This window comes from Littorina saxatilis, unplaced genomic scaffold (genome assembly GCF_037325665.1).
Source record: "Littorina saxatilis isolate snail1 unplaced genomic scaffold, US_GU_Lsax_2.0 scaffold_407, whole genome shotgun sequence".
Lineage (NCBI taxonomy): Eukaryota > Metazoa > Mollusca > Gastropoda > Littorinimorpha > Littorinidae > Littorina > Littorina saxatilis.
The window spans coordinates 1-102,500 of record NW_027128201.1 but is presented as its reverse complement, the minus strand read 5'-3'; the positions used below and the strand labels follow the sequence as shown (position 1 = coordinate 102,500).

Below are 102,500 nucleotides of genomic sequence, written 5' to 3'. Positions count from 1 at the left end.
ACCTTTTTCTTCCTTTTTGCTCTCTGCTGTCGTTTGGTTTGTCTTTACTGTTTTCTCCGCTCTCACTTTTACTGTCTCCTCTGCTCTCGCTTTCTATTTTCTTGGTGGTATTTTTTAGAATTTGAGTTCTGGCGCTTACTGATGTCTTTGTTCGAAGACAGTGTGTACACTGGTTTTGTTTATTAGAATTAATATTAGTGGATTTTTGAAATAGATTCTGAAGGATTGTATGGTTGCCTATGAATACTCCTGTTGAATGGTTTAATTGTGATGAGTGACATTAGGTTATTGCTGATTTTTAACTAAAGGTTTGATATTCTGGGTGAGTTTTAAGGACTTCCAGTTTTTTCATTGCCTTGGCAAGTGGTCATTTTGTTAGTTGATTAGAAGATTGTGTTGCCAAGTACAGTTGGGATACAAAGAGGGGACATGCATTGATAAATCGTAAAGGTTGTCAGTATTTTGTTCTGATGTATGCTCAAGAGAGATCAGATGCTTTGATAAATCGTAAAGATTGTCAACATTTTGTTCTGATGTATGCTCAAGAGAGATAAAATATTTGATAAGTCGTAAATATTATCATTATTGGTTATCTGGCAAGTGGTGAACATAATTCTTTGTAAAGTGAACCATGGAACTGCCTCTATTAAAGGTGGTCGTCTACATTTTGACTTTTTTTCAATAATCTTATGGTTAGATTTCGCTAAAAAGTTATTTCAGATGATGAATGAACCATGGGTCAAAAAGTTACAGAATTTTTTTTATATGTAAACAAAGTTTTTATTTTTTGGGAGCGTGACTCACGCTTCCAATGTTTACTTTTCTGTTTTCTGAGACCATGTGCTTTGCGTAAAAATATCGACCAATCAAATTATTAGCGGCGCATGCGCAAAGAGTCATTTACGGTCCAAAGATGTCTGCCATCTTGCGCCAGTTACGTAAAAAGCAAAATTGTGATCGATCAGGGCGGCATAGGTCTGAATGTGTACATTTGGGGGACCAGAAACAACCCTGAGATGCAGCGAAGTTGGAATTAGGCGCCGAATTCAACCGGCAAGTGGCAAAAACACTATGATGCTCATTGACAGTTACGTCGGGGGTGTGTTCAAAGTACTTTTGGCAAAAGCAGGACAAAGCCCTGGGAGTTTTTCCTGTGGAAGAACATGCTGAAACGGAAAGTAAGTATAATTTTTGACATTACACCCAACTTTGATCTTCCATTAACTTTACTTGTATATTTGAATTCAAACCTAGTTATTCCGTTTCACAGTTCTGAAACAAAGCTTGTACGTACATTAATACCATTTCACTGTAGGCTGAAAGGCGCGTCCGAACATTTCATACTCAAAGGCGGTTTGAAATCGTAAACTGGGCTTACTTTTAGATCTGTTTTTTACGTTATGTATTCCTCCACACGTTTTCCTTTTTCTCAGCTAGTGTCGTGGTGTGTGTCGTGGGAAAGGGAGGGGGAATTGCATTTTCAGTGGCCGATTCTACTTCGGACAGATCAAGCTCATCCAGATGAATAGAACTTCTTCTTCTTCTTCTTGCGTTCTCCGTAACACCATCAGTTTAGTCTGCGAGACAAATGACGTCGTGGCTTCCAGGTCGTGTCTGCTCCCATAGAGTTTGGTGCGGAGAGGGACTGATGCTAACTAAAAATTAATGTCACTTTTTTTTAGAATCTATAGATCTGTTCTTAGTTTTTACGGTATGGCTTCAGCTACATTCCGTCTGCGTGTGCCTTACACGAACGACATTTGGAAAAAAAATTCTCTTCAGGGATTCATGATACTATTCAGTTTTAACCACCACGTTTTTACATTGTGTGATTAAATAAGGTGACGTGCATCTTCACGCAGTCGCGCGCGCGCGTGTGTGTAAGTGGGGGGGGGGGATATATATGTCTGTGCCCTGTGACTTCAACATAAATTGTGTGTATTCAACAGTAACGTTGCACATTGCAGATCTGTGCGCCAGGAATGTGGACAAGTAAGCCGCAGTTTGAGCAAAGATCCAACGGTAAGCTATTTTATTCGAAAGCTGTTTTATTCGAAGACAGCGAGTCCGTTTGTAAGCAAGCTTTTATGATGTTCCTGCATACCTTCATCGATGCTACAGGGATACGTGTTTCAAGTTTTTAACATTTAATGTGTGTATACGACTATACGTGTACGTGTGTGTGTGTGGGTGGGAGAGAGAGAGAGAGAGACTGAGAGAGAGAGAGAGAGAGAGAGACTGTGTGTGTGTGTGTGTGTGTGTGTGGCAGTGTGTGTGTGTGTGTGTGTGTGTGTGTGTGTGTGTGTGTGTGTTCGCTCTGAAAAAACGAGAACACGCAAAAATAAACATCGTATTTGGTCAAGGTATCAGAAATATTTAGTATATGCAGCTAGCTGCATATTTTGCTGATGGTGAAGGGTAACATTTTTTTTCTCATAGCCTTTATTCATCAAGCTGACAGTGACAACATAATTAGGCAACACAGACAAATTAAATAGCATATCCACAATTACTATAACAACAAATGCAAGCGGACCAATAGTTGCAACAAACTTCAGGCTAAATAACATCAAAAAGAAAGGACCAGGGGAAAAAGAGAGATCACACGTATCTAAGAAAACAACGGTGTCACGTTTCAATATATCACTTAAGGTGATTATGAACCGGTTAATTACTACTAATTAACTAACCACACCACGATCCACTCTCGCAGTCATACAATTAAATAGAGTCAACAAAAGTATAAGTTTCAGACGCCTGTTTATGTATAAACTCGCCACCTCCCTCGAGCCTTCACTCAAAATATGTTCCTTTTACGTTCTCAACACGTAAAAAACCCGTGGTCACTGACAAAATGCCAGTAGTATATAGAAAATTATAGTAACACGCTGATCCCGTGTAAATACAGTCAAATGAGAATGTTCTGTTCAAAAAAGCTCTAGTTCATGCAGGTGTCACACACCCCACGTTGTCACTACTCCAATGTAATCACAGATAAGAAAAGACAACGGTGGTCAACGGGGTGCGTAAGACATGGTGCACTTAGCTTTCTTTCTGTATGCTGGTTAGCCGGTATGCTGGTTAGCCGGGTTGCTGGTTAGCCGGGTTGCTGGTTAGCCGGTTTGCTGGTTAGCCGGTTCGCTGGTTAGCCGGTTTGCGTAGCTTCCTCAGGTCCCAGCTCCAACGTCTGCAGCTAGCAGTGTCCCGCCAAAGGCAGCCGTGCAGCGGTTACAGGAAAACGAAACGAAGGCTGCAAACAGAAAGCATCGGTGCACTAAACATGTCAGCTACCCCTCACCCACCACCTTTAAACATGTCATCTTTAAATATCTCATCGAGCACGTGGGCCTGCACAAAACGGACTTTTTACAACAACAAAACAGCCATTTTCCGTCCTTCTCTCCCTATCTGCAAAAACCATATACAGATTAGTATTTTAGCGTCACAGAGAGTAAATTATGCGCTAACCTGGAAAGAACAACAGAGAGTATTTCATTCCACAAACACAGACTCATCAACAGCGTTAAATAATGATTTATTACCTCAAAAGCCTATGATTGTAACTCTCTCGTGGAAGCAAAATCCGCTTCCTCCCTGGAACAGCCTCTGTTCGTTAACAGTGACAAAACATCCAGAACCCCTTGTCGAATCCTTATGCGAAAGCCATCGCACGACGAAGGAAAATTGACGACTTGTCCTCAGCAAAACATGTGGCAGTCAGGTTGAAAATAACTAGTCGAAGTTCCCCTAGAGTGCCGAATATAATACTCGGTGAAAAACCATCATACTCTAGAAACTGTGTATTTGATCCTACCCCTTCTGCCGCTGGGTGTCAAGTGCCCCGTCCTTGTGTCTCTGTCAGACAACCTAGCCAAAAACACGTGACTGACCTTGTCACAAACCCAGTCCAGCTATACACAATTCTGCCTATCAAGCAGAAAAAAGACACGAGAAACTCAATCCCTGAAAATCCCGTGCGCGCTGTCAGCGAAAAACCGTCAGCCCTATGACAGCAAAAACCCCCACTGTGAAACTCGTGCGCTACAAAACATCCGTGCTCGTTGAGCACTGTCAGCAAACTCTGCTGTAGCCCAATATCACGCACAGGCGCTTTCTATCATAATTGACCAAGAACAGGCACTCCACCGAGTGACACTTTCTTGGTCTCTGTCACCCGATCGTGACACACCTCCCCTCTTCAAGACGAAACCTCGGTTTCGCTCACAGTCATGTTCTCCTCTACAGCCCGAGAGAGAAAGTCAGCTCCAACATTGTTGGCGCCCGGAATGACGCGTACCGTGAATAGGTACGGTTGGAGGATCAACGCCCAGCGCATAAGTCTGGCGTTTGCCAACCTTGCAACCTGAAGATATTGCAGAGGTTGATGGTCCGTCTCCAGACAGAAAGGTCGTCCTCAAGAACGAGCAACCCCTCGTTTCACCCCTGATAACTGCAACCTTCTCTGTCTTCTTGTCTTTGTTCTTCTGGTCTTTGTTCTTCTCCCCATAGGCAGTCCTTTCCACGTAGGCGCGCAGCAGGTTGGCATGGTACAGGCGTGCTTTCCCGTGCATGACGATCCTGTAGTCGTTCTGGCCCACCCTCGCTGTCACCTCAAAAGGTCCTTGCCACTGCAGTTGTAGCTTGTTGTGTTTGACAGGTAGAAGTAGCAACACCCGTTCTCCAATCTTGAAGCTGCGCGGCCGTGCCTTGCGGTCGAATCCTCGCGCGTAACGCTGTGCTGCTCTTCCCAGGTTCTCTTGAGCCAGTTTGCAGGTCTCTTCAATCCTGTTCCTGAGTTCTACGATGTAGGTCGCTGTCGTCTGCACCTCCTCGTCAGCTTCTTCGTCCGTCCAAGCCTGACGCAGGATAGCCATGGGACCGCGTACCTGTCTGCCGTACAACAACTCAAATGGGGAAAAACCCAAGCTCTCCTGAGGAACCTCGCGGTATGCAAAAAGCAGTGCTGGGATGTACCTGTCCCACGTGCGTGGTTTCTCCTGAGCTAGTTTCCTCAGCATGGTCTTCAAGGTGCCATTGAACCTTTCCACCAGTCCGTTGCACTGAGCATGGTAAGGAGTGGTGAAATGCTGCTCCAGTGATAGCAGTCGTGCTGCCTCCGCCATCACTCCTCCCGTGAACTGCGTGCCTTTGTCGGTGAGTACCTCTATGGAATTCCCAGCCGGGACCACATAGTAACCAGAGCCTCAGCTACTCGCGTGGCTTCAATCGATTTCAGAGGGATCGCCTCTGGGTATCGAGTAGCGTAGTCCACCATGGTCAAAATGTATCTGTTTCCGTCCTCAGACGCAGGCAAGATGGGCCCGATGATGTCCACTGCCACCCGACGAAAGGGTTCGTCGATGAGCGGCATCTTCTCTAAGGGGACCTTCCTCACCCTTCCTTTGGCAACCACCTTCTGGCACTTATCGCAGGACGCACAGAAACGTCGGACATCCGTGCAGATGCCTGGCCAATAAAAGTGGCGCCAGACACGATCCGTGGTCTTCTTGGTGCCAAGATGACCTCCCAGAATCGAGTCGTGTGCCGTTGCCATGACACCCTCGCGAAACTCGCGAGGCACGACAACCTGTTTGAATACACCTTCTTTGTTGCTGAACTCACGGTAGAGCAACTTCTTGTCCCTGAGGAACTTTGACCTCCCATGCTTCCCGCTCAGCTTCACCTTCCCCGACTTCGCGTGCTCCCGAGGAGTCGCTAATGTCGGATCAGATGCCTGAGCCTTCGCGAGAAGCGCGGGGGTCACGTTCCCCAGGGCAGCTCGTGCAGCAGGTAGGGGTTTGAGAGGTTTGTCCTCTCGCTCCGCCTGTGCCCGCGTGAGCACTGAAATGACGTCGGGAGACCGATAAACGGGAACCTCCCTGGTGACGCCGTCCACAAACTGAACCCGGTTTCCAATGAGCAGGTCGCATGGAGGATCGTCCATGACGACGGCCACAATGGTCCCCGTGAACAACGGTGTTACGACCTTGATCACTGCCGTGTTCAAGTCGTAAGCGTGAGATGCCTCGGCCATTCTCACTCTGATGCTGTCTCCTGTGTAGGCCATAGCTGGAACTAGACTCGCCCGAACCACTATCATGTCTGCCCCTGTGTCCCGCAGACCTTCGCCCTTCACTCCGTTAACGTAGACGTTGCAGTGGGGCTGGAAATGTTTCCTGGAGCACGGAACGCAGAGTTGTGGAATTGTGCATGAGCTCGTGACGTCCCTTAACTCCTCACTGCCAACAAAGTGTACGCCCTTCTGGTCAGCCTGTCTCTTGTGGCAGTCCTTCTTCACGTGGCCCCGCTTGTTGCAGTAGAAACACTGGATGTCAGTTCTGGAACTTGATCCTTTGTGTCCCTGATCGTCCTTCCCGTCCTTGGGTCCTGAAGAACCTGAATTTCCCGATTTTCCCGGCCGTGAGCCTGAAGATTTGCCGGAGATCGCCTGGGCGTCCTCGTGCACTCTGATCCAGTCGGCTGCCTCCTGAGTAGTCTTTGGCTGGTGCTCCTGCACGAAGGTCACCACCTCAGGTCGCAGGCTGGACATCAGCTGTTCCATGACTATGAGGTCGGCAAGGTCGTCGACTGTCCAGTTCTTCTCGGCCATCTCCACCCAGCGCCGCAGGTAGAGATTAAGGCGTGCCACAAACTGATGGCTCAGCTCGCCGCTCAGTCTCTTGCTGTTACGCAGACGTCGTCTGTAGGCTTCCGCAGTCAGGTTGAAGCGCTGGAGTAACGCCTTCTTTAGTGCCTGATAGTCTCTCGCCTCGTCGTCATCCAAAGCGTTGTAGAGCTGCAATGCGCGTCCTTTTAAGCAGGTGCTAAGGCGGCTAGCCCACGTGGCCTCTTCCCACTTCTGGTCAAATGCAATGCGCTCAAACCGGCGTAAAAAGTCGTCGAGCTCGTCCTTGTCATCGTCGAACGTCGGCAGTCTCGTGCGGTCAGCAACAAACGTCGGCGCGCTAGCCTGAGTAGGTGTACCCTTCTCGGCCTGTAGCCTAGCTAGCTCTAGCTGGTGCTCGCGTTCGGCCTGTTTGTCCTGTCTGTCACGTTCGGCCTGTCGTTCCCTTTCTTGTCTGTCAAGCTCGTCTTTCTCTTTCCTTTCTTGTCTGTCACGTTCGTCTTTCCTTTCCTGTCTGTCTCGTTCAGCCTGTCGTTCCCTTTCTTGTCTGTCAAGTTCGTCTTTCTCTTTCTTGTCCTGTCGGTCACGTTCGGCCTGTCGTTCAGCCTGTCGTTCCCTTTCTTGTCTGTCAAGTTCGTCCTTCTTGTCCTGTCGGTCACGTTCTTCTTTTCTTGCTTGTCGCTCAAATTCTTCCTTCCGTTCTGCTTCTAAGCGTTTTAGAACGCTTCGGGCTCTAACGCGTGCGTCTCGCTCAGTCGGTTGCTCACTACCAGGAGTTTCGAAAGCTAGTCTCCTCGTAGGAGATCCCCCTGTAGCCATGGTTAGTTTAGCAAAGCTTTATCACAAAGGTCAGTCTAACGCACCTAAAGCTAGAACCCGCGGTGATGAAATAATGGATACAAAAATCCAGCAACAGGAAAACGCAGAAGAAAAATCCAAACGGTGTAGAACAAAACGCGTAGCCTACTTTATGGCTGCTTTTTGCGGTAAAACAAAGTGTTTCCCACAACCGTGGCCTAATTTATCGGCTGCTTTTTGCGGTGAAACAGAATGTTTCCCACAGCCTTGGTTAGGACAGAAGTCCTCGGACCCTTCCCCCCCAAATTCCAACAAAGTCAAAATATGGAGAAAAATCCAAGTAAAACAAGACGGTAAAAATGTAATCTGTTACAGAATGCGAAACACCAATGTAGAGAACACTGAGTAAAACGAATAACAAATCCGCTAACCCCGCTCAGCTCTCTGCAACGGAAAACTCTGAACGTACAACAAAGATTCACAAACAAAGGAAAGGGAAGTAATCACAGTTAGCGCATACAATAACTCACAAATTACAATTTACATTTCCTGCAAGATGTGAATCGCTTAAGGTGTGGTATATGATCAAAACTATACAAAAAAGGGTAGCACCAAGCAGAAAATAAGTCGAGCACTGACAAGATTATCTGCTCTTAGTTATCCTTAATTGGTGGGTCTTTATCAGTTGGAAATTAACTGAGTAAATCCCGGCTTGGCCCCCATGTGTCACGTTTCAATATATCACTTAAGGTGATTATGAACCGGTTAATTACTACTAATTAACTAACCACACCACGATCCACTCTCGCAGTCATACAATTAAATAGAGTCAACAAAAGTATAAGTTTCAGACGCCTGTTTATGTATAAACTCGCCACCTCCCTCGAGCCTTCACTCAAAATATGTTCCTTTTACGTTCTCAACACGTAAAAAACCCGTGGTCACTGACAAAATGCCAGTAGTATATAGAAAATTATAGTAACACGCTGATCCCGTGTAAATACAGTCAAATGAGAATGTTCTGTTCAAAAAAGCTCTAGTTCATGCAGGTGTCACACACCCCACGTTGTCACTACTCCAATGTAATCACAGATAAGAAAAGACAACGGTGGTCAACGGGGTGCGTAAGACATGGTGCACTTAGCTTTCTTTCTGTATGCTGGTTAGCCGGTATGCTGGTTAGCCGGGTTGCTGGTTAGCCGGTTTGCTGGTTAGCCGGTTCGCTGGTTAGCCGGTCTGCTGGTTAGCCGGTTTGCGTAGCTTCCTCAGGTCCCAGCTCCAACGTCTGCAGCTAGCAGTGTCCCGCCAAAGGCAGCCGTGCAGCAGTTACAGGAAAACGAAACGAAGGCTGCAAACAGAAAGCATCGGTGCACTAAACATGTCAGCTACCCCTCACCCACCACCTTAAAACATGTCATCTTTAAATATCTCATCGAGCACGTGGGCCTGCACAAAACGGACTTTTTACAACAACAAAACAGCCATTTTCCGTCCTTCTCTCCCTATCTGCAAAAACCATATACAGATTAGTATTTTAGCGTCACAGAGAGTAAATTATGCGCTAACCTGGAAAGAACAACAGAGAGTATTTCATTCCACAAACACAGACTCGTCAACAGCGTTAAATAATGATTTATTACCTCAAACAGCCTATGAGTGTAGCACTCTCATGGAAGCAAAATCCGCTTCCTCCCTGGAACGGCCTCTGTTCGTCAACAGTGACAAAACATCCAGAACCCCTTGTCGAATCCTTATGCGAAAGCCATCGCACGACGAAGGAATGTTGACGACTTGTCCTCAGCAATACATGTGGCAGTCAGAAAGAAATAACTAGTGGAAGCTCCCCTAGAGTGCCGAATATAATATTCGGTGAAAAACCATCATACTCTAGAGACTGTATATTAGATCCTTCCCTTTCTGCCGCTCGGTGTCAAGTGCCCCGTCCTTGTGTCTCTGTCAGACAACCTAGCCAAAAACACGTGACTGACCTTGTCACAAAACCAGTCCAGCTATACACAATTCTGCCTGCCAAGCAGAAAAAAGACACGAGAAACTCAATCCCTGAAAATCCCGTGCGCGCTGTCAGCGAAAAACCGTCAGCCCTATGACAGCAAAAACCCCCACTGTGAAACTCGTGCGCTACAAAACATCCGTGCTCGTTGAGCACTGTCAGCAAACTCTGCTGTAGCCCAATATCACGCACAGGCGCTTTCTATCATAATTGACCAAGAACAGGCACTCCACCGAGTGACACTTTCTTGGTCTTTGTCACCCGATCGTGACAAACGGTAACCATTTGTATGTCCGAATGTATCATTAAAACCACAATATCCACATCTTGCCTGTTCTCAGCAGGGGCGGACGAGGGGGGGGGGGGCACAGGGGGCACGTGCCCCCCCCCCCCCGAAAAAAAAGAAAAAAAAAAGAAGAAGAAGAAAAAAAGATTTTTCTATGCTGATTCTTTGACCATTTCTAAGTTCAAATGGCACCAGATGGCACCATTTTGCTTCTTTGGGCACAAAATTTTTCCGGAGGGGCATGCCCCCGGACCCCCCTAGCAAATTCGGGGGCTTCGCGCCCATCACATTCACTTTCGATTCAAAGTGCCCCCCCCCCTTACAAAGCAACTGATCCGCCCCTGCTCAGTGTCATGCATTCATGAGTAGCAAGTGGTGTAAAAATTGAGAGACACAGAAAGGCACAGTCGTTCCCGCTGGCGATTGCATCAGCAGTCAAAATAGCTACCACCACCCCCCCTCCCTCCTCTTTGCGCTATTCACTTCACCACCTTTCTTATCTTATCCTGTGCTGACCAATCCTTCAGAGACTTTCACATGAACAGTTTCCTCTCAGATAAAAACTCGGTCATTGACCCCGGGTAAGAAGGTCAGTGTCTGGACAGGCAGCTGTGTTCAGATTACAAGTACCGGTCATTGACCCAGGTCTTAAGGCCAACCAGCTGTTACAATGCATCTGCCTTTGATCTGACCGCCCATCCAGAGCAAACATAATTATTCCCCCAGAGAAAGGGGGAATGTACGTTCTGGCTCACCGATTCCGACAGACCCTAAATATTAACCAAAAATAGGCTTCTGGACTAAACTTTTACTAAAATGAAACATGCGACAAAATCAGAAAAATACTGCATAAATCCATACAAAAAATACAGTAAAGTAAGATTGTTTTGAACCAATGCCGGGTCTGTCGGAATCAGTAACCCAGAACGTACATTCCCCCTTTCTCTTATACAACATTTCTTAAGCTCAATACGCTCTCTCATTTACAAACTTTACTTCATATGTTCTTTCACTGTTAGAATTATATCTGATACATGCAATGTGACTGTCTAAACGAATAGTTAACTCTTTACAAGTGATTCTATTTTTTCTTTTTCTTCCCGTCCTATTTGAATCCCCTTTTTTAAAAACTGCTTTTTCAGATCTTCTATATCGATTGGCTTGTTATATTCAGCTCGTGTTTTTGTTTGAATACTTGCTTTCTTACTTTTGTAGTCATCAAAGTCTGTTTGTATCTGTTTGAATTCTTCGTCAGAAACTTTTGAATCTTCAAGTGCTTTACTGATAGACAGTTTTAGGCTAGACAATTTTGATGATGCAAGAGTGGAAATGGATTCGTGTTTTTCAAGCTTTTTCACAATTTTTTTCATTATAGCTGATGCTATAAATGATAAACCACCAACTGCTGCTGCGACACCACCTAGGATTAGAGAAACTGGAGTCCCTACTCCGGTAGCTAACAGAATTGTTCCCGTTACACCTGCAGCTGATGCAAGGATAGTAGAACCAGTGCTGGCATTAGAAAGGCTGTTGTAAGTTGTTGAGTACTTACGTCTAGCGCGAGAATATTTTTCTAATTCATCTTCTAGTTGTTTTTGTATATTACTAATGTGTGCCAGTCTGAATTGTTGACTTTCTGCTGCACTTTCATCAATATTAGGATAAAGCTTCACACTGCTAGTCATCTTTTTAATGCAAAATATAAAATATTTATCTTAATTCTCACTGGCCAGTGTTTCTGCTAAGCTTTGAAGCTGTTCATTGCTTAACACCTTATCTGTATAGTAGAAAGCAATCAAATCAAGATAAGTAAGATTAATACTTCTTATTTCTGTTAAATTATTTATATCTGCGTTAACAACAACATTTTGGTTTGACGTCTGTTTTTTATTGTGTTAGAATCTTTTTGAACAGCAATAAATACTCTGACTTCTTCAACATTTAATGGTCTCCAGTTGAGATTTATTCCTCTCATTAGAACAGTGTTTGTGGTTTCTTCCCTTTTCCTGACAACTATATCAAATATCATAGTTGCATTCTGCCCTATTGGAAGCTTGGGTATAAAATCGACAATGGTGTCAGCGTCCTTTGCAACACTTTGTTTTCTGTGAATGAGATAGTTGTTCTTATGGAAAGGTTTAACTGCAACTTCTCCCCTGCTGTTAATCGCAGGAGCAAGGCTAACAATTAGTGGTTTAGCATTGATTGACTTACGGAATGTGTCGTCTTTTCCAACAAGAGTGTATGGACTCACAAATTCAAACTTCATTTCCCAGTCAATCTTTTTCATAACAGGACTAAGTACCCATTTTTTATTCTGATGTTTCCACATGTAGTATGTGTCATCGACAATTGGATCAGGTACATTAACATCACGGATTTGACCTAGTTTGAGAAATCTTGGTTTCTTTTCATCGTCGATTTCCTTTCTCTTGTAATAACCAGTGTCTGTAAACTCGAATGCATACACTGCACCAACTTCAGCATTGCTCTCAAAGTCGATAGCGTCTGCTAAATCTTTCAACTCTATAGTTGAACATGCAACAGGATAAACTATTGTAGGTCCACTCGACATTTTAATACTCAATATTTTATAGAACTATTTCCAATGTAATGTTAAACAAACAATCAACTGGTTGTCCACTTTGATTTTTCAGATCAATGTGTAGGAATTCATGACACCCTTCCTCCAAGTCCTTGAACTGAAGTGTCTTAAATGTTGGCACGTGCATTTTACAAAAAGAGGCATCACTCGGTGGAAGAATCCTAAGCAGATCAGAACGCTGATCATTAAACAGATTATAGGATGTGTTAAGCTCTCTCATGTGAACAAACAGTATACTGTTAACATCCATGTCAATGGGACGTGTTCCCTTGTATGTATTTGTAATTCCAAGCATTTCAAGGAGTTTGGTTGGAAACTCAAATGATCTGTTTACTTCTCTAGTTTTGAGCATAGTAAGAGTAGCAATGAGACTTGCATGATTTAAACTCGCTGTAATACCTACTGGAGCAAACAATTCTTTCTCTAAAGTGCAGAAGTCATAGTAACCATCTTCTACAGAATGTTTTTTATCATTAATTTTAATCCAGTTGTTATCCTTTTTTTTTACTGATATTATACCAAGTAACCTTGTACATAATTTCATGCAGTGCAACTTTCATTCCTCCATTTTGATTGTTGATAGGGTTTGCAAGTTTAACTGGCACACTAGTCTTCACATTTGTTAGTGTGATAAACATTTTTTATTCAACAACAAAAATGAGTCAGTATAAATTCAACAAAGACGTTAAATACAAAACTGGACCATATTACAATCCAAAGACTATTTCTTTCCATGAGTTGGACTTTGCTGTAACAGAAACAGAATCCATTCGCGTTAAAGTGCCTGACCCATTCCATTCTTACCTAAATCCCCCAATCAAAAATGATAGTGTTCCAAAGATGTGGAACTCTCACCCAATGCAGTTCTATCAGAATCAGTTAAACTTTGCAATATTCTGTGCAACCACAGGATGTGGAGTGTCCTATGCAGACCACATGAATAATTCAAACTTACTGACAAAGTGTGTGTACACATTTCACGTTTACTATCAGTGCAGGAGAATCTTGTCTGAACTTCAGGCACCAATGCCGCATGAAAAGAGCTGGAACCCATTCAACAATAGGATAAACATGAAAGTGTATGAGCGTCTCTGCAATGAATTCAATATAGATTTTAAGACCGACTTTAGGCAAAAGCAAGACAAAAACCATGGCATGGGAACACTATATTTATGGGGTGTCCACAGGAGGTATAATTTTGATTACTGGCCAGGTCATACATCTTTTTCTTCAAATGTGCAGGTACAGTTAGGATCAATAGAACAACAGCACCACAATGCATGGACTACTTTTATATTAGACACCGGCAAAGGTTTCACTGGATCAGGTGTTGAAAGGATCAATGAATCTATCCGAACATATGCGTGGTGCTTGCTAGGCTCGCAGGCACAGACACGATCAAACATAATGAGAACAAGCACAGGGTTTGATGCACAGAAACAGTTGTTATCAAATTTAGAAGATGTCATAAACTCTGCAGTTGATCTGCCTTCCAGCATCAAAAGGTATCAAGACTCTCTCCGTTATGCAAGATCAAAAGTTGACTTTGCTGTTGGTAACTGCCTTTACATGTTACCTTCTGATCTCCAGCTGCAGATTGGAACAATAACAAATTATAACAATGAAATCATTATTGCTAGTGACACCCAGCCGCTTGGAAAGGGTGAAGAACTGAATTCAGAAATCAGAACGATGCTACAGCCATATCACAATGAACAGAAACAAAGCGTGACAAGTGAAGATCACGCTGCAGGTGAAGATCATTCTGTCACTAGTGATGATCAAGCTGTTAGTATTAGTGATGATCATGAATCGCAGAAGACTGCTCTAGTAATTGGTGGAGTGGGTGTAGGCTTACTTTTGCTTTATTCTCGTTAGCAGAACACCTGCAATTAAAACTATTAGAGTCCAGAGATGTTCAGCCATGAAACCAACAACTTTACCTGCAAAAGATAACAGCCAGCTAACAATTGAACCAATGATTCCTGGAAGTGCATCCAAAGCTTTTGCTGCTAGTTTCTTTAATAGTTCTGCAATGTGTTTGAGTTGTTTCTTTACCCATCCCGGATCAGATGGAGGTGAAGGTGGAGGTGGAGGTGGAGGTGTGACAGTGCTACCTGTGAGTGCTAACACTAATGTGCTTATTGCAAATCCTAACGCAGTTAGTATACTAGCTATTGTGATTCCCTGCTCTCTGAAAAGCGTTCTAATTCTTTCAGCAAGAGTTGTGTCTTCGTAAAGGATTCTTTGAATTGTATTTTTTATTCTGCTGACCTGTGTTCTCAGTTGTTCTCTATTGTTACTTAGAACTTCTAACCTTATGGCTTTCTCCTCCTGCAAATCTTTTAAACGCTTAGAAATTCTGTTTTTTACTTCTTGTTCTAGGTTCAAATCATCAGCATCAGCAAGTTTTTGTTTCTCTTTGTTTATATCTTCATCCAGCTGACCTAGTTTTGACAGATTATTTGCTATTTCACCTCTGATGGTTTGTAGTGATTGATTAAGGGCTTCTATTTCTCTCATAGGTAATAGTTCATGTGGAGTCTTCAGTGAAGTTTCCTCAGAAAAAGAAGTCTCTATCTCTTGTATAAGTTGATCAGCCTCTTCTGCAAGTTTATTAAGATCTTGCAATGGAACAGATTCTATTTGAGTAGCAGTTGGTAGTCCTAGTTCTGCTTTTTGAAGTAAGGAAACAACATGGGAAGGTGATGACCGTGTGCTAGGCACAATATCTAATTGCCTAAGTCGATTAGCAGTAAGTTTTTGTTTTAGTGAAACTTTTGATAGAAACTTAGCAGGATTAGATTTATATGTAAGTTGGACTTTTTCTCCTTTATCGCTAGTTGTATATAAATGATTTGCTTCCATTTTGAACTGGTTTGGATCTAAAACATCAGGTTCTTCTCCTAAACTTTTGTAGAAATCTCTAACTTTACCTTCCAGAAGTTTATGTCGTGCCACCTCATAATGCAGTGAATGATGGTAGGGAACCGAAGGGATTGCTTCGCTCATGTCGTCCGCTGGCTCAAATATATCTTCTAATCCACCTTCTGCCATTTGTAACTTATTTTTTATTTTGAAAATAAAAAAAGATGGCACAATCGTTCGGTTCTGTTCTTGATCCTTACAGAAGGCTGAAAGAACCTCTCGGGGTAAAAGGAATAAGGCAAACAGTTATAGTTACAAATAATCCTTCTACTATTGATCAGAATGAAATACTTACTGTTAGGTTTCCTAATCTAGGTAAGAACGATGTTATTGTACCAGGCACTGTAAGACTATCATTCAAATTAGAATTAGAATCTGGCTCAGATGCAAATAGGACTTTGGAAGAGCAATTGTGAGGAAGATTACTGTCAAACTGGAAGGGCGGGAAGTGATGTCATTGAATAATGCAGATGTTTTTTTAGTTTATGCAGATCATTGGTTGACTGACAATGAAAAGAAAAACAGAGTGTTTCAAGGGATTCAGTCAGACAATGGGATAAAAGTTAGAATAGGAGCAGGAGATAAAGCTGACAATAACAAAAAAGATAACGCTGTCAATGTTGCTTTTGGAAACAAATTTTGTATTCCACTTGACTTTGAACTCATAAATTCACATCCTCCCTTCTATCAAGGAGCATTGCGCGACAGGCTGTCATACGACCTGACTTTCAATAGTTATGATCGTGTTATGCTTTCAGAAGACCCGGAAGCAAAGTATAAGGTGTCTGGAATTTCTTTAGAGTTTGATGTTGTAAACCATCCTGAACTGGCTAGACTTATAGAAAATCAGTACAGTTCTAAGCTGCCTATCTATTATGAAAGAGTGTTGAATCACAGTACACTTTCAAAAAGCCAGGCTGATCCAATCTGGAACATTAACTTGAATACACCAGCTAGGTCAATGAAGGGAATACTTATGTTGTTTGAGGAACCAAAAGATTCATATGAAAGGCAAATAGAAAAGTTTTACAATCCACTAATCAATAGAGTATATTGCACAATTGAAGGGCAGCCAAACCAAATATTTGCATCTGGCATGCTGCCATACCAACACTATGATGAAGCAAGAAAGTACTTTACTGGAGGAAGATTGAAAGACCCAACATCTGATCTTGTGGCTAAAGATCTACATTTACACGGTGTTGGCGTAGAAGATTTCTTGACAAATAAATATGCGTTATGGCTGGATCTCAGAACAACTGACGACAACAAACTGCATGGAAGTGGAAGGCGAATTGAAAACGGATCAGAAGGAATCACAATACAAATTGAAAAGGAAGTAGGGAGTAGTAGTAAATCAGTTAAGATCTACGTGTTTGTTGTGTCAGATGCGCAGTTAAACATCTCTGAAAGCAGATTACAGGATATTGTTTATTGAACGTGTTAAAATGAAGTATCTAGATTTTCTTCCAAAAGATCCACACTGTTCTTTGATTTGTGGGGCAACAGGTTGCGGCAAAACAAGATATGTTTTGGATTTATTACAGACTGTTTACATAAATCACTTTGAACACATAGTCATATTCTGTCCAACCATAAAGCATAACAGAACATACAAGGAGAGAAAATTCATATGGTCTGATCAAAATATATTTATTGTAAATCCTTCTGATCGTCTAAATGTTTGCTTGGAGCATTATTTCGATCTTTTTCAGAACACGCCAACACTGTTTATTATTGATGACTGTGCAGCAGAACGTGACATTGTTAGAAAGAAAAGTGCACTAGCAAAGCTTGCATTCAGTGGACGACATGCATTAATATCAGTTTGGATATTAACACAAAAATACAATGCAGTTCTGAAAGACTTTAGAGAGCAACTCAAAACAATAACATTGTTCTATTCAAAGGACCGTGACAGTTTTGAAGAGTGCCTTCGAGAAAATGATGTCATTGAAAACAAACAGGAGAGAGAAAGAATAAAGAATAATCTGAAATCTTCTAAGCACTCGAAACTGGTTTTAAAAACTGATCAACCAGTTCAGTATGTATGTTTGTAGAAATCCTTGCTAAGTTCTTGTCAAGTTCTTACTCAAGTTCTTACCAAGTTCTTACTCAAGTTCTTACTCAAGTTCTTACTCAAGTTCTTGTCAAGTTCTTGTCAAGTTCTTACTAAGTTCTTACTCAAGTTCCTACCTAAGTTCTTGTTAAGTTCTTACCTAAGATCTTGTCAAGTTCTTACCCAAGTTCTTACTCAAGTTCCTACCTAAGTTCTTACTCAAGTTTAATTACTAGATTTTAATTTTATTCTGCATCAAAATAAAATGAACTGTGATGAATTGCTGATGCAGACTGCTACAGATATTGAAATCTGTGACAGTAGGACTATACCTGATAAAAAAGAAAGATTGTATTCACTTGCTGTTTGTGGAAAAACAAAACACTACCTTGGGCAGCAGTTAACTGTGGAAGAAGTACAACATCTTTCCTCAGAAGATATAGAAAAGTATCATGGACGGTATGAATCAGTGCTTGGTTCTAAGATGGTTAGAAGTATTGGACAGACTGTTATAGGTTTGTACACAAAGATTGTTGGACATTTTACACCTCTCGACTCGGAGGAAGACTTAACACATGATCTAACTCATGACCCTGTTGTTTCCAAGTCCCTCGAATCTCTTACCTGTGACCTGTATTATCGATTTGGTGCTTTATTAGTACCATTTGTTGCTGGATTAATTACTTTCAAACACATTAATTTTCAGAATAAAAAAGATGACGGATCAGTTGAAGCAGTCGGAGCAGACAGTGGAGCAGACGAAAATACCAGAAGTGAACACAGTGACAAAGAAACCTGGTAGAGTAGAAGCAGGAAAAAAACTAGCCGAATGGAACAGACAAAAAAAGTTAAATCAAAAGGCAAAGCAGAACATTATGTCTGAAGTTGAGCAGACACCAAACATTCCTGAAGTGACTAAGGTCACACAAACTGATCAAGAATTAAAATCTTCATTTCTATCATACAGAAAAGTAGCTGTAGCAGCTGTTGTTGGAGGAGGTGGATACTTGCTTTACAAACTTTGGCAAGGCAAATATAAAGTGTCAGAAAGACCAAAATCAGAAACACCAAAATCAGAAACACCAAAACCAACAAACAAAGCAGTACAAACAATAAAAAAGCCCACAGTAGTACCTGCAGTGGATTCATTTCATATGGAATAATTTTAATATTTTAATTTTGATAACATAAAAATGAGTTCTGAAAAGACAATAGTTAATCTAGTTTGTCACGCTGCAGTGATTGGAGGCTTGAGTGTAGGTTACACAATGCTGGGTAAAAGTCTCCTCAGAATGAAACCAGCCGACTTGGGAAAGTTAGACTTCGAAGACGGTGCTAAACTAATTGGTGTTGTGACAGCTTCCTTTGCAACAAAAGACTTCCTGGTGAAGCAAGGAATTATTCCAGAAAATATAAACATGTAAGACAATAAAATGGCTAGCTTGGTTATGATGGTGGGAGGTGCGATTGTAAATGCGCTTGCATTTTCTGGCAGCAACTATTTGTTTTCTAAACTGCAAAATGGTGAAGAGAGGGAAAGGCACAACAAAGCCATGGAACAACTGGCGAAAGCACAGGATGAATACGAGAAGAAACGAATTGCGCAGTTAGACTTTATGAATGATAAACTCAGGCAGCAAGGACATGCAAACAAAACCTTTGCCAATGTTGATGCAGCCATTCAAGAATACTATCTTGTAACTGGAAAGAAAATGAAGACAAGTGCTCCTCCAAAACTGGGTGACTTTTATCAGCCTTCAGAAGAGCAGAAGGTGGGAGAGATTGTTTTCATTGTTATTGGTATGGCTGTTGTTTACTTTATTGCGCGTGCTGTCAAATCTTAATATTCTGTCATTTAAAAAACCATGAGTGATGCTTTGTTATCTAAAATATATTATTCCCCAAAAGGATACTGGAAAGGAAGAACTGCTATTGACAAGCTCAGTGACGCAGCAGGTGTTTCTCAAGATATAGCAAAGAAATGGTTGTCAAAGCAGGCAGTTTGGCAGATCTATTTACCTGCACCAAGAAAAATTACACGACCACACTTTGTTAACATTAAACCGAATGACACTCATCAAATAGACCTGCTGTATTTACCGCATGACACAGTCAGAAGGAAGAAATATAAGTATGCACTGACTGTAGTTGATGTTGCAACAAGATACAAAGATGCTGAACCGTTGACAGAGAAAAGTGCTATAGCTACAGCTGTTGCCCTGCAAGAAATTTACAGACGTGGACCACTAAAGTATCCCAGAATGATTCAGTGCGATGATGGTAAGGAGTTTAAAGGAGCTGTCAACCAGCTTCTGTTAAAACATCATGTTACAGTGAAGAGAGGTATTCCAGGAAACCACAGGTCACAGGCTATTGTTGAGAGCTTTAACAAACAGTTGGCAGAAAAACTGTTTTCATATCAGTACCATCAGGAATTTTTGGACACAGAAAGTAAATTGCGTAACACTGAATGGGTCAAAAGATTACCATCAGTACTTAGAGCAATGAATCTGGAGGTATTTAAAGCTACAGGGTTAAGACCAGTTGATGCAATCAAACAGAAAACAATACCTGTTGCTCCAAAGTCAACAACACCAGTGGCATTACTACCTTTCAATCAGAAAGTCAGATATTTATATGCACCCGGTGAAGCTGAGGGTGACAGCAGGAAGCGTGCAACGGATCCAATCTGGAGTATTGACATTCATGAAATCAAGAGAGTAGTAGAGACAAATCCACCTATATATTACTTGAGAGAACCAGCACCGCAAAGAGCCTTTGTAAAAGAGGAATTACAATTAGTTCCACGTGGTACAACTGTTAAATGATTTTTTATTTCAGATTTTATAGTGTTAACAAAAATGGAAGCTCTGAGAAAAAATTCTAAGCAACTTCATTTTTTTAATTTATATTTTTATTTTGAGTTATAAAATCAAACTCACAGCGATGGAAGACTCTGTATTAGAATCTTTATCGACAGTATTTGACACCGTTGAATTACAAGTAACGGATCCTCAAAATGTGCAGTCCAGTGTGCAAGACGCCATTGAACAAATTCCAAACAATTTGTTGATTGAACCTCCAGTAAAAGTGCAGATAGTCAGTTTAATAAAATACAAAACAGTCAGTGATGAGGTGCTAGAAGTTCATGTTTCAACCAGACAACTAGCACTTAATTCTATGGCAGAATTGAATGGAAACTGGGCAGATGAAATGATGAAACGGTTTGAGCAAGCTGCAGAGGATGCAAAGATGAAAGGATCCGGATGGTCAGAAGGTGAAATTCTAAAAATAGAATTGAAGCTAAGTAAATTTGCCCCCATCAGAGGTAGAAGTTACATACCTTTACCTCCTGCTCTTGTCAAAAAACGTGCTGTGCTGAACATAAAGAATGATGATGACAAATGTTTTATGTGGTGTGTTCTGGCAAGACTGTACAGTGTAAAGAAAAATGCAGAAAGAGTGTCTAACTATCATGCATACAGAAATAAACTAAACTTTACTGGTATTGAATTTCCTGTCAGCATTACAAGCATTGACAAATTTGAACAGCAAAACAAACCCATCACCGTAAATGTTTACACGTGGGATGAGGAAGATGAACTGAAACCAGTCAGAATATCAAAGAACTCACCAACGATTGGTGATTGTGATACTAACCATGTTGACATGTTACTAATGACTGATGGTGTAAAATATCATTACACTTTGATTCGTACAATGAGTAGACTGATGGCGAGCACAAGCAATCACAATAGTAAACAAGACTTTTGTAGGCGATGTCTCTTGCGTATTCCATCAATTCATGCAGCATTTATACACAAGCAACATTGTAAGAGCGTTGATGATGCGGTTGTGAAGTTAACAACACCACCGCCAGACAGCAAAGTGTATTTTAAGAATGTATGCAAACTACAGAAAAGTCCTTATGTTGTTTATGCTGACTTTGAATCTATCATTGTGCCATATGAAGGACCTTTACCAAAAGACCTACCTAAAACAGTAACTCTAAGTAATCATCAAGTCTGTTCATATGCATTTATTGTTGTTAGTTCAGATGGTAAACATTCTAAACCGCAATTGTACAGAGGACCTAATGCAGCAAAGAACTTCTTACAGCAAATGAACCAAGTGCGAAATGACTGCTCCAAACAACTGAATCTTTCAGACATTGTTATGAAACCTGAAGACCAAGAACAGTTTAACTCTACCACACAGTGTTGGATATGCGAACAAAGTCTAACACCAAACACAGACAATCCAATAGTAAGAGATCATGATCATGTAAGTGGGCAGTTCCGAGGAGCAGCCCACAGCAAATGTAATCTACAATTAAAGTTTGATCCTAAGACTTGGAAGCTTCCAATCTTCTTCCATAACTTGCGCGGTTATGATTCACATCTGATCATGCAGGCAGTAACTGATGAATACAAAGCAAGATGCATTGCGCAGTCTTCAGAAAAGTACATGGCCTTTACTCTGAATAGTTTATACTTCTACGATTCTGCTCAACATCTGATGGGAACACTTGAGTCTTTATCTTCATCACTAACTGCTTTCCCAATCACATGTAAGTACTTTGACAGTGACTTAGTTAGAAAGGGAGTCTATCCATATGAATACATGGATTCGTGGGAGAGGTTTGATGAAGATGAGTTACCACCAAAGGATGCTTACTTCTCACGGCTGAAGGGTAAAGGTATAAGTGACGAAGACTATGAACACGCTAAGACTGCATGGAATAAATTAGGATGTAATACAATGGGTGATTATCATGATCAATATTTGTTGGCTGATGTTTGTTTACTTGCAGATATATTTGAGAATTACAGAAGAACATGTATGAAGCACTACAATCTAGATCCTTCACATTACATATCTGCACCAGGCATGAGCTGGGATGCATTTCTTAGATTTACAGGAGTAAAGATTGACTTGCTATCAGATCTGCCTACACTTCAGATGATTGAAAATGGACTACGTGGAGGAATCAGTATGGCTTCACACAATTACTGCAAAGCCAACAACAAATACTTGGACGACTTTGATCCTATGAAACCTTCTAATTACATCATGTATCTAGATGCAAACAATGTGTATGGTTGGGCAATGTGTCAGACGCTTCCACTTCGGAACTTTAAGATCTATTCAGGACCATTTTCACAATGTGTTGTGCTGACAATATTAAAAGCAGGCCCAGACAGTCGAAAGGGATGGATACTAGAAGTTGACTTAGACTATCCACTATCACTTCATGATCTACATAATGATTATCCTTTAGCGGCTGAGAGGTTAAAAGTAAACCCAAGAGAACCTCCAAAGCTGGTGCCCAATCTGTTTCACAAAAAGAAGTATGTGTGTCACTACAGACTGTTACAGTTTTACATTAGACATGGATTAATTTTGAAGGCTGTTCATCGTATAATTTTATTTGATCAAGAACAGTTTATGAAACCTTACATCATGAAAAACACAGAACTGAGAACCAAAGCCGCTGATGCATCAGAGAAAGACTTTTTTAAACTGATGAACAACAGTTGCTTTGGTAAGACAATGGAAAACCCACACAAGAGAAAGGATGTTAGACTTGTTACAAGAGAAAATGAGGCCATCAAGCTGACATCCAAACCACAGTATCAAGACTTTAAATACTTTCATGAACAGCTGTATGGTATCTTAATGAAAAAACTTGAAGTCAAGCTTGACAAACCAGTATTCATAGGCTTTACTGTGCTAGAGTTGTCAAAACTGTTGATGCTTGAGTTTTTGTATGATTATTTGAAACCAAGATATCCCAAATCGAGAGTACTTTCCACAGACACAGATTCATTCTTACTTGACATTCCAGCGGATGACATTTACAAAGATCTAGAAGCTGAAAGTCCTGCAGTAAAAGGAAAAGATTCTTTTTATGACACTTGCGACTACCCTAAAGAATCACCATTGCACTCAAATGTTAACAAGAAGGTTATTGGAAAGATGAAAGATGAAATGAATGGGAAGATAATTAAGGAGTATGTTGGATTGCGTGCAAAGATGTACAGTGTTGCAAGTGAGAAAGGGGTGGTTAAAAAAGCAAAGGGTGTAAGCAAACAGGTTGTAAAGTCGAGCATATCGCATGATAACTACAAGGAAGCACTGTTTCAGAAGCGAGTGTTTCACCATGACAACCCTAAGATCAGTTCTGCGCTTCATCAGATCAACACAACTATTGTAAACAAGAAATCTTTAGATGCTAATGACACAAAGCGCGTTTATTCATCACCAGAATATTCTTATGCAATTGGGCACTGGAGGACAAACGCGGCTTCAAATAGTCTGAGTGTGTAATAAGAATTTTTGTCAATCGGGAAAACCCGCTATGACAGCTTTGTTTTGACTGCAGCGGGGAAGTGGACGTTGCTTGCGTTTGGGAAGTGTTTGTGAAAGGGGGAGTAGGCTTTGTTGAGTTTTAAAGCAGCCACCAAGTACACTTGTCAAAGCTTGATTCAATAAACAAGTCATTTGCATAAAGTGCACTCGGCGGCCGCCTGAAAAGGCAGCCTTTAGAAGTTGTTTGACGGGTTGGAAGAAGCATCAACAGCAGGCAATACAAAGACCTGGCGCTCCAGGCTGGAGCGCTCTGCTCAACCGTGACTGACTTCTCACAACTGAGTGTTTTCTACCTGAGAGGATTGTGTTTGGATTTGTAGTGGTTCTTGCATGGGAGAAGTCCAATATTTTCTGATCTCCTCATTACTTTCAAACATTGTCTTCAAATCTTTTCTCAGAGAGTAGATTTCCTGTAAAAAACCTGCTAGAGTATGGTTTCAGCAAACGAGCAATCTCTCTCAGTTTACGTGAATAAGCTGGTGAGATGCCGCGCCAATGTTTGCCCGCAACCACTCTTCCCACTTGTTTTTGTGAATTCCTTGTTCCTTTTCTTCCTGAAAGAATTTGAAAGATGCATCCAGAAGAGAACCATACTGAAGGTTAAAACACATACTGGTGGCCTCCTGTCTTTGAATCTGCCTGTATCCTTCCTTCAGCTTTTCAATAGCAGCATCTGATGACCCTATTTTCTCTGAGGAAAAAAAGAAAACTTCTTTCCTAACTGTCTTACTCACATCAACCTCTTTTGACTGCAAGTATTGATGGAGTTCTTCTGGTGACATAACCTTTCGTTTTTTCACCTGCTCCCCATACAGAGATGTCAGTTTTCTTTTTGGTTGGGAGAGAAATCTAGGTAGTTTCCTACTTTCTGATGGCCCTTCTCTTTTCATTCTATTCAATACATCAACATAATTATTATGATGAAATATATGCTCCTCAATGATGCCAAGTTGTTCTACACTCCATCTGCTTTGTTGATCCATATCTTGAGGAAGAATTAAACTTGTTGACTGTTGAGAGAAATCTAATAGATTTTGATGAGCAACTTGTGATTCAAGAATTTCTCTCTCTAATTCTTCAGAAATGCTATCTCGAGACATAAATATTTAGCAAATATAGTGACAGTAAAAACACTTCTCTCACAGAAAACACAACTGCACGGTAGGCGACTCCGGAATGAAATGACAAAATCACTGGGCTATGCTACTATCAACACTGAGTGGTGGGCGGAAGTGACGTAACTGTTGCTATCACATGATTTAATCTTGTCTTGCCATTGGAGGAATATAGAAGACAAGCTTGCATGCCTGGCAAAACACACGCTGGCTGTTTGTCTTTAACAGATCAATACGGTAGTGTTGGGCTTGGCTACGACGGGCAGATTGGATCAAAACACACGCTGGCTGTTTGGAGAGCGTGTAAAACTAAAGTGGCTCAACCAGTTAATATTTCAATGGAAACTAAATTTAGCGTTGTATAAGAGAAAAGGGAAATGTACGTTCAGGGTTACTGATTCCGACAGACCCGGAATTGGTTCAAAACAACCTTACTTTACTGTATTTTTTTTGTATGGATTTATGCAGTATTTTTCTGATTTTGTCGCATGTTTCATTTTAGTAAAAGTTTAGTCCAGAAGCCTATTTTTGGTTAATATTTAGGGTCTGTCGGAATCGGTGAGCCAGAACGTACATTCCCCCTTTCTCTCCCCCTCTGTATTTTTCCTTTGATGTGCCTGCTATGTACCACTGATCCAGTTTCTGGGAAATGTATAGGTCATTGACTGCAGGGATACTCATTAAGGCCGTTTTCTAAAATATGTTAACACCAGCTTTGCTGACCAGCTTAGTACAAGTAGTGACCGTACTACTGCTGTCAATTATTTCCCTTCTACCAAGGAAGTAACAAAAAAAACGATCCAATATATAAAGAAGAAAAGACAGACCTTCACCAATAACGATAAGGGGTGCAACTCTGCAACTCTTCTGAATCAAAAGCATAAAGATCACCTGTAAACAATTCTAGGATCAGGAAATCTGAACATCTGTTTTCATTAGGAAATAGAAATGAAATATAATGCTTTTGATTATTTATGACTTAAGCTGTGGTAAATTTGGCTGGTATGCAACTTTTATACTTCTGCTTGATCTAACAGTAATATTAATGTGCCTGCCCCTGATCTGGTTGTCATGTTGCGTGTATTTTGTGTGATGAAATCCCCATTGTTTGGTTTAGGCATACTGGTAACGTTCACACTGACTCATTGTGGTTGGTCTAGTTGTGCTTTAATCCAGTAGAGAGAAAGGTGAAAACTGTGGGCAAAACAAAAAACCACATATAAGCCCTTACAGAATTTCAACTATTAACTTAAACACATATTTAACACATATTTCTTGCTTATAAACTGAAGAGTAAACAGGGTAGAGCGAATGAAAAGAGAAAAGAAGAGAGAGAAACATGAAAGAGACACAGAGAATGAGAAAGAAGGCGAGAAAGAGCGGAGAGAGAGAGAGAGAGACAAAGAGAGAGAGAGAGAGAGAGAGAGAGAGAGAGAGAGAGAGAGAGAGAGAGAGAGAGAGAGAAAGAGAGAGAGAGAGAGAGAGAGAGAAACGAACAGACCGACAGACGGAGAGAGAGACAGACAAACCAATAAAAGAAGACAATGTCAGACAGACAAACAGAATGGAGAGAAAGAACGAAAAATGGAAGAATCCGTGAGCATACACAACATCAACTAATACAATATTTCTCATACACAAGAGAAACAGATAAGAAAAAGTAAGCATATACAACATCATCAGGTAATACAAGATTTCTTAGACATACAAAAATAGCTTTCCCTTACCGTATTCCAGGTTCACAACACCATCACAACACAACCTCCTCAGTGGAAGGACATAGGACGACAAAGTTTAACACCCAAAACTGACTAACATCAACACCTTCGAACTCACAAAAACTGAATTATAGTTCACCGTATAACTGCAAAGCACACGCAAAAACACGTTCTCATGAAACACTAAACAAACAAACAGCTTCACGAGACTGCTTGATCAAGGCTGACCTCGCAAAGCTGAGACGCAAAAAACACACACACACAAAAAACGAAAGTAAGGGACGTTTCACGAGCAACAAACAACAAACTTGTCCACATGTCATGAATCACTTAAACAATACAACTGAATACAAAAAAGAGAGTTCAAAAACCTGATTTAAAAAAGAGGCCCTGCACGGGCAGGCACAATTAATAACACACACATAAAGAAAAAGAAACAAAACAAGAAAGCAACTAATACAAAATTTGTAGTCAGCTTTTTATACTTGGTTTTACACAATAAAAAACATAATTTAAATAAAAAAAATGCTGATTTACTCTTTTGTTTAAAGTGTGTGTTTATGTGGAAAGTACAGTTCCATAGTAAATTATTTTGTAAATTGTGTGGTAGGGGGTACATAAAGGGGGTAACTTTTAATGAGGTTTAGTGTGTGATTGTGTGACAGGGTGTGAATGTTGTTTTGATTTCTTGTTTCTTTGTGGCGGATTTTATTTGAAATTCTTTATTAAAACAAGGTTAATTATCATTATATTAAAATATAGCATTTTAGTCATCAAGTGTTGTGTGTGTTTGGGGTAGTTATTAGCAATGCAAATCCATAATAAGTATGAATGTACGTCTTTTGTGTAGATGGTTAGCACGCGAAGAGCCGCTGGGGCGGTTGTAAGAAATCCCGGCAGGTTGGGGGCTGGTTGGGATTTTGGGGGGCCGGTTCAATTTTGGACTTACCGGCCCCCCTGGCCGGTAGCAAAAAAAGTTGAGGTACACCCCTGTAGTGTGTTGTGACTTTTGGATTGTGAAATAAACTCAAGGAAGTAACTAACATGAACTATGATTTTGGTGCTGTTGTGAACTGTGATAGCAAAAGATATCTTCCCCCACACAATTGGAAGATGTGAGTGTGAAGAAGTATGAAATAGTGTAGAAGGAAGCTTGACGTGCATAGGTAAGTCACTACATCTACTCTCTCTCCAGCTCATTCTTCCTTTTATGTGAAAAAATTTGCTGCCAGAAACTGGCAATTATAATCCTCAGAATGCACCAGATTGCACCATTGGGCATCCTTTTTTTCCAAAAATTTCCGGGGGGGCATGCCCCCAGACCCCCCTAGCGTTCTAGGCGCTTCGCGCCGTCGGCTCGGCGCAAAGCGCCGAGACGCTCATTCCTCCCTAATTTTATCTGGGAAAACTTGGCAGCTATGCCATGAAAAATTTGGGCTCACCATCTCAGATTTAGACAAGATTGTACATGAACAAAGATTTAGATTCGACAACCTGGCTGCTTCATGCGCAAGGTGATAATTTATTTTGATGTGTTATCATCACAGATTCCTACTTGTGTTCGTTCACAAATCAGTCAATTAAAAAACAATCACAAACTGCACCCAGGCTGATTAGTTGATGTGTTTACAGTTTAGCGATGGTCTTTTCAGGCCTGGTCTGTTCTGAGATAAATCGAATAGTTTACTCGGGAAGGACTGAACCTTTCACATCAATATTCAACAAAAACCAACAAAACGTCTGAATAACACATACGAGAAGGGGGGGAAAATTAATTTTTGTGCTTTTGTTATCAGGGGAGGGAACCATCTAATCCGAGCAAAATTACCTCCCTTGATTTGTCTTACGTGATACATGTGCAAAGTGAATAAAAAGTGCATCAGTCACAAACAAATACAATTTAGCAGGATCAATTAGTACACTTGATGCATATATGAATGTTGATCTATTCAGAATAATAAATAATGTCCCGGCTGATACTCCCTGCTAAATTATCATTGATATCCCGTCGTTGAAAACGACACCAAATAAAGAAAGATCATTGATATTTGTGTTCCCTATGCACAGCGTTTGTTTTTCGGTTGTTGTTGTTTTGGTTCATGTAACGTTTCAGGCGTATTCTCAAGACATTTAGAGAACTGTTATGGAAGCCTGAAGATCAAAGACAAAAATGTAAAAAAAAAACAACGTTTTTTCCAATAGCTCCTGCCATTCTGATTGTGGACTTTAGAAGACAAATATACCTGCAGCCCGATTACTTGAAATGTGGCATCGGTATTAAGTGTGTGTGTGTGTGTGTGTGTGTGTGTGTGTGTGTGTGTGTGTGTGTGTGTGTGTGTGTGTGTGTGTGTGTGTGTGTGTGTTTTGATGCAGCTGCAGAAGTAAAGAAGCTAATGTCTTACAATATTTTCAGAAATGATCGCTTTATGTTATGTTTTACTACATAACTGAAGGAGCAATGGTTAAGAGTGAGGGGGTAGGTATGCAATATACAAGTGGGTAGATTTGTGAACCATCTGTGTGCCCGCTAGGTGGAAGACGTCCATGGCATCCATATAAGAATACATCGCTGCTCTGCCGATTCAGGATGAAGTCATGTCTAAGCCATTGTCATGCAAGAAAAAAACACGTCATTTTTAGTCCATATATGCATTTCCGTGACTAAGCTTTGGTTTAATCATCGGCCTGATAATGATGACCTAGAAGCATTATATTTGTTATAAAAAACAATTGAAAAAAATGTAAATTAATTCTTTCCTTCTTGTATTTATCAATGTATTTATTCTTTTCTTCTGTTTTTTTCTTGGGTGGTGGTGGAGGTTGGGAGGGGGTGTGTGTGTTGTAATTAGTTGTTTTCAAACCCTTCGGACAGATACTGATGCGCCGGAGACATAGCAGAATTTTTCGGAAAGCATAATCTTGTGATCAGATGTGTAAGATGGTGATTGTTCTACACTACTCATCATAAAAAAAACCTTTACAGATGCGTTTGAGGGCAGATCTTTATGATGAGGCCGTTTATCGTAAAACCAATTATATGACTGGAAAGGCCTTGTATGCCCCTAACTTATTCAGAAAACAGATTAAGTTTACATGACGTATTGTCGATACAGTGAAACCTACAACACACACACCCCCAAATCAAATTCGCAAAATGAAGGTTCCCGCGTTAAAATTGACAACAAATCAGAACTGCTAAAACAAAACATGTTTAGCATGTTCTTAGACAAAACAATCAAATTTGCATTCAAATCAGTAAGTTTTGTTCACATATCTTGTCTAACATGGACGCTATGGCATGCTGAGCGGGGTCGGTGTCAATCCTCTCAACAGACATAAAAGGCAGTTTTTGAAGACTGTTTGCGGGTAATGAGACAAAAAATGGTACATTTGAGTAACTCGCTAACGCATTGCCTTCAAACTTTCGGAAAGTTGTGCTAACACATGTTGTAAAGTACTTTCGGAATTTCAAGTAATTTGAGACATTAGGTCTGCTGTTATTTGTCATGTCAGAAATTGTCAGAAAGTTCTTAAATTGACGATAGGTTTTTGCTGAATCATTGAAGTTGAACAAATTTTATTTGTTGAAATCTTCAAGAACAATGACAGATGCGCCATATCCTAAATGTTCATTGACATTCTTTATCAGACAGGGGTGATATAACTATTTCAACGCGAAAGTAGTTTTTTAAGAAGTTGACTCATTTAGAGCGCTGAGCGCACATGTCGGCCTACGTCTAGCAAAGCTCACTGCTGACACGCTTAACTGATCAATGGCTCTTGAAAAAGCATTTTCCAAAATGTGTGTGTGTGCGTTTAAACAAGTGCGCTGTGAACAGTCATTTTTGAAACTGTATTAAATGTAAGGGTAAATTGAAGCTTTCATTTTTCTAAATGCATGGTAATTTTAATTTTGTTTCTGTTTAATCGGACAGGGTACATCTTTACTGTTAAAACTCTTTCTGGTGTGTCGCATAACAGCAGAACTAATATATCACATGACTTGAGATTTCGTGTGTAGTTTACGACATGTGTTAGCACAAATATTCCGCAAGTTTGAAGGCAATGCGTTTGCGGGTTACTCAAATGTACCAATCTTTGTCTTATTACCCGCTAAAATGGCTTCAAAAACTGCCTTTTATGTCTGCTGAGAGTATTGACACCTACACCGCTCAGCATGCCATAGCGTCCATGTTAGACAAAATATGTAAACAACACATACTGATTTGGATGCAGATTTGATTGTGTGAGCAAGAGTGACCCTGTTTGTTGTTTTATTATCTCAACTTGAAGAACAACTCATTTTTTGCCCACACAAATTGATTTGGTTCAGCTGTTGTGCCTAGCAGTGTTGTTTTGCCATTTTGAAGAAGACTGGGTGACGGGGTGACCCCCCAAAAATGCAACCCTCAAAAATACTAATAACTTCTACATCTGTTGACCGAATCACATTATATTTGGGGGACATAAACTTCAGCTACCGTGACACTTTCACGAAGGGGCAATTTTGTAGATCAAATGGTCAGACTTTTGTGCTATTTCAAAAAAAGTTGCCAAGATGTGGAAGGGTCATGGATAGGCTGAATTTAATGTCCCCAAAATATGAAGTATTTCGGTCAACAGATGCAGAAGTTATTAGCATTTTGGTGGGTTGCATTTTTTTAAGGTCACCCTGTAGTTGCCAAAAAATCAGCCTGACTGAGCCATTTCTACTGAATTTCCAGGATGTTGTTATAACATTTAAAGATTAATAACTGAAACAGGACACATTTCTAAAGATTTCATATAACGATTATCCGCCCTATCCGGACACGCCCATCACTTTTCAGGTTGTTGTTTTTTCATCATAATTTAAATGCATAATTACGGCACATCATAGTCGAGTCATGCATAACTTATGGCGATTAGCAGCAGTGTGCTAACATTGTTGAAACTGTTTCAGATTTTTAAGTACTATTTTTGTAATTACAGGTCTTTGACGGGTGGTTATCAACCTCCCTTCCCCTATCTTGGTAGTGGTGACAAACACACCTGGAAGGACATGTGGCTGCACTTGAATAGGCTCCTCTGGGAACAGGCCATGCCCAAAACCGGGGATGGGAGCCGCTCAGCAATGGACAGGACCAGCTCCCCCGCGGTCATCTCGTTAATCATGTTCTGACCAACACAGTTAAAAGTCCTATTGTCATGAAATAATGTAATGCATTCAAATTTGTATCCATTTTATCTGTTTTAATAGATGTAGTATTATGAAACAAGTGACATGTAGATATAATTATAAGCCATGCGCACTTGACCGGCATTCATGAAACTTTGTGGAATTATCATCCCATATCTCAGGCCAATGAACACCACATTTGAAGTAAGTTGTAGAAGAAATTCATGAGTTATCAGCATTTTAATGGGTTTTTTTTTTTTTTTTTTTTTTGGGGGGGGGTTACTTTGTACATGTTTGTGTGTGTGCTTTATGCATTCAGATGTATACATATGTAAGAGTGTATGCATTAAATAAGTTGGTATATAATTTAAATTCTTTTGTTAATAAATTGTGTCTCGACTGATTGATGGGATTGTCGATTTTGTAAGTATCATTTTAAACAGCAAACGGAAGTAAAGTGTGTCACCACTCTCTCTCTCTCTCTCTCTCTCTCTCTCTCTCTCTCTCTCTCTCTCTCTCTCTCTCTCTCTCTCTCTCTCTCTCTCTCTCTCTCTCTCTCATGTATGCACACACACAAACACACACACACACATTTACAATATACAGCCTATACTTCAATAACTGAGATTAACATAAGCACCCAAGCAATAACAGAGAGAAGAAAACTTCAAACCATTACATTTGTAACAACACAAACTCACTGTAAGACTAAGAGACTGGATCTTTCTTTCCGATAACTCTTGGCGGCAGCTTCTTGAGTAGCTGTCCGCATGCGGACTCTCTGTGTCCCCGATTGCGCTGACAAACAATGTAACACTGCCGCACCTGCTGGCCCTGCCCTGCCTCTTCTGACCGGTGGAGACGATGCTTAGCTCAGAGTTGAGACATGAGATAAGCGTACTGTGTTCGACCTGAGTATCGAAATGGACAGCTTTTACAGAAAAAAAAGAAACAACAAAACAAAAGTGTTAAAAGACACAGTCTAAGAAATGGACAAACGGTTATACTTGACGGACATGAATCATAAGTGAATAAAATACGTGGCTTATACCTACCATGCAATACAGTACAGTATTAGTTTATTTATGCCATAAGGGGCAAATGTATAATGAGTTACACGTTTGGCATTTTTAAGAACTATAAATGCATACATGAATCGTCTAAAACATGATCAGGTATAAGAAAACAAACACGTACAGATACTCCGATTCACACAATCACTCCTACTACCAAGTGAATGTCACACGCACGCACGCGCGCACGCACGTACGTACACGCACACACATGCACACACACACAGACGCACACACACACAGACGCACACACACACACACACACACATCCACACACATACGCACGCACATTTTACACATACACGCACATTTTACACACATACGGCACACACATAGACCTAAGAAATACAAAAATAAAAACCAGCTGCATTCTAAGATTCGACCGGAGAATCTAGATCTCTGATTCAACTGATTCAGTTAGATCTATAGTTGTTAGTCTTGCAGGAAAATCAATGGTGATTCTGACATCGATGTTGCGGGTAGTAGTCTACGTAAACTCATTAAAAATGAAAGCACACAAATCGAGGACTCTTGTTGGAAAATACAATTGTTTTTGATTCCGATCCTTATTTTGTAGTCGAAATGTTTTGTGTGTGCAGAAATACAAATTTAGATCGATTGCAAGCGTTTTAGATTTCATTGTCAGTGTACGTGTTTCACTGTGTCGGAACTTTACTGTGCCTCTCGAAACATTGAGTTAGTGTTAGACCTATGCTTTTGCTTTATTTTTATGATGACTCCTTAATTCCTGAACCGAATCATTAAGCAGAGCCTCTTTGTAAACCGCCATCAAACATAAAGTACCGTAATGTGCAATGCTGTAAGCGTAAAACTGACTTTTGAGAGGTTCCCTGAAATGCGTCAACTCGGCTAAGATGTAATATCTACGAATGACGAACACAGTACGTGAACAGAGCAAACGCATTGCTTGAAACTGTTTTGTTGCATTATGAAGCCTTGTTTGCAGCCACTTAAAAGTCTTATACGACAAGAATGTATTGCATAATTGATAAAAAGAACTTACCAGAGAACTTTCGTCAAGCCAGCGGCTGCTCACCGCTAGGAATTCTGGGTGGTTGAGCACTTTGAAAACTTCCGGTTTACATTATGTTCCAAATAGGGATATCCTACTACGAGTATGTTCCAAATAAGGATATCCTACTACGATGGAATACATCAATGAATTTTCAAACGGCTACACTTGCTCCGTCCTTTCTGATCGGAGGGGGGTGTTTTTTTGAAAGTGTTAGTGAATGGATTAAACATTTTAGTGGTCAAATCTCAATTTCTGTCAGAAAATGTAGACGAGGACCTTTAAAGATGAGTTGTGATTTTTTGTCAACTTGTCTGAGTTGGATGTCGACAGGAGATAGGATTATTGGCACTGGAAGGATTATGGGAAATTTGTATTTCAGAACCTATCAATTTTAGAGAAATATTGTTATAGTCAGTTGATGGTTGTTTTTGTGTGAAAGTTTTTGAAATAATTTGAGGATGGAGAATATTATGTTCTTGGGAGGTTAAATATTTTTTTGAATTTTTCTGATTCTGGCATGTCGCCAGGAGACGACAGTCTAAGTTGGGGAGGATGTGAGCTTGGGAACGACAGTTACGGTACACATGCACTTTTGTGCATCCGTGTGAACTCGTGGTACCTCTGTGCTATTAAGGATTCAAACCTGTACTATCGGGGATCCATTAAGGTTTCCGAGACTGAGTTTCATTTCTATTGAATTGGTCTCGCGGAATAGCCGATTCTAAAATTTGCATAGGTAAAACGATCGCTTTTTTGGTACAAGCCTCTGGAGTAAATTTTGTGATTAATGTTTTTGTGAACGGGAAACAATTGACAGGTGGCTTTATTCCATCTCCCTTTTTCCCTCCGCCGCGATGTAAATTTGAATAGTTGAAGGTGACGTTAGACACTAACTAAAGAAAGTGGGGCTGCCCGACACCCCTCGAGTTGAATGTGTTAATCTTGTGACACCGGCGCGCAGGATGTGGACGCTAAAACTGTGTTTTTGATTGGAATCTTTGAGGGAAGAAGACGTGTATTTGGTGCGGCGTGTTTTTGATGCCGTTGTGTGACATGTCTGTCACGGGCGGAAATCTTTTCGGGATGTGAGAATTCTTTTGCTGGTAGGTTAATACAATTTTCTTTCTGTAAATGGGTAAGCAGTGAGAAGAATAGTATGCTGCTTGGGGAAAGGATTTATTTGAATGTTCAAGTAGATTGTTTTGTGAGTTGGAATGTTTGGGAAGACTTTTGTTTGTTGAATGCTTTAGAAAACCGTTGTTTGAGAGAACGGTATTGTAGGCATGTTATTTGGTAGGAATGATGTGTTTTGTTGTTCAACGAGTTAGCTTGTGGTATTTGAAATTGTTGATTTGTTTACGTATGCTTACGGCGTGCATTCTGTGCTTTGCAGGATGGCCGAGTGTGCGACGGGGTTTTAGTTATGTCTTTTTTTTTTTAGTTAGGTCTTTTCTTTTTTAGTTAGGTCTTTTCTTTTCTAGAGGGGTCTTTTCTTTTTAGTTAGGTCTTTTCTTTTTAGACAGGTCTTTTCTTTTCTAGAGGGGTCTAGTTAGATTCAGGTCTTTCTTTTTAGACAGGTCTTTTCTTTTTAGTTAGGTCTTTTCTTTTTTAGTGGGGCGTAGATTTGTTTTCGTAGACTAGATTTCGTTAGAGGGGAGCAGTTAGTTTTAGTGGAGGGATTTTGGTCAGGTTTTGTTAGAGTTTTTGTAGATTTGGTTTTTTTTAAGAATTGTTTTTAGGTTGCTTTTTTAGATTTCGTTTGTTTTAGATTAGAGTCTCATTGTGGTTTTTGGCTCACGTAAGTGTAGCCTATGCGATGATAAACTTTGTCTGTCTGTGCGTGCGTGCGTGCGTGCGTGTGTGATAGAAACTTTAACATTTCCGAGTCTTTGGATAAAGCTCGCATAAGAAGATTACGTCTCGGTCAAAAGTGTTTGAGGATTTAGAGTAGAATGTAGTTTGGGGGAAGGATTTAGTGTGTTTTTAAAGGGTAGCTTTAGAGGGAGAATGTAGTTTTAGAGTGAAGAGTTGAGAGCATTGTTTTTTTGGAGTTGTTTAGTCCTATACATTGAAAGTTTTGTATTTGAAAGTAAACCCCCGTTATCCCACACATTCCCCATTTCATCGTATGGAATAAAAGAACCTGGTTAATATAACTTGTGTCGTTTGCTTGAGTGTTTGAGCTCGGTAAGAAAGAGGAAAGTAAATTGGCACTCGGTTACATATATATACATGACAAAATAAGGTGGTCCCGCTGTGCAACGCCGGTTATCAAACACACACACACACACACCACACACACACACACACAAATACACACACAAACACACTCACACACACACACACACACCCACACACACACACAGTAACACACACACAGTAACATTGTACAACTTACTGTCACATTCAAGCGGGAACACCAAACAAAACGTATCATCAAATAAACAAAATTTTAAGTGGTCAAGCAGATGATCACAAACCACAAATCTTCACATTTTAACACTCTCTCCTGTATCCATAAAAGTCATTTATGCTGACTAGATAATGACATAATAAAATGACATTTATAAAACCATTCCCTTTTTTATAATTTTTTACGAAAAACAAGAAAATTAAAATAACGCAAAGAATGCTCAGTAAGCTTGGGTAGGCTATCGATCTCAAATTTGTGCATAGCTAATTACATGTAACCGGCATGGACTGGGGCTCGAATTAGCCGCCTTTCTGTCAGGCAACTCGGCCTCTAATTGGTTTTATATTGTCTGATCCCCCTCCAGAAAAAAAACAATACCATTTGCCCCGTGCCACTATAAGCTTCTGCGCCCACAAAAAAATATTCGAAAATAAGAAAAGTTCTCATTTTAGGCACCCCACATACAGCCTTAATTGTCAGTCAATTACTTTACTGCAATCGACGTTGATTTTAATGTGACAGGGGAGGCTACCGCTCCTTTCACAGCAGACTCTGCACCCGAGTTGTTGGCCTTTAACGTCAACACCCGCGGTTTGTGGAAATCTGTTTGTGATAGGGTGTGGTAGTTTCGGATTGTCTGTATGTTCATGGAAACCTTCGGGTTTGCATAACAGTTTTTATAGGGCTAAGAAATTAGCCCTAACATTTTCAAACCTGTTTGATTGCACTTCGCTTCCCGAGGTGATCGTAGTGTTTCGGCACACGGTTACATCTGGCGCTGCGAGCAGGATTGGACTCGGCATGATATGTTCAGGTAATGGCATAATATGACCACTGAACATGTTCGTGCTGTTCCCATTCTGCGAACTTGGGATGGACAGTGGTCTCCCGGTTCGGAACTTCGGGACGAAGTTCATTTCAAACGGGGGCGATTGTGAGAGGGGAGGCTACCGCTCCTTTCACAGCAGACTCTGCACCCGAGTTGTTGGCCTTTAACGTCAACACCCGTGGTTTGTGGAAATCTGTTTGTGATAGGGTGTGGTAGTTTCCGATTGTCTGTATGTTCATGGAAACCTTCGGGTTTGCATAACAGTTTTTATAGGGCTAAGAAATTAGCCCTAACATTTTCAAACCTGTTTGATTGCACTTCGCTTCCCGAGGTGATCGTAGTGTTTTACGACACACGGTTACATTAAAGTACCATGTCATTATTATTTTGGAGATAGATAGATTTGAACAAGTCCATCATTGCAGACTGCGTATTGGTATGAGTGATTTGAATCAGTTTTGATTTATGTCAGCGGCACCTCAAGGATTGCCCCAAATGTGAGTGCGGTTACCCAAGCGAGACTGCTGAGCACTATTTGTTGCATTGACCCTTGTGTAGACTGATGTACGATTATTGTCAATTGATAACTGATTATAAGTTCATTGAAATATTATTGAAAGGCATCCCCCAATATTCCCGGAATGTCAATCAGACCATATTCATAACTGTACAAGAATTTATTTCGACAAACAGGCATGATCCGAACATGAGCCTCTACCGATTGTATTCATTATGTTCATTTGACACTGTCATGAGACAAATGCTGCCTGACCAATTGTTCTTCGTAATTTCTCTCGTGTTTTGTGTCCTTGTTTCGACTTATCGATTCTGGCCCAATCTGTATGTAATTTATCAACTTTGCGTGTGTGTCTTCTGTGCATTTAATATTATTGTGACGTGACCCACTCTTCCAACATATCTGGCGCTCCAAGTCTTCGTCGTCCTTTTCTTTTTCCCTTATGCTGAATTCTGTTCTCTGGTACCCCATGTCTTTTTACATTTAGTCAAGTTTTCACTAAATGTTTTAACATAGAGGGGGGAATCGAGACGAAGGTCGTGGTGTATGTGTGTGTGTATGTGTGTGTGTCTGTCTGTCTGTCTGTCTCTGTGTGTGTGTGTGTGTGTGTAGAGCGATTCAGACTAAACTACTTAACCGATCTTTATGAAATTTGACATGAGAGTTCCTGGGTATGATATCCTCAGATGTGTTTTACATTTTTTTGATAAATGTCTTTGATGACGTCATATCCGGCTTTTTGTGAAAGTTGAGGCGGCACTGTCACGCTCTCATTTGTCAACCAAATTGGTTGAAATTTTGGTCAAGTAATCTCCAACAAAGCCCGGACTTTGGTATTGCATTTCAGCTTGGTGGCTTAAAAAATAATTAATGACTTTGGTCATTAAACATCTGAAAATTGTAAAAAAAAAAAAAAAAATTATAAAACGATCCAAATTTACGTTCATCTAATTCTCCATCATTTTCTGATTCCACAAACATATAAATATGTTATATTTGGATTAAAAACAAGCTCTGAACATTAAAAATATAAAAATTATGATCAAAATTAAATTTTTGAAATCAATTTAAAAACACTTTCATCTTATTCCTTGTCGGTTCCTGATTCCAAAAACATATAGATATGATATGTTTGGATTGAAAACACGCTCAGAAAGTTAAAACGAAGAGAGGTACAGAAAAGCGTGCTATCCTTCTCAGCGCAACTACTACCCCGCTCTTCTTGTCAATTTCACTGCCTTTGCCATGAGCGGTGGACTGACGATGCTACGAGTATACGGTCTTGCTGCGTTGCATTGCGTTCAGTTTCATTCTGTGAGTTCGACAGCTACTTGACTAAATGTTGTATTTTCGCCTTACGCGACTTGTTGTTTCTTGTTTTTTTCCCCCACCTTCTGTACTATCACCCCCTCCCTTTTTTGATTGCTTGAGCATCAGGTTTGTCTGTTTGTTTTCGTTGTCTGAAATGAGTAAATGTACTGATCTAGTCCGCCATCATGCTAAACTTTGTTATGTACATACCAGGATGATTAAAATAAGCATTTATGCTTGAGTTAGTTATCTTAAAAACAATGCATTGTTTCTGTCATGATAACAAATTGAATGAAGTTTTGTAAACCAATGGACTGATTATAGTTCATCCTGATATGTGATTACGGGATAGTGTCACGTCAATTTAGTTCTACTTTCACTTGTACTTAGAACAAATCACTGAAACTGAAATGTAAAAGTTAAATTTGTTTCCATTGTGAAGTGTCGTCAGTCTCTTCAAGGTAATGCAATCAAACTCAACCAAAAGTTGGAGGGGCTTCTTCATACTTTCAGTGTGTGTGTGTGTGTGATTTCTTTTGACACTATGCACGTTTGTATATAACGGCCTGTGCACAAAAAGAACATAATCGAATCCTATCATTCATTTTCGCTTAAATATGTCTGTACATTTGTCAACTACTGACGCATATTAACAGAACAATTGAGTTTGGTGCTCTTTTCTGCGATTTTAATGTTTTGTTGTGTGCAACAATGCTGTGCGTACAGAGATTTCAATGAGCGGAAAGAACAATCCTGCATTGATTGGTATGCAGTTTCTAACAGTGACCGTGACCAAAGTGAGTATAGTGCGCTTCCCAAGCATAAAACGGTGCATGACCTCTGGATTTGCGTCTGAGATATTGACACATCTCTGTGAGAGAAAGCGTTAATGAAAAAAGGAGACTACTTATTTTCCTTGAGCATTATCTTAAATATGTGGTGTGCTAAAAACTTTTAAATCCAAAAATTCAATATTTAACTTTAGGAAAAGCACTGTAGAGAGAAAATCACGCTTGTGTGTTCAGAATAGTCTCCATGTGGTATCAATATAAATGATTCAAATGTATGGAAGAGAAGCTGTTTCTGCTGGATTAATACACACACACACACACACAATTGTGCATTCACACATAAACACACACACACACACACACACACACACACACACACACACACACACACACACACACACACACACACACACAGAGAAACAACACATTCATTGTGACAAAACCAAATACGAAGTCCTATTTCACAAATTTTATATCTTCTCATTTTCACCATATACAAATACAGTCACGGAGTACATTTATAAGGCCAAATTATTAAGAAATATTATTTTCTGTGCTTGAATTACCCAGTGCGTAGCATGATCTCCACGAAGGTACAATTCACAGAAGTTGAGTAATCACTTTGAACAATACCCAAACCAGTACCACATTGTTATGTTAAATCCTATTTATTAACCCACACAAATAATAATAATAATAATAATAATAATAATAATAATAATAATAATAATAATAATAATAATAATAACGGGCATTTATAAAGCGCCTTATCAGAAGTTCAAGCCGCGTGACAACAATACATGTATACACAATTCATACAATCACTGTCAGATTCAAACAACACATCATGCACATCTCACATCCCCAGATTCTATACTAAGGAACTATCCGTAATGTTGTTGGAACAAGTGAGTTTTCAAATTGGACTTAAAAGATGAAAAGGATGGAGAGTGACGTAATTGAAAGGGGAGTGAATTCCATAACTGAGGTCCATAATACGAAAACGTGCGGAAGCCATGAGCCTTGCGTTTAAAGCGACCTTGACGGAGAAGTCGAGCATCATCAGAAGAACGAAGGGTGCGAGAGGGAGTGTAGAGGGAGACCAGTTCAGAAAGATAGGCAGGTGCCGATTCAGAGATGATATTGTAGCAGAAGCAGGCAGCTTTATACCTAATACGTTCAGATACAGGAAGCCAGTGAAGTTCTTTCATGAGAGGAGTGCAGGGTTGTCGATGCTGTGCTCTGAACATGAGACGTGCAGCAGAGTGTTGTACTTTTTGCAAGGGTTGGAGAGTGGAGTCAGGGCAGCCTATGAGAAGGGAGTTGCAGTAATCTAATCTGGACAGAATGCAGGATGTAACGAGAGGTTTAGTGGCATCAACAGTGAGAAATTTTCTTATGGAACCTATTCTTCTGATCTCAAAGTAGCATGTCTGACAGATTTTTTTGATGTGCTGTTTCATTGAGAGGTGGGAGTCCATGATGAACCCAAGATTCCTAGCACTATCAGAGAGAGAAATGTCACTAGAACCTACTGTGATGGAGGCTGGAAGGGAAGTGGTCGAAGAGGAAGCTCCAGAGAAAAGAAGAAATTCAGTCTTGTCATCATTTAACTTGAGCATGTTGTTTGTCATCCATGATTTAATATCTGAAGTGCAGTTTTGGAGAGTGTGCGTCACCGCTTGGATTTCTGTAGGCTTGCATGCTTGTTGGAGTTGTGTGTCGTCTGCAAAAAGGTAGTGATTGACTGCGTGTTGCTTGATGACGGCAGAGAGAGGAGTGGTGTATAGTACAAATAAAACTGGGCCTAGAACTGATCCCTGGGGAACGCCGAAACAGAGAGGAGATGGAGGAGATGAGAGATTATTGACAGACACATACTGACTACGGCCCCGTAGATATGAACTAAACCGGTGAAGAGCGGTAGAGTGAACGCCAAAAACAGATTCGAGACGAGAGAGCAGAACAGAGTGATCGATCGTATCGAACGCAGCTGAGTTATCCAAGAGAAGCAGAACTGATAGGTAGAAGAAGATAGCTTTGTAAAGACTTTCATTTTCCAACCGAATGCTGTTCAACCGGCTAGATTATTGCGGCCAATTTGGTGGCATGTTAACAAGTATGTACATGATATAATCATACCTTTAAGGCTGTCCTTATAACATACGGTGACCACCCAAAATGCAACCCACCAAAATGCAAATAACTCCAATATTTGTTTTTAGCAAACGACTGCATATTTGATGTACATTGGCTTTAGATATATGGGAAGAAGAGTGCACAAAGTTTCAAGTTTGTTTATGTAATGGTCTGACTTTTACGCCTTTTCAAACATTTATTCCACACTTGGGGGTAAGTGGTTTGGCACCGAGTGGTTAGGCACACCAACACGATTTTAGCACGCCAGATTTTTACCTCGCAGTTTTTCTGAAGGACCTTGCATTTGAAAACTATTCTCAGACAAAATATGAGTTTAAACTGCAAGTACAGGGAGTCTGAAGGGTTCAAGTCGGATGAGATAGACTACTGTTGTGGCAATCTTCGAATTTGAAAATCATTTTTTTAAAAGAGTAAAACTCATAGTTCTTCTTCTTCTTCACTCATGGGCTGAAACTCCCACGTTCACTCACAAATTTGCACGAGTGGGTTTTTACGTGTATGACTGGTTTTTTTCCCCACCATTCTGGCAGCCATACGCCGCTTTCGGGGGAAGCATGCAGGGTATTTTTGTGTTTCTATAACCCACCAAACTCTGACATGGGTTACAGGATCTTTTCCGTGCGCACTTGGTCTTGTGCTTGCGTGTACACACAAAGGGTGATAAGGCACCAGCAGGTCTGCACATAAGTTGACCTGGGAGATCAGAAAAGTCTCCACCTTTAACCTACCAGGCGGCCGCGATTTGGACTCATGACCTTCCGAATAGGAGGCTGATGTCTTATCCACTAGAACACCGCGCCCGTCCAAACTCCTAGTAAAAACAACAACAACAAAAATTGCAAATCTGGGAGCAAAATGTAAACGGTTACAGTTTCAACTATCCTTCCCCTTTAAATCAGCATTTTTGGAAACCTAAACGAAAGAGTATTCAAGAACAACAGTCACGGATTAAAAACAAATGGCAACTATGCTTTTTGGAAATGCGCTTCAGACAAATGCCTTTGGTTTTTGCGCACGTTATGTTACTCACAGCAAAATGCAAGAATAAATGGGGACCATATGGGATGGGGCACATTGGGAGGGAGCAATTCGGGACATCACCATAAATATCTACCAAATATTTACAAATAGCTATCTTAGTAAGTGCATAACATGCTGTACCAATACACAATTTCTTGAAATAACTATGTCAGGATTATCGGCAGTCTCCCGGAGCATGTTTCACGCTATCCTGCGATCAGGACAAGCGACTGACTGTGATGTGTATGCTGTGCGGCGTGCGCTACATAAGAAACCTTTTTTTTTTTTTATTAAATATAATCACCTGAGCCACGAATGGCTTGCTGACAGCGGCTATCTTTTACACAACAAATTCTGAACTCTGATGAACTCATGACCCCTGATTTTTAAAAGCAAGGGGGTATCATATTGTGCGCATGGCATACGCATCCAAGTTTGCCGTTTGTCCCGATTGCGGGATACAGCCCGTCAGAGGCGTAGAGCGTACTCGAGATGTTTTGAAAAACCTGACTGCGGTACAGGTTTTTTTTACACCTCCGGACTGCAAAAGAATTATTTTCAAAAACCGTCTATTGCCTTGAAAGCTAAACTGGAATTTCTGATGTTAGTTGCCAGAAAGAAAGTTCACTAACAAGATCCAGACCGACACCACCCCCTCACCCCCCATCACCCTAAATAACACTAAGGAGTGAGGTGAGCTTAGATAACTAACTAATTAATCAATCAATAAATTCTCTGCTGAAATCCCCAACTTCGCGCATCGAAGCTATACAAAATATGACACTGCCAGGTTTCCATTCAGCCACACGCCACACCATTCTCAAGAGGGGATGTCTCAGGAAGAAAGATGTGACGCTCCAGATTCATATGTTTCAGAAGACAGCCCACCTGAGAAAAAGAAGAACACAATATAGAAATAATAACAACCACAAATACATTAAAGTTTTTCAAACAGTTCACTAATCCGACAAACTCAAGCTCGTTTCTGGTGCATTTGATAAAGCCAATTACGGTTCGATGCTAGACAACAGCAAAACCACCACCACATAACAACAACACAAGATTGTTTATGGTTGTTTACAGTCTCTTGAACACAGGAGTCAAGCGAGACCATATATAACAACAAGAAGCATAAAAAAGCACTTCAGTTTGAAACCCAGGTTCAATGTAGTAAATGATATTGCCTCAATGTTCCATCCATCCTCAGCACTTTCAAAACCAGTTTCTTCTAGGTCATACACACCTTTTCCTCGATTGATCTACAGTACATCAGATCACTATTGTTCTTTTTATGATTTGCACGAAGGGAATGATTAACATTTATTTATTTATTTATTATGGTGAGCTTATATAGCGCGAACCACAATTAACTGTGCTCTCCGCGCTTTACATACTAATTTCTGCCGTGTGAAATGGATTTTTTTACAGACAGACAGACAAACAAACATTTTTTACACACAATATATAACGCATTCACATCGACCAGCAAACCTCAAGCCTGTTAGGCGAAACTTTACCTTTCACGGCCTTTATTCCAAGTCACACGGGTATTTTGATGGACATTTTTATCTATGCCTATACAATTTTGCCAGGAAAGACCCTTTTGTCAATCGTGGGATCTTTAACGTGCACACCCAATATAGTGTACACGAAGGGACCTCGGTTTTTCGTCTCATCCGAAAGACTAGCACTTGAACCCACCACCTAGGTTAGGAAAGGGGGGAGAAAATAGCGGCCTGACCCAGAGTCGAACACGCAACCTCTCGATTCCGAGCGCAAGTGCGTTACCACTCGGCCACCCAGTCCACCCATTTCTGTCTTCGTCACATGTAACAAGCATTAAGCAAAAGCATAATATTCTACACATATTATAAGGTTGAAGGGGTCTATGTTGACCAAACGAAGGTGTATTCCCCATAGGCGTTTTCCCTGTGTACCGGGAATACAGTTGGATTTTCTGTAGAGAAGTATAATACCGTGCTATCTTGCGCCAAGCGCGTGACTACGGTTAGATAGGAGAATCTATTTAAAATCTTGAATTCGCGTGCGGCATCCAGTCAAGCAAAACATGCTTCGACGGTTTATCCAAAAGGATTTAGTTAAAGAAACATCTACACCCCCACCCCCAACAGCCTGGTATTATCTTTTCCTCGCTGGTACTCTCGTCCATTGAATCGCTTTCACTTTCACTCTCGTAAGCTTGAAATAACTCCATGGCGTCTAACGGAAGTATATTCCCTGTATACAGGAAATTAACATACAGGGAATACAGCCACTTTTGGTCGACATAGACCCCTTCTAAAGTGCTGCAGTAGTTACCTTTCCCTCCAAGCTGTTCATCCACTGTAGGGCTGACTGGGGTTCCCCCTTAGGAGAGTGAGTGACGAATCCTGGCTGATAAATTTCCTTTCATTTTCCATGAATGAAGAATACCAGCTGGGTTCTTTTATTCATGGACCTGTGTGCTGCAACACACACACACACAAATCAGCCACCAACTTGTAAAAGAAAGCAAGTGGCAATCTGAATGACAGAATACAGAATGATCAATCCACACAATCATACTTCAGCATTGAAAGTCCACAAAATGGGACACTGCTAGTACTTCTCATAATTGACTGAAACTTTACTCGTCAAACCAACCATTTGTTTTATCAACTGTACTCGCATGTGGCGAGTAGATTAACATTTCTACTCACCATTTATATGTTTTTTTACTCGCCATGGCGAGTAATTGAAAATACTCGCGACTTTCAGGCCTGTACTTGTGCATGAGATGTGTTTACCATCAATATGCCCAGACCATGCGCCCTTCTGTTGTGCTCAGAACTGTAAAGAGTTGCTTGATGGGGTGCTTGTTCATAAGTTAACAGTTCACAAGAGGGCACAAGCAAGAGCAAAAACACAGGTGCCTGATTCAAACTCATTCAAATGCAGAACCTTATTTTTGTATGAACAGAGTAAGACATGATTCTTACATAGCTGACCCTACCCCTGGCAGAAAAGTGCTTGAAATTGTCCATGTGGTACATTTGATGCGTATTTGTGATACATATACTGATATAGAGACAAGTAACAAGTGGACATTTCCTCTGACACATCTACCATTTGTACACCTGCACAAATCTCCTGCCATAGACTACAAAAGGAAAACATACAAATCAAAACAAACACAAATTTAACCTAATGTTTACCTTTCAGCAGCAGAAAAGGATGTGTTTTCTGTAGTGTCTCAGAGTAAAGCCACGGTGTCGGAGATGTAAAACTAGGCTGTAGGCAAGATCCAACATCTTTAGCTGCACACACAAAAAGAAGAACCAAGAAATCACATGACATAGATGACATTCCTCACTAGTACAAAACCACAACAACACTAGTCAACTACCAATGTAAGAATACAGATCTACATATGAAATCATAGTCCTGCGAGATTACCCTCTTAAAAAGTCAGATTTCTTTCATTCAGACACTACCGTGGGACCGAACTCCCCCCCCCCCTCTTTTTTTTGAGTTTTTCCTACATGTGTGTTGATGTTTCCATTAATTCCAAGCCCTGAAACTGTGAAATTGAGATCTTTATGTATGCAAACAGTCACAGGCTTAATAAGCTATTCAGAAACCAAGCAGAGTCTGCACAACGTTAATTCTGAGAAATAAACCCCCACCACCGGTTTCAAGGCCACTATACCAACTGAGCTATTGCTTGCCATGCCAACCTCCACCCCCATTTGAAACATGCACAACTAGTATACCCATACACATGTAATAATACTGCTTGCCTTCCTCCCCCACCCTCCAAATCAATAAACACTAAATGTATGCAATCAATAATCTTTTAGTTAGTAGTTGACTACCATCACTACTCTCTCCACACCCACCCACCCCCCTCCCTCTTGCACACCAGCGACACACCCCCACCGCCCAATCATTTCCATGATTCTCTCTGCCATATAGTTATCCTAAACACTAAGATCATGACACATTTTTTTCCCAATTAGGAACATTAAAAATTACTGTAAAAAAATGTACAAGCATGCACTCTCTGAGTCTGACAAGAGAGTGTGAGAAAAGTCAAGAAAGAAAGACATACTGTGACATAACTAAATCTTCTAATCTATTCCTGAGATTTACTCTTGACAGCTTAAAATGGAACCTCATGCACTTACTGTTCTGAATTGTAGAAATTGCTTGTAGTTATAGGAGCAAAGGCAGTTTTATTGGGTACCACCAGGTGTCACTCTGTCATCATCTGATCAAGAATTCAAGCAAATGGTTCAGCACTGAAACAGTAAATAGCAAGAAGAGTGTACAGAAAAATACACAAACTTTCTCATTAATTTGTATCTTTAACTTCACATTATTCATAAATAATGATACCTTACTTTGACAAAGTTTGAGTGGGATTAACATCATGCAGAAGTTAACTTGAAATAAAATAACTATAATATAAGTTACTCAATACTGCACTCAATGAGTCAATTGTCAGCAAAGGTGATAATCAATGCAAGGTAAAACCAAAGGATGTAACTCAGTCAGCAATTGCAAAAACTACATAATTCTAATCAAGCTGTCAGTTTCACTAGCTATCAGAATTCAAAACATGTTCTTGTTTTTGTTGTTGCTGTTGTTCATGACTACACCAATGTATCTCAGCATTTCTAGTTTCTAAACTATAGCCATTAAAACAACAAAAGAAGTGTCCCAATGTTTAAGGAAGAGCTGTTGCAATAAAGTCACAATTGTTTGCAGTTGCTGAGAAAAGCTAATAGTCCTTACAGTAAGTTGAGTAACAAATTATAAAAAAAAATGCTGTTAACACTCATAGTACAAGAGAGCAAACCACTGCAAAACTATAGTCATCTATCAATGTTATGCTTGCCATCCACCACCGACCCCAAACCTCTGAGTCTCCCATATTTTATGTACATCAGACTAGTATTCGTGTTAGTTCATTTCAGCTGTAACAGTGACAACACGTCTGCACACTACAGACCTGGAAGTGGAAATGTTAACACATGGAGTGCCAAATTTCAGGATACAATCTGTTGCAAAGTACAAACACTTGCAATCGGAGAGAACAGTGTTACTGTAAGTCTCAAACAGTATCCCCTCTTTTTGGGCTTCCGAGTGAAAGTGAAACTCAAATAATTTAGTCGCAAAGGCAAGGAATCAGAAGTAGTACAGTGGAACAACACTTTTAATATCCCCTGATTAAAGACTCCCTCCCTTTTGAGACCCTGTTAACTCAGATTTGTCTGTCCACAACCTCTCTATATTTACTCTCATCTCAGTCAAGACTTCCTCCTTTCAAGACCTGATTTTTTCAGATTTGTTTAGGTCCTAAAAGGGGGGGGGGGGTGTGTTCGATCGACTTTACAGGTACCGTGAAAGTGACCAAGTCCTCAAGGGCACGTATATATATTCCTGCTGCTCTGTTATCACCGATCATATTTTAGAAACGTTGCACTCTGTCGTCAACAAATGTAGGAATACAAATAGTATTACCTTCACCAGCTGTCTCCATGGGGTCGAAAGATCATCGGTTTGCCTCATTACTAAAACAAAAATTAAATTTTATTTTACTCGTCTTTCTGGTAAAACAAATACACCATCAATATAATCATTATAATAATGATCTTGCTTGTTTACAGATGGACAACAGCTGCTGCCAGGACTAGGTTACGCATAAAGAAAACAGTCAACACTTGGCTGGTGCTGCAACTTCTTTGATGTCTATATTAAAAATTAAAAAAAGACAGATACTAGCTCCATCAAGACCATATCCCCATCTTACTCACGCAGAACAGACAGCCATCTTCCGCCTTCGCACAGGACACTGCTGTCTGAAGGTACACCTCAAAACGACTGGGTGGCCGAGTGGTAACGCACTTGCGCTCGGAAGCGAGAGGTTGCGAGTTCGACTCTGGGTCAGGGCGTTAGCAATTTTCTGCCCCCTTTCCTAACCTAGGTGGTGGGTTCAAGTGCTAGTCTTTCGGATGAGACGAAAAACCGAGGTCCCTTCGTGTACACTACATTGGGGTGTGCACGTTAAAGATCCCACGATTGACAAAAGAGTTTTTTCCTGGCAAAATTGTATAGGCATAGATAACAATGTCCACCAAAATACCCGTGTGACTTGGAATAATAGGCCGTGAAAAGTAGGATATGCGCCGAAATGGCTGCGATCTGCTGGCCGATGTGAATGTGTGATGTATTGTGTAAAAAAAATTCCATCTCACACGGCATAAATAAATCCCAGCGCCTTGAATATGTGCGCGATATTAATTGCATAAAATGAAAAAAATGAAAAAAAATCGCTGCGCTTAGAATTGTACCCACGGAATACGCGCGATATAAGCCTCATATTGATTGATTGATTGAAAAAGATAGGTTTTGCACCTACAGCGTGCGACTGTGGCGAGGGTAGGAAGAAGAGACTCTGCAACACGTTCTGAGAGGGAGGCTTTTCCTTGCCACCCCTGTGCAACAAGACTTGGCCAGAGAGCCCACATCCAAATGCAAACACTGAACACTGAAGAAGAAGAAGAAGAAGAAGAAGAAGAAGAAGAAGAAGGTGCCCACACAGGGGAAGGGCATGAATCTACTTTAAGGGCAGAAAGGTTTACAGCAGTTTATAGAATTGTAGCAGATGACATTGTTGTGACAAAATTACCTTAAATGGAGAAAACGAACAAGCTACTTCACTTGAACAATTTATAAGGTTCCCTGTATTAAGTATCAAGAACATTTACAGATCACAAGACATTGTGTTTTCTTTTGTTTGCAATACAAATTTTTCATAATAAAAAGATATGCACTTGGCAATATCCTTAAAATGTAAAACTAGTACGTGTGACAATTTTGAATTGTTCAGAGATGGTTTTGCTTCAGTGGTAAATGTTTTAGCTTTGTTATAAGATTCCGTTACTGAAGCATACTTTAAAACCTTGACCTTCCAAGTCTTGAACAACATACCCTAACCTGTTAGCACCCTGGGCTGCGATCATTGTGTTGAGCTACTTAACAGAGGACTCCTTGGTTTTATTACATATACTTTGGTTAACTTTAATTATTTGATAAATAATTCTAATACAGCACAACTCCCCCAGCAAATGTAGAAATGTCGTCTGCATTTTTATTTTGTATACTGCATATTTTAAAAGGCTATTTTTGTGCACAGAACATGCATCTGCAGGGAGGTTTAGAGGGTGAAGTTAAGATCTATTATGGGGCATGCAGCACCACACCCATTTTGTGTGTGTGTATTTTGTGTTGACACATAAGACTCTGTCATTCCAGCAGAAACCTGTCTTCTTCTTCTTGTTGCCGCTGCACGTGGAAGCAGAAACCTGTGAGGATGCACATTTTATTGCAGTAACCAGCTGAAATTGTATGTACGTTGTTATGAAATTGACAAATGATCCCTGCTTTGCAATCCTGGGTTAATGATATTGCCAAAATTAAAACGTGGAGGAAAAAGTGAGTGTAAACCTATTCTTGTGGTGGTAGTGGTGGTGTGTGTATCTGGTTAGCGTGTGTGTGTGTGTGTTTGAGTGTGTGTTAAACAAACAACAACGACAAACAACACCAAACCTTAATTAAACAAACACAACAAAAACAAATTACAAAAAAACTGGCAAAAATCAGAATATCAACTGAGAAGAAAAAACAGTGGCTGAATGCAATACTTATTATAACTTAAAAAGTAAAAGTGTGCGTGTGATGTGTGCGTATGTTTGAGTGTTTTAAACAAACAACAACAACAAACCTAAATTAAACAAGCACACTAACAACAACAACAACAACAAGAAAACAAACATGGCAACATTCTGAATATTAACTGAGGAAAAAAAACAGTGCCTAAGTACGAGACTTATTATCAGGGAAACAACGGCAAAACTCACAATTTCGTATGGAATAAGGTAAAAGATGTAAATCGTGGTTTACAGAGAACATCAGTACTGAGTTCTGTCATGTTTTATTTTCTCCAGAGTGTGATGTCTGCAGAATGGTCGATACAAAAAGCAGTGTCTCCAGTAATGGCCATATGCTGCTTTGCACTATTTTTGCTTTGTGCACATATTTGAACCTTGTGGTGCTTTGATTCGGTTCTTAAAAGATATGACTCACACTCACATTTGTTTGTTTGTTTGTTTATTTGTTGCTTAACGTCCAGCCGACTACGCAGAGCCATATCAGGACGAGGAAGGGGGGGATGAAGGGGGCCACTTGTCAAGCGATTCCTGTTTACAAATGCACTAACCCATTACTTGTGTCCCAGCAGGCTTTAGTAAAACTAAATTAATACCTACTGGAAGATTACCAGTTTCCAGTATGTTAAAATAGGCTTAACCTATCTACTGCTGGACTTACATCAGAACACTAACAGATTAAACTATACATGAATCGCGAGACAAGCGGCAAGAGAAGAGATTTTTGGAAAAAATACAGGTGAATGAGCAAGAATGCAGAAAAAAGAAAAGAATTCATGAAGAAAAAGAGAGCATGACAGGAAAGAGGAACCAAAAATCTACCTAACAGCAAACTAGAAAGCTCCTGCGGTTCCACAAAAAAGGAGGGGCCTTTAATTTCATAACCGCAGTGCCCCACTGCGGGAACTCACACTCACATACAATCCTTGTTTTTGAATGTTTTAAAACATTGCTGCTTTCTGCTTTGAGGGGAGGAACAAAATGACTCTGAAGCCGGACTGCCGAGAGGAGGAAGGAGAGGGAAAAGAACACGCAGACATGAAAACACACACAACTCCCTGACAGATAAACTGCTTATGTTCCAAAATCAAGAATCTTTAAGCGCGCACGCACGCACGTGCACACACACACAAACACACACGCGCGCGCGCGCACACAGAGAGCCTGACTCTCCTCGTGGAAGTAAAGGTATACTCGAACTTGAAGGTAAGTATAAATGTTTGATACGAAATAAACCTGTGATAAAAGTCTTTTTATAAATCATCGGTACCAACAAAGTTGTCACAACGCGTAAAAGGACATACTGTAGTTTCAAATTAGTAACAATCTAAGCCATTTTAATCAGCACTGGTGTCCGGCAAGCACCAACAGATACAACAGCACGTGTATGCATCTTGAAGTAATAAGACCTTGAAGTAGGCCTAGAGTTTACACTATGCATTATGTAATGCTTTAATTCAGCTGCCTAACTGTGGAACTTTGCAAATGTGTGAGGACCGTTTCACAAAACAGACAATACACCCTCTCAGTTATTTACAAAAATCAGCCGGTTCCAGAATGTGCGTGTTCCTTTTCCGTCTCTACAAATTAATGTTATCTGAGGGAAAAACAATCATTGTCGCTTCCGCCCTCAGTTATAATTGCCTGCACATGATAGGAAATGCAACAGGTGTAGTCTTCCGCCTGATTTTTAGTCAAGATATTTCGACACAGAATGTTTCTTTCTTTTTTCTTTGTATGTTCACAAGCTCACATACAATCATTTGTGCAACACTGACAATAAGACCAGACCAGAGTTGTGATTGAAATGGGCAGTTTATTTAATAAAGCTCCAGAATGAATAAAAATACATGACAAAATAAGGTGGTCCCGCTGTACAAAGCCGGTTACCAAACACACACACACAAACACACAGACACACACCAACACACACAAACACTGCACTTACACACACACACACACACACACACACACACACACACACACACACACACACACACACACACACACACACACACACACACACACACACACACACAGTAACATTGTACAACTTACTGTCACAGTTCAAGCGGGAACACCAAACAAAACGTATCATCAAATAAACAACATTTTAAGTGGTCAAGCAGATGACCACAAACCACACTTGAAATCTTCACATTTTAACACTCTCTCCTGTATCCATAAAAGTCATTTATGCTGACTAGATAATGACATAATAAAATGACATTAATAAAACCATTCCCTTTTTCATTTTAAAGAAAAACAAGAAAATTAAAATAACGCAAAGAATGCTTAGTAAGGTTGGGTATCGATCTCAAATTTGTGCATAGCTAATTACAAGTAACCGGCATGGACTGGGGCTCGAATTGGCCTTTCTGTCAGGTAACTCGGCCTCTGAGTTGGTTTTATATTGTCTGATCCCCCTCCAGAAAAAAACAATACCATTTGCCCCGTGCCATTATAAGCTTCTGCGCCCACAAAAAATATTCGGGAATAAGAAAAGTTCTCATTTTAGGCACCCCACATGCAGCCTTAGCCTAATTGTCAGTCAATTACTTTACTGCAATCAACGTACAATGTGCAATTCTAAAGTACCATGTCATTATTATTTTGGAGATAGATTTGAACAAGTCCATTTTTGCAGACTGCGTATTGGTTTGAGTGATTTGAATTTTGATTTATGTTAGCGGCACCTTAAGGATTGCCCCAAATGTGAGTGCGGTTACCCAAGGGAGACTGTTGAGCACTATTTGTTGCATTGACCCTTGTGTAGAGATGTACGATTATTGTCAATTGATCACTGATTATAAGTTTATTGAAATATTATTGAAAGGCATCTCGCAATATTCCCGGAATGTCAATCAGACCATATTCATAACTGTACAATAATTTATTAAGACAAACAGGCATGTTCCGTACGCGAAATCTTTTTTCACACGTCAGTTGCGGGCTTTCAATCCCGAAGGCTATTTCCGAGTAGCTACGAACGTAAGCGGAAGTTCCGATGTGTTCGGATGCTTATCGATTTGAGTTGTCGTTCGTGTCTCGCTGACCCAGTACACGGTAGCGCTGGAATGAGTGCAATCCGAGCTACGAACTTAGAAATGATCGTCACTGCTGCAAGGTCAATGTGTGAATTAATAGGATAGAGCAAAAAGAATTGCACTCAGCACTCGCTCAATCCATGCTTGCAGAACATCATACAGACAGCAGTCTTTCTTTCCTCGCACCATTGGCGCCACCACAGGCATACTCAGCCTCGGACATTTTCCTCTCACTGATTGTCAATCATCGGTTTGGATCAACCAGCAGGTAAGTTATTGTTTTTAAAATCCAAGACATGACCATTGCAAACGTGGCCTTTGTAGAACTGAGCAAGATTCATCTGTTGTGTATGTCATGTGTGTGTTACTGAGTAACTGGGTGTGACTGTGAGTCACAGAGTGTGTGCTTGTTGTGTTCTTATTTTTTTTACTCAAGTTTAGAAAATGCTTGATCTTTAATCTATATGCACAGAATCAAATGTTGCTGTATCAGTGTATGAACTATGGTTGTAAAAGAATAAACAAAACAATTACTGAATTAGTGAGTGATTTGGCTCTGATAGTGAAGTTGAAATAGTACTTATTTCATTTTCAAGACATGTTAATAGTTATGTTAATATTGTTATGGTTTTTTTCAGGCCTCCCGAGAAACCAGAGGTGATGTGCATCATTCATACAGCTCCTGTCTTTCAGTTCCAACAGTTTACCTTTAAACATGGATACATGTACTGGAGAGGTATCAGGATGACTTGGCATGGTGCTTTACATCACAGACTACCCCTGAAGAGTAAGTTACACATTTATAAGGTATTGGTGATGGTAGTCTGTAGCTATAAACATGCATACTGATGTAGATCATTCAGCAGTCTTTTGTTCTTTGTAAATTGTATTACATTTACAAGTACTTTGTAGATGAAATTATTCATACATTTGAAGACTAGAATGAATACCCGCTTCGCCGGGTAGCCGGCTTCGCCGGGAAGAAGTACTTAGAGCCGTACGCCGGCTTCGCCGGGTCCGAACAATGGACCCGCCAAGCTTAGGTCCCTCCCAGATTCGTGGAATGGGAACAGCACGAATATGATTCAGTGGCCATAATGCCATTCCTGACCATATCGAGTCCCATCCTTGTCGACGAATGTAACCGTGTTAATCACCTTTGGAGGCGAACTCCACTCAAACAGGACTGAGCAAGTTATGGCTTCTCAAAGGAAGGCCAGTACATAAAATTACACAAAAGCCGCCAGACCACATCACAAACAGAACTGAACAATGCACAGGTGTTGCTTACATAGAGACACACACACTCACACACACACACACAAAAACACAGAGAAGCCGTATCTATAGAGAGATAGATGACAGTGTATTTTTCGCGTGGCTATAAATTGATTCGACCTTTGCACTTTTACGATGAGGATAATTTACGGGTCCAATTTACGTTCTGTACACTGCGTTGACCTTCTAAAAATAGTAACAGTAACAGAACGCCGGGAATATCCGAAGACGCTCAGCGCAGTGGACAGCGCAGTGACATTCTAAAAATAGTAGTAACTTACAACTGAACGGGAAAGCCACACGAAGGAAGGGAGATAAACGCCAAACACTGGAGAAGATAAGGAAGAGTTACTTATAATGGTGAAATGAACACAAAACCCAAAATCAGTTCAGCGCTGCGCGCTGAGAGCACGTGTTGAAATATCTCATCGATGATATTGTGTCCAGGGTGTAGCTGAATACGGTGTCCAAATTTGAAAAAGATCCACCGAGAACTTTGGCGTTGTGATGTGGTGTAGCGGCTATGGTGTGTCGGTATGGAGGCCCGGGTAGCTGAGATGGAACCAAAATAGCTGAGGTCGAACCAAAATCGGTTCAGCGCTGCGCGCTGAGAGCACGTGTTGAAATATCGACCAGGTTGTGTCCTGTACCGGGTCAACCTGAATATGCCCACCAAATTTGAAGCAGATCCATCGAGAACTTTGGCCGTGCATCGCGCACAGACAGATACACAGACACACAGACACACAGACACTAGTCGTATATATATATATATATAGATGCATAGTGATACTGTGCATGGTAATTCACTAATTGGTGTGATGTACTTTGTATACATAATGGTACAAATATCTTTATTTTCTCTCTCCTTCTCTCTTAAAGGTGGTCGTCTACATTTTGACTTTTTTCCAATAATCGTATGGTTAGATTTCGCTAAAAAGTTATTTCAGATGATGAATGAACCATGGGGCAAAAAGTTACAGAAAAAAACATATATGTAAAAAAAGTTTCTATTTTTTGGGAGCGTGACTCACGCTTCCAATGTTTACTTTTCTGTTTTCTGAGACCATGTGCTCTGCCTAAAAATATCGACCAATCAAATTATTCGCGGCGCATGCGCAAAGAGTCATTTATGGTCCAAAGATGTCTGCCATCTTGCGCCAGTTACGTAAAAAGCAAAATTGTGATCGATCAGGGCGGCATAGGTCTGAATGTGTACATTTGGGGGACCAGAAACAACCCTGAGATGCAGCGAAGTTGGAATCAGGCGCCAAATTCAACCGGCAAGTGGCAAAAACACTATGATGCTCATTGGAAGTTACGTCGGGGGTGTGCTCAAAGTACTTTTGGCAAAATCGCAAGCAGGACAAAGCCCTGGGAGTTTTTCCTGTGGAAGAGCATGCTGAAACGGAATGTAAGTATAATTGTTGACATTACACCCAACCTTTACTTTGATCTTCCATTAACTTTACTTGTATATTTGAATTCAAACCTAGTTATTACGTTTCACAGTTCTGAAACAAAGCTTGTACGTACATGATTACCATTTCACTGTAGGCTGAAAGGGCGCGTCCGAACATTTCATACTCAAAGGCGGTTTGAAATCTTAAACCGGGCTTACTTTTAGATTTGGTTTTTACATTATGTATTCCTCCACACTTTTTCCTTTTCTCAGCTAGTGTCGTGTCGTGGTGTGTGTCGTGGGAAAGGGAGGGGGGAGTTGCATTTTCAGTGGCCGATTCTACTTCGGACAGATCATAGATCTATACAGACGGTATCGCTAAATCGTCATCTATGGACAGATCAAGCTCATCCAGATGAATAGAACTAAAATGTAACATTTTTTTTAGAATCTTATAGATCTGTTCTTAGTTTTTACGGTATGGCTTCAGCTACATTCAATCTGCGTGTGCCTTACACGAACGACTGTTGAAAAAAAAAATTCTCTTCAGAGATTCATGATACTATTCAGTTTTAACCACCACGTTTTTACATTGTGTGATTAAATGATAAGGTGACGTGCATCTTCACGCAGTCGCGCGCGCGCGTGTGTGTGTGTGTGTGTGTGTGTAAGGGGGGGGGATATGTCTGTCTGTGCCCTCTGACTTCAACATAAATTGTGTGTATTCAACAGTAACGTTGCACATTGCAGATCTGTGCGCCAGGAATGTGGACAAGGAAGCCGCAGTTTGAGCAAGCAACGGTAAGCTATTTTATTCGAAAGCTGTTTTATTCGATTACAGCGAGTCCGTTTGTAAGCAAGCTTTTATGATGTTCCTGTACACAACCTTCATCGATGCTACAGGGATACTGTTTCAAGTTTTTAACATTGAAACTGTGTGTGTGTGTGTGTGTGTATACGTGTACGTGTGTGTGTGTGTGGGTGGGAGAGAGAGAGAAAGACAGAGAGAGAGAGAGAGAGAGAGAGAAAGAGAGACTGTCTGTGTGTGTGTGTGTGTGTGTGTGTGTGTGTGTGTGTGTGTGTGTGTGTGTGTGTGTGTGTGTGTGTGTGTTCGCTCTGAAAAAACGAGAACACGCAAAAATAAACATCGTATTTGGTCAAGGTATCAGAAATATTTAGTATAATAGCTAATAGTGAAGCGTAACATTTTTTTTCTCATAGCCTTTATTCATCAAGCTGACAGTGACAAAATAATAAGGGAACACAGACAAATTAAATAACATATCCACAATTACTACAACAACAAATGCAAGCGGACCAATAGTTGCAACAAACTTCAGGCTAAATAATATCAAAAAGAAAGGACCAGGGGAAAAAGAGAGATCACACGTATCTAAGAAAACAGCGGTAACCATTTGTATGTCCGAATGTATCATTAAAACCACGATATCCACATCTTGCCTGTTCTTAGTGTCATGCAATCATGAGTAGCAAGTGGTGTAAAAATTGAGAGACACAGAAAGGCACAGTCGTTCCCATGAAAGCTTTTGGCTCACCATCTCAGATTTAGACAAGATTGTACATGAACAAAGACTTAGATTCGACAACCTGGCTGCTTCATGCGCAAAGTGATAATTTATTTTGATGTGTTATCATCACAGATTCCTGCTTGAGTTCGTTCACAAATCAGTCAATAAAAAACAATCACAAACTGCACCCAGGCTGATTAGTTGATGTGTTTAGCGATGGTCTTTTCAGGCCTGGTCTGTTCTGAGACTGTAAATCGAATAGTTTACTCGGGAAGGACTGAACCTTTCACATCAATATTCAACAAAAAACCAACAAAACGTCTGAATAGCACATACGAGAAGGGGGGGAAAATTAATTTGTGTGCTTTTGTTATCAGGGGAAGGAACCATCTAATCCGAGCAAAATTACCTCCCTTGATTTGTCTTACGTGATACATGTGCAAAGTGATTAAAAAGTGCATCAGTCACAAACAAATACAACTATTTAGCAGGATCAATTAGTACACTTGATGCATATATGAATGTTGATCTATTCAGAATAATAAATAATGTCCCGGCTGATACTCCCTGCTAAATTATTAGCAGATTATCCTCGATATTTGTGTTCCCTATGCACAGCGTTTGTTTTTCGGTTGTTGTTTTGGTTCATGTAACGTTTCAGGCGTATTCTCAAGACATTTAGAGAACTGTTATGGAAGCCTGAAGATCAAAGACAAAAATGTATTTACTGTAAAATGCAAAAAAAAGAAAACGGGTTTTCCAATAGCTCCTGCCATTCTGATTGTGGACTTTAGCATGCATAGCCGTGTCAGAAGACAACAAATATACATGCAGCCCGATTACTTGAAATGTGGCATCGGTATCAAGTGTGTGTGTGTGTGTGTGTGTGTGTGTGTGTGTGTGTGTGTGTGTGTGTGTGTGTGTGTGTGTGTTTTGATGCAGCTGCAGAAGTAAAGAAGCTAATGTCTTACAATATTTTCAGAAATGATCGCTCTATGTTTTACTACAGAACTGAAGGAGCAATGGTTGAGAGTGAGGGGGTAGGTATGCAATATACAAGTGGGTAGATTTGTGAACCATCTGCGTGCCCGCTAGGTGGAAGGCGTCCATGGCATCCATGTAAGAATACATCGCTGCTCTGCCGATTCAGGATGAAGTCATAAGTGTCCAAGCCATTGTCCTGCAAGAAAAAACACGTCATTTTTAGTCCATATATGCATTTCCGTGACTAAGCTTTGGTTTAATCATCGCCCTGATAATGATGACCTAGAAGCAATAGATTTGTTATCAAAAACAATTGAAAAAAAAAAGGAAATTAATTCTTTCCTTCTCCTTGTATTTATCAATGTGTTTATTCTTTTCTTCTTTTTATATTTAGTCAAGTTTTGACTAAATATTTTAACGTAGAGGGGGGAATCGAGACGAGGGTCGTGGTGTATGTGTGTGTGTGTGTGTGTGTGTGTGTGTGTGTGTGTGTGTGTGTGTGTGTGTGTGTCTGTCTGTGTGTGTGTGTAGAGCGATTCAGACTAAACTACTGGACCGATCTTTATGAAATTTGACATGAGAGTTCCTGGGTATGAAATCCCCGAACGTTTTTTTCATTTTTTTGATAAATGTCTTTGATGACGTCATATCCGGCTTTTCGTGAAAGTTGAGGCGGCACTGTCACGCCCTCATTTTTCAACCAAATTGGTTGAAATTTTGGTCAAGTAATCTTCGACGAAGCCCGGGGTTCGGTATTGCATTTCAGCGTGGTGGCTTAAAAAATAATTAATGACTTTGGTCATTAAAAATCGGAAAATTTAAAAAAAAAAAAAATTTATAAAACGATCCAAATTTACGTTTATTTTATTCTCCATCATTTGCTAATTCCAAAAACATATAAATATGTTATATTCGAATTAAAAACAAGCTCTGAAAATTAAATATATAAAAATTATTATCAAAATTAAATTGTCCAAATCAATTTAAAAACACTTTCATCTTATTCTTTGTCGGTTCCTGATTCCAAAAACATATAGATATGATATGTTTGGATTAAAAACACGCTCAGAAAGTTAAAACAAAGAGAGGTACAGAAAAGCGTGCTATCCTTCTTAGCGCAACTACTACCCCGCTCTTCTTGTCAATTTCACTGCCTTAGCCATGAGCGGTGGCCTCACGATGCTACGAGTAAAATGGCATTGCGTTCAGTTTCATTCTGTGAGTTCGACAGCTACTTGACTAAATATTGTATTTTCGCCTTACGCGACTTGTTTTTTCTTGGGTGGGAAGGGGGGGTGGTGGTGGTGGAGGTGGGAATGGTGGAGGTGGGAAGGGGGGGGGGGTGGTGGAGGTTGGGAGGGGGGGTGGGGTGGTGGTGGAGGTTGGGAGGGGGTGTGTGTGTGTTGTAATTAGTTGTTTTCAAACACTTCGGACAGATACTGATGCGCCGGAGACATAGCAAAATGTTTCGGGGATGCATAATCTTGCGATCAGATGTGCAAGATGGTGATTGTTCTACACTACTCGTCATAAAAAACTTTTACAGATGCGTTTGAGGGCAGATCTTTATGATGAGGCCGTTTATCGTAAAACCAATTATATGACTGGAAAGGCCTTTTATGCCCCTAACTTATTCAGAAAACAGATTGAGTTTACATGACGTAGTGTCGATACAGTGAAGCCTACAACACAAACACACCCCAAAATCAAATTCGCAAAATCAAGGTTCCCGCGTTAAAATTGACAACGAATCAGAACTGCTAAAACAAAACATGTTTAGCATGTTCTTAGACAAAACAATCAAATTTGCATCCAAATCAGTAAGTTTTGTTCACATATCTTGTCTAACATGGACGCTATGGCATGCTGAGCGGTGTAGGTGTCAATCCTCTCAGCAAGCATAAAAGGCAGTTTTTAAAGCCGCATTAGCGGGTAATGAGACAAAAAAATTGTACAAATCACGGTAAACATTTTTACAAATCACGTTTTTGCGCCCGATATTTTCTTGTCAACTCCAAAGTCAAGGGACGAATACGAAATCCCTTGACTTTTGGGGTAGCGCGACTCTGTTACTGTTAATTTTAAGATTTTTATTTTTTATTTTTATTTTCATTACTCGGAGGTCCCATCGTTGGGAAATTCCGGTCGCTTCCTCCCAGTGGAAAGCTAGCAGTGACAGAGTCGCACTACCCCAAAGTCAAGGGATCTATTAGTCCCCTTTCGCCGTTATCCCAATTCGCCCCCATCCCATTTTGGCGACATTTCTAAGGCCAAGTGTCATTTTACCACCATATCATGTACCATTAGCTCCACATCCCATTTTGGCGCAATCCCGTTTCGCCGTTAGCCCATTTCGCCCCCATCCCATTTTCGCGACATTTTACAGGCCAAGTGTCATTTTACCACCATATCATGTACCATTAGCTCCACATCCCCTTTTGGCGCAATCCCGTTTCGCCGTTATCCCATTTTGCCCCCATCCCATTTTCGCGACATTTCACAGGCCAAGTGTCATTTTACCACCGTGTCATACCACTAGCGCCACATTCCATTTTGTCGCCATGCCGTCATCCCATTTCGCCGCCATCCCTATTTCGTGACATTTTGGATTGTGGCAAAAATGGGATTTGGCGTAAACGGAATGTCTTCCTTTTTTTATAAGGGGCTTATTGTCCGTCAGGTCTTAATTGCCTATATTGGACATGAATTGGTTTATACGATTCGAGTTTTTACGCCCTCACGGCTTTTGATGTATGCGTGTTTAGGTGGTATCAGCCATCTGCACTTATGGTAGAATGACCAAGATCTTTAACGTGCCATTGTGGTGACACGGGGGTGGGAGATGGATACCGTCTCTGGGTCTGCACATAAAGTTGACCCGTGTCCGTCCCGGCCCGGATTCGAACCAGCGACCTTTCGATCACAAGTCTAGTGCTCTACCACCTGAGCTACCCGGGCCCCATGTCTTCCTAGTTGAATAACGCAGTATAGTAGTATAGTGAGGCTTGGCAAGAAGAATAAATAAAAAATGGGATGGCGGCCAAATGGGATGGTGTCAAAATGGGATGTCGCGCTATTGTTATGACACGGTAGTAAAATGACGCTTGGCTTGTGAAATGTCGCGACAATGGGATGGGGGCAAAATGGAATGCGGTGAAACGGCATGGCGGCCAAATGGGATATGGTGTCAAAATGGGATGTCGCGCTATTGTTATGACATGTTTGTAAAACGACGCTTGACTTGTGAAATGTCGCAAAAATGGGATGGGGCAAAAAATGGGACGGTGGCAAAATGGGATTGCACCAACATGGGATGTGGAACTAAAACCACCCCCACCACTCAGCGTCGAGGCTCTAAACAAGAAAAATTAATAAAAATAAAAGGCATGCATTACTTTGTGGAATGCGATATTTTTACATTTTTACAAATCGCGGTTTTAGGTTCGACGTGATTTGTAAAATGTTTTTACATTTTTACAAACCACGGGTTAACAGTAACTCGCTAACGCGTTGCCTTCAAACTTTCGGAGAGTTGTGCTAACACATGTTGTAAAGTACTTTCGGAATTTCAAGTAATTTGAGACATTAGGTCTGCTGTTATTTGTCATGTCAGAAACAGCTGAATCATTGAACAAATTTTATTTGTTGAAATCTTCAAGAACAATGACAGATGCGCCACATACTCAAATTTCATGTACATATTTTATCAGACATGGGTGGTATGAGGATTTCAACGCGAAAGTAGTTTTTTTAAGAAGTTGACTCATTCAGAGCGCTGAGCGCAAATGTCGGCCTACGCATAGCAAAGCTCACTGCCAACACGCTTAACTGATCAATGGCTCTTGAAAAAGCATTTTCCAAAAATGTGTGTGTGCGTTTAAACAAGTGCACTTTGAACAGCCATTGGTGAAACTGTATTAAATTTAAGGGTAAATTGAAGCTTTCATTTTTCTAAATGCATGCTAATTCTAAAAAAAATTCTGTTCAATCGGACAGGGTACATCTTTATTTTTAAAACTCTTTCTGGGATGTCGCATAACAGCAGAACTAATACCTCACATGACTTGAGATTTCGTGTGTACTTTACGACATGTGTTAACACAAATCTCCGAAAGTTTGAAGGCAATGCGTTTGCGAGTTACTCAAATGTACCATTCTTTGTCTTATTACCCGCTAAAATGGCTTCAAAACTGCCTTTTATGCCTGCTGAGAGTATTGACACCTACACCGCTCAGCATGCCATAGCGTCCATGTTAGACAAGATATGTGAACAACACATACTGATTTGGATGCAGATTTGATTGTGTGAGCAAGAGTGACCCTGTTTTTTTATTTTTTTTATTATCTCAAATTGAAGAACAACTCATTTTTTGCTCACATAAATTGGTTTGTTTCAGCTGTTGTGCCTAGCAGTGTTGTTTTGCCAATTTGAAGAAGACTGGGTGACAGGTGACCCCCCAAAAATGCAACCCTCAAAAATGCTAATAACTTCTACATCTGTTGACCGAATCACTTTATATTTGGGTGACATAAACTTCAGCTACCGTGACACTTTCACAAAGGGGCAATTTTGTAGATGAAATGGTCAGACTTTTGTGCTATTTCAAAAAAAAAAGTTGCCAAGATGTGGAAGGGTCATGCATAGGCTTAAGTTTATGTCCCCCAAATATAAAGTGATTTGGTCAACAGATGTAGAAGTTATTAACATTTTTGAGGGTTGCATTTTTTTAAGGTCAACCTGTATTTGCCAAAAAATCAGCCTGACTGGGCCATTTCTACTTTAGTATTACGAAGTGAATTTCCAGGATGTTGTTATAACATTTAAAGATTAATAACTGAAACAGGACACATTTCTAAAGATTTCATATAACGATTATCCGCCCTATCCTGACACGCCCATCACTTTTCAAGTTGTTGTTTTTTCATCATAATTTTAATGCATAATTACGGCACATCATAGTCGAGTCATGCACAACTTATGGCGATTAACAGCAGTGTGCTAACAGTTTTGAAACTGTTTCAGATTTTTAAGTACTATTTTTGTAATTACAGGTCTTTGACGGGTGGTTATCAACCTCCCTTCACCTATCTTGGTAGTGGTGACAAACACACCTGGAAGGACATGTGGCTGCACTTGAAGTAGGCTCCTCTGGGAAGGATCCTCTGCAGGCCATGCCCAAAACCGGGGATGGGAGCGAGCCGCTCAGCAATGGACAGGACCAGCTAGCTCCCCCGCGGTCATCTCGTTAATCATGTTCTGACCAACACAGTTAAAAGTCCTATTGTCATGAAATAATGTGATGCATTCAAATTTTTATCCATTTTATCTGTTTTAGTAGATGTAGTATTATGAAACCAGCGGCATATAGATATAATTATAAGCCATGCGCACTTGACCGGCATTCATGAAACTTTGTGGAATTATCATCCCATATCTCAGGCCAATGTACACCAAATTTGAAGTAAGTTGCATAAGCAATTCATGAGTTATCAGCATTTTAATGGGTGGCATGGTTTTTTTTTTTCTTGTTTTTTTTTTTTTTTTTTTTGGGGGGGGGGGTACTTTGTACATGTTTGTGTGTGTGTGCTTTATGCATTCAGATGTATACATATGTAAGAGTGTATGCATTAAATAAGTTGGTATATAATTAAAATTCTGTTGTTAATAAATTGTGTCTCGACTGATTGATGGGATTGTCGATTTTGTAAGTATCCTTTTAAACAGCAAACAGAAGTATAGTGTGTCACCACCGCCCCCCCCCCCCTCTCTCTCTCTCTCTCTGTCTGTCTCTCTGTCTCTCTCTCTCTCTTTCTCTCTCTTTCTCTCTCTCTCTCTCTCTCTCTCTCTCTCTCTCATATGCACACACACGCATTTACAATATACAGCCCATACTTGAATAACTGAGATCAACATAAGCACTCAAGCAATAACAGAGAGAAGAAATCTTCAAACCATTACATTTGTAACTACACAAACTCACTGTAAGACTAAGAGACTGGATCTTTCTTCCCGATAACTCTTGGCGGCAGCTTCTTGAGTTGCTGTCCGCATGCGGACTGTCCTTGATTCCTGACAAACAATGTAACACTGCCGCACCTGCTGGCCCTGCCCTGCCTCTTCTGACCGGTGGAGACGATGTTTAGCTCAGAGTTGAGACATGAGATAAGCGTACTTTGTTCGACCTGAGTATCGAAATGGACAGCTTTTGCAGAAAAAAAGAAACAACAAAACAAAACTGTTAAAAGACATGGACAAACGGTTATACTTGACGGACATGAATCATAACTGAATAAAATACGTGGCTTATACCTACCATGCAATACAGTACAGTGTTAGTTTATTTATGCCATAAGGGGCAAATGTATAATGAGTTACACGTTTGGCATTTTTAAGAACTATAAATGCATACATGAATCGTCTAAAACATGATCAGGTATAAGAAAACATGATCAGGTATAAGAAAACAAACACGTACAGATACTCCGATTCACTCAATCACTCGTACTACCACGTGAATGTCACACACACACACACACACTGACACACGCATCTACGTACACACACATGCACACACACACACACGCACAAACACACACATCTACAGACATACGCACGCACATTTTACACATACACACAAACACGCACATTTTACACACATACGGCACACACATATAGACCTAAGAAATGCAAAAATAAAAACCAGCTGCATTCTAAGATTCGACCGGAGAATCTAGATCTCTGATTCAACTGATTCAGTTAGATCTGTAGTTGTTAGTCAGTCTTGCAGGAAAATCAATGGCGATTCTGACATCGATGTTGCGGGTAGTAGTCTACCGGCGTAAACTCATTATAAATGAAAGCACACAAATCAAGGACTCTTGTTGGAAAATACCTTTTTTTTTTTATTCCGATCCTTATTTTGTAGTCGAAATGTTTTGTGTGTGCAGAAATACACATTTAGATCGATTGCAAGCGTTTTAGATTTCATTGTCAGTGTACGTGTGCCACCGTGTCGGAACTGTGCCTCTCGAAACATTCAGTTAGCGTTAGACCTATGCTTTTGCTTTATTTTTATGATGACTCCTTAATTCCTGAACCGAATCATTAAGCAGAGCCTCTTTGTAAACCGCCATAAAACAAAGTACCGTAATGTGCAATGCTGAAAGCGTAAATCTGACTTTTGAGAGGTTCCCTGAAATGCGTCAACTCGGCTAAGATTTAAAACCTACGAATGACGAACACAGTACGTGAACAGAGCAAACACATTGCTTGAAACTGTTTTGTTGCATAATGAAGCCTTGTTTGCAGCCACTTAAAAGTCTTATACGACAAGAATGTATTGCATAATTGATAAAAAGAACTTACCAGAGAACTTTCGTCAAGCCAGCGGCTGCTCACCGCTAGGAATTCTGGGTGGTTGAGCACTTTGAAAACTTCCGCTTTACATTATGTTCCAAATAAGGATATCCTACTACGATTATGTTCCAAATAAGGATATCCTACTACAATGGAATACATCAATGAATTTTCAAACGGCTACACTTGCTCCGTCCTTTCTGATCGGAGGGGGGTGTTTTTTTGAAAGTGTTAGTGAATGGATTAAACATTTTAGCGGTCAAATCTCAATTTCTGTCAGAAAATGTAGACGAGGACCTTTAAAGTTTGTTGCAACCCTATACTCATAAAGTACATTATGCTGTTTGTATGAACATTGATTTGAACTATTGTGATGCAAGAAAATAAAACATGAAATAGCTAGAATGAAAGATTTACTCATTTCTGGAATTATTATAAATACAGTCAGTCCTTTCCTTGGCTCACAATCACAGATCTGGCCAGTTTTTTTATAGTTTTTTTTTTTAAATTTTTACATGGAATAAGAGTTATATAATATAGTAAAACGTATCAACACCCTGACTGCCCCTGCGCAGTGTTAGAATTTTCTGAATGACTTCACATCACATTTCTCAACAAAACTAGGGAATGTGTGTGGGATGAGGGCTCATGCTGTCAATTAAAAGAATAGTAAATTTCCATCACATTCCACTTCCAGAAAAACCGCTCACATCAGCAGCATAACAAGATATCATGTCGTTAGAAAGGTTCTTGTGAGGAAGTCTTTTTAATTTTAATGATGAAAGATTCTTTTTAATTTTAATGATGAAAGTATATAAATAAATGGTTTTCACAGGAAGGAATGATGGCACCTGTAATATTACAGAACAATGTTTACAGTTTAGTTAATAGTTGTCACTGTCAGTATCACCCACACCATTCTCCATCCCACTGATTGTGTGAAGAACAAGTACATGTATTACTTCCTACCTACCTTCCGGCACCCCCACCACACACCCTCTTCTCAATACCCAAAACATATCCCCATCAGCGCACAGCAAAGTCTGAATGTGCTCAGTAATACATTTTCTTTATTTTTTAGGAAGTGAGGTGCCGAGATATGACGTGCAGGCAGCTTGCAGAGTGGTGCCTGGCTTTGCTGAGGATGATGATCAGATTCAGTCCATTCTGTGCTGACAGAGCTACCAGAACTGACCCACACTGCTGGCATGACCTTTACAGCTGCATTCAACGCTTTACTTTTACGCTGTTAACTTTACGGTTGCTCTCTCTCGATTGAGCATTTTTATTTCAACTAAGCAGAGATTCGAACCTAGGACCTTGAGATTTTCAGGCCCATGTCCTAACCACTAGTTGTTGTTTTTTATTGTAAGATGGATATATGTCTAGTGGATGCAGCTACATGTACAAATGTGCCAAATTAGAACTTGCATTCTCAGCCTATAGTTTTCTTGGGCCATTCATGTGAGTACTAAATATTGTGAATGCATTGGTATTCCTAGACTATCACACATGTGAGACTGCCTTTTCTTACTTTTGTGAAATGTGTGAACTCACTTTGTTTACCTCTTTGTGTTAATAAATGCAGTTTATCAGTTACCTCTGTTGGTTTCTTCTGCAAGTATGTCAAATGGCCCACACACACCCTCATGCGCACACACACACAGACACGCACAAAATCAGATCTCAAGTGTAAGTATTCTTTTTGCAGTTTTATTTTAATGCCCATAATCAGTCAAACAAATATATCATCACACTAAGCTTTAAGTAGCAGTCCTGCATACATGTGTAATGTGTAAATGTCTCAGGTCACCATCTGTCCTGGCTTGAACATGCAATAAGAACACCTTTACACAAACACATGTACAGTCAACTGGCTAGCTGCTTCCCTGTAAGGCATATTTGTCTATGAATTAATCGATTTTCCGCAGACAGCAGCCAGGTAGTGGATCTTTAGTATATGTCCAAGCAGACGGTTGATCTTATTACAACACATCAAGGAAATATTTAAAAAAACTGATTCCAAAATCTAACCTTCCAAAGTTCATAATCAATAAAGAAGAATGGTATGTTACTGGAACCCTTTATTTATGACTTAAGGCAATGTGCGGCAGTAAAATTACCAAACTTAAAGGTACTGAACTTGTCAAATCCAGGTGCACGGATCCCCTGGGGCTTTTGGTCATACCTCAGGCAGCTATCCGTTAGAAGAACTACCAAGTTTCATTGACTTGCACCCAAAGAGTCAAGAACTGCGATTTTTTTACGAATTAATTTCGGACTCTGTCCCGGCTGGTCTTGACCTATTTTTGGATCTAAATTTAGATCAGGTAGATCACCACATCATGCACAAAAAGACACGTCACTGCAAACTATGTCAGACATCATCATGAGTTTGTGTAAAACAAAATGGAGGCCGGAATCACTCATTTGAATCGAACTCGGACCAAACACCACGTAATAACTAGGTTAATTTATGCACTCGAACGCGTGAACAAGAAACTGTCGAGCTTCACAGATGTCGTCGTTGGGTAGTTTTGGGTTTGTTTTACTACCATAGGAGGATTTTTGAACTGTAAATGCACTCAGCTGCAACAAAAACGCAAAACTAAGGCTGTGAGCTGCATTGTGCCTTTAAACTTGAAGAATAGTCAAGGAATAACTTGGTTTTCTGGTTAATTCTTGAAGTGACTTATTAAAATGAATGAAAACATTGTGGATGGATATAGACTGCTGTTGCTATGGCATCTAGCATTAACAGCGCCATATGGGATTTCTAGAAAACAGTTTTACAGCAACATCATACATCAGAAATTCATAATATTTAAGGATACACATGTATTATATCTACAATCATAAAGAACGTGTTTTTTGTTAAAAACTACAGTTGAATTTAAATTAATTATTGTAATGAATATGCAGTAAGAAATTCGTTCATCCTCATGACAAAAGATATCAAAATTCAACTGTAGTCTGTTGTCAAAAATCGTTCTATATGATTGTAGATTGATACATGTGCATCTTTGTGCCAAATATTAGGAATTTCTGATGTATGATGTCGCTGTTTCCTAGAAATCCAATGTAACGACTGTTTCCAATGGCACTCTACGTCGATCAGTATTCACAATTCTCCGAAAGAGGCGTATGGCTGCCTAAATGGCGGGGTAAAAAGGATCATACACGTAAAAATCCACTCGTGCAAAAACACGAGTGTACATGGGAGTTTCAGCCCACGAACGCAGAAGAAGTATTCACAATTGTTTTATTTATTTTTATGCAGAAAACCAGGTTATTCCATGTATTTTCCGAATTCAATTTTACTGCCGCACATTTCCTTAAAGGCACAGTGCAGCTCACAGCCTTCGTTTTGCGTTTTTGTTGCAGCTGAGTGCATTTACAGTTCAAAAATCCTCCTATGGTAGTAAAACAAACCCAAAACTACCCAACGACGACATCTGTGAAGCTCGACAGTTTCTTGTTCACGCGAGTGCATAAATTAACCTAGTTATTACGTGGTGTTTGGTCGGAGTTCGATTCAACTGAGTGATTCCGGCCTCCATTTTGTTTTACACAAACTCATGATGACGTCTGACATAGTTTGCTAGTGACGTGTCTTTTTGTGCATGATGTGGTGATCTACCTGATCTAAATTTAGATCCAAAAATAGGTCAAGACCAGCCGGGTCTGAGTACGAAATTAATTCGTAAAAAAATCGCAGTTCTTGACTCTTTGGGTGCAAGTCAATGAAACTTGGTAGTTCTTCTAACGGATAGCTGCCTGAGGTATGACCAAAAGCCCCAGGGGCTCTGTGCACCTGGATTTGACAAGTTCAGTACCTTTAAGAAAATGTAAGATTTACTGAACTTTGACCCAGCAGTTTTTGTAAGTGGACAGGCCTTAGTTTTATTTCGGTGGCATAATTCAATGCGCTTCGTCAAAATGTCTTGAACTGAAAACAAAAGCAGACGCAAGATTTATGGTCAGTTGGAGTTGTCTCCCGTACTCCTAACTTGAATGTGCTGCAGACAGGTGTACCCAAACAGCTCATATCACAAACGGTTTGGAATTCCCCAAAACGCAAGATCCGCACTCCACAACTTCAGTTCAGCGCTCGGTCTCTTTTTGAAAATGTGTATCTTGAGAGAAAAATATAGAATATTGCACCGTCCAAAGGAATGGAGTTCTTATGGGACAATGACAGCGCTCAGTTCAAAACGATAGGACAACTTTTTAAATGAGGCAGGGCCGGACTACCGGGGGGGGGGTTATGGGGGTTGCGCAACCCCCCCCCCCCCCCCCCAGCCTAAACATGTACCTCACTTATTTAAAACATTTTTTATGATTGTTTATTTTATGCCGTTTCATGCAAGGAGCGACCATTTCCCTATCTCAGAATATGACCTACCCATCAGCTTCGGGGGGCTTTGCCCCCTGACCCCCACAATATAGGGGCTCTGCCCCTTGACCCCGCCAAGGGGAACATCCCCCTGGACCACCACTGGCAACCCCCCCCCCCCTCCTCTTAGCCTAGTCCGGCCCTGTGAGGCGTAGCGGGCCTTTAAAACATTGACAAAAATGTACAATAGCAACAAGTTGTAATGCTCAATACAACCAATACTGAGTGGACATTTACAATACTGGCAAACAGTTATTTTTGTCCGGTGATCCTCTGCGGCTGTTGCTGTAGTTTCCCCATCGATCATAGCTGGACTTGGATAGCACTGCTTTTCATCCACATTCACTGGCCAGGTCTTCGTCATCTTCAGTCACTACTGACAAATGAATGAGAAAGGAACGGATCTTAAACACAACGACAAGAACAAGTCTAAGTATGAGTATAAAGGAATAAGTTGTGTACTGTTTGTAACTGACACACATACACACACTAAACCCACATAAATGCCAAGAGCTTAAACATTCTTTTTCCCTGGAAGACAAGTTCAAATAAAATCCCCCGACTCCCCCCCCCCCCCCCCCCCCTACTGCGTCTGATTTTTGTTGGAACCCCAAAGACAGTGATGAAGTGGATTTCCATTATAATTTATAGTCAAGGCTGTTTTCAATGTAACTTGTAAGCTACAGAACATGTGGTGATGTACACACATACAACTTTAACTTGTCTACATTGTATACATGTCTGTCACCATATTTGAATACATTCAGTTCACTAATTCAGTCAAAATTTCACTGAATGTAAAACGACATATTATTCTAGAAAGATATCAATGCCACTGTCCTACATTATCGTAGGAATCATGTGTGTCAAGTTCTATTATTATTTTCCTTTTAAAGTTTTACGCTCTCTGTGCTCTACACACATGCATAATATACATGTTATACATACTCAAAAAAGGAAAATAATAATAGAACTTGACACACAGTTTCATTGAGATAATTATATCCTGGCAGTGACAATGTTTATTGCAATGCATTTTGTTTTAATCAAACATACACACTGAAAGTCATGCGCTTCTAGTATATTAGTAATGGTTCCAATACGGGAGGAAGTGATCACCATACTGGTAAAATTAGGCTAAGAGCTTGCGGTTTGGAGTCTAAGTCAGTAGGTGTTCATTATTTTATTATTATCCCTGAACCTGAATAATAACAAGAAGAGCAAACGCTCGATCGAGTCACTTTCGCAGTTCTGAATATTATATGAGGCATCAGATGGACAGGAAGAAATTGCTATTCACAACACAATGAGTCACGTTCACATAAAATTTGAGCCCGGTCACTTTTATAGTTTCCGAGAAAAGCCCAACGTTAAGTTGTGTGTTGCCGAACAGAAAAGGCTAGTTATCTCCCTTGTTTTTCTGATAACGTTCGTAAAAGGCTACAGATGTAAACACTTTGATGTAAAGAATAATCCTACAAAGTTTCAATCACATCCGATGAACTTTGTCAAAGATATAAAATGTCTAATTTTTCCTTTGACGCTGACCTGTGACCTTGAAAAAGGTCAAAGGTCAACGAAACCATTGTTAAAGTGTAGAGGTCATTGGAGGTCACGACTAAACAAAATATGAGCCCGATCGCTTTTATAGTTTCCGAGAAAAGCCCAACGTTAAGTTGTGTGTTGCCGAACAGAAAAGGCTAGTTATCTCCCTTGTTTTTCTGATAACGTTCGTAAAAGACTACAGATTTAAATACTTTGATGTAAAGAATAATCCTACAAAGTTTCAATCACATCCGATGAACTTTGTCAAAGATATAAAATGTCTAATTTTTCCTTTGACGCTGACCTGTGACCTTGAAAAAGGTCAAAGGTCAACGAAACCATCGTTAAAGTGTAGAGGTCATTGGAGGTCACGACTAAACAAACTATGAGCCCGATCGCTTTGATAGTTTCCGAGAAAAGTCCAACGTTAAGGTGGTGTCTACGGACGGCCGGCCGGACGGCCGGCCGGACAGACTAACACTGACCGATTACATAGAGTCACATTTTCTCAAGTGACTCAAAAACAAACCACCACTCTCTCACAGTCTTGCTCACAGTCACACACGCACACCTCCACATGAGTTATTCTGACCAGAACTTGAGAATGAGAGAGAGGGGAAGGAAAAAACACACTGTATGTCATAACACTGACACTGACAGTTGTACATGTATAATAAAACCTTTTACCTGATTCGTCGCTGGCCATGCAGCAATCGGTTGGCTTTTTCAGCTGAGAGGAGACCTGCAATAAAATAATAGATGAAGTACCAATCATGGGAACATCACTTTCAAAATGGTGAGTACTAGCAGAGCAGTAGAACCATTGATTGCCTTTCAAAGAAACGCACTGTAACCAGCCAGCCTGGGTAAGTCAGCAATTTGATTCTTGAACTAGCCTCCAACCTGCTTGCAATTATATTCCGAGAAGGTTATCTATTTTTAATTCTAGCATTAAAACATTTGACCAGCACTAGCTTTGATTTTTTATTCACTGTCTTGGAAGTTGGATTCAATCTTAAAAAAAAGGATTTTTAAAATATTATGACTCATGCATCTCGAATTGGGTCAAAAAGAGGTTGCAAAAACATGGCAGTGGTACTCTTCTTCTTCTCCACATTAATGAGGAAATCCCTGTACAGGGCAACTATCTTCGTACCTGACGTAAGGCAAGGATACATACATACACGTACAGGTACATGCATCCAATGTTGTTGTCAGAGACTGACACTCAGTCAGTCAGTGACTGTCAGTGACAGTGAGCGGAGTGACACATGTTGCAACACATACTCGCAAAGACCCACTCTAAGTATAAAACGAAACATGGAAACTTACCTCTGGTTAATATGCAATGGTTCGCCCGTCCCAATTCTCTCGCATTAGCAAACATCATTGGAGATTCTTTCCGAATTGATCACCTTCGCTCCTTGCCTTGGACTGCCATTTTGTAACTTCTGACAAACCACGCTCAACGTCCAAAATAACTTGAGGAGGAAAAAAAAAGAGCCCACAATCTTTTTTGGGGCAAAAACGTTGTTTTGAAATCTCCGAAGCTGCTTGCAAAGTCAAAGATGACGCAGAGATCTGTACAGTATCTCCCTGGATGACGCAAGGATAGTGTTCGACTCGGCTCTTTGACTTGGTAAACATCGGAACTTCCGATTACGTTCGTAGTTACTCGGAACCAGCCTTCGGGATTGAAAGCCCGCAACTGACGTGTGAAAAAAAATTTCGCGTTCCATACATGAGTCTCTACATTTTATTCATTATGTTCATTTGACACTGTCATGAGACAAATGCTGCCTGACCAATTGTTCTTCGTAATTTCTCTCGTGTTTTGTGTCCTTGCTTCGACTTATCGATTATGGCCCAATCTTTATGTAATTTAGAGCCATTTTCGCCGATTAGAAAATGTATTAACTTTGCGTGTGTGTCTTCTGTGCATTTAATATTATTGTGACCTGACCCACTCTTCTCAAATTTCTGGCGCTCCAAGTCTTCTTCATCCTCTTCTTTTTCCCTTGTAGTGGAGGAGTGGAAGGGGTAGTAGATACACGAAGCCCAAGTCCAAGCGTCTTGTTTCAACTTTTTATTCAAGAAAACAATGCAAGGAAACGTAGAGGCCGAAGGCGAAACCCGTAGACAGCAAAGCAAGTGTAGTGTCGTGTTCAGCTGCTAGGAGCGAATGCATCTTATGCCGGTGTCCGGCTTATACTTATAGCCCCGGCGCGGACTGCACAGAAAGCACCGTCCGGCGGTGATGAAAATCGGACTGAATACGGCCAGAAACACGGAATCTGTGTTTCTTACACTTGCTTTACCCTACGTTATTTAAACAAATACATAACCAATCCTAACAAACAATACATCAAATTAAAGCTACGACCTTTAGCTTTCCATTGCAATAGATCACATTTCGTAAAAACTTATATTTATTTAGTAGGATGCAAAAACAATGGTCCTAGTGAAGGCACTGAACCAACTTCAGTGCGGAAAATTACAAAACTCTCTAAACTGGAATAATGGACAAACTCATAAATCATACAGATAAAAAGAAGAACCCTAGACAAACATCATGATATGCGTTACTTGGGGGAAAATTATACATTGACTTAGTACGAAGCGGTAAAGTCCGAAAGTAAATGGAATCGGCTAAATTCCTGCGCGAGTACCTGTCTGCATAAATTAGCAATCTTTGCAGAGAAACCAAGCATCACTCATTACAACCAAATCCTTATAAACAAACTAAAATCATATGCAACATATATAGGTACGGGATATGTAATAGTGATACAAAAATGACAAAACAATGATTGAAAAGACAAAGATGAGTTTGTGAGAATCAATTTCTCTCGACGATACATGAAAACCGGTCAAGGTCAGAGTGACGCTTTGGTCAGTTCGAAGCATTATCGTAAATAACACAATAATATGCAGCCATCCAGCCTAATCAGTGACTTCTATGCAAACCTAAATATAATTAGGATCGTATCAAAGATAAAAGGGACTTTGAAAGATAGAAGTTAGGTAGATATATAAAGAAAGGTATTTTATTAAAATTTGCGCCGGTCAATAGTGCGCGCGCAGCATCGTATCGTCTGCTATGGGGTGGGTATCCCGTTTGTACTGTACACAAGGCTGTTTCGCTATGCGATGATTAGAGTGTTCAGGGCAGCGAAGTGCACTTGGCTACATCCCCCCCAACTCTTTTACATATCAGCGGCCGCGCTGATTTTAAGAAAAACAGGAAAGCCTAAGGGCTGAATTTATCAAACCATCTTAGATTATCCAAAAAGAGAAAAATTGCGAAAACTTTGCCTATGACTTTCACATATGTTACTGAGAAAATCGACAGTTACAAAAACATGTTCTCGTGATCAGTACCAGCTTTGCTAAATCAAAAGTGAGGCCTGCATTTTACAAAGTGTCTCACATATGATCAAAGTACTGCGTCAAAAACATAAAAGTGCAAACAATCAGGAATTTCATGGGAAAACATTGCTACATTTATCAAACCATGGCAATACAAAATGGGAATGAGATGACTTAGACATATGGTTCAGTCATCTTGACAGTCAATTTTCTCCACTGAGAAAAAGTAACACAATGTCAACACTACCATACAAAAATGCAACCTTCATCCCCACCAACCCGTTTAGTTGATAATATAGGGTTTCTCTTTCAATGTGCGCTCTTGTATGCACAAGCTTAAAACTCACAAAAACTCTCGCTCACGGCTTTACAGTAAAGGCATCTTACTATATTACCACGTCATGAGTTACATACGAGTTCATTACCCAAAATATAGGTGTCAACCATAATTCCCGTTCATCAATTGTAGGGGTTTCTGCGCCTAAATCGTAAATAGGTAGCTTTACGGGCCAATGGCACTGAGGGCTTAACTTTGGACTTTTAACCGACTACTACTCAGACCTTACTGATCTCCAGAAATAATATGTGATGAAAACGGGAAAAAAATCGCAACGATACACATGGGTTACGATACACTCGCGAGTTTTATGTGCAAAACATTATTTAGCCCAGTTGAATGCTAGTACCCAATAAACATGCCAGAACTGGGCCATTGCTGGCGTTTTGATGGCAATGCCAGTTGCCAGAACTACTGCCATCAAAGGCCCACTTATGGCCCAATGCTGGCATATTACCCGTATGCACATTGGCAAATTGATGGGCCATCACTGGCAAGCCAGCACTTTGCCAACAAAAACCCATCATTTATTTGCTGGCTTTTTGATGGCTTGCCATCATTTTGCCAGCAATTTGCCAGCAATTTTCCAGCAAAAACCCATCATTTATTTGATGGCTTTTTGATGGCTTGCCATCATTTTGCCATCATTTTGCCAGAATTTTGCCAGCAAAAACCCATCATTTATTTGATGGCTTTTTGATGGCTTGCCAGAATTTTGCCAGAATTTTGCCAGCAAAAACCCATCATTTATTTGATGGCTTATTGATGGCTTGCCATCAAAAACCCAGCATTTTGCCAGCATTTCGCCAGCATTTTGCCAGCATTTTGCAGGTTTTTAGTTCCATATCAAAAAAACTTTTTTCCATATATTTTCCGTTAATGGCCCTTTACCTGCTGAAATTACCGGGCCAGTTGTGGCCCGGCAAAATGCCATATTTCTGTCTTTACCATTGCCAGCAAAATGCCAATAAGTTGCAGGAAATATACCAATACCACTGATTCGGATAGAATGACGGCTCTATTCGTGTACTCGATCTGCACAGTCTTGTTAGCCCATAGATGGTTGTTAGAAGTCTATAAATATGCTTTGTTTTGTCATTTTTTACTGTGAATGTAATAACAATAACAAAACACAGCACATCAATGGACTTTTCAACCCATGCTGGCGGCAAGACGTGCGCAAATAAAGCAAAGGGCAATGCTGTCAAGCTGTACATTAGCAATATGCATATGCGTAATTATCAAATTCATCAGTAAAATGCAATTGAAATGCTAATCACATTTGTCGTGTAACTTATCTGGCAAGTAAAGGCAGTGGTTTTGACAGAATATCGTCATCAACGCAGTTATAGCGGGCACAACAACAATACAGTAATATATATTAAAAACAAAACAAATGTAAAGCTTCCAAACAACAACGACTCATTACCGAAACATTACAGAAACGTACGCTTTGTTTTCAGTTGCTCACTGTTTTATTTTATTTTTACAGCGTTCTAAATTTCACACTCGAGACATGATGACCAAAGGCAGGAATGTTTCTTGTTCACTTCCCAGTAAACCTCCGTAGGATTGTCTTGATTCTGTCATTTCTCTGTTCGCATCCGCAACGTTGAGATAACGCTTCTTTTCTTTGTCCTGACGTCGTAGCCTACGGTAAGCCATTGAAACTCTCAAGTCCTCCTGCCGTTCACCTCTTGAAACATGAAAGCAAACGAGTTTTGTTGGTTTTAATTCATTATTCCATATCACACACACACACACACACACACACACACACACACACACACACACACACACACACACACACACAAACACACACTCACACACACACAAACACAACCAAACAACCAAACAAACGCAAGCATACACGCAGGCATGCAAGCAAACAGCACACGCACGCACGCACGCGCGCGCGCTCACACACACACACACGCGCACACACACACACACACACACACACACACACACACACACACACACACGTACCTAAAGTGTGGATGGTTACCTAAGAGGCGGCACTGGGTGCAGTGCCTTTCTAGTGCACTTGCACTACAACAGCACTGGGTGCAGTACTCGCTCCGGCATCGAAGAATTTTGCACTAAAAAATGCACAAAATTTGACCTATTTCGTCGCCTATAGAGGACGGAAAGAATGTCATTTTGAACATTGTTATGACATTCTTTCCGTCAAAAAAGTCAATTTAACGGTGTTAAATGAAGCGACCATCCACACAATTAGGTTGCCATCCAGAGTTTAGGTTGCCATCCACGTGTGGATGGTTGCCTTATGGTGATTTAGGCAACCAAACCTGTGGAAACGGGGGTACACACACACACACACACACACACACACACACACACACACACACATACACACACAGAGGCATTCTCACAGAGAGGACGACTTCTTGTAATCTATCATATTTTCTGAACTGACTAAAATGCCAAGCAGAAGTAAGGGGTCAACAGGAATATGTATTTTGATCTAACCTGCGAAGCTTACGTTGTCTCGGACAGCTCTCTTGCGTTTCTCTCAGGAACTGAGACCCAGGCGAGCTGCATCTTATCCAGTTGGGCAGTCAGACACTTGCACAAATCTTTGTCCTGGAGTGAATAGACACATACTCAATGTCAACATTCACAAGATGCAATTTGTTTGGTTACAAGTAAGCTTATGGTAATGCCTATGGTGCTTTTCTTTTGACAGAGACAAAACAAACTCAATCACACAAAGAAAGGAAAAAGGCACACACACACACACACACACACACACACACACACACACACACACACACACACACACACACAACCGCGCGCGCGGGCGCGCACACACACACACACACACACACACACACAACCGCGCGCGCGGGCGCGCACACACACACACACACACACACACACACACACACACACACGCGCGCGCGCGCGCGCAGATTCTTTCTTACAGAGAGGACGACTTCTTAAAGTCTATTATATTTTGCGAACTGACTCAAACGTCCAGCAGAAGAAAGTTGAAAAAAAGACCGACAACGGAGGAAAAGAACAAGAAGATACTAGATCTAACGCCGTTGCGACGACCTGCTCACACAACTGTTTGTGAAACTCACCACGCTTGCTTCTAGCCGGAGGAGATCGGACGCGTACTGAAATCGAAGAAGGTTCTTTGGAAATTCCTTGAAGTTGAATGCAAAACAAATAACCGGACATCTGCAGAACCACCGCGGGCCGGATTTAGTTGACAATGCGTCATCATCACGAGTGACGTCAAGATATTTCGACATTTGTTTGTACATTACGTCATTCCAAGAGAGAAAGTCATACCGCTGTGCTGTCGCAGATCTTCTTGCCAGCAATAATCCAGCATTGGCCCACTGCTGGCGTGCCAGCAAAAACCCACCTATAATTGCCAGCAAATCGCCACCTATGGCCCAATGCTGGCAAACAAGCACTGGGCCATCAATGGCGGGCCAACAGTGGGCCAATTAAGGCATTTTACTGGCCGACAATATTACTGGAATGCCAGAGATGGGCCAGTGATGGCAAGCCATAACTGGGCCTTTGTTGGCAAACCATAATTGGCCCAGTGTTGGTTTTTTTATGGCCAGCTTTACCAAACTTGCCAGCAAAAAGCCAGCAATGGCCCAGTTCTGGCATGTTTATTGGGTACTAGTAGCATTGTTCATTAGCTGAATCACTCAAATTCAGCCTACCGAGTAAACGATCATTCAAAAAATAAAATCAAGTTAATTGTTACCTTGCATGCAAGCAATTCGTTGTGACCGGCGAGGTGCTGGTACCGGTTGAGCAACAGGTGCAGGAGGAGGCACAGCAACCACAGCCGGACCCGCAAGAGCCGCAGGTCTGGGCCTTGGAAGTGTGATCCAGTGTTCGTCATCACTGTCACTCTCAGAGTCTGTTTCACTCGACACCGAGGTAGCCGAAGACGGTGTATCTTCGTCTTGATTGTCAAGAGTCTCGGAAGCTGGCAGCAAGTCCTTTCTATTGACCGCTCGCTCCGCGCCACCAGCTAAAGGCGCGACGAGGTAGACGAGCTGATGTTCAGCGACGCGGCAAGTCACCCTGTAGATGTCTGGCTTCCAATAGTCCTGGATTTTGTTGCGCCCTAGGACCCGGTTCCGCAGGTAGACGTGGTCACCAACGTTGAGGCCGTGGTCTGCAGCGCGTCTGTCAGTGAGCGCTGTCCTCTTGACCACCGCCTGTTGAAGGTGGTCAAAGGCCTTCTGATGAGCCTCTGTCAAACGCAGGCGATGTTGCCGCACCCAGTCGATGGTGCCGCTGGCTGCTGGGGCTGGGAAGCCCAACATGTCGTCAACGGGCAGCCTGGGTTGTTGTCCGAAGAGCAGGAAGTGTGGTGCGAAGCCCGTGGACGCATGGGGTGTGTTGTTGTAGGCCTGGACCAGCTCCGGGAGATGAAGGGGCCACCTGGTCTTCTGCTCGTGGTGCAGGGAGCGTAACAGGTTATCAATCAATCAATCAATCAATGAGTCTTATATCGCGCATATTCCGTGGGTACAGTTCTAGGCGCTCTGCAGTGATGCCGTGTGAGATGAAATTTTATACGGCCAGTAGATTGCAGCCATTTCGGCGCATATTTACCTTTCACGGCCTGTTATTCCAAGCCACACGGGTATAGGTGGACAATTATTAACTGTGCCTAAGCAATTTTGCCAGGAAAGACCCTTTTGTCAATCGTGGGATCTTTAACGTGCACACCCGGTAGCTCAGTTGGTAGAGCATTGGACTTGTGATCGGAAGGTCGCAGGTTCGAATCCGGGCCGGGACGGACACGGGTCAACTTTATGTGCAGACCCAGAGACGGAAGCCATGTCCCACCCCCGTGTCACCACAATGGCACGTAAAAGACATTCTGCCATAAGTGCAGGTGGCTGAATACACCTAAACACGCAGACATCTGGGTAGCGCGACTCCGTTGCTGCTAGCTTTCCACTGGGAGGAAGCGACCCGAATTTCCCAGCGATGGGACAATAAAGTAATGAAAATGAAAAAATGAAAATGAAAATGAAAAATGAAAAATGTAGTGTACACGGGGGGAGGTTCGGACACCGAAGAGAGTCTGCACACAAAGTTGACTCTGTGAAATAAATTTCCGCCGAACCTGGGATCGAACTCACGCTGACAGCGGCCAACTGAATACAAATCCAGCGCGCTACCAACTGAGCTATATCCCCGCCCCATGCATTGACCCGTTAAACCGTTCGCACTGGCCGTTGCCCTGCGGATGATACGGTGTGGTGCGACTCTTTTTGATGCCGTACATGTCGCAGAGTTCCTTTATGAGTTTGGATTCAAAGTCTCTGCCCTGGTCACTGTGGATTCGCTCCGGAACCCCGAAGCGCTGGAACCAGTTGTTGACCAGGACTTTCGCCACCGTCGCAGCTTCTTGATTCCTGGTGGGAATCGCCTGTGTGAACTTGCTGAAGACATCAGTGAGGACGAGGACGTTCTCGCGGTTGTCGCTGGCGATTTCTAGCTTGGTGAAGTCCACGGCGAGGACCTGAAGAGGGCGGCTGGCCAGCAGAGGCGTAGAAGTGGTGTGGGTCGTCGAGGGGAGACGACCCATACAGCAGCGCTGACAGTTGTCGAGGTACTGCTTCACCTGGCTGTACATTGCTGGCCAGTAGACCCGGGACCGAAGAAGTTGCATGGTTCTGTCGTAGCCCTGATGACCCATGTTGTCGTGTAGCATGGCTAGGACATCTGGACGGAGTGTTGACGGCAGGACGAGCTGGAACTGGGGTCCGTGGATGGAGTCAGTAACCTTTCTATAGAGGACGCCATCTCTCAGATAGAGACGGTCGTGCTGTTGTACAAGGCTGCGCAGCTGACGGTCTTGGTCTGTGGCAGGTTTGGTGGGCCAGGTCGTTAAAACAGGCCCGATGGTGCTGTCTTCCCTCTGAAGCCGTTGTAGTTCTGTGGACGACAGCCGAGGGAAGATTGTCTCGGGCTCTGCTTTTGTGTCTGGATGGTTGAAAGCAGGAGACACGTCTGGGTTGACGGTGGACTGTCTTTCGCAGCAGACTTGCTGCGCTGCTGCCAGTTCAGGGGGGAGAGAGGTGGACGTCGTGGGAGAGGGAAAAGACGGGGGCATCCTGGAGAGGGCGTCAGCGGGGTTTGTTTTCCCTGGCTGGTATTTGATCGTAAAGTTGAACTGAGCCAGTTGGGCTGCCCAGCGCTGCTCCAGAGCTCCGAGGGGGGCCGTTTTGTAGTGGACCAATGGATTGTTGTCCGTGAGGACGGTAAATGTTGCCCCCAGCAGGTAGTGTCTGAATTTTTCGGAGATTGCCCATTTTATTGCCAGGAATTCCAGCTTCATGCTGCTGTATGCAGCCTGGTTTTTCTCTGTCGGCCGCAATCGTCGACTCGCGTAGGCGATGACTCTGCGTCGTCCTTCCTGTTCTTGGGAGAGGATGGCGCTAAGTCCGTCGTGGCTGGCGTCTGTCTCCAGGATGAAAGGCTGCTTGAAGTCAGCGTAGGCAAGGACTGGGGCCGAGGTCAGGGCTCGCTTCATGGCGTCGAAAGTGGCTTGATGAGTGTCTTGCCAGAGGTGCCTCAGGTCTGTTTTCTTCTTCTTCTTGGTGCCTTTTTCGGCCTCTGCCACCAGGTCGTGCAGAGGACCCGCGAGCTTCGAAAACTTGGCAATGAAGCGTCGGTAATAGCTTGCGAACCCGAGGAAGCTGCGGACTTCAGTTGTGGTCGTGGGCGTAGGCCAGTTGACCACGGCGTCGACTTTGCCGGCTTCACAGCTGATGCCCTCTGCCGAAATTGTGTGGCCCAAATAGGTGACTTGGCGGCGAAGGAACTGACACTTGTCTGGACGGATCTTGAGGCCTGTCTTGATGAGACGTTCCAGCAGGCGGTCGAGGTGTTCCAGGTGCTCGTCAAAGGTCTTTGAGTAGACGAGGAGGTCGTCCAGGTAGACGAGCAAGAACTGGAACAAGAACTCTGACATCGTGGTCTGCATAAGACGCTGGAACGTGGCTGGGGCAGAGATGAGTCCCATGGGCATGCGTGTGTATTCGTAGAGGCCCATGGGGGTGACAAACGCCGTCTTGTGCTGGTCCGCCGGGTCCTTCGCAATCTGGTGGTAGCCGCTGGCCAGGTCAAGGGTCGAGAAGTATTGAGACCCCACCAGTGCGTCGAAGGACTCCTGGATTCGTGGTAGCGGGTAGGCATCGCCGACTGTCTTGGAATTGAGCCGGCGGTAGTCGACGCAGAGGCGGATGGAGCCGTCCTTCCTGACGATGACAATTGGGGCAGCGTAAGGGCTATGGCTCTCTGTGATGATATTGCGGTCGAGCAGCTCCTTCAGATGCTCTTGCACCTCCTTGAAATTGTTTGGGGGAATGCGGCGGTAAGACTGTGCGACAGGTTTGGAGTCTGTCGTCCTCAATTTGTGGTGGACGGCGTCGCAGTAGCCCAAGTCTGCTGGAGTGGTCTGGAACGCGTCAGCTCGTTTGCTGAGCAGCTCTTCGAGGCGTTGCTTCTGGCTGCTGGTTCCATCGAAGTCTGGCAGATGGAATGGAGCTGGTGCCGGTGTTTTCGTGTCTCCTGAAGACAGGCGCTGCGTGGAGATGACTAGCTCGTTGACTGTAGCGCTGTATGTGACGTCGGACTGGCTCTCGACTGTGTCAGTGGCGTGCAGTGTGGCGATCGGCGTTCTGGCAGGCAGCGTCTTGTCCTCAGGAGAGAGGTTTGCAATCCTGATGAACCGGCAGGAGGGGTCCCCAGCGACCAAGGTGGGGACAGTCAGCAGACCGCCAGGAAGGGGATGGGAAAGAGGAGACGCCAGCAATTGCCGGGTGTACCTCTGGTTGCTGGTAACCCGGATTGTGGCCATGGAGTAGGCAGGGATTGAGCAGGGAGTGGAAGTCCGAGCTAGACCACGTGTTGAGTTGCGATCTAGTCGAACTTCCCGGACAGCAGCTTGCAGGGAAGGAGGGAGGTTAGACATCTGGGGCAGGCAAGTTGAAAGGACGTTCATGCTCACCAAGACCGGCAGTCGCTTCTTGCGGTTCTGCATGAACGGCTCGGTAGGCTCCTTGATGACAAGGACTGGAACATCATTGCAGAGGTGGCCCAGGATGGAGATGTCGACGACGATGACCCCGGAGTAAGGAACTTCAGCGCCGTTGACAGCTCGAAGGGTGACGTGGCAGGCACTGATGTCGCAGTGGGCGAGATGCTGGGACACCCATGTGTCGGTGACGGTCGTCACCTCACTGCCTGTGTCGAGTAGAGCTTCGGCCGGGCGTCCGTTGATTGAGATATCGGCAGTTGGAGTTGGACACTGGCCGGTGAGTGAGGTCTTCTTCTTCCTACCCCCCGCTGAATGTTTTGTGACAGCGGGGGTTAAAAGTTTTTCATGCTGCTGGTGCTGTTGTTGTTGCTGTGGTCGGGGCCGATGCCGCTGTTTGTTGTGGTATCGCTGTTTCTGGAAGCAGTCGGATTCCCGGTGGCCGACTCTGCCACACCAGTTGCACTGGGGTTGATGGTTCTGCTGTTGGTGATGGTGGTGCGTCGGTGCAGCTGGTGGTGGTTGTGACGCCAGTTGAAGCTTGAGGCACTCTGTCTCCGTGGTGAGGGCAGCGATGCGTGCTTCAAGCCTTGCGATGGAGGGGTCCGGTGCAGCGAAGACTTGTTCAGCTGTTGCTTCAGCAGGGCTATCTTCCCGCATCCATCGCATGGCCTCGCTGGTGACCTCGTCGAAGGTGGCGGCCGGCTTTTCTCGCAGGAAGCGGCACATGTCACGCTTCAGGGATTGTGGGTGGAGTCCTGTGGCGAAGGTCTTGCGCAGCGTATTGTCGTTCAGTGTGTTGGCCTCGGCAGCATTGGTCTTGGCCCACGCAGCGCGTAGGTGGCTGGCGTACTCGCTAACGGACTCGCCGAGACCTTGTTGTCGCCTGTGGAAGGCGGCAGCCAGCGCGACACTATCTCGCTGGTCGCCCCACGTCTGCTCCAAGATGGCGTAAATTTTGGCCGGCGTGTTGACCTCAGCTGCTGGTCGCCTGATGACCTCCTGTCGAGCCCTTCCGTCCAGCGCTCCAAGGATCCATGCCGCTGCAGCAAGTGCAGGGACCGTCTGTAGCTGCAGGATCAGCTTGGCCTCCTGAATAAAAGTCTCGGCGCAGTCGCCCTCGCCGGTGAAACGCCTCAGCTTGCACAGCCGCAGGTTGGGGGTGTTTGCCTCGTCCGCCATGTTTGCCTGTACTGTCTTCTTTCAGTTGATGCTTCTGTACCCTGCTGCGCAGCGCCAAATGTAGTGGAGGTGTGGAAGGGGTAGTAGAAGATACACAAAGCCCAAGTCCAAGCGTCTTGTTTCAACTTTTTATTCAAGAAAACAATGCAAGGAAACGTAGAGGCCGAAGGCGAAACCCGTAGACAGCAAAGCAAGTGTAGTGTCGTGTTCAGCTGCTAGGAGCGAATGCATCTTATGCGTTAAAATTAATATTAAAAGTCCTACGGTTTTGAGCCATTAAGGACTTGAGTGTTTGTCCGCTTTCAAAAAGAGGAAAGAAAGAAACAAAAAATAAGGAGAGGAGGGCAGGGGGTGGGGTTGAGTTGATAATGCTCTGTGGAATTTGTTAAAATGAAAAGTAGTTAAGATGTTTCTTGGTAAGAATTACAAGTCTGTATTCTATATCTTGAATAACGGGCTTGTAATATTATTTTTATTTTATTTCAAATCGAGTTAAAAAGTGGAACCTTTCAGGATCACCAATAAAACCAAATAGATGAGCAAGTAAGAGGAACACGAACAATAAATCTCAAAACTTTTTACAAATAAAAGGATTAAGATGTAAGCCACGAAGGCCGTGGTAATAAAAACAATATGTACAGTTTGGCGACTAATGGGCCTTGGGTGAGGATATGTTGTCTAGAAGGTAGTCGCTGGAATCAGGAGGGATGGCGGGAGCCACTCGACCTCAAACTGAAACACGCTGATGTGATAATCTGGGCTTAGTTATACCCACAGCCCCATGTCCGAGTCCCTGACCAGTCGGCACAGCAGCAAGCTGTGTGACCAGCCTAGAGAACTGCTACTGCGCAGATAATCCTGGGGACTCAGACCATGGAGCTGCATATGGTCATATAAGGTTTTAAAGGTAATTCTATTTGTAGCGCACGGAGCGAAAATGTGTTGAAATGAATAGGGTTCTCCACAATGGCAGGACTTGTTAAAGATATGGAAGCGGCAGCCGCCGGCACGGAGGCGTCTGAAGATAGTGAGGAGGTTTGTTGGGAGATCGGGGTGTAGATCGTTCATATCAATGGGTTGATAGGACAGAGATGTTACGTACTGACTTCGAATGAGTTTACGGATTTTACTGTAGAACTCGGTTACTGAGTAGCCGATGTTAGTGTTAGCTGGGCTAGATTCTGCCGCTTCTTTGGCAGCGACATCCGCCAGTTCATTTCCCCGGACCCCTACGTGAGAGGGGACCCAGAGAAATGATACGGATGTGCCGGATGAGATTAACTGGTGACATATAAAGAGGATTTCTCTTTGTAGCTCTGCCCGATTTGATGTGTTTCGATGCAGAGCTTGTAGTGAAGAGCGCGAGTCAGAGCAGAAAACTACCGCACGCGGTGTGACTGGGAGGTCATTAATAAAAGTGCATGCCATGAGCAAGGCAAATAGCTCGGCTGAGAATATGGAGATGTCTTTATTAAGAGTATATTTCCTTGAGATTTTGAGATCTGGGATCACAAAGGCGCAGCCAACGCTGCCGTCTGCAAATTTGGATCCGTCAGTAAAGACTTTTAAATGCTCCGAGAATTTGTAGTTTAGGGTTTCTTTTGTAACAGTAGCTAGGTAGACGGGGTTATCTTTTTTGGTAGTATTATCTTCACTGTCGTATATGATAGTAGGGGTTTCCTCAAGCCAAGGCGGGTAGGAGGGCGGGGGGACCCTGGCCAGCTCACTGACCTTCACCCCGCTATCGGCTAGAATGCGGTTTACTGTGTCGGATAAGGGTAGCGTTTTGGCCAAGAGTTGAGTGCTATGTTTGGTGTTGGCCTCATAATTTTGGTGCTGAGGAAAAAAGTCAGTCAGGACCTCGCAGGCAGAGTTCTCTACCGCGTGGGCTCTGACAGCATACTGAGCTGAACGGAGTTTTATCTCATCCACAAGGGGCAGCCACCCACACTCGCTGTAGACTCGACTCTTACTCGCTTGTTGGGAGAGTCCCAGAGCTATTTTGAGCGCCCTGCACTCTATAATAGCCAGTTTTTTCATGAGCGCCGGGCGCGTCGCGAAATAAGCTTCGCACCCGTAAAGGAGGCGGGAGCGAATTAATGCCCGCACTACCTCTGTGACACACTTACGTCCTCTGGCCCAGGATTGGGACGCCAGGTAGCGTATGATATAAAGATCCTTGTTGGCCTTATTGATCAGATGTTCGATATGACTGGTCCAGTTAAGTCGGGTATCGATGATAACGCCGAGGAACTTAACTTCTGAGCTCGGTTTGATAATATCACAACCTATCTTTATACTGCAGTTCCTGTACAGTTGTCTACGGGAGACAACAAGAAAGACTGTTTTATTTGAGGCTAGTTGGAAGCCGTTGGTGTACATATATTGACAGAGGTTGTCGATTTTAGTTTGGTAAGAAGATAAGTCAACAGTGTTGGTAACTCTGTTATGGCGTGGTCTATTAGTGTCTATTAAGGCGAGGTCGTCCGCATACAGAAGTACACTGGCACCGTCAACCTTAACAGAAGTAATGTCATAGAGCATGATGCTGAATAAGTTTGGCGCGATGATACTGCCCTGGGGAACCCCCATGTCCAGCGCATGGGTTTCGGACACCGAAGAGCCCACTCGGACAGACATCTTGCGATTGCTGATGAAGTTTTTGATGAATTGGTACATGTGGCCAGAGACACCGATTCTGCCGAGTTTTAGGAGTAGACGAGCATGCCAGACGCTGTCGTACGCAGATTTAATATCAAAGAAGGTTCCAAGAAGAGAATTATTACTATGTGCCAAGGTCTTTTTGATTTTTTCAGTGACGTGCACAATGTGGTCCGCACACGAACGACCTTGCCTAAAACCTACCTGGCATGTAGGAATGATATTGTGTTTATTGAGGTGGAACTCCAGCCTCTGGTTCACCACACGCTCAAAGATCTTGCTGAGGTGGGGGGTTAGTGATATGGGGCGGTAACTGCCAGGTAGATTGCCCGGTTTTCCGCTCTTCAATACTGCTACTACTTGTGAGTCTGACCACGCTGCGGGGATAGTATCCTTTAACCAGCATAGGTTGAAAAACTGAGTGAGCAACTTAACAAAGTTAGGTGGTAGATGTTTTATCATGTGATATGATATTGGGTCTAAACCTGTGGATTTTTTTGGGTCTTTCACAGAAGAGATGGCGTTTTGGACTTCTTTTGCCTTAAACATGCAGTTTATAGGCAACTGGTTGTCATCTGGGGGGTATGTGAAACCCTTCTCCTGATCTAACCTATAATTGAGTCGTTCAGTATCTAGGGATTTTGATTGACTATTTTTGGCAAAAGTATCTGCTAATAGGTTTGCCTTTTCAGAGTCAGTTGTGGTCATTTTATCACCCGATAGTAGTGGCTTTTCTTTAGTTCTGTATCTACATTTAAATCTGCGGATTTTCTTCCAGATTTTGCCACAGTCTTTGTAATCTTTAGTTTCTTTGTGGACAAAGTTTTCCCAGTTTTGAAGTTTAGCCTCAGCGGTGATCTGGTTAAATTGTATTTCAGCTGACTTCATATTCGTGAAGTTAGCGTCTGAGCAGTGCCTGAGATATGTCCTAATGTGATATCGCTTGTTTGCCAAGGCTTCATCACAGTCTGCATTCCACCACTCATTCCTTTTGGCCTTACAGTTAGGATTTACTGATTTAAGCGGAATGTGATTATTGGCAGCAGTGAGTATACATTGACGTATGTTATTGTAAGAGGCTTCGATGTCATCCGTAAGGAGAGTTTCCTCCCTGACACCCTCGAGCTCCGCACGGAAGCTGTCCCAATTTGCCTGTTTGTAATTGTACTTTTTTCTGACCTCCGAGTTATTGCGATTAGGGGCGAAGTGGCGGAAGGTAAGAACAATGGGTAAGTGATCGGAGCCGAGGGCGTCCGGGAAAACGTTCCAGTCGATGTCAGTGACTATGGCATTTGAGCAAAGGGAGAGATCGATTGCTGACGGGGAATGGTCAGCTCTGTCTGGAAGTCTGGTTGCCGAGCCATCGTTTAGTATACAAAAGGAAATATTTAAAAAAACTGATTCCAAAATCTAACCTTCCAAAGTTCATAATCAATAAAGAAGAATGGTATGTTACTGGAACCCTTTATTTATGACTTAAGGCAATGTGCGGCAGTAAAATTACCAAACTTAAAGGTACTGAACTTGTCAAATCCAGGTGCACGGATCCCCTGGGGCTTTTGGTCATACCTCAGGCAGCTATCCTTTAGAAGAACTACCAAGTTTCATTGACTTGCACCCAAAGAGTCAAGAACTGCGATTTTTTTACGAATTAATTTCGGACTCTGTCCCGGCTGGTCTTGACCTATTTTTGGATCTAAATTTAGATCAGGTAGATCACCACATCATGCACAAAAAGACACGTCACTGCAAACTATGTCAGACATCATCATGAGTTTGTGTAAAACAAAATGGAGGCCGGAATCGCCCATTTGAATCGAACTCCGACCAAACACCACGTAATAACTAGGTTAATTTATGCACTCGCGTACGCGTGAACAAGAAACTGTCGAGCTTCACAGATGTCGTCGTTGGGTAGTTTTGAGTTTGTTTTACTACCATAGGAGGATTTTTGAACTGTAAATGCACTCAGCTGCAACAAAAACGCAAAACTAAGGCTGTGAGCTGCATTGTGCCTTTAAACTTGAAGAATAGTCAAGGAATAACTTGGTTTTCTGGTTAATTCTTGAAGTGACTTATTAAAATGAATGAAAACATTGTGGATGGATATTGACTGCTGTTGCTATGGAATCTAGCATTAACAGCGCCATATGGGATTTCTAGAAAACAGTTTTACAGCAACATCATACATCAGAAATTCATAATATTTAAGGATACACATGTATTATATCTACAATCATAAAGAACGTGTTTTTTGTTAAAAACTACAGTTGAATTTAAATTAATTATTGTAATGAATATGCAGTAAGAAATTCGTTCATCCTCATGACAAAAGATATCAAAATTCAACTGTAGTCTGTTGTCAAAAATCGTTCTATATGATTGTAGATTGATACATGTGTATCTTTGTGCCAAATATTAGGAATTTCTGATGTATGATGTCGCTGTTAAACAGTTTCCTAGAAATCCAATGTAACGACTGTTTCCAACGGCACTCTACGTCGATCAGTATTCACAATTCTCCGAAAGCGGCGTATGGCTGCCTAAATGGCGGGGTAAAAAGGATCATACACGTAAAAATCCACTCGTGCAAAAACACGAGTGTACATGGGAGTTTGAGCCCACGAACCCAGAAGAAGTATTCACAATTGTTTTATTTATTTTTATGCAGAAAACCAGGTTATTCCATGTATTTTCCGAATTCAATTTTACTGCCGCACATTTCCTTAAAGGCACAGTGCAGCTCACAGCCTTCGTTTTGCGTTTTTGTTGCAGCTGAGTGCATTTACAGTTCAAAAATCCTCCTATGGTAGTAAAACAAACCCAAAACTACCCAACGACGACATCTGTGAAGCTCGACAGTTTCTTGTTCACGCGAGTGCATAAATTAACCTAGTTATTACGTGGTGTTTGGTCGGAGTTCGATTCAACTGAGTGATTCCGGCCTCCATTTTGTTTTACACAAACTCATGATGACGTCTGACATAGTTTGCTAGTGACGTGTCTTTTTGTGCATGATGTGGTGATCTACCTGATCTAAATTTAGATCCAAAAATAGGTCAAGACCAGCCGGGTCTGAGTACGAAATTAATTCGTAAAAAAATCGCAGTTCTTGACTCTTTGGGTGCAAGTCAATGAAACTTGGTAGTTCTTCTAACGGATAGCTGCCTGAGGTATGACTAAAAGCCCCAGGGGCTCTGTGCACCTGGATTTGACAAGTTCAGTACCTTTAAGAAAATGTAAGATTTACTGAACTTTGACCCAGCAGTTTTTGTAAGTGGACAGGCCTTAGTTTTATTTCGGTGGCATAATTCAATGCGCTTCGTCAAAATGTCTTGAACTGAAAACAAAAGCAGACGCAAGACTTTATGGTCAGTTGGAGTTGTCTCCCGTACTCCTAACTTGAATGTGCTGCAGACAGGTGTACCCAAACAGCTCATATCACAAACGGTTTGGAATTCCCCAAAACGCAAGATCCGCACTGCACAACTTCAGTTCAGCACTCGGTCTCTTTTTGAAAATGTGTATCTTGAGAGAAAAATATAGAATATTGCACCGTCCAAAGGAATGGAGTTCTTATGGGACAATGACAGCGCTCAGTTCAAAACGATAGGACAACTTTTTAAATGAGGCAGGGCCGGACTACCAGGGGGGGGTTATGGGGGTTGCGCAACCCCCCCCCCCCCAGCCTAAACATGTACCTCACTTATTTAAAACATTTTTTATGATTGTTTATTTTATGCCGTTTCATGCAAGGAGCGACCATTTTCCTATCTCAGAATATGACCTACCCATCAGCTTCAGGGGGCTTCGCCCCCTGACCCCCACAATATAGGGGCTCTGCCCCTTGACCCAGCCAAGGGGAACATCCCCCTGGACCACCACTGGCAACCCCCCCCCTCCTCTTAGCCTAGTCCGGCCCTGTGAGGCGTAGCGGGCCTTTAAAACATTGACAAAAATGTACAATAGCAACAAGTAGTAATGCTCAATACAACCAATACTGAGTGGACATTTACAATACTGGCAAACAGTTATTTTTGTCCGGTGATCCTCTGCGGCTGTTGCTGTAGTTTCCCCATCGATCATAGCTGGACTTGGATAGCACTGCTTTTCATCCACATTCACTGGCCAGGTCTTCGTCATCTTCAGTCACTACTGACAAATGAATGAGAAAGGAACGGATCTTAAACACAACGACAAGAACAAGTCTAAGTATGAGTATAAAGGAATAAGTTGTGTACTGTTTGTAACTGACACACATACACACACTAAACCCACATAAATGCCAAGAGCTTAAACATTCTTTTTCCCTGGTAGACAAGTTCAAATAAAATCCCCCGACTCCCCCCCCCCCCCCCCTACTGCGTCTGATTTTTGTTGGAACCCCAAAGACAGTGATGAAGTGGATTTCCATTATAATTTATAGTCAAGGCTGTTTTCAATGTAACTTGTAAGCTACAGAACATGTGGTGATGTACACACATACAACTTTAACTTGTCTACATTGTATACATGTCTGTCACCATATTTGAATACATTCAGTTCACTAATTCAGTCAAAATTTCACTGAATGTAAAACGACATATTATTCTAGAAAGATATCAATGCCACTGTCCTACATTATCATAGGAATCATGTGTGTCAAGTTCTATTATTATTTTCCTTTTAAAGTTTTACGCTCTCTGTGCTCTACACACATGCATAATATACATGTTATACATACTCAAAAAAGGAAAATAATAATAGAACTTGACACACAGTTTCATTGAGATAATTATATCCTGACAGTGACACTGTTTACTGCAATGCATTTTGTTTTAATCAAACATACACACTGAAAGTCATGCGCTTCTAGTATATTAGTAATGGTTCCAATACGGGAGGAAGTGATCACCATACTGGTGAAATAAGGCTAAGAGCTTGCGGTTTGGAGTCTAAGTCAGTAGGTGTTCATTATTTTATTATTATCACTGAACCTGAATAATAACAAGAAGAGCAAACGCTCGATCGAGTCACTTTCGCAGTTCTGAATATTATATGAGGCATCAGATGGACAGGAAGAAATTGCTATTCACAACACAATGAGTCACGTTCACATAAAATTTGAGCCCGGTCACTTTTATAGTTTCCGAGAAAAGCCCAACGTTAAGTTGTGTGTTGCCGAACAGAAAAGGCTAGTTATCTCCCTTGTTTTTCTGATAACGTTCGTAAAAGGCTACAGATGTAAACACTTTGATGTAAAGAATAATCCTACAAAGTTTCAATCACATCCGATGAACTTTGTCAAAGATATAAAATGTCTAATTTTTCCTTTGACGCTGACCTGTGACCTTGAAAAAGGTCAAAGGTCAACGAAACCATTGTTAAAGTGTAGAGGTCATTGGAGGTCACGACTAAACAAAATATGAGCCCGATCGCTTTTATAGTTTCCGAGAAAAGCCCAACGTTAAGTTGTGTGTTGCCGAACAGAAAAGGCTAGTTATCTCCCTTGTTTTTCTGATAACGTTCGTAAAAGACTACAGATTTAAATACTTTGATGTAAAGAATAATCCTACAAAGTTTCAATCACATCCGATGAACTTTGTCAAAGATATAAAATGTCTAATTTTTCCTTTGACGCTGACCTGTGACCTTGAAAAAGGTCAAAGGTCAACGAAACCATCGTTAAAGTGTAGAGGTCATTGGAGGTCACGACTAAACAAACTATGAGCCCGATCGCTTTGATAGTTTCCGAGAAAAGTCCAACGTTAAGGTGGTGTCTAAGGACGGCCAGCCGGACGGCCGGCCGGACAGACTAACACTGACCGATTACATAGAGTCACATTTTCTCAAGTGACTCAAAAACAAAACACCACTCTCTCACAGTCTTGCTCACAGTCACACACGCACACCTCCACATGAGTTATTCTGACCAGAACTTGAGAATGAGAGAGAGGGGAAGGAAAAAACACACTGTATGTCATAACACTGACACTGACAGTTGTACATGTATAATAAAACCTTTTACCTGATTCGTCGCTGGCCATGCAGCAATCGGTTGGCTTTTTCAGCTGAGAGGAGACCTGCAATAAAATAATAGATGAAGTACCAATCATGGGAACATCACTTTCAAAATGGTGAGTACTAGCAGAGCAGTAGAACCATTGATTGCCTTTCAAAGAAACGCACTGTAACCAGCCAGCCTGGGTAAGTCAGCAATTTGATTCTTGAACTAGCCTCCAACCTGCTTGCAATTATATTCCGAGAAGGTTATCTATTTTTAATTCTAGCATTAAAACATTTGACCAGCACTAGCTTTGATTTTTTATTCACTGTCTTGGAAGTTGGATTCAATCTTAAAAAAAAGGATTTTTAAAATATTATGACTCATGCATCTCGAATTGGGTCAAAAAGAGGTTGCAAAAACGTGGCAGTGGTACTCTTCTTCTTCTCCACATTAATGAGGAAATCCCTGTACAGGGCAACTATCTTCGTACCTGACGTAAGGCAAGGAAACATACATACACGTACAGGTACATGCATCCAATGTTGTTGTCAGAGTACACTGACTCAGTCAGTCAGTGACTGTCAGTGACAGTGAGCGGAGTGACACATGTTGCAACACATACTCGCAAAGACCCACTCTAAGTATAAAACGAAACATGGAAACTTACCTCTGGTTAATATGCAATGGTTCGCCCGTCCCAATTCTCTCGCATTTAGCAAACATCATTGGAGATTCTTTCCGAATTGATCACCTTCGCTCCTTGCCTTGGAGTTGGACTGCCATTTTGTAACTTGACTAAAAACCGAAACGCTGACAAACCACGCTCAACGTCCAAAATAACTTGGGGAGGAAAAAAAAAGAGCCCACAATCTTTTTTGGGGCAAAAACGTTGTTTTGAAATCTCCGAAGCTGCTTGCAAAGTCAAAGATGACGCAGAGATCTGTACAGTATCTCCCTGGATGACGCAAGGATAGTGTTCGACTCGGCTCTTTGACTTGGTAAACATCGGAACTTCCGATTACGTTCGTAGTTACTCGGAACCAGCCTTCGGGATTGAAAGCCCGCAACTGACGTGTGAAAAAAAATTTCGCGTTCCATACATGAGTCTCTACATTTTATTCATTATGTTCATTTGACACTGTCATGAGACAAATGCTGCCTGACCAATTGTTCTTCGTAATTTCTCTCGTGTTTTGTGTCCTTGCTTCGACTTATCGATTATGGCCCAATCTTTATGTAATTTAGAGCCATTTTCGCCGATCACAAAATGTATTAACTTTGCGTGTGTGTCTTCTGTGCATTTAATATTATTGTGACGTGACCCACTCTTCCAACATTTCTGGCGCTCCAAGTCTTCGTCGTCTTTTTCTTTTTCCCTTGTAGTGGAGGTGTGGAAGGGGTAGTAGATACACGAAGCCCAAGTCCAAGCGTCTTGTTTCAACTTTTTATTCAAGAAAACAATGCAAGGAAACGTAGAGGCCGAAGGCGAAACCCGTAGACAGCAAAGCAAGTGTAGTGTCGTGTTCAGCTGCTAGGAGCGAATGCATCTTATGCCGGTGTCCGGCTTATACTTATAGCCCCGGCGCGGACTGCACAGAAAGCACCGTCCGGCGGTGATGAAAATCGGACTGAATACGGCCAGAAACACGGAATCTGTGTTTCTTACACTTGCTTTACCCTACGTTATTTAAACAAATACATAACCAATCCTAACAAACAATACATCAAATTAAAGCTACGACCTTTAGCTTTCCATTGCAATAGATCACATTTCGTAAAATGTTATATTTATTTAGTAGGATGCAAAAACAATGGTCCTTGTGAAGGCACTGAACCAACTTCAGTGCGGAAAATTACAAAACTCTCTAAACTGGAATAATGGACAAACTCATAAATCATACAGATAAAAAGAAGAACCCTAGACAAACATTATGATCTGCGTTACATGGGGGAAAATTATACAGTGACTTAGTACGAAGCGGTAAAGTCCGAAAGTAAATGGAAGCGCGAGTACCTGTCTGCATAAATTAGGAATCTTTGCAGAGAAATCAAGCATCACTCATTACAACCAAATCCTTATAAACAAACTAAAATCATATGCAACATAGGTACGGGATATGTAATAGTGACACAAAAATGACAAAACAATGATTGAAAAGACAAAGATGAGTTTGTGAGAATCAATTTCTCTTGACGATACATGAAAACCGGTCAAGGTCAGAATGACGCTTTGGTCAGTTCGAAGCATTATCGTAAATAACACAATAATATGCAGCCATCCAGCCTAATCAGTGTCTTCTATGCAAACCTAAATGTAATTAGGATCGTATCAAAGATAAAAGGGACTTTGAAAGATAGAAGTTAGGTAGATATATAAAGAAAGGTATTTTATTAGAATTTGCGCCGGTCAATAGTGCGCGCGCAGCATCGTATCGTCTGCTATGGGGTGGGTATCCCGTTTGTACTGTTCACAAGGCTGTTTCGCTATGCGATGATTAGAGTGTTTAGGGTAGCAAAGTGCACTTGGCTACACCCTTATGCTGAATTCTGTTCTCTCGTACCCCATGTCTTTTTATATTTAGTCAAGTTTTGGCTAAATATTTTAACATCGAGGGGGAATCGAAACGAGGGTCGTGGCGTATGTGCGTGCGTGCGTGTGTGTGTGCGCGCGTGTGTGTGTGTGTGTGTGTGTGTGTGTGTGTGTGTGTAGAGCGATTCAGACTAAACTACTGGACCGATCTTTATGAAATTTGACATGAGAGTTCCTGGGTATGAAATCCCCGAACGTTTTTTTCATTTTTTTGATACGTCTTTGATGACGTCATATCCGGCTTTTCGTGAAAGTTGAGGCGGCACTGTCACGCCCTCATTTTTCAACCAAATTGGTTCAAATTTTGGTCAAGTAATCTTCGACGAAGCCCGGACTTCGGTATTGCATTTCAGCTTGGTGGCTTAAAAATTAATTAATGACTTTGGTCATTAAAAATCGGAAAATTGTAAAAAAAAAATAAAAAATTTATAAAACGATCCAAATTTACGTGCATCTTATTCTCCATCATTTGCTGATTCCAAAAACATATAAATATGTTATATTTGGATTAAAAACAAGCTCTGAAAATTAAATATATAAAAATTATTATCAAAATTAAATTGTCCAAATCAATTTAAAAACACTTTCATCTTATTCCTTGTTGGTTCCTGATTCCAAAAACATATAGATATGATATGTTTGGATTAAAAACACGCTCAGAAAGTTAAAACAAAGAGAGGTACAGAAAAGCGTGCTATCCTTCTTAGCGCAACTACTACCCCGCTCTTCTTGTCAATTTCACTGCCTTTGCCATGAGCGGTGGCCTGACGATGCTGCGAGTAAAATGGCATTGCGTTCAGTTTCATTCTGTGAGTTCGACAGCTACTTGACTAAATATTGTATTTTCGCCTTACGCGACTTGTTGTTTCTTGTTTTTTCCCCCACAAAGTTCTGTACTACCACCGCTTGCGCATCAGGTTTGTCTGTTTGTTTTCGTTGTCTGAAATGAGTAAATGTATCTAGTCCGCCATCATGCTAAACTTTGTTATGTACATGCCAGGATGACTTAAAATAAACATTTATGCTTGAGTTATCTTAAAAACAATGCATCGTTTCTGTCATGATAACAAATTGAATAAAGTTTTGTAAACCAATGGACTGCTTATAGTTGACCCTGATATGGGATTACGGGATAGTGTCACGTTAATTTATTTCTACTTTCACTTGTACTTTTGTACTTAAAGGTGGTCGTCTACATTTTGACTTTTTTCCAATAATCGTATGGTTAGATTTCGCTAAAAAGTTATTTCAGATGATGAATGAACCATGGGGCAAAAAGTTACAGAAAAAAACATATATGTAAAAAAAGTTTCTATTTTTTGGGAGCGTGACTCACGTTTCCAATGTTTACTTTTCTGTTTTCTGAGACCATGTGCTCTGCCTAAAAATATCGACCAATCAAATTATTCGCGGCGCATGCGCAAAGAGTCATTTATGGTCCAAAGATGTCTGCCATCTTGCGCCAGTCACGTAAAAAGCAAAATTGTGATCGATCAGGGCGGCATAGGTCTGAATGTGTACATTTGGGGGACCAGAAACAACCCTGAGATGCAGCGAAGTTGGAATTAGGCGCCAAATTCAACCGGCAAGTGGCAAAAACACTATGATGCTCATTGAAAGTTACGTCGGGGGTGTGCTCAAAGTACTTTTGGCAAAATCGCAAGCAGGACAAAGCCCTGGGAGTTTTTCCTGTGGAAGAGCATGCTGAAACGGAATGTAAGTATAATTGTTGACATTACACCCAACCTTTACTTTGATCTTCCATTAACTTTACTTGTATATTTGAATTCAAACCTAGTTATTACGTTTCACAGTTCTGAAACAAAGCTTGTACGTACATGATTACCATTTCACTGTAGGCTGAAAGGGCGCGTCCGAACATTTCATACTCAAAGGCGGTTTGAAATCTTAAACCGGGCTTACTTTTAGATTTGGTTTTTACATTATGTATTCCTCCACACTTTTTCCTTTTCTCAGCTAGTGTCGTGTCGTGGTGTGTGTCGTGGGAAAGGGAGGGGGGAGTTGCATTTTCAGTGGCCGATTCTACTTCGGACAGATCATAGATCTATACAGACGGTATCGCTAACTCGTCATCTATGGACAGATCAAGCTCATCCAGATGAATAGAACTAAAATGTCAAATTTTTTTTATAATCTTATAGATCTGTTCTTAGTTTCTACGGTATGGCTTCAGCTACATTCAATCTGCGTGTGCCTTACACGAACGACTGTTGAAAAAAAATTCTCTTCAGAGATTCATGATACTATTCAGTTTTAACCACCACGTTTTTACATTGTGTGATTAAATGATAAGGTGACGTGCATCTTCACACAGTCGCGCGCGCGCGCGCGCGCGTGTTAGTGTGTGTGTAGGGGGGGGGATATGTCTGTCTGTGCCCTCTGACTTCAACATAAATTGTGTGTATTCAACAGTAACGTTGCACATTGCAGATCTGTGCGCCAGGAATGTGGACAAGGAAGCCGCAGTTTGAGCAAGCAACGGTAAGCTATTTTATTCGAAAGCTGTTTTATTCGATTACAGCGAGTCCGTTTGTAAGCAAGCTTTTATGATGTTCCTGTACACAACCTTCATCGATGCTACAGGGATACTGTTTCAAGTTTTTAACATTGAAACTGTGTGTGTGTGTGTGTGTGTGTGTGTATACGTGTGTGTGTGTGTGGGTGGGAGAGAGAGAGAAAGAGAGAGAGAGAGAGAGAGAGAGAGAGAGAGAGAGACTGTCTGTGTGTGTGTGTGTGTGTGTGTGTGTGTGTGTGTGTGTGTGTGTGTGTGTGTGTGTGTGTGTGTGTGTGTGTGTGTGTGTGTGTTCGCTCTGAAAAAACGAGAACACGCAAAAATAAACATCGTATTTGGTCAAGGTATCAGAAATATTTAGTATAATAGCTAATAGTGAAGGGTAACATTTTTTTTTCTCATAGCCTTTATTCATCAAGCTGACAGTGACAACATAATAAGGGAACACAGACTAGACAAATTAAATAACATATCCACAATTACTATAACAACAAATGCAAGCGGACCAATAGTTGCAAAAAACTTCAGGCTAAATAACATCAAAAAGAAAGGACCAGGGGAAAAAGAGAGATCACACGTATCTAAGAAAACAGCGGTAACCATTTGTATGTCCGAATGTATCATTAAAACCACGATATCCACATCTTGCCTGTTCTTAGTGTCATGCAATCATGAGTAGCAAGTGGTGTAAAAATTGAGAGACACAGAAAGGCACAGTCGTTCCCATGAAAGCTTTTGGCTCACCATCTCAGATTTAGACAAGATTGTACATGAACAAAGACTTAGATTCGACAACCTGGCTGCTTCATGCGCAAAGTGATAATTTATTTTGATGTGTTATCATCACAGATTCCTGCTTGAGTTCGTTCACAAATCAGTCAATAAAAAACAATCACAAACTGCACCCAGGCTGATTAGTTGATGTGTTTAGCGATGGTCTTTTCAGGCCTGGTCTGTTCTGAGACTGTAAATCGAATAGTTTACTCGGGAAGGACTGAACCTTTCACATCAATATTCAACAAAAACCAACAAAACGTCTGAATAACACATACGAGAAGGGGGGGGGGGGGGGGGGGGAATTAATTTGTGTGCTTTTGTTATCAGGGGAGGGAACCATCTAATCCGAGCAAAATTACCTCCCTTGATTTGTCTTACGTGATACATGTGCAAAGTGAATAAAAAGTGCATCAGTCACAAACAAATACAACTATTTAGCAGGATCAATTAGTACACTTGATGCATATATGAATGTTGATCTATTCAGAATAATAAATAATGTCCGATACTCCCTGCTAAATTATTAGCAGATTATCATCTATATTTGTGTTCCCTGTGCACAGCGTTTGTTTTTCGGTTGTTGTTTTGGTTCATGTAACGTTTCAGGCGTATTCTCAAGACATTTAGAGAACTGTTATGGAAGCCTGAAGATCAAAGACAAAAATGTATTTACTGTAAAATGCAAAAAAAAAGAAAACGGGTTTTCCAATAGCTCCTGCCATTCTGATTGTGGACTTTAGCATGCATAGCCGTGTCAGATTCAGAAGACAACAAATATACATGCAGCCCGATTACTTGAAATGTGGCATCGGTATCAAGTGTGTGTGTGTGTGTGTGTGTGTGTTTTGATGCAGCTGCAGAAGTAAAGAAGCTAATGTCTTACAATATTTTCAGAAATGATCGCTCTATGTTTTACTACAGAACTGAAGGAGCAATGGTTGAGAGTGAGGGGGTAGGTATGCAATATACAAGTGGGTAGATTTGTGAACCATCTGTGTGCCCGCTAGGTGGAAGGCGTCCATGGCATCCATGTAAGAATACATCGCTGCTCTGCCGATTCAGGATGAAGCCATAAGTGTCCAAGCCATTGTCCTGCAAGAAAAAACACGTCATTTTTAGTCCATATATGCATTTCCGTGACTAAGCTTTGGTTTAATCATCGGCCTGATAATGATGACCTAGAAGCAATAGATTTGTTATCAAAAACAATTGAAAAAAAAAGTACATTAATTCTTTCCTTCTTGTATTTATCAATGTGTTTATTCTTTTCTTCTTTTTTTTTCCTTGGGTGGGAAGGGGGGGTGGTGGTGGTGGAGGTGGGAAGGGGGGGGGTGGTGGAGGTTGGGAGGGGGGGTGGGGGTGGTGGTGGAGGTTGGGAGGGGTGTGTGTGTGTGTTGTAAATAGTTGTTTTCAAACCCTTCAGACAGATACTGATGCGCCGGAGACATAGCAGAATTTTTAGGGGATGCATAATCTTGCGATCAGATGTGCAAGATGGTGATTGTTCTACACTACTCGTCATAAAAAAACTTTACAGATGCGTTTGAGGGCAGATCTTTATGATGAGGCCGTTTATCGTAAAACCAATTATATGACTGGAAAGGCCTTTTATGCCCCTAACTTATTCAGAAAACAGATTGAGTTTACATGACGTAGTGTCGATACAGTGAAGCCTACAACACAAACACACCCCAAAATCAAATTCGCAAAATCAAGGTTCCCGCGTTAAAACTGACAAACAATCAGAATAGCTAAAACAAAACATGTTTAGCATGTTCTTAGACAAGACAATCAAATTTGCATCCAAATCAGGAAGTTTTGTTCACATATCTTGTCTAACATGGACGCTATGGCATGCTGAGCGGTGTAGGTGTCAATCCTCTCAGCAAGCATGAAAGGCAGTTTTTAAAGCCGCATTAGCGGGTAATGAGACAACAAAATTGTACAAATCACGGTAAACATTTTTACAAATCACGTTTTTGCGCCCGATATTTTCTTGTCAACTCCAAAGTCAAGGGACGAATACGAAATCCCTTGACTTTTGGGGTAGCGCGACTCTGTTACTGTTAATTTTAAGATTTTTATTTTTTATTTTTATTTTCATTACTCGGAGGTCCCATCGTTGGGAAATTCCGGTCGCTTCCTCCCAGTGGAAAGCTAGCAGTGACAGAGTCGCACTACCCCAAAGTCAAGGGATCTATTAGTCCCCTTTCGCCGTTATCCCAATTCGCCCCCATCCCATTTTGGCGACATTTCTTAGGCCAAGTGTCATTTTACCACCATATCATGTACCATTAGCTCCACATCCCATTTTGGCGCAATCCCGTTTCGCCATTAGCCCATTTCGCCCCCATCCCATTTTCGCGACATTTTACAGGCCAAGTGTCATTTTACCACCGTGTCATACCACTACCGCCACATTACATTTTGTCGCCATGCCGTCATCCCATTTCGCCGCCATCCCTATTTCGTGACATTTTGGATTGTGGCAAAAATGGGATTTGGCGTAAACAGAATGTCTTCCTTTTTGAGTCACTTGAGAAAAAGTGACTCTATGTAATCGGTCAGTGTTAGTCTGTCCGGCCGGCCGGCCGGCCGTCCGGCCGGCCGTCCGGCCGTCCGTAGACACCACCTTAACGTTGGACTTTTCTCGGAAACTATCAAAGCGATCGGGCTCATATTTTGTTTAGTCGTGACCTCCAATGACCTCTACACTTTAACGATGGTTTCGTTGACCTTTGACCTTTTTCAAGGTCACAGGTCAGCGTCAAAGGAAAAATTAGACATTTTATATCTTTGACAAAGTTCATCGGATGTGATTGAAACTTTGTAGGATTATTCTTTACATCAAAGTATTTACATCTGTAGCCTTTTACGAACGTTATCAGAAAAACAAGGGAGATAACTAGCCTTTTCTGTTCGGCAACACAC

The 102,500-nt window shown here is 41.5% G+C and overlaps 4 long non-coding RNA genes across 4 annotated transcripts; 1 reads left to right on the top strand and 3 right to left on the bottom strand.

Annotated features, from left to right (window-relative positions):
* Nucleotides 1-43,559: 43,559 nt before the first annotated feature.
* On the bottom strand, nt 43,560-46,247 carry LOC138956565 (uncharacterized). The gene is made up of 3 exons (XR_011452701.1): nt 46,020-46,247; nt 45,145-45,290; nt 43,560-43,713 (listed from the first exon to the last, which is right to left on the bottom strand). It is a non-coding gene; the product is annotated as an uncharacterized lncRNA (long non-coding RNA).
* Nucleotides 46,248-55,739: 9,492 nt separating this feature from the next.
* Nucleotides 55,740-63,969, top strand: LOC138956566 (uncharacterized). The gene is made up of 3 exons (XR_011452702.1): nt 55,740-56,276; nt 57,015-57,065; nt 63,830-63,969. It is a non-coding gene; the product is annotated as an uncharacterized lncRNA (long non-coding RNA).
* Nucleotides 63,970-70,635: 6,666 nt separating this feature from the next.
* Nucleotides 70,636-73,520, bottom strand: LOC138956567 (uncharacterized). Its single transcript, XR_011452703.1, has 3 exons — nt 73,408-73,520; nt 72,763-72,817; nt 70,636-70,906 (listed from the first exon to the last, which is right to left on the bottom strand). It is a non-coding gene; the product is annotated as an uncharacterized lncRNA (long non-coding RNA).
* A 17,816-nt stretch (nt 73,521-91,336) lies between these two features.
* LOC138956568 (uncharacterized) lies at nt 91,337-94,458 on the bottom strand. The gene is made up of 3 exons (XR_011452704.1): nt 94,337-94,458; nt 93,691-93,745; nt 91,337-91,838 (listed from the first exon to the last, which is right to left on the bottom strand). It is a non-coding gene; the product is annotated as an uncharacterized lncRNA (long non-coding RNA).
* Nucleotides 94,459-102,500: the final 8,042 nt, after the last annotated feature.